The sequence below is a fragment of the Moschus berezovskii genome, chromosome 5, assembly GCF_049115385.1.
Source record: "Moschus berezovskii isolate FMDL1 chromosome 5, NW_MosBer_1.0, whole genome shotgun sequence".
In the NCBI taxonomy this organism is placed as follows: domain Eukaryota; kingdom Metazoa; phylum Chordata; class Mammalia; order Artiodactyla; family Moschidae; genus Moschus; species Moschus berezovskii.
Window position 1 is genome coordinate 77,158,188 of NC_142464.1, and position 144,179 is coordinate 77,302,366.

A 144,179-nucleotide genomic window follows, 5' to 3' on the forward strand; every position below is an offset into this window, starting at 1 on the left:
ACAGCCCCTGCTGTGTGTTGTTTTGCATTCTTCCTACCTGCCCATTAGACAGCCTCTAAAATGCCTTGCTTTCACCTCGTTTGTCCCCCTTGTCACGGTCTGCCTCTAAAGAAGCATAGTTATTTAACAAGCGTGGGTCTGTCCTGTTTTCCTGGGAGCCTGTCTGCGTCTTCTCAGCCCACGTCTGTTGCCTGTCGTGTAAGTGTTTGATGGAGGGGAGGAATCAGCCGAAGAGGCCAAGTTAAGAATTCAGTTTATAGAAAAATACCATCTGATGGTGGGAATGAGTAGCTGAGGCTTTACTGTTATGCAAAATGAATGGTTTGTTCTTGTTCTGCTTCCCAGGGAATTTTCCAGGTCTATGTTTTGATGAAGAAGCAAAAGCTACCTGTAAAGTGTCCTAAAACACTATACCTGTTACCTTAACAATCAGTTCTACAAAAACATCAAAATATTCTCTCATGTCCAAAGCACGTTATGGAAATGTATCAAAAACAAGTTATTTCTCAGATAAGTAAAAATAGATTGTTTCATGAATTACAATCAATAAATAATACTTTGTAACATAGTGTTTTGCGGTTTTTGTAAAAATATTTATCTAAACAAAACTGCAAAGCAAATCTAAATAAAGCAGACATGTAATGAATGTAAAATTTATGAATATACTGAGCAGCTGAATGAAAATTCGAATGGATTCTTTCTGAATATCATTTAGATATTAAGTGAAACTGAATATATTCATATGGGTTTTGAATATCACTACAACTAACAATACCCAGAGGTCATAAATTTCACTTCCTCTCTTTTATCTTAACTTAAAAACTGTACTCAGTAATAGGTAAGTCAGTCTCTACTGTTTTTTGGTTTGGTTTTTCTATCAGAGAGACTGTGACAATACTGAATGCAAATTATTTTTTGTATTGATTTTCTCATCTGTATAGTTCAAAGTGTCAAGGACAGAATACTGTTATATTTAAATGCAAAATGGGGATTATGGTTTATCTCTGCTGCCTACTTTACGGCACACTACTTTGAAGTCTCTCTTCCTGATGTTGCTTGTGTGTTAACATTACCAGAATTCCTTTTAAGTCAAATATGAAACAGTAAAAATCAACAGGCTTGAGGGTTGTAAATCATTACAATGGGTGCTGACGTTAGAAGCAAAGATCAATTCTCATCTTACATAAAAATTACTTGCATTACTTCCTGCATTAGTGCCCTTTAGTGCAGTGCTTCCTGACTTTTCTCAAGGTTTGGCACATATTAAAAAGGTTAATAGCTGTCTGGCTCACTGGGGTGAACTCACCAGCCATCTCTGGCCAGCGGGGCTCGCCTGGGACATGACCTCCCCGTCTCCCACTGTGCCACCCCGAAGGATGAGGTATACATAGCTTGGCAACCCCTTTACCCATTCAGGCACCCCAGTTGGGGAATGGGGGTAACCCACAACTACGACCTCTCTATAGTATAATATTTTGGAACTGGCTTAAGAAACTTTAAAATCTGACATTGACTGGTCAGTTATTTGACATGAGACTGATTGTCTTTTATCTAGAGTAGCACAACTGTTTTGATTCTTATCTGCATAGGTAAGTCTGAATTAGCCTCTATTCATCTTTCGAGAGTTTTAAATACCTAAAAATCCAGTACAGATAGTGATAAAAAGAATGTGGTATTTAGAAACAGGTCCATCTAGGTTTGAATCACATCTGAATTCCAATCCGAAATCTGTTCTTTCCTCAGGCAAGTTTCTTAATTTCTCTAATCCTCAGTTTCCTAAATGGGTCAACTGGGATAACATCTGCTTATAGAGTTTGTACTGAGAACTAGACATTACATGTGCAATGCTTAGGACAGTGCCTAGCAGTGTAAGATGCTCAATAAATGACAGCTATCATCATTTACTAGTTAAAGCTGAGATGGTGCTTTCATTTCTACCACACTGCGAACACAGCATTTAACAAGTACATCAATATTTAACGAGTGAACACTCTCTTATTTTCTTCCTAGTGCAAAAACTAAGGAACCATCAGTTCAGTTCAGTTCAGTCACTCAGTCGTGTCCAACTCTTTGTGACCCCATGGACTGCAGCACGCCAGGCTTCCCTGTCCATCACCAACTCCCGGAGTTCACTCAAACTCATGTCCACAGAGTCGGTGATGCCATCCAACCATCTCATCCTCTGTCATCTCCTTCTTCTCCTGCCTTCAATCTTTCCCAGCATCAGGGTCTTTTCAAATGAGTCAGCTCTTCGCATCAGGTGGCCAAAGTATTGGAGTTTCAGCTTCAACATCAGACCTTCCAATGAACACCCAGGAGTGATCTCCTGTAGGATGGACTGGTTGGATCTCCTTGCAGTCCAAGGGACTCTCAAGAGTGTTCTCCAACACCACAGTTCAAAAGCATCAATTCTTCAGCACTCAACTTTATAGCCCAACTCTCACACCCACACATGACTACTGGAAAAACCATAGCTGTGATGAGACGGACCTTTAGTTCCTTACTATTTCCCATATGTGAAGCTCTTTAGTGACCTCACTTGTATGAGAGAATATAGTTGAAAGTAATGCACTAAAAATCTGTCTTTCCTCTTAGAAGTCAAAAGACAGAACATGTAACATTTATTGATGGTGTACCTTTAAATATCTTAAGTGGGTCTATTCCCATTAGTTACCAAAAGTTACTTATAGTGAGTCTAAACAGTTGCTTCATCCCTTTATCCTTTAGACAGGAACAGTGGCATTTTAAAAATACTTCTTTAAAGATTAATTTTTATTACATTCACTTCTTTCAATAATTTTAGAGAACCGTAAACTGAAGATCAGTGCAACTCAATGAAATGAATTAGAATTTAGGCTCTCTGAGACTATTTTAAACATGGAGACTACATAATAGATGCAGCAGTGCACTGCAGATAAAATAATTACGAGTTATCACAAACTCTGTAAAAACATGATATGCATGCCTAGTCTTAAAAAAATAAAAAGTCAAGTCACAATGTGAATCCATTGATGTCCTCTTGGGTTCTTCTAGTACGGGTCTCCACAGGGGTTGTCTGAGGTCTGGCAGCCCATGTTCTGACCGGTCACCTGCACTCTGAAGAGCGTTCCGTCAGCGCACATACAGAGTTTGTAACGCACCCAGTCATCACCACCAAACTGGTCTCCGCTGGAGGAACTTGGGAGACGAGTCGTGCTGACCATCACAGTTCCGTTCAGGATGATGCTGTTTTCCTATCAGGAGAAAAATCATATGGTTTATTTACACCCACAAGAAGGGACAGAACAAAGATAATAAACAAAACTCACTGGAATATGAGCAAGAATAGAAGGCGCTAGGACAGAGTAAAGTCATGACCAAAATAACAACAAAAAAATCCCCAAACCAATCAAAATTCAACTAGTGACCTCTGAGTAACTGTTCATAACGTGTATTTATACACTTAACACAATTCATTTTTCAGTTAGCTAAAAATTATATCAAAATTCCTAAGTGCACGTACGACTGACACTGATCAAGTCTCAGATCATTTTCATTTGCTACCACTTAAGAGAGTTTTAACTAAGTGTCTGATTGATATGTTTCTGACAATGAACAGAAAAACTAGAAAACCTTTTTCTCTTAGAGAAAAGTAATTTTAATTTCCAATTATTTTTGGTAACACACCATAAATGAAGATTCAAGCCATATAATTTTGAAGACCAGATACTCAAAGAAAACTGCCTGGAAGTTCTCTTCTTCAAGCCCACTGTCCCAGGAGCACTATTGTATTGCAGATTCTTTGTTTTTTGGAATTCCTCTCTCTCCCTTCTTCCCTTTTCTTCTTTTCCTTCATCCAATGATTAATTTTTAAATGTCTCCTATGTGTCAGACACTATTCTTGGTGTAGAGTACATAGCAGTCAACAGACAGGCAAAGTTCACGTCCTCACACATTGATGTTTTACTGGGGAGGGGCAGACAATAAACGTCTTAAAAGGTAAAACAAACATCATCTGAGAAGAGCAAGTCAGGATAAGTAGAGAGAGAGTGACCAGGTGGGGTTCTACTTTACTGAGGAAGGTCAGGGAAGGGCTCTCTGATAAGGTTACAGTCTGATGGAAGCTGGGTGACATGAGGGAGCAGGGCATGTGGGTGACTGGGCAAAGGAAAGAACAATATGCACGCGGGGCTTGTGTTCCAGGAACAGAGAGGAGGCCAGTGTGGCTGCAGGAGAAGGGGAGTCACAAGTAACTAGGGGCCAGACACATGGGGCCAGGGAAGGGACTTTGGACTTTATTCTGCATCCGATGGGAAGACATTTGGAGGGTTCTGAATACAGCAGTGACATGAACTTTTGAAAAGGATTTCTCCGGCTGTTTTTATAGAGCACTGCGTACAGGGGTGAAAGAGGCGGCTGTTTCAGCAGTGCAGGCAGGAAATGACGGTGGTCTGCACCATGGGGGTGGTGGTGGCAGAAGTGGCGAGCATCAGCCAGGCTCTGGACATCTTCTGAAGGTAGAGCCCGAAGGCTCCGCCGATGAACCAATGGGTACCGTTTAACAAGGTGGGGACACTGAGAGAAATACTTGTTTGGGGAGGGAGGGAGGATACGCAGGCTTTTAGACTTGTTGCGTCTGAGATGCCTATTAGACACTGAAGTGGAGAGGTAAGAAGGCAGTTGGATATATGAATCTTAGTTCAGGGGAGAAAGAAGAAGTTCCAAAGTTGAGACTCATCAGCTTATAGAGGGTGCCTAAAGCAATGAGAGAAAGGTGATTATGAAGTGATGGAAATGGTTAACTGACTATGTTACTGATGTTGTTGTTGTTCAGTTGCTCAATCGTGTCTGACTCTTTTCGACCCCACGGACTGCAGCACGACGGGCCTCCCTGTCCATCACCAACTCCCAGAGGTTACTCAAACTCATCTCCAGCGAGTCAGTGATGCCCTCCAACCATCTCATCCTCTGTTGTCCCCTCCTCCTCCCGCCCTCAATCTTTCCCAGCATCAGGGTCTTTTCAAATGAGTCACTTCTTTGCATCAGGTGACCAAAGTATTAGAGTTTCAGCTTCAACATCAGTCCTTCCAATGAATATTCAGGACTGATCTCCTTTAGGATGGACTGGTTGGATCTCCTTGCTGTCTAAGGGACTCTCAAGAGTCTTCTGCAACACCACAGGTCAAAAGCATCAATTCTTCGGCGATCAGCTTTCCTTATAGTCCAACTCTCACATCCACACATGACCACGGGAAAAACCATAGCCTTGACTAGACGGACCTTGGTTGGCAAAGTAATGTCTCTGCTTTTTAATATGCTGTCTAGGCTGGTCATAACTTTCCTTCCAAGGAGCAAGCGTCTTTTAATTTCATGGCTGCAATCACCATCTGCAGTGATTTTGAAGCCCCCCAAAATAAAGTCACCCACTGTGTCCACTGTTTCCCCATCTATTTGCCATGAGGTGATAAGACTGGATGCCATGATCTTAGTTTTCTGAATGCTGAGTTTTAAGCCAACTTTTTCACTCTGTTCTTTCACTTTCATCAAGAGGCTCTGTAGTTCTTCTTCACTTTCTGCCATAAGGGTGGTGTCATCTGCATATCTGAGGTTATTGATATTTCTCCCGGCAGTCTTGAATCCAGCTTGCGCTTCCTCCAGCCCAGCGTTTCTCATGATGTACTCTGCATAAAAGTTAAATAAGCAGGATGACAATATACAGCCTTGACGCACTCCTTTTCCTATTTGGAACCAGTCTGTTGTTCCACGTCCAGTTCTAATTGTTGCTTCCTGACCTGCATACAGATTTCTCAGGAGGCAGGTCAGGTGGTCTGGCATTCCCATCTCTTTCAGAGATAGTACATGGAATTGAGATAGTACATGCAATTTTCAAATTTTGTTACAGTGCTGCCATCTTGTGGTCATGTAATTTTACTTTCTTTAAATTTGTAAAGCAGTTTTTTTTAATGGAAGCATAGTTAATTTACAACATTGTGTTAGTTTTAGGTGTACAGCAAGGTGATTCAGTCATACATCTGTTTTTTCAGGTTATCTTCTATTATAAGTTACGACAAAATTTTGAATATAGCTCTCTGTGCCATACAGTAAATCCTTGTTATCTATTTTATGTATACTAATTTGTATCTGTTAATCCCCCACTCCTAATTTATCTCTCCCTGCCTCCTTTTCCCCTTTGGTTACCATGTTTGTTTTCAATGTCCATGAGTCAGTTTCTATTTTGTATATAGATTCATTTGTATTATTTCTTAGATTACACATATAAGTGATATCATATTTGTCTTGGCACTTTTTAAAAAAAAAGCAGTTTGATTGATAAGATTCTTCCTAATGATTAGCCACACACTGAAAAACCAACCTCTGATATTAGCTGAAAGATAAAGCTAATAATCTTTTCAATACTGGCTTCTTTTTCTTTAACTGTGGAGATATTGGTATATGTATGTGTGTATATATTTCAAAGTATGTCACATTAACCACAGGTAGAATTTTCAAATAGAAAAGATTAAAAGATTTAGGTAATTTACTAATGGCTATAAACAAATCAGTCACATCTCTTGCTTCTTTGCGTTTCTGATGTGGAGAACAGCAGCCCCTCTGTGACACTATTACTCTCTCAGAAGGATAGCTTCTTTCTACAGGGTACACAAAGAGTACTCAGCACTGATACTGAGCTTCTGATAAGAATCATATTTTATGTTCATATTTACTATTTATAGACCTTCAGAGGAAAAAGGTATTTATGAAAGTGAAAAACCTAATTTTTAAAAGTTTTTTCCTTCAAGAGCTATGATTACATTTTTTAAAAGGAATTATTTTGTAAGTCCTTTGGTTTAAGTTCATCATTGTTATTTAATGCTTGATAAATTTAATTAGCTTTAGTTAGATAGCATACAGCAGGTACCCAAAAGACATTCTGAATAAATATACTTTGACCAGAATTATGAAACAGGTAAAATGTTTTTGGACTTATGGCTCTCTTACATGAAATGTGCTACCTATTAAAGTTCAGATATAGTCTGTGAGGCACAAAGAAAACTGTACTTTTCAACAGGTATAATAAAGGCAAAATCTTTTTCCTTTACAATTAAGTAATAGATGTATAAATAAAAATACATTTTATATATTGACTAATTGATTTTTACATCACTAGATACAAAACCCAGGAAGGGATATGAAATATCTAACTGAAAAAAACCCCATTAACTTTAGGGCATGGATAGTTATTTTGATATTCTTTAAGAAGGTTTTTTTTTTGTTTGCTTGCCTTTTAAAATAATACAGGCATCATTATGCAAAAAAAAAATTTTTTTTAGAAAGTAACAGATAAGCAGAAATAAAATAAAAATCATCTGTTACCCTGCTGCCCATAACTAACGATTGTTGACATTTTGGCATAACTTTCCAGGTTTTTATAAACATACATATAATCTGAAAAATAAAAATGAGGTATTTCACACATTGTTTTACAACTTACTCCCATTTCATAATCTATTGTGAACATCTTTCCATGTCAAAAAATACAAATACACTATCATTTTTCATAACTATACTTTCCAAATGGGTTTATGTACCCAAGAATCTAGCAATTCACTTAAATTCAAAAAATACTCACAGCCTTTAACTCCATATTACCACCCATGTGGAATTCAATGGTTTTGCCCATAATGAATACGCCTTCATTTCCACGGACAATAGCACGCCCATCAACTTTTATATTTAAGTCACTAGTAGCATTGCTAGTAATCTGAAAATTAAAAAAACAAAACAAAACTAGTGATGAAGAATTTCTCAACTAAAGTGAGAATTATTATTAGAGATAGAAGAGTATAAGTTTCCATGAAAAAATATGAAAGGCAAGTGTTTTCATTCATATTTTATAGATGTAAAGAGAGATGGTTTGATAATGATCACACAAACCAGTTGATGACAAATATAGAACTAATCTTTTCCACTATTTTGGAGTTAATTCTTTCACAGCACTGTATCAGTAAAACTGCTTCCCCTCCATACACACTTTGTAACTCTAGACAGTAATTCTCTTCCATTAATAAAGGAAAGAAAATAAACCATACCCTTTCAGTAGATGCTTTTTGAACATTCAGACTTTTCACTCCACTTGGCAAATGAAACTCATGAGTTTCATAGTCTGTGCTGAATAAGATATTTTGAGTCCTTGGGTCGAAAAACTGCATGCCAATGTCACTTGTAATAGAAGTTTTGTTCTTTTCTACACTGAGCTTTGTTGTCCCTTGCTGAAAAACAATCTTCAGAAAAACACTTTATCATGAATATGTTTTTGAAAAAGGCTGCATCCAAAATTCATCAAGAGCATTATCAAAAACTCTATGATAACAGACGTTTAACTTCAAGTAATTTTCACTGCCTCCACTCGCTTGGGAGAAGAGTTCTTTCAAATGAGGGCTTTCATGCCTATGTGCTGTAATGCTTGGCAGAAAACAGATGGTTGCCGAGCACAGGGACCCAGAGCTAAGGTGGGCAGGGCCAGTAAGGATGCTTCCTTCAGGTTCTGGTCAGTTATATTAGCCACTCGGCAGGGGTTGCCACTGACTAGATGGACGTGTTCCCTACCAGACACCCAGAGAGTAGAGGTTATTCTAACCTGGGAAGGTGATTTTTTTTTTAATTTATTTTTAATTGGAGGATAACTGCTTTACAATGTCATATTGGACACAATGGGGGAAGGCGAGGGTGGGACCAAGCTGCTTTTTAAAATGGTTTCTTCATATGGAGGAGAAAAGAGTAACTATGCATTCTTACAGTAATTATATCTATCCCAGAAAATGTTACCCTGAAACAAAACCTAGAATATTAAGAAAGTACTGAATATTAATAGATTACAAGGCCAATATTATCAAATATAGTTATGAATTTTCTCTAAAGGAAAATATCCACTTCAAATAATCAACCTGAGGTTTTTACAAAGAATTTTTCTCTAATGTTTCTCAAATAATACGGTTAACTTACAGGCTGGTTGTTGCCAGTGATGACTAAATTTTCATTTCGCCTTCCTCCTACGGTACTCTTATAAAGAGGATGTATAACTCCCATGTCAGATACTTGCTTAAATCGAAGCAGACCGCTTTCATGAAACTCCATGCTGTCACAGCCATTTGGTCCAATGCGAATCACAGCCCAGATAACAAGTGTTATCTAAAAAGAATCAAACCCACTGTTGGTAGGTAGCATACATTCTTAACACAACTTGAAAGCAAACAGAAAAGGCAGCTGCCAAAGGATTAAACTTCCTAAACGGTTTCATCAGTGACATAACACATAAACTGGGTTTCCACTTACAAACAAAACCAATTTTATTTTAATCAAGGTATTATATACAAATAACTGAAAGTAAAAAAAAAGGGACGTTCATTTCTTTTACCCCCCTCTGTATCTTGTCCACTTTAAACAATTTTAGCTATTTTTATCTAGAACTTCTCCCCATATTTCTAAATAATGTGTGTTATGTCTTTACTCATCAATTTTAGATTATTAATCTATTTTAGCAGATGAGAATTTTAGCTCATTTATATTTCTTCTCCCCTAACTCCAGTCCACGTTACATCCATGTTCAGTATTCTCAGCCATATGACAATATAACTATTATTCACACTAAGCCAAACACTGTACTATGGCAGTTCTTTTCTTGGGTTTTGTGTCTTTCAGAGTTTAATACTTGTCTTTGCCTCATTTGCTTAATTTCTCTGAATATCAGACTCTTCAAACTCTCCCACATTTCTGTAAAATGTCTCTCAATCAAATGTTTTCCAAGTCCAAACCTCCCAGAAAGTATTAGTCCTGTTTTCCTCTCCCAGGAACTCTTTCTGGAACCCTCATCTTCTGCCTCTAGTCTGTTCTTGCCCTCTGGGTCTGCCCCACAGCTGTTACCCTGAGCTTTCCCTTCACTTTCATGCTACAACTTCCTTTTTCTTTTTCCGGTGTGGGATACCCAGTTTCCCGTATCCTTGTCTTCAACCTTCTTGGTTTAGTACCTTCTTTCAGTAAAGCAGTCTCCTGTGGCTTCCTCAGGAAGAACGTATGGCAAGTAAATATTTTTTGAGCATGGCTAAGAAAATGTCTCTATAATCTTTCACATTTGATTGACAGTTTAGCTTGACACACATTCCTAGATTTGAAATTATTTTCTGTCTGAATTTTGAAAGTCTTTGCTTTCCTGCCTGCTAGTTTCCAGCACTGCTTTTGAAAGGTCTGATGCCACTCTGATTTTGTGTTCATTATATATAATCTTTTTAAAAAAAATTCTCTGGAAGATTTTAGGATCTTCTCTTTATTCCTGGTCTTCTTAAATTTAACAGTGACAGCTTTGGTGTGAGTCTTTTTTAGGCATATGCTGGACCCAGAATGGGCTTCCCAGGTGGTGCTAGTGGTAAAGTACCTGCCTTCCAATGCAGGAGACTTAAGAGATGCTGGTTCAATCTCTGGGTGGGGAAAATACCCTGGAGTAGGAAGTTGCAACCCACTCCAGTATTGTTGTCTGGAGAATGCCATGGACAGAGGAGCCTGGCAGGCTACGGTCCATAGGGTTGCAGAGTCAGATACAACTGAAGCGACTTAACACACACACATGGACCCAGAATGGTAGTTTTCAAATTTTCTTGATTTATTTGATAACATTCTCCCTAGTGTGTTCTTTCCTCTTTCTAAAACTATTAACAGCATGTTCATGGATTAATTCTTTAATTTTGTTGAATTTCGTAGAAGTTTCTTTTTTCTTCCAATATCTATGCATCTATCTACCTATCCACCTATCCATTCATCTACCCATCCATGTGTGTGTATTTCTATGAGTTTTCCATATTCTTTAATTGCTTTTTAATGGCATGGTATCCTTGTTTAATGGATGCAATATCCTCTTACTTCTCTGAAGATAATGATTTTAGTGTTTTTACCTTTTTAAAAAATTAGTTTGCAATATTGTGATGGTTTGTGCTATACATCGACATGAATCAGCCACGGGTGCACGTGTCCCCCCATCCTGAATCCCCCACTCACCTCCCTCCCGACCCCATCTCTCTGGGTTGTCCCAGGGCACAGGCTTTGACTGCCCTGTTTCATGCATCGAACCTGCACTGGTCATCTATTTCACATATGGTAATATACATGTTTCAATGCTACTCTCTCAAATCATCCCACCCGCACCTTCTCCCACAGAGTCCAAAAGCCTGTTCTTTACTTCTGTGTCTCTTTTGCTGCCTTGCATATAGGATCATCGTTACTGTCTAAATTCCATACACATGTGTTAATATACAGTATTGATATTTCTCTTTCTGATGTACTTCTCTCTGTATAATAGGCTCCAGTTTCATCCACCTCATTAGAACTGACTCAAATGTGCTCCTTTTTATAGCAGAGTAATATTCCATCGTGTATAAGTAAGTAAATGAAAGTCACTCAGTTGGGTCTGACTCTTTGTGACCCCATGGACTATACAGTCCATGGAATTCTCCAGGCTAGAATACAGGAGTGGGTAGCCTTTCCCTTCTTCAGGGGATCTTCCAAACCCAGGGATCAGACCCAGGTCTCCCACATTGCAGGTGGATTCTTTACCAGCTGAGCCACAAGGGAAACCCAAGAATACTGGAGTGGGCAGCCTATCCCTTCTCCAATGGATCTTCCCAACCCAGGAATCAAACTGGGGTCTCCTGCATTACAAGAAGATTCTTTACCAACTGGGCTATCAGGGAAGCCCTGATATTGTGTATATGTACACAACCTCCTTATCCATTCGTCTGCTGACGGACATCTAAGTTTACTGTCATTTGCTACATTCTCTCTATTTCCCTGAATTCCGACTTTCTCTGTGGTTTGGGTGCTTTTGGTCTCAATCATTTCTCAATTCTGGGAGCTTTCCATAAAAATTTACTGATCCCTGTGGCTCTGTGTTCATATTTAACACAGTGGTTATAAAAAGTTCATGGAAAGGTCTCTGTGTGGGGTGGGGCTAGTAACTGACAGGCTTCACGGTAGGGAGATTTAGGTAGCTTTTTCACGGGGACCTGCCAAGTGTCAGCATCTTCGAATCTTGCCCAGAGAATGTAAGCCTGGTGCAGGGAGCTGGAGGTGGGGGATGAGGATAAGGGAGCCTCAAGGCTCAGGGTGCAGGACTCCCCTGCTTTCCTGTAAAAACCCATGCCTACCCTCAGGCAGAAAGAATCCTGTCTGGTTCAGCGCAGGGTGAGGAAGGGCAGCTCCGTGACTGCTGGCAAGAAGGGGAGTGGGGCTGGGGACCTCATGGCTCCTTCTGCAGATTTTTCAAAGAAGCTCTCTGTTTTCAGTTCCCCTCTCACTCATGCTTTTCAAGGAACTTGTACTTCCACTTCCTGAGGTTTTTCAGGATTCTGCAAGGCACTGCCACCAATGCCCTCTGCAACCCCCTCCCCAACATGCTCTTCTTTGGTAAGCTGCCATTCCTCATCCTCCTTTTTGTCTTCAAATATTATGATTTAGAATTCTGATTGCCTCCCGCTTTCTTCCAAGGTATTTCTGCTTCTTGACATTGTAACCTTAGGTTGAACTTTTTAGAGCAGAAGGGGATGAAAAATCTCTCTCTTTTTTTGGCCATCTTAACCATAACTTTTCAATAAAATAAATTCAGAACATATGCTCCTAGTAAAGCTACTTACAGTTTCAGCTCTTTTCAATTTAAGTGAAGAATTAGACACAAATGTTTTGGATGTACATAAAATACAAGGACTGACTTAAGAGTATTAGAAGTAAAGAATACAGTAAATGGAATCACTTTAGAACTGCTGCATCCATGTTCATGATTGGTGTTAGTTCAGTTCAGTTCAGTTCAGTCGCTCAGTTGTGTCCGACTCTCCGCGACCCCCATGAATCACAGCACGCCAGGCCTCCCTGTCCATCACCAACTCCCGGAGTTCACTCAAACCCACGTCCACAGAGTCGGTGATGCCATCCGGCCATCTCATTCTCCGTCGTCCCCTTCTCCTCCTGCCCCCAACCTTTCCCAGCATCAGAGTCTTTTCCAGTGAGTCAACTCGTCGCATGAGGTGGCCAAAGTATTGCAGTTTCAGCTTTAGCATCAGTCCCTCCAATGAACATCCAGGATTGATCTCCTTTAGAATAGACTGGTTGGATCTCCTTGCAGTATAAGGGACTCTCAAGAGTCTTCTCCAACACCACAGTTCAAAAGCATCGATTCTTCGGCGATCAGCTTTCTTCACAGTCCAACTCTCACATCCATACATGACCACGGGAAAAACCATTGCCTTGACTAGACGGACCTTGGTTGGCAAAGTAATGTCTCTGCTTTTTAATATACTATCAAGGTTGGTCATAACTTTCCTTCCAAGGAGTAAGCGTCTTTTAATTTCATGGCTGCAATCAGCATCTGCAGTGATTTTGGAGCCCAAAAAAATAAAGTCTGACACTGTTTCCACTGTTTTTCCATCTATTTCCCATGAAGTGATGGGACCAGATGCCATGATCTTTGTTTTCTGAATGTTGAGCTTCAAGCCAACCTTTTCACTCTCCTCTTTCACTTTCATCAAGAGGCTTTTGAGTTCCTCTTCACTTTCTGCCATAAGGGTGGTGTCATCTGCATATCTGAGGTTATTGATATTTCTCCCAGCAATCTTGATTCCAGCTCGTGCTTCTTCCAGCCCAGCGTTCCTCATGATGCACTCTGCATATAAGTTAAATAAGCAAGGTGACAATATACAACCTTGACGTACACCTTTTTCCTATTTGGAACCAGTCTGTTGTTCCATGTCCAGTTCTAACTGTTGCTTCCTGACCTGCATACAGGTTTCTCAAGAGGCAGGTCAGGTGGTCTGGGATTCCCATCTCTTTCAGAATGTTCCACAGTTTATTGTGATCGACACAGTCAAAGGCTTTGGCATAGTCAATGAAGCAGAAATAGATGTTTTTCTGAAACTCCTTGCTTTCTCCATGATCCAGCGGATGTTGGCAATTTGATCTCTGGTGCCTCTGCCTTTTCTAAAACCTGCTTGAACATCTGGGAGTTCACGGTTTACATACTGCTGAAGCCTGGCTTGGAGAATTTTGAGCATGACTTTACTAGCGTGTGAGATGAGTGCAATTGTGCGGTAGTTTTGAGCATTCTTTGGCATTGCCTTTCTTTGGGATTGGAATGAAGACTGACCTCTTCCAGTCCTGTGGCCACTGCTGAGTTTTCCAAATTTGCTGGCATATTGAGTGCAGCACTTTCACAGCATCATCTTTCAAGACTTGAAATAGCTCAACTGGAATTCCATCACCTCCACTAGCTTTGTTAGTAGTGATGCTTTCTAAGGCCCACTTGACTTCACATTCCAAGATGTCTGGCTCTAGGTCAGTGATCACGTTATCGTGACTATCTTGGTCGTGAAGATCTTTTTTGTACAGTTCTTCTGTGTATTCCTGCCACCTCTTCTTAATATCTTCTGCTTCTGTTAGGTCCATACCATTTCTGTCCTTTATCGAGCCATCTTTGCATGAAATGTTCCCTTGGAATCTCTAATTTTCTTGAAGAGGTCTCTTGTTTTTCCTATTATATATATATATAATCACTCTCTGAAAATGTCTGTCCACACACATGCCAGAGGGTTTCACATTTAACTCTCAGATAGTTTCAACCTTGGGTTAAGAGTCATCTTCTTTAAGGGACTTCCCTGGTGGTCCAGTGGTTAAGAATGTGCCTTGCAATGCAGGGGACATGAGTCAGATCCCTGGTCAAGGAACTAAGATCCCATGTGTCGCACGGCAACTAAACCCATGTGCCACAACTGAGACCTGACACAGCCAAATAAATGAATAAATAAATATTTATTAAAAAGTCTCCATCTTTAAGAAAGCAATTATCTTTGGAAAAGGTAATACACCAACTCCTCATACCTTGGTGTAAACTAGTCTACCTCAAGTCCTTTCATTCTTCAACAATAAAGATTTGGGACTGCAAAAGGTAACCTTTTACTGCATCCAAGGTTCACTATTTTTAAGCTGAGGAGGCCAAAGTAAATTTGGGAAAAGTTGAAAAAAACCACGAAGGAGTGTATTTTTATGAGAGATGAAGGCAATAAAATCATCTTGGGAAAGGTCTCTTCTGTTGAGTTGATGTTAATCTTTTAAAAGTTAAATTGTTTAAAGGAAGAGTCTATAAACATTTTTTTCTAAGTAAAATTAGTATATGGTGAGAAATGAAGTATTTCCTGCCATATCAGTATACAAGGATGTCACAGTCATCAGCAATTGCAGCCCTTCAATGTGAGTTGATGAGTCCTTAGGATGGAGAATACCAGCCATCAGACTGCAACCAATCCCTATTGTGAGCCCCAGGGACGCTCAGGATGTGAAAAACATAGGACACTGGCCCCAGACAGCTGAGTTGCATATGAAAGCAATGATTCCAGTAAACTCAGATTCTTGCATCTTCCCAAGCACAGAAAAGTGATAAATTCTTTAACCTGGGATATCTGGCTTCCTTTAGTTAACTATAATCTTTTGATGATCAGACTACCTGCCCTTTGTTGCAAAACTTCTATATAACCTGGCTCATCCCCTAACCTCCTCAGAGCAGTTCTCTCAGGGTCAGTTGATACGCTGTCTACTGGGTCTGAAGTCCTAAAGGTTTGAAGTCCTAAAAATATCCGCAGAATAAAACATAATTCTCAGCTTTTAGGTTGTGACTATTTTTTAAGTTGACAATGGCAATATTAGCACACTAGGTTTTCATAAAGAAAATATTCATTAAAATTCAGTAAGAGATAAAACATATACAGGCATACTTCATAGATATTGTGCGTTTGGTTCCAGATAATAGCAATAAAGTGAATACTGTAATAAAGCAAGTCACACAAACTTTTTTGGCTTCCAAGTGCATACAAAACTTAAGGTTACACTATCCTGTAGTCTATTAAGTGTGCAACAACATTATGTCTAAAAAAACAACTTTCAGGGAATCCTGTTGGTACACCTGGTGGTCCACTGGTTAGGACCCAGCACTCTCACTGCTGAGGATCGGAGTTTGATCTCTAGTCGGGGAACTAAGATACTGTAAGCCATGCTGCTGCTGCTGCTAAGTCACGTCAGTCATGTCCGACTCTGTGTGACCCCAGAGACGTCAGCCCACCAGGCTCCCCCGTCCCTGGGATTCTCCAGGCAATAACACTGGAGTGGGTTGCCATTTCCTTCTCCAATGCATGAAAGTGAAAAGTGAAAGTGAAATCGCTCAGTCGTGTCCGACCCTTATTGACCCTTATGGACTGGAGCCTACCAGGCTCCTCTGCCCATGCGATTTTCCAGGCAAGAGTATTGGAGTGGGGTGCCATTGCCTTCTCCATGCAAGCCATGAGGTGAGGCCAAAAAAAATGTACATACCTTAATTAAAAAATACTTTTTTTGCTAAAAAATGCTATCACCTGAGCCCTTAGTGAGTATAAACGCTTTGCTGGTGGAGGGTCTTGCCTTGACATTCACAGCTGCTGACAGATTGGGGTGGTGATTGCTGAAGGGCTGGGAGGACTGTGGCAATTTTTAAAAATAAGATGATAATGAAGTTTGCTGCACTGACTCTTCCTTTCATTATTTCTCTGTAGTACACATAGATGATAGCATTTTACCTACAGTAGGACTTCTTTCAAAATTGGAGCCAATCCTCTCAAATCCTGCTACTGCTTTTATTATTTTGTGTGTGTGTGTGTGTGTGTGTGTGTGGCAGGGGAGAGGTCCTCACAGGCACATTTATTCATGCCCAAGGGCAGCAGCACTGCTACAAGCATACACAACGTCCCGTGTTCCCACAACACAGTCAGACTTACGTCCCACTCACGTAAAGCTGATTAATGATGACCACGAGCAGGTGCAGGACTGGAAGCTTTCAAGGCTTTACCTCTTTTATCAGCACTCCTGATTTTATAAATGATGAAGCCATGCCTACCCAAATCTCCAGGTAAATGTGGAGACAGGAGGGCTTCATGGAGATCCAAACATTCTTAACAAGGCTTTGAGGCATCTCGGTAGAACCTGCCACTGCTTTATCAACTAAATTTATGTAACAGTCTAAATCCTTTATTGTCATGTCCATAATCTTCATTGCATCTCCCTCAGGAGGAGACTTCATCTCAAGAAACCACTTTCTTTGCTCATCCATAAGAAGCAACTCCTTATCCTTTATCGGGGGATGGTAGCAATTTATTACATCTTCAGGCTCTACTTCTAATTATCTTGATATTTCTACCACATCTATAGTTACTTGATCCACTGAAGTCTTGAACCCCTCAAAGTCAACCATAAGGACTGCAATCAACTTCTTTCAAACTCCTGTTTACACTGATATTTTGACCTCTTCCCATAAACCCCCATTGTTCTTGATGACATCTGGAATAATGAATTCTTTCCAAAGGCTTTTCAACTTACTTTGCCCAGATAAATCAGAGGAGTCACTATCTATGATAGCTATTATCCTTAAAAAATGTATTTCTTTTTTTAATAAAAAAATGTATTTCTTAATAAGACCTGGAAGTCAAAATTATTGCTTGATTGATGGTCTGCAGACTGGATATTGTGTTACCAGGCATGAAAACAACACTACATCGACACTACAAACAACGTTGTGCATCTCTATCAGAGCTCTTGGGTGACTGATGTGCCGTCAATGAGCAGTAACATTTTGAAAGAAACATTTTTTTTTTTTCTGAGCAGCAAATCTCAACAGTGGGCTTAAAATATTCAGTAAACTACGTTGTAAACAAGTGTGCAGTTATCCAGACTTGGTTGTCCCACTTATAGAGCCCAGACACAGAAGATTTAGCATAATTCTTAGGGCCCTAGGATTTTCCAAATGGCAAATAAGAGCTGGATGCAACTTAAAGTCACTGGCTGTCTCAGCCCCTAACAAGAGAATCAGCCTGTCCTCTGAAGCTTTGAAGTCAGGCACTGGTTTCTCCTCTCTAGCTATGAAGTCTTAGATGGCATCTTCTTCCAATATGGCTGTTTTGTCTGCATTGATAATTTGTCATTTAGTGAAGTCACCTTCAGTAATGATCTTAGCTAGGTCTTCTGGATAACTTGTTGCAGCTTCTATATCAGCAAAGGTTATTTCACCTTGTACTTTTATGTTATGGAGAGCCTTTTTTCTTAAATGCCATGAACCCACCTCCATTAGCTTCAAACTTCTGCAGCTTCCTTACCTCTCTCAGCCTTCAAAGAATTGAAGGGTGTTGGTTACTCTGGATTTGGCTTTGACTTAAGCGAATTTTGTGGCTGGTTTGATCTTCCATCCAGACAAGTAAAACTTTTTCTGTATCAGTAATAAAACCATTTTGTTTTCTTACATTCATGTGTTCTCTAGAATAGGAATTAAGTTTTTTTTGTTGTTGTTGTGTTGCAAAGCTTGTGAGATCTTAATTTTTCGACCAGGGATTGAACCGGGCACTTTGGCAATCAAAATGTCAAATCCTAACCACTGAACCACCAAGGAATTCCCTAGAGTAGGACCTTCAATTTCCTTTAAGAAGCTTTTCTTTGCATGTACAACTTGTCTAAGTGTTTGGCATAAGAGACCTAGCTTTCAGCTGATCTTAGCTTGTCATGTACCTTCCTCACTAAGCTTAATCATATCTAACTTTTGATTTAAACTGAGAGATACTTGCAACTCCTCCTTTCACTTGAACACTTAAGAAGCCATGGGAATGGCCCAGCCAGTAAGGAGTCTGCCTGCAATGCAGGAGACCCAGGTGAGATCCCTGGGTTGCGAAGATCCACTGGAGAAGGAAATAGCAACCCACTCCAGTATTCTTGCCTGGAAAATCCCATGGACAGAGGAGCCTGACAGGAGTCGGACATGACTGAGTCACTTCACTTCACTTCAAGTAGAGGGAGAGAAAGAGTGAAAGGGAGGAAGGGCTAGTGGATGGAGCAATCAGAATACATACAACATTTATCAATTAAATTCACCATCTTTTATGGATGTGGATAGTGGGAACCCCACACAATTACAATGCTAATATTAAAGATCAGAGATCACCATAAGAAATATAATAATGGGAAAAACTCTGAGATATAGTGAAAATTCCTGAACTGTGACAAGGAGACTGAAGTGAGCAGATGCTGCTGGAAAAAGGAGCATGCTGCCATGCCTGGCACTAACAGGCATGCCTGGGACAAGGCTGCCACAAACCTTCAATCTGTAAAAAATGCAGTAAAGGCAAAGTACAGTAAAGCTAAATGCCAAAAAATGAGGTAAGAAAGTGTTAGTCGCTCAGTCGTGTCTGTCTCTTGGCAACCCCATGGACTGTAGACTGCCAGGCTCCTCTGTTCATGGAACTCTCCAGGCAAGAATAATGGAGTGGGTTGCCATTTCCTTCTCCAAGGGATCTTCCCAACTGAGGGACTGAATGAACCTCCCACACTGCAGGCAGATTCTTTACCATGATTTCACTAAAAACAGAAGAAAAATTCCTCATGCTAATTAAGAAAACAATACTCTGTGCTAAATACTCACAATTAAGTTGATGACAGCCAGGATAAACAGGAGGATAATCACACAGATGGCTAAATTGCCCTTTCTCCCTCTCAGTCCCGTTTTATGGAGGCGATCTTCATCGATTGGAATATAGCCGGCTTTAAAGTTACTGTTGTGCTCTTTATTGACATTCCTTCTCTCAACAGCCTTCTCACGCATGGACTTCTTCACAGGACCATTGGAACTTTGCTAAAAACAAAATACAACACAATGGAGCAGCTATACCTTCTATTTTGGATGCATTATTTGTTAGGTGCAAATTCAAAAGGAAAGAAAGCTAAATTAGTTAGTGACACATTTTACACTAATAAACCTCAAGTCATGTTGCTTCCTAGGTGACGCTAGTGGTAAAGAACCCATCTGCCAATGCAGCAGACATGGTTTGATCCCTGGGTTGGAAAGATCCTCTGGAGGAGGGCATGGCAACCCACTCTATCTAGTATTCTTGCCTGGAGAATCCCCATGGACAGAGCCTGGTGGGCTATGGATCAAAGGGTTGCAAAGAGTTGGACACAACTGAAGTGACTTAGCATGCACGCACACACATGTTGAGTTGCAGGCTCCAAGTGGGGACACGACTGTACTGAGAAGGGTTGGAGATAACAGTCTGATAACAGACTTCCTCTATCTGCTTTGCATAGTCCTACCATCAGTAGAGTGAACAGCCAACTCATTTTGGGGGAGAGTTGATAGGCACACTCTACAGTGGAACTGTTTTTATTAACGATTTATAAAGATCTGCTTAATCATATATATATATTTCATTTACATGAAAAGAATTTAGAAAGGCTAATACACTTTACTTATCACTCCAGTTGGCTAAAGTTAATATTATCCTAGACCAGCAGTTTTCAAAGTATGGGCTGGGAAACCATGGAGAGGTCCCTTGAAATCCTTCAAGTGTCTGAAAGGTGAAAATCATTTTCAAAAGAAACCCAGTATGATGTTGTTTTCTTTTTTTACTCTTCTCTCGTGAACATGCAGATGACCCTTGAACAAAATGGATTTGAACAGCATGGATCCACTTATATGTGGATTTTTTTCAATAACTGTATCGGAAAAAATTTTGAAGATTTTCAACAATTTAAAAAAACTTGCAGATGAAATACTGAAAAAATTAAGAAAAAGATTTAGTGTGAATGTATAAAACATGTAGATACATAAGATGAGTAATATTTAATATAAAATTAATAACAATTTCCTTACTGTTTTATAACCTTGTTTTTAAAGAATTATGTACAATCTCTCTCATAACTAGGGAAACTGGTTATCAGTCAATCATCCCATATCATTGGCTTTTTAAAAAGGATATGAATATGACTGTGATACTTTATGCCATAAAAAGTTTTTATTTTTACAATTCATTCACTAGTGTATAGGTTAGGCTACCATGAAGGAACTGTACTGATTAACATTTGTTGTTTAGTCCCTGAGTTGTATCCAGCTCTTTTGAGATCCTGTGAACTATAGCCCACGAGGCTCCTCTGTTCATGAGACTGCCCAGGCAAGAATACTGGAGTGGATTGCCATTTCCAGAAATTGTCATTTCTCCAGGGGATCTTCCTGACCCAGGGATCAAACCTGAGTTTCTTGCATTGACAGGCGGAGCCACCAGGGAAGTCCACTGGCTACATTAAGTAACCATAAAGCAACCACTGTGCTGCTGATATTGCTGGGGAAAATATCAACAACCTCAGAGATGCAGATGATGCCACTCTAATGGCAGAAAGCACAGAGGAAATAGTCTCTTGATGAGGGTTAAAGAGAACAGTGAAAAAGCTGGCTTAATATTCAGCATTCAAAAAACTAAGATCAAGGGAGCTGGGCCCATCACTTCATAGCAAATAGATGGGGAAAAAGTGGAAACAGTGACAGATTTTATTTTCTTGGGCTCCAAAGTCACTGTGGTGACAGCAGCCAGGAAATTAAAAGATGCTTGTTCCTTGGAAGAAAAGCTATGACAAACCTAGTCAGCGTATTAAAAAGCAGAGACATCACTTCACTGACAAAGGTCCATATAGTCAAAGGTATGGTTTTTCTGTCTTCCTTTCTGGCTCAGCTGGTAAAGAACCCGCCTGCAATGCAGGAGACATGGGTTTGATTCCTGGGTTGAGAAGATCCCCTGGAGAAGGGAAAGGCTACCCACTCTAGTATTCTGACCTAGTTAGAACTGGACATGGGACAACAGACTTGTTCCAAATAGGGAAAAGAGTATGTCAAGGCTGTATATTGTCACTCTGCTTATTTAACTTATATGCAGAGTACATCATGAGAAATGCCAGGCTGGATGAAGCACAAGCTGGAATCAAGATTGCTGGGAGAAATATCAATAACCTCAGATGTGCAGATGATACAACCCTTATGGCAGAAAGCGAAGAACTAAAGAGCCTCTTGTTGAAAGTGAAAGAAGAGAGTGAAAAAGTTGGCTTAAAATTCAACATTCAGAAAATGAAGATCATGGCATCTGGTCCCATCACTTCAGCTCAAATAGATGGGGAAACAGTGACAGACTTTATTTTGGGGGGCTCCAAAATCACTGCAGACAGTGACCGCAGCCATGAAATTAAAAGACGCTTGTTCCTTGGAAGGAAAGTTATGACCAACCTAGACAGCAAGTTAAAAAGCAGAGACATTACTTTGCCAACAAAGGTCCATCTAGTCAAGGCTACAGTTTTTCCAGTAGTCATGTATGGATGTGAGAGCTAGACTATAAAGAAAGCTGAGCGCCAAAAATTTGATGCTTTTGAACTGTGGTGTTGAAGAAGATTCGTGAGAGTCCCTTGGACTGCAAGGAGATCCAACCAGTCCATCCTAAAGGAAATCAGTCCTGAATATTCATTGGAAGGACTGATGCGGAAGCTGAAACTGCAATACTCTGGCCACCTGATGTGAAGAACTGACTCATTTGAAAAGACTCTGATGCTGGGAAAGATTGAAGGCGGGAGGAGAAGGGGACGACAGAGGATGAGATGGTTGGATGGCATTGCCAATTCAATGGACATGAATTTGAGTAAACTCTGGGAGTTGGTGAAGGACAGGGAGGCCTGGTCTGCTGCGGCCCATGGGGTCGCAGAGAGTTAGACACAACTTGGCAACTGAACAACAACAAGGCACTCAATGATATTTTACTGAAATGAGTACGTCTAATAATTTTAGATACCAGAGATTCCTTCAGACTTAATTTCTCTTGATTTCCCGCTACAAACCCACAGCTTGTTCTCTTTGGGATTCTCAGTCATTTTGAAGAGTATAAAGAGAACCTGAGGCCCAAACAATTGAGAACCTCTGACTATGGTTGAATGACATCGTAGGTGATTATCTGGTATATCATGAACATAAAAGGAAGGAGTAGAAAATGCTTACTGCCCAACTTTCATATTTTTGAGAGCTTTGAGAAAATTAATTTATTGAATAAGCATTTTTTAAGTCCTTTAGGCTTTAACATTAATCCCATACATAGGAATACAAAAGAAATACAGGAGAAGATCCTTATCCTCCAGGTATTACAAATGTGATTTGGATACACAAAACAGTTCAGTTCAGTTCAGTCGCTCAGTCGTGTCCGACTCTCCACGACCCCATGAATCACAGCACGCCAGGCCTCCCTGTCCATCACCAACGCCCGGAGTTCACGCAAACTCATGTCCACAGAGTCAGTGATGCCATCCAGCCATCTCATTCTCGGTCGTCCCCTTCTCCTCCCGCCCCCAACCTTTCCCAGCATCAGTCTTCTCCAGTGAGTCAACTCGTCGCATGAGGTGGCCAAAGTATTGCAGTTTCAGCTTTAGCATCAGTCCTTCCAATGAACACCCAGGATCGATCTCCCTTAGAATGGACTGGTTGGATTTCCTTGCAGTCCAAGGGACTCTCAAGAGTCTTCTCCAACACCACAGTTCAAAAGCATCAATTCTTCGGCGATCAGCTTTCTTCACAGTCCAACTCTCACATCCATACATGACCACGGGAAAAACCATAGCCTTGACTAGACGGACCTTGGTTGGCAAAGTAATGTCTCTGCTTTTTAATATATTATCAAGGTTGGTCATAACTTTCCTTCCAAGGAGTAAGCGTCTTTTAATTTCATGGCTGCAATCAGCATCTGTTAGCAATACAATAATGTATTCTGTATGCTCCGATGCTAAAATCAATAGTACAGACAATACATGCTGTAGAGTTCATGGGAGAAGAGACAGCATGGCTTGGAGTTGTCAGGGAAACTAGAAGGAGCAGGTGTGTCAGATCTGGCAATGCAGGCAGGACCAAGGTGGAAAAGGAGGACAGGTTGTGGAAGTTTGGGGACACCTGTGAACAAATTCTAGTCTTTACATCCGTTTATTTGCGAGTCACTAGAGGTCTCTGACGGAGAAGGCAATGGCAAGCCACTCCAGTACTCTTGCCTAGCAAATCCCATGGATGGAGGAGCCTGGTAGGCTGCAGTCCGTGGGGTCGCTAAGGGTCGGACACGACTGAGCAACTTCACTTTCACTTTTCACTTTCACACATTGGAGAAGGAAATGGCAACCCACTCCAGTGTTCTTGCCTGGAGAATCCCAGGGATGGGGGAGCCTGGTGGGCTTCCGTCTATGGGGTCACACAGAGTCAGACACGACTGAAGTGACTTGGTGGCAGCAGCAGAGGTCTCTGAATATGAACGATATATGTTTCAGGATGCTAAATGTGTGAGTATTTGTAGGAGATACAGGAAAGAGGAGAATATTAGCAAGTAGGCTGCTGGGATGTTGTCGAAAGGGAGACCCGAGGTATTAAGGGCCTAAAACAGGTGGGATGAAAAAGGAGAGATTAAAAATACACTTCAAGGGAAGAATTAAGTGAATCTGTAGCCAGGTTTTAAAAAAAAAAAAAAGCCCCTCACGTTTACTGAATGGTGACTAGTTAAACACGGGAATGAAGCAGGGAGATTTTACATATGCTGCATCTGAACCGAATGGGAAACCACCACATGCCTCAAAGGCAATGAGAAGGATGGGATGAGATATTAGGTCAGTCAGGACTTGAGATACGAATCTGAGAGTCTTCAGCTTCAAAGTAAATTAAATCTATGAGACTAATGTCAGTCTACTGTAAACAAACAAACAAACAACATGAAGCAGTGGTTCCCAACCCTTTTTTTGGCACCAGGGATCAGTATCATGGAAGACAATTTTTCCACAGACTGGGGTGTAGGGGGATGGTTTTGGGATGATTCAAGGGCATTACATTTATTGCGCACTTTATTTCTATTATTATTCCATCAGCTACAGCTCAGATCGTCAGGCATTGCGTCCTGGAAGTCAGGGACCCCTTGCATAGGGCAAAAGAACGATGAGTCAAGGAAGTACTCTTGGAAAACTTTGTGCAGGAACAATGGAAAATGAGAAATACAAGAAAACTAAGGGTGTGCAGCATTGTTGAACTTAATATGGTGAGAATTGGCTCTGTGATTTTCAAACTCTGAATAGCAAACTGGTAAGTAGAAATAGTCCTGAAAAGATGCCAGCAAGTGTACATTTATTTTCATTAAGAGTGAAGACTGTAACTAAAGAATTATGTACTGTCAGAGGAAAACTGTGCTTGTTCTCGTCGTTAGCATCTTTCTGTCCCTTCCCTCCAACAACTTGCAGGAAGACTCACACGTTTGATGTCAGAAGAAAGCATGCCAAGAAGGACAAAGACCAGATACCTCAGAGCAGGGCAGAGTAATGAGGGAAATAAGATCCTCCAGGAGACAGGAGAAAAGTGAGTGTACAGAAGAGTCTGAAAAGATAGGCTCCCACTTCATTCAAATGGTTCACACCAGGAAGAGAAACCATGTCTATTTTTCCTTGGGATGTAAAAGGCAAGGTCATCTCTCAATAAAGAGCGGAGAGGGCAGCTGGAATCTTACTGTGGTTAAAGGGGTAGCAGGATGGTTGAGGGCTTATAGAAAACAGAAAAAGACAAGAATAATCATTTTGGGTAATGTGGCAGACAAAATTTTTTAAACTCCACCAAGCAGTATGAGTAAGCGTCTTTTAATTTCATGGCTGCAATCACCATCTGCAGTGATTTTGGAGCCCAGAAAAATAAAGTCAGCCACTGTTTCTACTGTTTCCCCATTTATTTGCCATGAAGTGATGGGACCAGATGCCATGATCTTAGTTTTCTGAACGCTGAGCTTTAAGCCAACTTTTTCACTCTCCTCTTTCACCTTCATCAAGAGGTTCTTTAGTTCTTCTTCACTTTCTGCCATAAAGGTGGTGTCACCTGCATATCTGAGGTTATTGATATTTCTCCCGGCAATCTTGATTTCAGCTTGTGCTTCCTCCAGCCCAGCGATTCTCATGATGTACTCTGCATAGAAGTTAAATAAGCAGGGTGACAATGTACAGCCTTGACGTACTCCTTTTGCTATTTGGAACCAGTCTGTTGTTCCATATCCAGTTCTAACTGTGGCTTCCTGACCTGCATACAGGTTTCTCAAGAGGCAGGTCAGGTGGTCTGGTATTCCCTTCTCTTGAAGAATTTTCCACAGTTTATTGTGATCCACACAGTCAACGGCTTTAGCATAGTCAATAAAGCAGAAACAGATGCTCCAAAATCACTGCAGATGGTGATTGCAGCCATAAAATTAAGACGCTTACTCCTTGGAAGGAAAGTTATGACCAACCTAGACAGCATATTAAAAAGCTGTCAACAAAGGTTCGCCTAGTCGAGGCTATGGTTTTTCCCGTGGTCATGTATGGATGTGAGAGTTGAACTGTGAAGAAAGCTGAGCACCGAAGAATTGATGGCTTTTGAACTGTGGTGTTGGAGAAGACTCTTGAGAGTCCTGTGGACTGCAAGGAAATCCAACCAGTCCATCCTAAAGGAGATCAGTCCGGGGTGTTCATTGGTAGGACTGATGCTGAAGCTAAAACTCCAGTACTTTGGCCATCTGATGTGAAGAACTGAGTCATTTGAACAGACCCTGATGCTGGGAAAGATTGAGGGCAGGAGGAGGAGGGGACGACAGAGGATGAGATGGTTGGATGGCATCCCCAACTCAATGGACATGGGTTTGGGTGGACTCCGGGAGTTGTTGATGGATAGGGAGGCCTGGCTGTGGTTCACGGAGTCGCAAAGAGTCAGACACAACTGAGTGACTGAACTGAACTGAAGCGGTAAGAAAGACTTTGTAGAAGATCATTCAATCTACTCAATAGGTTTAACATAAAACAAGTTGCTGAATACAGTCGTGTAGGCTGTGTATCCACATGAGGTGCAGAAGCTAAGAGGGCACATCGATGCTGCAAACATTTTAGAGTTGAATTTGTATTTTGGTAGTTTTTCCACCAAAGGAAGTAGAATATCTTAGGGAAAGTGAGCTTGCTTCTAATTTTCACAGATCCAGTATAGGGTTATGACAGTGATGTCAGATGGGCAATTTAGAAGTCTTGGACAGAGTCTGAATACAGGTCTACATAAGAGAGAGACAGGGCAAATCTTAACTTTCTGGGATGAATTCTTTACTTTTCTCTGTCAATTCATGTACATCAGTGTATTTCATTCTTTGCACTTACCATTTACTGATGAGTTACTATATGCCAGATGTTCCAGACTACCAAGACGTGCAAGGCACAGCACCTACTCTCAACAAACTTACTTACAGGCCAGCAGAGTAGATAGATGGAGTCACTAGCAATGACAGTTCAACATGGCAAGTGCAGTCGTAAAGCACTGAAACTGAAAAGAGCGCATAAGAGGAATACCCTTTGACTTATCAAGTAAGGTCATCAGTTGAAGATTCTTCAAAAAAGCTGGGGTTTCAGTTGAACATTGAAGGACAAACAGAAGTTAGCCAAGTAAAGTACACAGAAAGGCATTCCAGGCAGAGGAAACATCATGAAACTGAGCAGAGGTCATCTTGTGCAAACTAACGTTGGTAATTTTATATGGATGGTGAAGAAGACGAGTATACGAATGGGACAATATAAGAAGCGCGATGTGGTTGTGCTTGCAAGCTAAGTCACTTTAGTTATGTCCGACTGTTTGCAACCCTATGGACAGAACCCCGCCAGGCTCCTCTGTTCATGGGGTTCTTCAGGCAAGAATACTGGAGTGGGTTGCCATGCCCTCCTCCAGGGGATCATCCCCACCCAGGGATTAAACCCGGGTCTCCTGCTTTGCAGGCGGATTCCTGACCACTGAGCCATTGGGAAGCCCCAAGATGTGGTTAGGGATCAATAAATGAGTAGATATAAGTACCACATCAAGAATGATAGATGCTATTCTGAAGGCAATGGGGATTTAAAATAGGTTAGTGATACAGATTAGCATTATAGCAAAATTAAACCAGAAAGAGTTGAACTGGAATAGATGAGTTGAGAGATGGAGATATCAACAGCAGGTTTCCCTAACAGTCCAAATGAGGGCTTGACTGAATTTTGACACTGCACATCAAGATTTGGAAGAGGCCTTAAGAGGTAGAACTGAAAGGACCTGGTGACTGACTGGATGTGAGTGTGACTTAGGGAATCTAAGATGACCTCCAAGTAGGGACTCATACATAATTTGTGGGGTCTAGAGCAAAAAGAAAATGTGAGGTTCTCTGTTCAAGTACCAATCTGGGACAGCAGAGCATTAACCCAAAGGTGGGTCCATTCTGAGCTCCCTTGAGCCAGTCCTGCTCCCAAGTTTGTGGCAAGGTGAACCAAGTGAATGGAGGGTTGGAGCTCTTTTAATGGTGAGTGTGATGCACCATTCACCATTCATTAAAAATTTCTGAGTTTGGGGTGCCTGTAGAAAATTCAGTTAAATTCCAACTGGAGACATAAATACCTAACTCTGAAGTGGAGAATAAGGGATGGATCAGATTGCCCAGTCTATGTATAAAGCAAGTATAGAAACTAGGTGGAACTTCAAGAGTATCAACAGGTGATGCAGAGGAAAAAAGAACTGTCTAAAACAGGCGCTGATAATTCAGGAGGGAAATTACAAAAGCAAGGGACAATTTCAATGTCAACAACTGCAAGAAGCTTTGTCTCCTTTCAATTTCACTCATTCCTTTACATTTTATTGTTAGGTCCTGTAGCTTGCCTACCATCTTTAGCTGATTTTTCTGCATTTATCTGGCAGTTTGACTTTAACTTTGAAGGCAGATGTCATGTCTTTTATTTTTCATGGCGCTCAGCATGACTGTTCCAATGATATCTACCTACTATGTCTCTAAAAGCTGTTAATTACTTAAGAAAATCTTTCCAGACAAGATTTTTCTGGAAACATAATGTTGGCTGCTGCTGCTGCTGCTAAGTCACTTCAGTCGTGTCCGACTCTGTGTGACCCCATAGACGGCAGCCCACCATGCTCCACCGTCCCTGGGATTCTCCAGGCAAGAACACTGGAGTGGGTTGCCATTTCCTTCTCCAATGTGTGAAAGTGAAAAGTGAAAGTGAAGTCGCTCAGTCGTGTCCGACCCTTAGCGACCCCACAGACTGCAGCCCACCAGGCTCCTCCAATCCATGGGATTTTCTAGGCAAGAGTACTGGAGTGGCTTGCCATTGCCTTCTCCGAATGTTGGCTACTTGGCTCATTTTTTCAACAATGCTGAAGAATGAGACTTTTCCAAAGACACTATCCTACCAGTTTCTTTTAAAGGAAAATAATAGTTAAGGAGGAGAAAGAGACTATCAAAATTATTTTTATTATAACAAATCACTCTAGTAACTACAGGTGTGTGTGTGTGTGTGTGTGTGTGTGTGTAAATGTGTGCATAATGTATAGCCTGCTTTTGGGAAAGAAAATAACCTTTTAAGCTATTCTAAGTTACAAGTTTACAATGCAGATTAGGAAATATTTGACAAAGCATTTTTAAAAAATGATTTTAAACCAACTGGATAGGAGACAGTCTTATATTGATTGGTGACTTGGTCTCCAGAACCAAAGCGGGAGGAGAAACGCGGCTGTCAGCCTAGGGGGATGGCACAGAAGTGACCGCAAGCTGATACCCAACAACAGCTGACTGTTTCTTGGCTGGCATCAGGGGAGGCTGGCGGCTCGCTGGCTGGGGTTATTTTTACCCGCATCTTCGCTGGCCACGGAGCAGGACATGTCCCCCGTACGTCCTGGTGGAGGCTCCCGGCTGCCACGACCCCATCCCGGGCCTCCAGGACAGCGCCCCTCCTGACCCCGCCGAGGGACAGCCAGGCCAGGCCGGGAGCCCGCGGCTGGCTCCCCCTTATCCGCCCTGGAGCCCGTGCCCGGGATCCCGCCCGGCCTTCGCCAGCATCCCGGGCTGCGGACAGCGCCTCCCGCCCAGCCCCGCCCCGCCCCGCCCCGCCCCGCGGAGCCCGCCCTCGCGCCCCGGTCCCCGCCTGCCGGCCCTACGGAGGGCCTCACCGGCAGGACCCCGGCCTCCCCCGGCCCTCCGGCCTCCGGCTGCGGCGGGGCTCACAGACCTGCTCCGCAGCCGCCGCCGCCGCCGCCATCTTCCCGCGCCCGCCGGCTCCCCCGCCCTCCGGCCGCCGCCGCACCTCGCGCGCCTGCGCTTGCGCGCTGGAGGGGCCGGGGGGGCCCGCCGCTCCCCGCCCCGCCCCGCATCTCCAACCCCGCCCCACCTCCAACCACGCTCCCATCTCCAACCCGCCCCCATCTCCAACCCCGCCCCACCTCCAACCCCGCCCCCACCTCCAACCCCGCCCCGCATCTCCAACCCCGCCCCACCTCCAACCCCGCCCCGCATCTCCAACCCCGCCCCCACCTCCAACCCCGCCCCCATCTCCAACCCCGCCCGCATCTCCAACCCCGCCCCACCTCCAACCCCGCCCCGCCCGGCTGCTGGTGCCCGCTCCGCTGCCCCCGGCGCCCAGGCAGTGGCCTCCGGGAGCGTTTTCTCGCACACCGGGATTCCGTCCGACCTCGGGCCGCCTCTGGATTCTTCCAAAAGGGCGCCCTCAAAATACAGAGGACCCTTCTCCCTGCCCCTCCATTCCCCAGCAAGGGGTGGGGGGCCGTACTGCTGCCATCCCGAGGGCTCCTTGCTTCACGAGTCGGGGTCTCCCCGGCTGGGTTGGAAGGGCGCATTTGCAGAGTACATGTGGACGAGGGAGGAGGCGGTGACAGCGTGGACAGAAGTTAACAAGTTGCTGACAGGCAGCTAAAATCTTGGAAACCGAATGTCCTTAAAGAGGACACTCACTTCGGGGATGCGTCTTAGTTTTGGCGGGCCTGTGAAGGCTGATGCTTTTTTTCTGTGGTTTTGGAGGTGGGTTGAAGATAGTGTGGATGTATCTCCTGGGGAATCCAGTTTAACAGATGTTTACTGCACACCAGAAAGGCACTCAGATATACAAGTAACTCTAGTACACATTCCTTGTTCCCTGTCGAGTCAATATAATCCAATAATCCTCTTAGTTAAAAAAAAAAAAAGAGGGCAGTGGTGACCAAGGTGCGATAACTATTCCTCAGGTAGCTGAATCTTCTCCTAAGCATCTTGGGGCCCCAGGCCTGCCTAACTTAACAGGAACACCAAAGAGACCTGCTGGCCAAATTTTTCTTTCTCTAGGAACTAAGTCAGTTTTGCTTTTTGATGACTGGAGCTGATGTTTCTCTCTCTGCGTACTTTACATCAGAGGATTGCAGAGAAATTGTAGTTAGAAGATTCCGCTCTCTCACCTGGTAAATCCTTTATAATCTTGCCCGTCTCTCCTCTAGTTTTGGCTATGATCAGTACCTAGCTGGTCATCAAGTTCTGCAAATCCTTTCCAAATGCTGGAACCAATTGACTTGCATCTCTAGGCTGACTCCTGCCTGGATCTCTAAGACAAGCTTCATCTTAAGCAGAAAAACTGTTACAGTTCAATGCTTTGGGGAGTCAGCAATAAGCCTCTGATAATAGTCTGGCTGTGGTCCCAATAATCCACTCAGATAACTGGGCTTTTGACTGATCCTTAATTCCTATGTCTAATTCTAGTTCTCTAGTCCTTACTTCCTATGCTTTGCTTCTTTTCCTTCTGCTTGAAAAGTCCTTCTCTTTTTCTCTGTCAAGCACACTCTTATTCATCCTTCAAAAATCCATTCAAATGTCCCATTCTCTTTGAGCCTTCCTACATGCCTGGGCAGTTTTAGCTGGTCTGTCCCTTAATTCTGCTCCTAGTCTTCTACATGTATTTCAGATTGCATTGTATTCTATTTTGTTTACCTGTCTTAAGTTCATCTAAAAAATGGGGAGCACTATCTGGAAGACCCATATCTTCAGTTCAGTTCAGTCAGTTCCGTCACTCAGTGGTGTCCGACTCTCCGAGACCCCATGAATCACAGCACGCCAGGCCTCCCTGTCCATCACCAACTCCCAGAGTTCACTCAAACTCATGTCCACAGAGTCGGTGATGCCATCCAGCCATCTCATTCTTGGTCGTCCCCTTCTCCTCCCGCCCCCAATCCTTCCAGCATCAGAGTCTTTTCCAGTGAGTCAACTCGTCGCATGAGGTGGCCAAAGTATTGCAGTTTCAGCTTTAGCATCAGTCCTTCCAATGAACACCCAGGATCGATCTCCCTTAGAATGGACTGGTTGGATCTCCTTGCAGTACAAGGGACTCTCAAGAGTCTTCTCCAACACCACAGTTCAAAACCATCGATTCTTCGGCGATCAGCTTTCTTCACAGTCCAACTCTCACATCCATACATGACCACGGGAAAAACCATAGCCTTGACTAGATGGACCTTTGTTGGCAAAGTAATGTCTCTGCTTTTTAATGTATTATCAAGGTTGGTCATAACTTTCCTTCCAAGGAGTAAGCATCTTTTAATTTCATGGCTGCAATCAGCATCTGCAGTGATTTTGGAGCCCAAAAAAATAAAGTCTGACACTGTTTCCACTGTTTTTCCATCCATTTCCCATGAAGTGATGGGACCAGATGCCATGATCTTCGTTTTCTGAATGTTGAGCTTCAAGCCAACCTTTTCACACTCCTCTTTCACTTTCATCAAGAGGCTTTTGAGTTCCTCTTCACTTTCTGCCATAAGTGTAGTGTCATCTGCATATCTGAGATTATCGATATTTCTCCAGGTAATCTTGATTCCAGCTTGTGCTTCTTCCAGCCCGGCATTCCTCATGATGTACTCTGCATATAAGTTAAATAAGCAAGGTGACAATATACATCCTTGATGCACTCATTTTCCTATTTGGAACCAGTCTGTTGTTCCATGTACAGTTCTGACCGTTGCTTCCTGGCCTGCATACAGGTTTCTCAAGAAGCAGGTCAGGTGGTCTGGTATTCCCATCTCTTTCAGAATTTTCCACAGTTTATTGTGATCCACACAATCAAAGGCTTTGGCATAGTCAATGAAGCAGAAATAGATGCTCTTCTGGAACTCTCTTGCTTTCTCCATGATCCAGCGGATGTTGGCAATTTGATCTCTGGTGCCTCTGCCTTTTCTAAAACCTGCTTGAACATCTGGGAGTTCACGGTTCACGTATTGCTGAAGCCTGGCTTGGAGAATTTTGAGCATGACTTTACTAGCGTGTGAGATGAGTGCAATTGTGTGGTAGTTTGAGCATTCTTTGGCATTCCCTTTCTTTGGGATTGGAATGAAGACTGACCTTTTCCAGTCCTGTGACCACTGCTGACTTATCTCCAATGCTTAAGAAAGTAATGAAACTTAATAAATATCTTAGAAATCTGTAATACCCCAGTTTCTAAGACTAGCAGTCCTGTCTTGGTTTTGCCAACCTGTCTCATACACAAAGTGCCTTGGCAATACCACCAGTAAAAACTATATTTAAAGGAAATCACCTGAAATTGGGTCAGCAAAAGTGAAAAGATTTTCTTCAAATAGTAATATAGGCCCTGACCCAAAGGACTGACATGGACAGCTGTAGGATAAGAATAGCATGGCACACAGAGAAGAGGACTGGGGTGCCTAAAAAGAAGCCTGACTACAGCAGAACAGATTATCCCTTTAGCCACATTTGCTGAGGGTTTGCAACTGTCCCCAGTGGAAATTATGATGAGGATCCCACTGAATATCCTTGGAGCTCCTTGCATACAAGCTTCTTACATACAAGCATCAGAAAACACACACAGCTCTTGCTATACTGAGGGGTTTGGTTGCTCTTTTGTTGGCTTCATAAAATCCCTAATTAAAAATCTCTCCAGCTAACTGATGCAGGTAAAATTCAAAGTGGACAAAAGTGAGAACTTTCAGAAAGACTATTCCATCCAGATGTTTGACTCATTACACTTCTCTAGATAAAAAGGTTCCTGGTTGGGTGGTAGAATTATGATGCTTTAAGAACAACCACCTGGCTATTAAATTTGCTCTTCTACCTCTCTGGGGTTATGACCTCAGATATAAAGCAGCCAATCATCTCCTTCCTGCCTTCTTTCCTTCTTTGCTTTCTTTTCTTCTTTCTCTTTTTGTTAACAGTTTAACAAACATTTATAGAGGGCTTAGAATGTGCCACTTGTTGTGCTGAGGATATTAAACTAAATAGACCTTTGCTCTTTTCTTTAAGAAACTCACAAGCTTATATAGGATGCAGACAAATAAGTTTAATATAGTAGGATAACAATATCAACATTTCTAAAGTTAGAGAGACAGAGCATAAAGAAGATAGTAATGAGCTTTGTGGGGGTGGGGGAGTTAGGAAGATTTTGTCAGTTTGAGCTGAGTTTAAATTTATTAAAAGTGCAACTTTGGAGAAACCCCGTGTTTATTTCCTGGAGATTAGTTCTATTAGTTATTTCAGCAAGCCTGCAGAATAAATTGTATGCCAAAAAGAAGTTCAACTTTTGCTGATTGGCCAATGCTCTCAGAATCAAGGCCTGACCTCAACTGAACTGAAATTGAGACAACAAGCAAGATTTCCTCAATCGCAACTATAACCAATATGTTAAAAAAAAAAAAAAGAGGAAAAACAACATTAAAGAATGTCAGAACCGCAAGAGATCTTAGAGCTCATCAAGTCCATGTTTTTCATTATGTAGATGGAAGAAAAGTGAGGCTCAGAATGATTAAAGACTTATGTAAAGTCATGAGAAACCACTAACTGGAAGAGTGTGAGATAAAACAAGAGTATCCATGTTTCAAATTTATTGTTCTTTCAACGTCTCTAAGATAATCTGAGGGTGTACCTACCAGAAAGAAAGATTTGAGTTTTCTTTTATTCCCAAATAAATGCCTACTTGATAATATTCTGAAATAAATAGGAACAAAATTAGAACATCCAAAGATTCTTCAAATAGAACCTTTACTTATCTATTTCTTTTCACATATATATATATATGTGGCTTATCTGGTAGCTCAGGCTTCCCTTGTGGCTCAGTTGGTAAAGAAACCACCTGCAATATGGGAGACCTGGGTTTGATCCCTGGGTTGGAAAGATACCCTGGAGAAGGGAACACCTACCCACTCCAATATTCTGGCCTGGAGAATTCCATGGACTGTATAGTTCATGGGGTCACACAGTCGGACACGGCTGAGCAACTTTCACTTTCACTTTTCCCTGGTGGCTCAGACGTAAAGAATCTGCCTGCACTGTGGAAGACTCAGGTTTGATTCCTGGGTTGGGAAGTTTCCTTGGAGAAGGAAATGGCTACCCACTCCAGTATTCTTGCCTGGAGAATCCCATGGACAGAGGAACCTGGCGAGCTACAGTCCACAGGGTCTCAAAGAGTCGGACAAGACTGAGCGACTCTAACACTTCCTTTATCCCATATATATATATATATATATATATATATATATATATAGAGAGAGAGAGAGAGAGAGAGAGAGACTTTAAAAACAGAATCTCAACCTTTTGAGTTTGAGGCAAACCTTATAGTTTGAAGCATGTGGATTCTTCTTTAATCAGCAATGTCTACTGTTTGCATTCCAGGCTCTAACTCTCTCTTTTAAAAAAAAATTATTTTAATTGGAGGCTAAATACTCTACAATATTGTAGTGGCTTTGCCATACATTGACATGAATCCGCCCCGGGTGTACATGTGTTCCCCAGCTTGAATCCCCTCCCACCTCCCTCCCCATATCATCCCTCTGGGTCATCCCAGTGCACCAGCCCCGAGCATCCTGTATCATACATCAAACCCGGACTGGCGATTCATTTCACGTATGATAATATACATATTTCATTGCCATTCTCCCAAATCATCCCACCCTCGCCCTCTCCCACAGAGTCCAAAATACTGTTCTATACATCTGTGTCTCTTTTGCTGTCTCATTTACAGGATTATCGTTACCATCTTTCTAAATTCCATATATATGCGTTAGTATACTGTATTAGTGTTTTTCTTTCTGGCTTACTACACTCTGTATAATAGGCTTCAGTTTCAGCCACCTCATTAGAACTGATTCAAATGTATTCTTTTTAATTGCTGAGTAATACTCCATTGTGTATATGTACCACAGCTTTCTTATCCATTCGTCTGCAGATGGACATCTAGGTTGCTTCCATGTCCTGGCTATTATAAACAGTGCTGCAATGAACATTGGAGTACATGCGTCTCTTTCAGTTCTGGTTTCCTCGGTGTGTATGCCCAGGAGTGGGATTGCTGGTTCATATGGCAGTTCTATTTCCAGTTTTTTGAGGAATCTCCACACTGTTCTCCATAGTGGCTGTACCAGTTTGCATTCCCACCAACAGTGTAAGAGGGTTCCCTTTTCTCCACACCCTCTCCAGCATTTATTGCTTGTAGACTTTTTGATAGCAGCCATTCTGACTGGCGTGAAATGGTACCTCCTTGTGGTTTTGATTTGCATTTCTCTGATTATGAGGGGTGTTGAGCATCTTTTCATGTGTTTGTTAGCCATCTGTATGTCTTCTTTGGAGAAATGTCTGTTTAGTTCTTTGGCCCATTTTTTGATTGGGTCACTTATTTTTCTGGAATTGAGCTGCACGAGTTGCTTGGATATTTTTGAGACTAATTCTTTGTAAGTTGCTTCATTTGCTATTATTTTCTTCCATTCTGAAGGCTGTCTTTTCACCTTGCTTATAGTTTCCTTTGCTGTGCAGAAGCTTTTAATTTTAATTAGGTCCCATTTGTTTATTTTTGCTTTTATTTCCAATATTCTGGGAGGTGGGTCATGGAGGATCCTGCTGTGATTTATGTTGGAGAGTGTTTTGCCTATGTTCTCCTCTAGGAGTTTTATAGTATTCTGTTCTAATCAATGAATATAGTAAAGTTGCAGGATATAAAATCAACACACAGAAATCCCTTGCATTCCTATACACTAATAATGAGAAAATAGAGAAATTAAGGAAACAATTCCATTCACCGTTGCAACGAAAAGAATTAAATATTTAGGAATATATATACATAAAGAAACAAAAGACCTATATATAGAAAACTATAAAACACTGGTGAAAGAAATTAAAGAGGACACTAATAGATGGAGAAATATACCATGTTTGTGGACTGGAAGAATAAATATTGTGAAAATGAGTATATTACCCAAAGTAATTTATTGATTCAATGCAATCCCTATCAAGCTACCAATGGTATTTTTCACAGAGCTAGAACAAATAATTTCACAATTTGTATGGAAATACAAAAAACCTCGAAAAGCCAAAGCAATCTTGAGAAAGAAGAATGGAACTGGGGGAATCAACCTGCCGGACTTCAAGCTCTACTATAAAGCCACAGTCATCAAGACAGTATGGTACTGGCATAAGACAGAAATAGAGATCAATGGAACAAAATAGAAAGCCCAGAGATAAATCCACGCACCTATGGACACCTTAACTTTGACAAAGGAAGCAAGAATATTCGATGGAGAAAAGACAGTATCTTTAACAAGTGGTGCTGGGAAAACTGGTCAGCCACTTGTGAAAGAATGAAACTAGAACACTCCCTAACACCATACACCAAAATAAACTCAATATGGATTAAAGAGCTAAACGTAAGACCAGAAACTATAACTATCTCTTAAATTGATTGCCATCCTGCGCCCATCAAAAGTTCTAAGGAAGGGATCATCATTAAGGGCACTTATGAGGATATCTTCTTATTCCTAGAGGTATGGAAGTTCTAAGCTTGTATCAAGTAATATCACCAGAGAGCTAAGAAATGGGGTGTCAATTGTTTGGCCCTCTCTTTAATGGCATGTGTTCTAGTGTTACCCCTATTGGCATTGATCAAAGGTGACTGCAAGAAAGTCACATGAAGATTGTTTCTGTATTTTCTTTACAAAGGGGAGGTTATTAAGGATACATTCATCTGTTATTCTATACTCTTTGGAAAATAAACATATTTAAGAACTGGTACCAAAAAATGTGCTTTCATTCAAAGAATTGGTATGTGTACTTTAAAAATCAAATGGTAATCATACCACCCATTTTCCCTTTTTTCTTGACTGCCACAAAGCCCCAAAATAAATGTAAAATAAGACTCAGTATTAGTACACAGGCTTAAACTGGGGGCATATTTGTTTTTTTTCATTAATTTTTTTCTAAATCTAACAAAGACGTTTTCTACAAACCTTTTACTGTAAGCGATCTGAGATCCTCTTTTGGAAGTTTTAGGGGGATAAATAATGAATAAGTATGTAAAACGTTTCCTTTGTTTTGAGTACTTGAGAGTTATGCTTGTTATTAGTAAGCATCAAGTTCTTGCTATGGACAACCATGCTCCAGAGCTCTATGGAAACTAAGAGGTGCATGAAATGATGGGGAAACCTGAAGGGTCTTGAATCTAGTTGTGGTGGTCAAGTATTGTAAAGATAAGGTCAGGTAGCATATTCTAAAGTGATTTCAGACTCATTCCAACCTAAGACTCTATACGTCTATTAAATGGGTAATATGAACATTTGGTCAAAACATATTCTATTTTGAGTTGGCTTAAATATTGATATTTTGAGTAACATTTTTCTGAAGGTGGTCAAGTTTTTGGATATATGTTTCTCAGTAAGTTTTCATAAAAGCAGTTTGTGTTCATGGTGAAAATTTTAAAAATCGGAAAAGTATAAAGGAACTAATTAAAATCATCCATAATCATGCCTTGGGCTCATGTTGTATGATGTAACACAATATATATAATTTAGAGACCTGCTTTTTTCACTCAACATTATATAGTAATAATTCCTAGATACTAGCTGTTCAATAATGAGATTTCTATTATGAAACATTCAATTGAATAATTTACTTATTTAATCAGCAAACCTACTGTTTATATGTTTCCAACCTACTCTTCTCTGTTTAATATTAGTACTGTGACCTGCTGTACATTTGTAGTAATAGTGATCATAGCATTTAGGAAGCAAATTTATAGCATTTGCTATAAATGTCAAGCACTGTGTTGGACTTCACATGAATGATCTTATTTAGTCTCTAATAACACTGTGAAGTAGGAACTATAGTAAGATGATATAAAGGCTTCCTAGAGTGAGATGGCTGGATGGCATCACTGACTCGATGGACATGAGTTCAAGTGAACTCCAGGAGTTGGTGATGGACAGGGAGGCCTGGCCTGCTCTGATTCATGGGGTCGCAAAGAGTCGGACATGGCTGAGCGACTGAAATGACTGACTGACTGACTGAGATGGCTCAGAATCCATCTCAGGAGACGCCGTTTGACCCCTAGGTTGAGAAGATCCCCTGGAGGAGGAAATGGTAACCTATTCAGTATTCTTGCCAGGACAATCCCATGGACAGAAGAGCCTGGCAGGCTATAGTCATAAAAGAGTCCCAAACGACTGAAGCAACTGAGCACACTGGCATGCGAGATGATATAAACAAGAACCAGTGGTTAATTAAAGTGTAACAGCAAGGAGGAGGATTTATCCCTTAGTCTGACCTAAGCAAATATTCCAACTTGGTTTTTTTTAATAAGTAAATCAGACTGTTCAAAGATTCCAGTTACCTATAAAAATATGCATTAAGAAATCTATAAGATTCTTCATTGCCTTCCTCATTCTTTATATTTTTTAAAGAAAGACAGTAATGAATATTTATTTTTTGTACTTTAGCAATTGTTATTGCACTATGATAAAATGTGTGTTCTTTTTATATTCTTTGTTTTTTCTTTTTGTTGATATATAATTAAAATAATACATTATGTACAACATAGTGATTCAATATTTGTATATAATGTGAAATAATCACCACAATCAGCCTAACTAATATCTATCACCAGACATAGTTACAAGTTTTTTTTTCTTGTGGTGAGAACTTTTATAGTCCTTATTTTGTGGTCTACAGAAGATAGTAGGAACACAGACTCCAGAATGAGCCTTTCATTTTTATCAGAGGACAGTAAAATCACTAATTAAGAGGAAAAAAGCCGGGAGGGGGCAAAAAGTCTTAAGTTTACCGTCAGTGGACATGTTCAATGTTCACAATTCTTAAATATCTGAAAAAAAAGAAACTGAATTAAACTAGCTAACTGACTAGCTAGTTGAGGTCCTGCTTCCACCCGATCTGTTTTAAAAAAGATAGATAAGGATGATTTGCAATCTGCACATGATTTGATGACATTGAAAATAAGGGTACTAAAGTACTTAATGGTGGTTGAAATGGTTTCATTTCTTAAGTAGTCCAAACTACCACTGTGGTTTAATACACCTTTTGAAATAGCGCCAAACCGGCTCTAAACTTGCATAGTCTCAATTAGAGAATTCATAATTAAATAACTTTAGAGTGCTTAATGATTCTAAAAACAGACCAAATCTTATTTAAACCTGATTGACTTTAATTTATGAACATCCTGGAGCTAAACTCTATTTAGCTGGGCACCCACCAAATCCGAGGTGTTACAAAGGAAGAAGTAAAGTCTTGAGAAGTGAAAGAATATAGGAAGGAGCCAAACAACTTTCTTCACCGCCTAACCAAAAACGTCTAGAAAGAAAGAACCTTTGCTTTCCTAGACAAGAGGCCTCCGGCTGCCCAGCATTGCCACACTGCGGGCTCCTCTCTGTCCATCAGGGTCGGGCGGCTGCCACCTGGAGTCTCAGCGTCTTCCAGCCGCCGGCCCAACCCGGAGTCTCACAGATTTTGGGGGCTCTCGCTTTCGGCCACCAGCAGCACCAGCAGCAGCAGCATGAGGCCGAGCATCAGTAGCATGAGGAAGAGCGGCATGGCGCGGCCTGGCGGTGCCCGGGACCCGCGGGCGGGCGGGCGGGGGCAGGAGGGATGCGGGGCGGCGGGGCCGCGGGCGGACGGTGCGCTGCGAGGCGGCTGGGCGGCGGCGCGGCTGTTGCCAGGAAACGGGCGGCGCGCGTCCCCAGCTGCCGCGCGCTCACGTCAAGGTTTGTTTAATAATCGCCCGGGTATTCATCGTCCTGGCTCCCGGCGGCCGCGCGGGAGCCGGGAGACCGCGCGCGGGGCAGCGAATGAGGCGCGGCGGCGGTGGCCCAGGGCAGCTCCCCCCGGCTTCGCGAACCCTGCCCCGTCCGACCCGAGCGGGGAGGATGGAAACAGCAGCCGCGCTCTGAGCTCCTCGGGAAGAGAACACCCTTCCCGCCACCCCACCCCGCGGTCCGCGAGCCCACCTCCCAGAGCGGGCCGAGCGGAAGGGCGAGCGATGGCAGATAACCTGAGGAGACTGGTCTCCAACGAAGCTTTACGATCGTTGCAGGACAAGCTAGAGTCCTGGCTGAGGGAGTACAACGTGAGTCAGAGGGGAAGACCCCGGGGTTCGCCCTCTCTCTAGTTCCTGGCACAACCCTCGGCGGGAGGTTCTTAGGACCGGCCTCCGGGTGACTGCTTTGCCAAGTCCCGCCGTTTTGACTCCTCACTGGGACCCGCACCGAGGGAAGCAGGGAAATGCGATTCCTTTTTCTCCTTCCGGCGCGAGGTGGCGCGGTCTGCGAAGCGCTGGACTGGTCGTAGCAGAGGACAGCTCCTGTTTTAACGAGCGGTAGCCAAGGACGCTGGCGGTCCTAGCAACGGGAAAGCGCTGCGAGCAACCCGGGTCTGGTGTAGCTTGTCACTCTTCCTCTAGTCCCCTCCGCCTGCAGTCCACCCCCATACCCCGACGCGAATTATTATGACATCCCTCCTCTTGCCTTTGCGCAAGTCTCCCACTCTGGGGATAAGATTTTTATAGAAATATACCCAGGAGTTAGTACCCAGAAGTCAATGAAACGGACACTAATCTACCTTGTGAGTTTCACCTGTGTGCTGATCAGCATGGCAAGTAAGGCAGTTTCAACACCAGGGCAGATTTCAGAAGGCCTGTTGTCAAGGCATTTGTAAGCCAATATTCTGTCATCAAACCCAGTAGGGTTCTTCAAATCTCATTAATTCCCCCCACCCCCACCCCACTCCCACCCCACTCCAGTTCCTGTTCATCTCCCCATCCAGATAGTAGAACTCCAATGCATAATTTGCTTCCGTTGGTCTGTCTTAAGAAGGAGAGTTCTATGCGGTAGCTCAGCTGGTAAAAAAAAATCCATCTGCAATGTAAGAGACTCCGGTTTGATTCCTGGATCAGGAAGATCCCCTGGAGAAGGGCATGGCAACCCACTCTAGTATTCTTGCCTGGAGAATCCGCATGGACAGAGGAGCCTGGCGGGCTACAGTCCATGGGGTCGCAAAGAGTCGACATGACTTAGCCACTGAACAATAACTAAAAAAAGGAGAGTCCTGCTCTCACACAGCAAGTAGAACAATGCAGGAAAAAGAGCTGGGGACCCAGAATCAGCCTCCACCCCACACCCGGCTTTTAGGTCTGACTTTGCAGAGAACTGGCTGAATCATTGGGGCTTCCCTGGTGGCTCAGCGGTAAAGAATCCACCTGCCAGTGTAGGAGATGCTGGTTCATTCCCTGGGTCTGCAGGATCCCCTGGAGAAGGAAATGGAAACCCACACCAGTATTCTTTCTTGCCTGGAAAATCCCATGAACAGAGAAGCTTGGTGGCTTAGTGACTAAACAACAACAAACAACAACAACAAACGCTGAATCATTGGGGGCAAATTATTTAACCTCTAGTCCTCAGTACCTCCTCAGCTAACTGGGAGACTGGAATTGATGATGGGTGAAGTTCCTTTTTGGATCTCAATTTTTTGAGTTTAGATTAGCTTGTTTCTGAAATCCTACCAGGAAAATGCAACTGCCTGCCATCATGAGTCCCTGGACTTTCCTATCCACCTTGTAACCAGGCTCCTGGGAGGAGGGGAGCTCAAATCACTATGGCTTTCTCCTTAGTCTGCTTTTCTAGTGTTTACCTCATTTGCCCACATTTAAAGAAGCAATATTAATTATTCCTTCTCCATCAGAATTACAGGAAAATCGAAATTCACTGTTAGCACAAAGCCTTGGGTTCCCCCCACCACCTGCCTTTAAAAGTGGCTGCTGCTGCTAAGTCACGTCAGTCGTGTCCGACTCTGTGTGACCCCATAGACGGAAGCCCACCAGGCTCCCCCGTCCCTGGGCTACTTATTACTTAATCTCAGAGGATGAGAATAACAAATCCTAATACATGTATTTTCCCTTCTTAAAACTACTTCTTATAAAAAATGTTTTTCTTGCCCTGTGACCTAAATTAACTTGGACCATTAAAACGTGTATTCAGTTTGTCACTAGACAATGTTGAACACAAACTGGTAGTGGCTGGACCAAATTAAATGATTGTTTTATTTTTTTATTTTTTTAAATGATTGTTTTAGAAATGACCTGTGAGTTCTGAGAAATGGCCAAGTTTATTGTACTCTCTCTTCTCACTAACAGTGCTGCACCCCATTCTTCTGTTCTCCCCAAAACCATGTCTATTTAGATTCCTCACTTGTGGCCCTCCCCATCTCCAATGCATGCATATAATTCGTAGAGACTGCACTCTTAGACATCAGTGCCTTTCCAAATTTTGTGGCCATTCCTTGGGCATCATCATTTCTCTTCAACTTTCTGGCATCTCTATCGCATTTGACTGTCGACACCTGCATTTTTCTAAGACTCTTATTTGTCTCCTTGTCTTACCCACACCCCTCTCATAGTTGTCCTTCAAGGGCAGACTTTAGAAACCTTCTCTTCCACCTCCATTCCTGTTTCATTTCTTAGCCCTATTCTGATGACTATCATATCTATCCTCAGGTCCTTTTCTCATCTGAGCTCTCACCTCTCCAGATGTCCATTGGACATTTTCAGTTGTGCTATTGTCACTGCAAAGTCCAGTCAGTGTAAGACTGACCCTAGCTTCTCCCATGCCACAAACACTGACTTCTTTCCATTCGTTCCGTCGCTCAATTGTGTCCGACTCTTTGTGACCCCATGGACTGTAGCCTACCAGGCTTCTCCGTCCATGGGATTCTCCAGGCAAGAATACTGGAGTGGGTTACCGTTTCCTTCTCCAGGGGATCTTCCCAACCCAGGGATCAAACCCGGGTCTCCCGCATTGGAGGCAGACGCTTTAACCTCTGAGCCACCAGGGAAGACTTCTTTCCATTAGTCACAGTATTTATCATGACAGAGTCCGCTACTTTCTCACCCGCAGAATCGGTTGGTACTGGCTTCTAAGCTTGTGCAGAAGCATGTTCCACACCGTCCCTGCCTCTGCTGCCACACTTGTACACCTTTGGTCATCTTTTATTTGTGTTACTTAAAAAAAAAAAAGTAATTCTTCTAAATGCCAGGTCAGATCAAGTTACACTCCTATGGCAAAACTCTCCAAACTTCATATCTCAGAAAAAAAAGTTCATGCAATGGCCATCAAGCTCCTGTACAACTGTGCTCCTTTAAACTCTGTGATGTTGGCTCTTACTCTCTCCCTTGCTCAACCACTCCAGCAATACTAGACTCCTTGCTCTTTGTAGAGCAGAACTGTCTGACAGAACTTTCCATGATGATGGACACATTCTATATATATCTTTATATCAGCACTGTCCAACATGGTGGCCAGTAAGCATTCGAAATTCCATGAGTGCAAAATGAGGAACTGAAGTTTTAACTTCGTTGAAGTCTAATTTGAATTCAACTAGTCCCATATGACCAGTGGCGACTGTATTGGACTGAGCAGCCACCCTCACCCCTGGAACCACTGTGCCCCTTCTCTGATTTATTTCTTCCATAATATCTACCTCTTCTAATTTTTACTGATTTACTCTTTTACTTTGTTTATTAGTCTTCCTCCCCTCCCCCAACACACCCTAAAATGTAAGCTCCAGACAGCAGAGATTTCTGTTTCATTCCACTTTTGGCCCCTAGTAGTTGTTCAATAAATCATGAATGCTACCACCTTTCTCCCAGACACGCAGTTCCTTGGACTCATTTCTGAAAAACCTCATATTCAGTGTAAAGTTAGAAGTGATCCCTGTGCGTGCCTTGTGTGTTCAGTCGCTTCAGTCATGTTCAACTCTTTGTGACCCTATGGACCATAGCCCATTAGGCTCCTCTGTCCATGGGGTTCTCCAGGCAAGAGTATTGACATGGGTTGCCATGCCCTCTTCCTGGGGATCTTCCTGACCCAGGGATCGAACTGGAGTCTCCTGCATCTCCTGCATTGCTGGTAGATTCTTTACCCCTGAGCTAGCAAGGAAGCCCAGAAATGATCCCCAAATATCTTTAATTCAACTTTTCTTAAAATTGAAACCAGAAGCCAGGATTAATGATCAGGAGCACAAGTGAGAGGGTGCAAGCATTTTGAACAGTGTGTGTGTGTGTGGCAGGTGGCTGGGGCGCGGCACTAAAGAAAGACAATGAGAAAATCTCTTTACAGCACCTTCCAAAATTTAGGTTACGTTGAGACTTATTCAACATCTTGTCATCTACAGTTTGAGTTTCAGTCAATTGCTAAGAGTTTCCCTGTAATACTGCAATGTTATTTTATTAGTTCCAAAGACTTTGGCCTTGAATCCTTAAGATGAAGAGTACTCATTGTAGCAAATTATATTTATCAAAATATTGGTTGTAGAGAACTATGTTTTTTCCTTAAAAGCTTCAAATTATGTTTGCTATGGAAGGTTGATTTTTCTGACTGTGACCACACTAATTGAGTTCTGATAAACTCAAGCAAAAGAAAAGACCAAGCAAAATATATATCAATATATATTCAATATATATATATTCAAGCAAAATAATATACCAATTATTAGTATATATTCCTCTAGAATTAGGAACATGGTTAAAGTTATTCCTTTGGGAAAAGTTATTTTCAAGTGAACTAGATAAATAATTTGAACAGATTAATTCTAAAACACAATGCAGAATTTTATTTGTTTTCCAAACTAGCCATCATTTGGATTAACAATTAGATCCTATTTAGTTTTTCTTCTTAATTTCTCTAATATAATTTCCTTCTTTATCCACTCCTATCCCCTCTGCCTTTATCCGGCCATCACCATCATCTCATACACAGCCTGTTTCCTTGTCTCCTACATTGTCAGAAACAGTAAGTTCTTTTAAAATATAATTTTCTGCCCCGAAGCGTTTTTTATCTTTTGGCTTGTTTTTAATCTTACAACATCTACCAATCTTCTGTGCCTTTGGCAAAACTTCTCCTTGCTTGATTTTATTTTTTTAAGTTATATTTATCTTAACTTCAGGAAGAAATATTTTCCAACCCACTCCTCTCCCAGGGAAGCAAATCCTAAAAACAACAGCAAACAGCACCACCTCATTTTCTTTTCGTTATTAAAGAGATGCTGAATTATTGCATTACTTGGTCTTTAAAATTTGGACTCCACTGGAGACTCAGGGACGAGTTGTGGTAAACACATGAATTGCAGAATTAGTTTTCCTCCTTTGTGGTTATTGAGAATGTTAGTGGAACAGCCATAGAGAGTTCCTTCTTGTTCAACCAATAACTGAGCCAATTATTAGGAGTTTAAGAATTAATTGAATAAATGGTTACTTAGCTCCTGGTATGTTTGGGTGAGATACTCTATATTCACACTTTTTCTGCAGTGTACATTTATTCATCAAACAAATTTTTTTTTTTTTTTTTTACAATATGTCTGTCTGTGCTAGGTGCTGGGAATAGAAATGTCAGCTGCATCTTAGTGATGAAATTCTAGCTGGAGAAGAGGATGAGGGAGAGAGGAAAGGCTGTGTGCAAGAAGCTGGGAAGCATGAGAAAGCTAGCATACCTTGGGAGACTTGGAATACTTCCAGGCAGGGAGTGGGCATGAGATAAGGCCGAGGAGACGGGCTGGTGGGGGCCAGGGGACGGGTGCCGTGGGTGGTGTGTTGTGGAGTTCGGACTTTATCCTGAGGGCAATGGGGAGAAACTAAAAGTATTATATGGGGAGGTAATGCTTCTCTTGCACTACTCTCCCCTTGTGCTATAGAATTCTGTACTAACAAGTGAAAACAACATATTAAATATCAGCACACAAAAGGAGCTCTTAAAGTGGTGTCCTCTGTTTGTTATAGAATAATCTCTGTGGTTGAAATAGAGCCTGCTTTTATGCCAAAACATGCCTGAGTCTAAGTACAAAAGAGAAAGGTTGCTACTGCGAGCTGTGTGTTACATCAGGATTCGTGACCTCTGGAAGAGAGGATTTTGATCCAGGGTCAGAGATGAGACTTGATTACTTGGAGCCTTTTGTGTAGCAAAGTTTTAATAAAGTATAACAGAGATAGGGAAAGCTTCTAACATAGACATCAGAAGGGGACAGAAAGAGTGCCCAGGCATTTTATGTCTGTTCAGTCCATCCCGTCGCTCAGTCGTGTCCGACTCTTTGCGACCCCGTGGACTGTAGCCTAACCAGGCTTCTCCATCCATGGGATTCTCCAGGCAAGAATACTGGAGTGGGTTACCGTTTCCTTCTCCAGGGGATCTTCCCGACCCAGGGATCGAACCCGGGTCTCCCGCATTGGAGGCAGATGCACTAATCTCTGAGCCACCAGGGAAGCCCTTTAGCCAGCTTCTAATCAGACAAATAAAAACCTCAAGGCTGAGGGAGTTTCACCAGGCCCGTCTCCCACAATATGCATTTTTGAGATAGGATGACCAAGGTGTGTCATCCCCAGCCATAAAACAATTAATATGATTACTGGTTTGTTGAGCCATTATCAGCCTAAGGTTTGAGAAAAGACAAAAGAGGTTGGTCTTAGGCAGAACTGGTTTCCTCAACACAGATGGGAAAAAAAAAGTGTGCCACTTGCAGTTTACTTCCTCCTGCTGCCTGGGGACCTCTGGCCTCCCTACCTATTACCCTCTCAAAAGGTTGTCATTGCTATGGTGTCTACAAACAGATTCCCTGCCCCCCTTTACTCCTCCCCTTCCACATTCTTGAGGGTTCAACTTGTTATTAAATTTATAGAGAACACTTTTCTTCCCTTCAGGACCTTTATCTCTTTCAGTTCAGTTCAGTCGCTCAGTTGTGTCTGACTCCTTGCAGCCCCATGGACTGCAGCATGTCAGGCTTCCCTGTCCATCACCAACTCCCGGAGCTTGCTCAAACTCATGTCCATCGAGTCAGTGATGCCATTCAATCATCTCATCCTCTGTCGTCCCCTTCTCCTCCCGCCTTCAGTCTTTCCCAGCATCAGGGTCTTTCCCAGTGAGTCAGATCTTCGCATCAGGTGGCTGAAGTATTGGAGTTTCAGCTTCAACATCAGTCCTTCCAATGAATATTCAGGACTGATTTCCTTTAGGATGGACTGGTTTGACCTCCTTGTAGTCCAAGGGACTCTCAAGAGTTTTCTCCAACAACACAGTTCAAAAGCATCAATTCTTCAGTGCTCAGCTTTATAGTCCAACTCTCATATATATGCATGACTACTGGAAAAACCATAGCTCTGACTAGACAGACCTTTGTTGGAGAAGTAATGTCTCTGCTTTTTAGTATAATGTCTAGGTTGGTCATAGCTTTTCTTCCAAGGAGCAAGTGTCTTTTAATTTCATGGCTGCAGTCACCATCTGCAGTGATTTACTGGCCAGTAATGAATAAATGCCAAACCTTAGTGTCTTGACAGAACAGAGACTTCTTTCCCATTCATGCAAAGTCTGATGGTAGCTCTTGTCTGTCACTGGCTTAGTTTCAGGTGCCCTCCATCAGATGGAGCAGCCACCTCATTACCGGACCTTGAAGGTTCTGCAAGGGGAATAGAGGGAGTGGAGAACTTGCCCTGCTCCTACATCATACACAGCCCTTGCACTCATTGTCCCTTGGGCAGACTTAGTTGTGTGGCTGCTGTCTAACTGTAAGGGAGCCTGAGAAATGTGGAAAAGCACGGAGAATATTTAATGGGTACCACCCCTTATGCCACAGTTACTAATGATAAATTCATGGCTACAAAATAATTGACAAATAGTTAAGGAAGACTATTTTCTTTTTAACAGAGAGTCTACCAACTTTTAAAGTTGATTCTCCTTATTTTCATCTTGGACAAACTGGTTAATGTAAACATCACCATTGTTTAATGTTAAAGGAGAAGTAATAAAATAAGTCCAGTAGGAATATTAATTATGGATCAAGACTCTAAAATCCAGTGTGTGCATGCTCAGTTGCTTCAGTCATGTCTGACTCTTTGTGACCCCATGGACTATAGTCTGCCAGGCTCCTCTGTCCATGGTATTTTCCTGTCAAGAATACTGGAATGGGTTCCCATGCCCGCCTCCAAAATCCAGTGGGAAAGCCTAAATAGAAGCTCTTCCTAAATTGTTGAGGTATAATCTTCCTCTTTCTTATATCTAAAATTCGGAAAAAAATAGATATCCAGCAAGCAACAAAGGCTAACTGTATAGCACAGGAAACTATTTTGTAATAACCTATAAGGATTGGGGGTGGGAGGAGAAGGGGACGACAGAGAATGAGATGGCTGGATGGCATCACCGACTCGATGGACATGAGTTTGAGTGAACTCTGGGAGTTGGTGATGGACAGGGAGGCCTGGCGTGCTGTGATTCATGGGGTTGCAAGGAGTCGGACACGACTGAGTGACTGAAATGAACTGAACTGAACTGATAATGGAAAATAATCTGAAAAATAATATAAAAAATGTATATGTATAACTGAATTACCTTGCTGTGCCCCTGAAACACTGTAAGTCAACTATACTTCAATAAAATATATATATTAAGAAAAAAAATAAAATAAGATTCAGGATTTCAGTTTAAAAACTTTGTTGTGGAGGCAGTGAGTGTGTGGCAGGGTCAGCCTCAGTGATGTAGACCAGAGGGTTGATTTTGACACAGAGCCGATTGAAAGACTGCCCGCAGATGGGCACCTTTCTAGAAGCAGTTATAGCCTGTTATAACCAGCATTTTTACTTTTACTTTGCAGAGGACTTCATTTAAAGGAATTTTTAAAGGTATAGTTGATGTATAGTGTTACATAAGTTTCAGGTGTACAACATCAGTTCAGTCGCTCAGTCATGTCCAACTCTCTGCAACCCCATGGACTGCAGCACGCCAGGCCTCTCTGCTTATCACCAACTCCCGGAGTTCACTCAAACTCATGTCCATCGAGTTGGTGATGCCATCCAGCCATCTCATCCTCTGTCATCCCCTTCTCCTCCTGCCTCCAATCCCTCTCAGCATCAGAGTCTTTTCCAATGAGTCAACTTTTCTCATGAGGTGGCCAAATTATTGGAGTTTCAGCTTCAGCATCAGTCCTACCAATGAATATTCAGGACTGATCTCCTTTAGAATGGACTGGTTGGATTTCCTTGCAGTCCAAGGGACTCTCAAGAGTCTTCTCCAGCACCACAGTTCAAAAGCATCAATTCTTCGGCGATCAGCTTTCTTCACAGTTCAACTCTCACATCCATACATGACCACGGGAAAAACCACAGCCTTGACTAGATGGACCTTGGTTGGCAAAGTAATGTCTCTGCTGTTTAATATGCTATCTAGGTTGGTCATAACTTTCCTTCCAAGGAGTAAGCGTCTTTTAATTTCATGGTGTACAACATAGTGATTCACAATTTTTGAAGGCTATGCTCTATTTATAATTATTGAATATTGGCTATATTCCCCTTGCTATACATAATATCCTTGTAGCTTATTTATTTTTGATTTTTTTTTAATTGGAGGATAATTGCTTTGCAATATTGTGTTGGTTTCTGCCATACATCAACATGAGTCAGTCACAGGTATACATATGTCCCCTCTCCCATCTCTGTCCCCATCTGGCACTGCTGGTGGGAATGTAAAGTGATACAGCCACCATGGAGAACAACATGGAGATTCCTTAAAAAAACTAGGAATAGAACTGCCATATGACCCAACAATCCCACTACTGGGCATATACCCCAAGAAAACCCTAACTGAAACAGATGCATGTACCCCAGTGTTTGTTGCAGTACAATGTCTATTTTATTCATAGTAGTTTATTCATAGTAGTACCTCTTAATCCCTTAAAACGAGTGTTTAAAGAGTTCTTGAAAGCCCTTAAAGCACTCTTCATGCATTATTGCCTTTAAGCTTTATAAGAACCTATGAAATAGTAGGCTTTATTTTCTGTATTTTACACATGAGAAAACCAGATCCCAGGAGGGCAGCTTGCTTGCCCAAGGCCACTCCACTTTAGAACTTGGTTTTGAACCTAGCTCTTTTGCTTGTCAAGTCCATTCTGTTATCTCCTACAGAAGGAGGGAAGGACATTCCACTGACTTGCAGTGTCTGTTTCCTGCCATCCTTCCCCCACCCACCCTCTAAAAATACATACCCTGGTCAGTGGTGGCAGTGGGGAGATTGGAATGGGGAAGGAAGATAGAAATTAGGGCTTTGCTTTCCATATGTGAATTTCCAGGGTCAGCTGCAAAGACCTGAGAAATGCCACACCTCAGAATAGACTCCACATTCCTATTGATCATCTCTTTTCCTTGCTCCTGCCCATATTCACTAATTGGTGTGTTTGGAATGGCATTCTTGTTCTATGTAAAATGACTTTTTTAAAAAAAGAAGAGTATTAAAAAATAAAAATATCAGGCAAATCATTATTAAATGATTGTAACTTTCATATTTTAAAGGATACTGTGATAAATCCTTTTGCACAGTTTCTTATCTAATGTAGATGAACCTTATTTTGTGTATATGAAAGTAAAGTTTCTCAAAGTGGAAATAACTATATTTTTTACTAAAATTGATAGATTTGAATAGCTTTTCAAGTTGAAATTTGCAAAGCTTTTCAAATTGAAATTTGCAAGTTGATTAAAAATATTTAGTGATACATTTTATTATTAATATTTGCGGAGAATGAGATGGTTGGATGGCATCACCGACTCAATGGACATGGGTTTGGGTAGACTCTGGGAGCTGGTGATGGACAGGGAGGCCTGGCGTGCTCTGGTTCATGGGGTCGCAAAGAGTTGGACACAACTGAGCGAGCGAACTGAACTGAACTGGGGTGAAAATTTTCTCTAATATTGTGCAGGTGATTCAAGTTAAGAATAGAATAGTATGATGAGAGAGCTGTGATGATTGGGGTCGTATGAGGAGAAATGTTAATAAGGTCAAGGCTGCTCAGAAGTATAGGAATTGACAGGGATCAAAGGATTGTTGGTCTGGTGCCCATGGCACACGTACACTAGCAAAATAGGCTTGTGTGGGAATGGAGAGAGCTGCTGGAGGAAGTGAGACTGCTGGAGAAGTCATGGAGAGGCACGTTATGAAAAGCCTTGGAAATGAGGCAACATTTAAGCTCAGTTGGTCAGGAGGTTTGGTCTGGGCTAGAGAGTGATTTATGACCAAACTAGATAGTATATTAAAAAGCAGAGATATTACTTTGCCAACCAAGGTCCGTCTAGTCAAGGCTATGGTTTTTCCAGTGGTCATGTGAGAGTTGGACTGTGAAGAAAGCTGATTGCCGAAGAATTTATGGTTTTGAACTGTGGTGCTGGAGAAGACTCTTGAGAGTCCCTTGGACTGCAAGGAGATCCAACCAGTCCATTCTAAAGGAGATCAGTCCTGGGTGTTCATTGGAAGGACTGATGCTGAAGCTGAAACTCCAATACTTTGGCCACCTCATGCGGAGTTGACTCACTGGAAAAGACTCTGATGCTGGGAAGGATTGGGGGCGGGAGGAGAAGGGGATGACAGAGAATGAGATGGCTGGATGGCATCACCGACTCGATGGACATGAGTTTGAGTGACCTCCGGGAGTTGGTGATGGACAGGGAGGCCTGGCGTGCTGTGATTCATGGGGTCGCAAAGAGTCGGCCACGACTGAGCTACTGAACTGAACTGAACTGAGAGAGTGATGACACTAAAGGGGTGGGAACAAAGCCTCTGTTCAGTTGCTCTCCTTCCCCACACTGCACAACTTCTTGAAAGACTAATCTGTCTTCACTGTCTTTGCTTCTTTAACTCCCATTTGTTCCTCAACCTGGAATGATCTGGAACAACATCAAGCATCCTTTCCCCAAAACATTCTGCTGTAACTGCTCCACCTGATGGTCAGGTCAAGTCTAATCTCTCTCTCTTTTTTCATAGTCCTTATCTCCTTGATTTCTCTGCAGTAATTGATACATCTTATCCAATTTTATTGGACTTTTCTGTGGCTCAGATAGTAAAGAATCTACCTGCAATGCAGGAGACCTGGATTTGATCCCTGGGTCAGGAAGATTCCCTGGAGAAGGGAATGGCAACCCACTCCAGCAGTATTATTGCGTGCATAATTTCATGGATGAGGAGCCTGGTGGGCTATAGTCCATGGGGTCGCAAAGAGTCGGACATGACTGACACTTTCATCCAATTTTATGGCTTTAGCTACTTCCCAGATGTTGGTGACTCCAAGAGTTATCTCCAGCCTGGGCCTTTCTCCAGAGCTCCCAACCTGAATGGCTGGCCACCTGCCTTCCAGACAGCTCCATGTGGATGGCCAGATCCTCTGAGTCAACATGAACCAAACAGGATGAGTTGCCCTCCCTCCTGTCCTGTTGCTTCTCTACTTGTGGCCTCTGGTTAGGCAACAGCATCACAATCTCCCCTGTGGCCCAAGTCAGAAACCCGGTCTCCTCTCTCTCCATCACACCTTGTAAATGGGTTCATCAGGCCCTGAGGAGTCCACCTTTAAAGGTCTCAAATATCTCCCACCTTTCCCCTTTAGCTGCAGTTGCTCTTATTCAAACTCCAATCATTTCTTACATTTGTGGGGGAACCCACTTCTGGCGTATGGTTAAGGCAGATCTCACATGAACTTTGTTGCAATAATGCCTACAGCTGCAGGGGAGTAAGGGAGGAGACATACTGACAAAGCAGCTGCTTGCTGTGCAGAGAATTCTTTCCCTCACAACTCACAGTATTTTTGCAGCCATCATGCTTACAAAAGGAGGCTAGCAGCCCATCTCCATCACACAGGGTTTGTTTTTCCTTCAAAAGAGCACTCTTCCAAAAAAAAAATGTTAGTAATGCTGGCAGTTATATTCTGGAATATAACACTCCTTTCTGTTACTTCTATCTTTCCTATCTTCATGAAGCCACTAGAATAAATTTGAAGTTTCCTTGTTTAAGTTCCACACCAGCAACATGTCATATTCTTATTGATTTCCTACCTTTCTCCATGCCTCCCTCCAATCCAATTTTTATACAACTCTTCATGGGATTGTTTTGAGGCTCCTCATTGCCCAAATCAGTGATTTTCAACACAGCCAAATCCCTCTTCCCTGGGAGAGTATTGTTAAACCTTGCCCACAAAGTCAATGCATGTTCCTTCACAACATAGTCCATATACCCGCTTTGTTGCTGTTCACTTGCTCCGTCGTGCCTGACTCTTTGCATCCCCATGGACTGCAGCACGCCAGGCTTCCCTGTCCTTCACCATCTCCCGAACTTGCTTAAACTCTTGTCCATTGAGTCAGTGATGCCATCCAGCCATCTCATCCTCTGTCATCCCCTTCTCCTCCTGCCTTCAATCTTTCCCGGCATCAGGGTCTTTTCTAATGAGTTGGCTCTTTGAGGCAGGTGGTTAAAGTACTGGAGCTTCAGCTTCAGCATCAGTCCTTCCAATGAATATTCAGGGTTGATTTCCTTTAGGATGGACTGGTTTGATCTCCTTGCAGTCCAAGGGCTCTCAAGTCTTCTCCAACACCATACCCTCAACACCATATACCCCCTTATATAAATGAAGTGAAGGTTTCATAAATAATTCTTATTGATAATTGTGATGTAACTGTTTTTCTTTAAAATTTTTTAGAAGAAGCTATTGTTGTTGTTCAGTCACTAAGTCATGTCCAACTCTTTGCATGGACTGCAGTACGCCAGACTCCTCTGCCCATGGAATTCTCCAGGCAAGAATATTGGGGTGGGTAGCCATTCCCTTCCCCAGTAGATCTTCCTGACCCAGTGATTGAACCCGGGTCTCCTGCATTTCAGGCAGTTTCTTGACCATCTGAGCCACCAGGAAAGCCCAAACTCCTTAAACCGTCTGGAAAGAGCATTCTCCGTCACATACCTCTTACCTCTTCCCAAACCACCTGACTTCCTCCTCAGGTAATGCTAGGATCAGTGGGACCTTGGCCAACACAGATGTGATTCCAGAGCTGGGAAGGAGTTTTGTCACCTCCACAACTCTCAGAATCTCTCAGCTAGATGGTTACAACTGCCTACCTCCTTCCCAGATGCACTCTCTAATCCGATTATCTGGTCTGCTCCTGCCAGAGTCATTTTTGTGAAATCAAAGCAAACCCTCCACTTGCCCCATTAAACTTTTCAGTGATTGGATAGAGCCCAGAGCTCTTCATGTGGCAAATGAAGTCCTTTATTACTTAGTCTCTGGATCCTGTGTTCTCCTCTCCTGTACAATATGGCTTGCCGCTTCTTGCTGTGATGATAATACTTGCTCTTCCTCCACTCAAAGTGTCCTAAACTCCCACCCATCACCCCGTACCGGAGTATATTTTACTTTTTCTACAGCTCACTATCTTCTTGGAGCACTTAGTAAACTCTAAGGGGATTATTTATCCCCTGTGTGTTACCTACTCTCTATCCTGCTTCCCCAGCTGGTGAGCTCATTGACAGCAGGCAACTTTTTATTTTTTAACGTAGTTTTGTTCCCTGAGCTGCCAGCCCAAGGCTTAGGAATTAAAGGAATTCAAGGATTTATGAGTGAATGAGATTTGGAATTAGGAGACAGTACAATTAGTTCATGGACTTCCCAGATGGCACTAGTGGTAAAGAATCTACCTGCTAATGCAGGAGATGAAAGAGACTAGAGTTTGATCCCTGGGTTGGGAAGATCCCCTGGAGGAGGGCTTGGCAACCTACTCCAGTGTTCTTGCCTTAAGAATCCCATGGACAGAGGAGCCTGGTGGGCTATAGTGCATAGGGTCGCAAAGAGTCAGACACGACTGAAGTGACTGAGCACGCACGCAAGCACATAATTAGTTCATATCTTTGCTCTGTTTATCTTTTGGGGAGTAATTGTTTGGTAGAGTACTGTGACTATGGCAAGTTGAGTGTCTTGTGCAATGCTTTGTGTTAGAAACGGGCAACGGGTTGTGACACGTCTTGGGATCAGAAACAGTCTGACATGGTATATTCTTTTATGTTAGTGCTGTGTGCAAACTCATTTGATAAACATTGGACCCCTACTTTGTGCCAGGCACTGGTCAAGGCACAGAAACCTATAGTAATAATACTACAATGATCCTAATTATTATATACCTTCTCTCCTCTGCACCTATGCTAGCTGGTGAGATCATCCACCTTCTAAATTCCAGTGAGTGGAAGAGCCTTTTTAAATGTCTTCTCTAAGGGAATAAGCTAATAAGCGGAGAACCAGATCTGAACCGGGGTGTGCCCTGCTACTCAGTCCATTGCTCCCTTCAGTTCTGTGCAGCATCTTACAGGTGCTACATCTTTTGTCTTAAAGGTGCAGAATGTGCATCATTTTGATTTAATTCTCTCAACACTCTGCAAGCCATAATCTTCATTTTTCTGGTTGGGAAATGGGCTCATAGAGGCTAAGTAACCTGTGCAGAATTACACAGAACAGGCAGGTAGCGGAGCTGAGATACTCAGGTCTGCTTGACTCCCAAACCTATTCTCTGTCCCCTTAGCACATGGCATGATCCAGCCAGAGGGCAAAAGGCTGTAACTGGGGAATTGAAGTTCACTGTGGTAAGTGCAGGAACGAAATAGCAAGGGCAAGGAGTTGCTGGTTCAACAAGGAAGGAGTGGAGAGAGCTGATCAGGCTGTGGGTCCCGTGGGTCCTGATCATGCCCATATTATGATAGTCATTCACTCATTCATTCATCAAATCTTTGGGGCCCTTTGATTTGCCATGGATACTAGTGGTGATTGATGAGAAAGACAAAGCCTTTAAAAAAAGAAAACCCATAGTCAAAATTGAACCAAAATAGCTCATAGACTTTTTAGGAGAAGGGGATAGAAGAACGAGATATTTCGATTGTGTCCATTTCTTCTTATAAGTGTTATAGTAGAACTAGTCCCAGGTACTGTTAACCAGGCATGGAAAGTACACAAGCATCTCCCTCTCAGTTCCGACGAGTCCCTTCCATCCTGACTGCTTACCCGGCCTGCAGGGCGCCCGCAGAATCTGTCCTGCCAACCTCTCTGACCACCTATTCTCTGCCACATGCACCTACGTCTGGTTCAAGGTTGCCAGATTCCTTTCTGCCATTGGACCTTTGCCCGTGTTGTTCCCACAGCCTGGCCTGCTCTTTCTCTGGTGCTCTGAATCCGAGACTTAGCTCCAGTGACTCCTCCTCAGAGAGGCTTCCCTGACTGCTCTCCTAACTCACTTTATGTCACATAATCCAATCCTCCCCCTCCTCCTTCTAGCACTAATCATGATCCAAAAGTCAGTATAATTTAGTAGTCAACAGCATGGACTCTGGAAGCAGGTCTCAGTTCTGATATCATACTAGCTAAGTACCCTTGGGCATATTACTTAACCTCTCTGGGTCTGTTTTCTCATCTAAAAGTGGTGATGATGACAACAGTCCTCCTAATCTCCTACGGTACCTATGGTGGGGATTTTCTGAGTTGACCTACATAAAGCATGGACAGTGCCTGGCACTTAGCAAATAAAGTGGGTGAATGGTCTCATTTTCATTCATCCACGCAATACATATTGAGTTCGAATACACAGACACAGGAGGATGAAGGGCTGGAAATGCCACGGTGACCTGGCCAGGCACAGCCTCTGTCCTCAGGAGCTTACTGCCTGTCTGAGCTATTTCCCTGTTGACACAGGCCTGCATTTCACTTGTAAACTTTTGCCTGGAGGTCACCTCAACCTTTCCTCTTCATTCTAGTTTCTATCTCCCACTTCCTATCTTGGGATTCATCATACCCAGAAGGCACCCCTGCCTTATGATGGCTTGAGGTGACACGCAGATCTATGCATTTTTACACCCACATGATTTGTTCCTTGCAGTTGCATTCTTTCCTTCGGGAGTCAGAATCAATTAGAGGTTTGGCTAGCAAGGCTTTGGTGAAAGCTCACCAAGGAGACAACAAAAGCAGTAGAAGAGTTGAAAGGTCTACCTCTTAGCTTCTGTTCTGGGGGAAGACTTTCCCCGAGTCCAACTTCTTCTCCCCTAGATTTTGCTTGTTGGAAGCCTTCCCTGACTTTCTCAGACAATGGCTCTTGTGCTCATAGACCTTGTGCTCATCCCTACAGTAAGACTTTGCTCCACTACAGGGTAACTGTCTACTCTCCCGTCTCCCCAGAGAGTCTGCATCACCATGAAGCCTAGGTCATCTTTATGGTCTTCTTCTCCATTGTATCCTCCACCCAGCAATACCTTCTTATTCTTGAAAAATAGTGCCCTTTATGCACATGTTGAACTTAGGTAGAGGATAAGAACCAATAATGTGGGTAAATTAAGAGGCAATGATTTATCTTTTGTTACAGAATGTCTATTTATGAAAGAAGTGTTTGCAGGGTTCCATTAAGGAGGACTTCCCAGGTGTTGCTAGTGGTAAAGAATCTGCGATGAAAGAGTCTTGATTTGATGCCTGGTTCTGGAAGATCCCCTGGAGGAGGAAGTGGCAACCCATTCCAGTATTCTTGCCAAGAGGATCCCATGGACAGAGGACTGGTGGGCCACAGTCCAAGGAGTTGCAAAGAGTTGGACACGGCTGAGTGGGCACAGCACATTGAGTAGGGAGTCAGGGTTATTGCTGTAAAAAACAACCCCCACATTTCAGTGGCTTAATGCCCACAAACACACACAAAACTTTCTCAGTGATGTAACAGTTCAAGTGTTCAGTTAACAGCCTTTTAAATCTTGTGGCTTCACCATCCCATATGCTTCTGGGGTCCTCTGTTAAGTCTTCTGCATTTGGTTGGTAGATGGAGAGAGAGAGAGAGAGAAAGAAGACAGTCATTCAGGACAGTCACTCATCACTTCCCATCCCAGACCAGAACTGGGATGCATGGCCACATTGGTTGCTAGGGAGACTGGGGAAGGCTGTCAAGCTGGGTGTCCAGGAGGAGAGGCAAGTGTGTTTTGTGAGCACACAGCAGTTTCTGCCCTGGAAGCATACCAGTGTCAGCTGGTCCTGTGTAAAGTAATACGTATGCCCATAAAGTGACATGTGTGTCCACCATGCAGTGGGTCCCAGAAGGATGAAATTGCACTGATGTCTGCCATTCTGGCTTTGCAGGCGAACTCATGTGATCAAAATCTAAATCACTGCCTCGAACTCATTGAACAAGTTGCCAAAGTGCAGGGACAACTCTTTGGGATCCTCACTGTAGCAGCCCAAGAAGGTGAGAACAGCCCGTGTGTCTCCCTCTGATTCTCCCCTCTTTGCCTTCTTTTCCTTTTGTCTTCCCTTTGCTCTCTGTCTGGGTGGATGTGGTTGGCTTTCTGTCACTCACCTGGTCTGTGGATTCTTCCAGGAGGACATTATGATGGTGTGGAAACAATCAAATCACGCCTTTTGCCTTGGCTGGAGGCCTCGTTTACAGCTGCTTCCCTGGGAAAACCTGTGGACAGCAAGGTCCCTTCTCTACAGGTAGGGATACTAAAGGATCATCCTCGGTGTTCCGCACCTGATCAGGCTCTGGGAACTCAAATATACATAAGATAAGGCTTTTTACCTAGTGAAGGGCTTGGTTCTAGTTAGGGAACTGAGACATGGGTTGGAAAGGTGAGTTTCTATTTATCGTAGTATGTGGCATAATGGATTGAGTTTTCTCTTAAGACAGATCAGCATTAAAATTTCAGCCTTGCCTACTTCCTGGTGGTATGGTTTCAATCAACTCAAGGAGCCTCTGCTTCCTCAGCTATGAAAAGGGCCTGGTGATGGTCTGTATTTGGTACATTGATGCACCCACTCTAGGCATTAAATAGTAACTTTTAAATGGCAAGTTATCTCAAAAATATACAAGCAACTTCTGCAGCTCAATTCCAGAAAAATAAACGACCCAATCAAAAAATGGGCCAAAGAACTAAACAGACATTTCTCCAAAGACATACAGATGGCTAACAAACACATGAAAAGATGCTCAACATCCCTCATAATCAGAGAAAGGCAAATCAAAACCACAATGAGATACCATTTCACGCCAGTCAGAATGGCTGCTATCCAAAAGTCTACATGCAATAAATGCCGGAGAGGGTGTAGAGAAAAGGGAACCCTCTTACACTGTTGGTGGGAATGCAAACTAGTACAGCCACTATGGAGAATAGTGTGGAGATTCCTTAAAAAACTGGAAATAGAACTGCCATATGACCCAGCAATACACACCGTGGAAACCAGAATTGAAAGAGACGCATGTACTCCAATGTTCATCGCAGCACTGTTTATAATAGCCAGGACACGGAAGCAACCTAGATGTCCATCTGCAGATGAATGGATAAGAAAGCTGTGGTACATATACAATGGAGTATTACTCAGCCATTAAAAAGAATACATTTGCATCAGTTCTAATGAGGTGGATGAAACTGGAGCCTATTATACAGAGTGTCGTAAGCCAGAAAGAAAAACACCAATACAGTATACTAACGCATATATATGGAATTTAGAAAGATGGTAACAATAAACCTGTATGTGAGACAGCAAAAGAGACATAGATGTATAGAACAGTCCTTTGGACTTTGTGGGAGAAGGCGAGGGTGGGATGATTTGAGAGAATAGCATTGAAACATGTATATTATCATATGTGAAATGAATCGCCAGTCCAGGTTCTTTGCATGAGACAGGGTTCTCAGGGCTGATGTACTGGGATGACCCAAAGGGATGGGATGGGGAGGGAGGTGGGAGGGGGGCTCAGGATGGGGAACACATGTACATCTGGGGCAGATTCATGTCAATGTATGGCAAAACTGCTACAATATTGTAAAGTAAGTAGCCTCCAATTAAAATAAATAAATTTTTTAAAAAAGGACAAGTTAGTCACCCTGATAGGGTATCATGGGGGAGGGGAGGTGAGTCATAAGAGAAAGGGATCATTAAAAAGGGGGGCAGCTCAGTATTCTGAAAAAGTAAAATAAAATGAATTAGCTAATTGGAAGCTTCCCAGGTAAGAAAACTCAATTCTGGTAGACTAATCAAGAGAGTGTCATCATTTGAGGTTGATATATCGGTGGTTTCCATGCAGCAGTGGTAGTATTTTAACAGTTGAGGACCAAACTGAAAAGAGAACACGTACTTTTCAAAGCAGGGGCCCCCAACCTCCAGGATCTAATGCCTGATGATCTGAGGTGGAATTGATGTAATAATAATAGAAATAAAGTACATGATAAATGTAATACACTTGAATCATCCTGAAACCATCCCCCACCCCAGGGTCCATGGGAAAATTGTCTTCCATGAAACTGGTCGCTGGAACCAAAAAGGTTGGGGACCGCTGGTAAGGCGTGGGTGTCACTATGTCTGGATAAACAAAACATTGGTAACCTTGATTTTCAATATTTTTTGGATTTATATAAATTTCTTTCAAAAGATAAACCACTTAGATCAGGCTGTGTTCTAAGACCTGTTCTAAGACCAGGTTGTGTTCTAAGACCACTAAGCTGTGTTCTAAGCAAGAGGGCCTTATGAGGTAGTGGCTGAAGGATTCCTGCTTAGAGATCACTTGACCATCCTTGTCTACCTTCTAAGGTCCTAGGTAGATTGTCCAACCTATTAGGTCTCAGTTTCCTCAACTGCTAAATGGGAACAGTGCTTTTGCTTACCTAATAGGGTCATTGTGAGAGTTAAATGTGATAAGCACGGGAAAAAACTTACATGTAGGAAGTGCTCTGTAGATGTCAGTTTTCATTAAGGAAAGTTTTTACATGGGGAAAAAAAATGTCTCTTAGATTTTTACCCCCTGTAGATGTTATTCTGGGTATAAAGATGTAGAATGATATTTTGGTGCCTTCAATAACCTCAGATATGCAGATGACACCACCCTTATGGCAGAAAGTGAAGAGGAACTCAAAGGCCTCTTGATGAAAGTGAAAGAGGAGAGTGAAAAGGTTGGCTTGAAGCTCAACATTCAGAAAACAAAGATCATGGCATCTGGTCCCATCACTTCATGGGAAATAGATGGAAAAACAGTGGAAACAGTGTCAGACTTTATTTTTTTGGGCTCCAAAATCACTGCAGATGCTGATTGCAGCCATGAAATTAAAAGATGCTTACTTACTCCTTGGAAGGAAAGTTATTACCAGCCTAGATAGCATATTAAAAAGCAGAGACATTACTTTGCCAACCAAGGTCTGTCTAGTCAAGGCTATGGTTTTTCCCGTGGTCATGTATGGATGTGAGCGTTGGACTGTGAAGAAAGCTGAGCGCTGAAGAATTGATGGTTTTGAACTGTGGTTCTGGAGAAGACTCTTGAGAGTCCCTTGGACTGCAAGGAGATCCAACCAGTCCATTCTAAAGGAGATCAATCCTGGGTGTTCATTGGAAGGACTGATGCTAAAGCTGAAACTCCAATACTTTGGCCACCTCACGCGACGAGTTGACTCACTGGAAAAGAGTCTGATGCTGGGAGGATTGGGGGCGGGAGGAGAAGGGGACGACAGAGAATGAGATGGCTGGATGGCATCATCGACTCAATGGACATGAGATTGAGTGAACTCCGGGAGTTGGTGATGGACAGGGAGGCCTGGCGTGCTGTTGTTCATGGGGTTGCAAAGAGTTGGACACGACTGAGCGACTGAACTGAACTGAAAAAAATCTGAAGTATCACTTACCTGCAGTGAAAACCATAGGTTGATGAATTTTGACAAATGGATATAGCCTAGTAACTCACATCCCTATTGAGATACAAAACATTTCCATTCCTTCAGGTCATTCTCTTGTGCCATTTCCCAGTCCCCTCCCTCCACCCTTGGGGCAATCACCCTTTGGATTTTTATCACTCTAGGTTAATTATGCCTGCAGGGAAACTTCATGAAAATGAAACGATACATTACATGCCCTTTTGGCTTGACTTCTTTTGTCCAGCGTAATGTTTTTGCTGTCCATGTGGCTTCATGTTTTCAGGCTCTGTTTTGATTTTTGTATCATTCCAGGACACATTCGATAAGGACAGACATAATACAGAGTCTGGTATTCGAGACATACAACAGTTAGATGCTGATCTGAGTGCAACTCGTAATCAACTCAACCAGGTTCAAGACGAGTAAGAGGAATGCAAGTTATCTTCTTTCAGAAAGAATTGCTTATTCTTAATATTTAAGTTTAAAAGGAAAATACTGGCTCATGTAAAATGTAGATATTTGCAAGTACGCAACTTGATGTGTGTATGTATGAGTTGGGAGTCAGTGTCTGAATTTGAGGATGGGATTTCTATATTATGATCCCTAAGACTCTGGTTCCCTTGGCTCCATTTCTGAGGTTCCTCCTTCTTCATAGGCCCATGATCAGTCCATATTTATAAAAAAGAAAAATTGTAACATGCAAAAATCTACCTTTGGGAAGGAAAATAAGAAAAGATGCAGACGGGGAAAGAGTGAAAGATCAGGTAAAGAGAAAAAATAAGAGAAAGAGAGAAAAAGTAAAATGAAGCAGTCTGCATCTGTCAGTCAGTTAAGGCCTATGTATTCCTGACTAAGAAGCATTCAAGATTTTGGAATAATTTTGAGATACAAAAGTGCAATCTGAAAAAGTTAAGTAATGTCAGGCAATAACGGATCTCAGATGTATGCTATGTGCAAAGCCAGGGTAGCAAGCTCAAGGAATCACTGCGATGAAAATTGCAAACTTGGGTTTGTACTTGAGGGAGATAGACAAATGTGATGCAACTGCTTTCAACTTACCTAACAAAAATCCATCAATTAGGTGTTTCTCCCACCGCAGCGTTGCTCCATGGCTGACCTGCAGAGGGCAGCAAAGGATTCTTTTGTCATTAGTTGCTGCTGTTGCTGCTAAGTCACTTCAGTCGTGTCTGACTCTGTGTGACCCCATAGACGGCAGCCCACCAGGCTCCCCCGTCCCCGGGACTCTCCAGGCAAGGACACTGGAGTGGGTTGCCATTTCCTTCTCCAATGTGTGAAAGTGAAAAGTGAAAGTGAAGTCGCTCAGTCATGTCTGACTCGTAGCCACCCCATGGACTGCAGCCTACCAGGCTCCTCCGTCCATGGGATTTTCTAGGCAAGGGTACTGGAGTGGCTTGCCATTGCCTTCTCCGTTGTCACTAGTTAGGGTTTATGAAAAGAATAAAGAATCTGCCTATAATGCAGGAGACCTGGGTTCGATCCCTGGTCTGGAGGATACTCTGGAGATGGGAATGGCAATCCACTCCAGTTTTCTTGCCTGGAGAATCCCATGGACAGAGGAGCCTGGTGGGCTACAGTTCGTGGGGTCGCACAGAGTCGGATATGACTGAGTGACTAACATACTACACGGGGCTTTTGGTGAAACACCATGTGGCATTCTGCCTTGTTCTCTGCTGAGATTTCCTTCTAAGGAAAACATCTCTATTGATCGATTGATTTAGTTTTGCCCAATTATAAAAGTTATACACATTTCCTTCTCAAGATGCATATAACAAAAGTACAAAGGTGAAAATCACCTATTAGTTTATGCATATTAACATTTTTTGCATATTTTACTCTAGATATTTTTCCTTTCACACACACACACACAGAGTTACCTCCCTACACATTCACTTATTTTTCCAATTGGAACCATTGTCAGCAGTTTTATAGCTGCAGCAGTCAAAATTTACAAATGTAATGTACACAATCTTGATTCCAGCTTGTGCTTCTTCCAGCCCAGCATTCCTCATGATGTACTCTGCATATAAGTTAATAAGCAAGGTGACAATATACAGCCTTGACGTACTCCTTTTCCTATTTGGAACCAGTCTGTTGTTCCATGTTCAGTTCTGACTGTTGCTTCCTGACCTGCATACAGGTTTCTCAAGACTCAGGTCAGGTGGTCTGGTATTCCCATCTCTTTCAGAATGTTCCACAGTTTATTGTGATCCACACAGTCAAAGGCTTTGGCATAGTCAACGAAGCAGAAATAGATGGTTTTCTGGAACTCTCTTGCTTTCTCCATGATCCAGCAGATGTTGGCAATTTGATCTCTGGTGCCTCTGCCTTTTCTAAAACCTGCTTGAACATCTGGGAATTCACGGTTCACATATTGCTGAAGCCTGGCTTGGAGAATTTTGAGCATGACTTTACTAGCGAGAAATATCAATAACCTCAGATATGCAGATGACACTACCCTTATGGCAGAAAGTGAAGAGGAACTCAAAAGCCTCTTGATGAAAGTGAAAGAGGAGAGTGAAAAGGTTGGCTTGAAGCTCAACATTCAGAAAACTAAGATCATGGCATCTGGTCCCATAACTTCATGGGAAATAGATGGAAAAACAATGGAAACAGTGTCAGACTTTATTTTTTTGGGCTCCAAAATCACTGCAGATGCTGATTGCAGCCATGAAATTAAAAGACGCTTGTTCCTTGGAAGGAAAGTTATGACCAACCTTGACAGTATATTAAGAAGCAGAGACATTATTTTGCCAACCAAGGTCCGTCTAGTCAAGGCTATGGTTTTTACCGTGGTCATGTATGGATGTGAGAGTTGGACTGTGAAGAAAGCTGAGCACCGAAGAATTGATGCTTTTGAACTGTGGTGTTGGAGAAGACTCTTGAGAGTCCCTTGGACTGCAAGGAGATCCAACCAGTCCATTCTAAAGGAGATCAATCCTGGGTGTTCATTGGAGGGACTGATGCTAAAGCTGAAACTCCAATACTTTGGCCACCTCATGCGATGAGTTGACTCACTGGAAAAGACTCTGATGCTGGGAAAGGTTGGGGGCAGGAGGAGAAGGGGACGACCGAGAATGAGATGGCTGGATGGCATCACCGACTCGATGGACATGAGTTTGAGTGAACTCCGGGAGTTGGTGATGGACAGGGAGGCCTGGCGTGCTGTGATTCATGGGGTCGCAAAGAGTTGGACACGACTGAGCGACTGAACTGAACTGAACTGAATGTCAAATACAGAAAATTTACAAGAATAGTACTAAAAACACCCATGTACCCTTTCATATGCCTTTTGCCCTGTTTATCATCTGTACTCATACTCTATCTGTGCGTACACTCCCCTCCCCCATTTGAAAGTTGCACACAGTAAAGTGCTTGTCTTTTCCCCTAAATTTCCTACTTTTGTTTTGGTTTTAACCCAAACGTGTGGTTTAACCCATTTGTGGTTCATATTCTATTTCTTTAGGCATCAGAAATGATGGAGGCTGTTCACCCAGGATTGATGGTAGCCAGCTCTCTCCTCCACTACTCTGCTTCCTTGTCTCTAAATCCAGGATGCTATCTACTGTGGAATGAAGGGCCCATCCAAGGAGGTTCCCAGGTCTAACCTTGTGGAGTCCAGTTTGGGTGTGACTCAGTTCCTAAGGAGCCAGTTCCAATAGAATGGGGACAGGTCTGCCCAGGTTTGATATGCCCTAGACAAGGGAAGACCACTAGAGTTTATTCTGGGACTCTGGTTAGAAACCACGTGTTCTCATTTCCTATGTCCAGTCTATTAGAGGATCCAGTGGAATCTACCTCCTAAACATCTCCTGCACACGGTCCTTTCTATACTACTATTGCTGCTCTTAGTCAAACCTCTGTAAGCTCTCACCTCAGTTGCCTTCCAACTGGCTTCCCTGGGTCTGTTCTTGCTCTACTACCATCCATTTTCCACACAGGAAATAGAAATATATTTTTATTATAGCAAGTAACTCCCCCACATCCAGCTTGAAGCCTCTTATTCACCCCTTTTTGTACCTAGAAAAAAAATTCTAAATTCCTTCTCAGAGCTCTCCCAGCCCTGTGTAATCTGACTCTACCTCTCGCTTCACCCTCATCTCGTGCCAGGCTCCCCTCATCCAGTCTTCCCTCTGCTTCCTCCCCTCGAGGCCTTGCCTGTGTCCTTTCAGAAAAGCGGAAGTCTTCTGCTGGTTCTTTGCAAGACTAGCTTTTTCTTGTCTTCCAGGTCTCAGCTTAAATGTGACTTTCTCAGAGTCTGTGATCACTCGACACTGAACAGTCTTTCCTTTCTCACTTTTCTCTTTCAGCAATTATCTATACCACAAGTTGAAGCTTTGAAAACTTTGTTTGCATATTTATGATTCACTACATTGGAAGCTCCAGAGGGTTCCCATCCTGTATCACTAGTCTGACACTTGTATATTCAGCACCCAGCATCGTGCCGGCACATAATAAATTCTCAATAATTTGCTCAATGAATGAATAAATCTATAATGAAAAATAAATATGTGAGCCTGTTTTAAACAATGCTCTTCACATGAATGCACCCCCTTTCTTCTTTCTGTATATCATCCAAGGGGGCCAAATTAGCCCTCTTGCCCCTTTGGTTCATATGTATATTAGCTCACACACGTGTGCCAGGTCTTTTTTTTAAATTGAAGTGTAGTTGATCTACAGTATTGTGTTAGTTTCTGCTGTATAGCAATGTGATTCAGTTATACATATATATATATATACATTCGTTATCATACTCTTTTCCATTATGGTTAATCACAGAATATTGACTATAAATCCCTGTGCTACACAGTAAGACCTGGTTTATCAGTTCTATATACAGTAGTTTGCATCTGCTAACCCCAAGCTTCTAAGCCTTCCTCCCCCACCCCCTCTCCCTATGCCTTGTCTTGAGACAAAAAGCAAAACAAAGCAAACGAAAAATGATTACTGTTCATACTCTTCTCCCTTTCTTAGTCTATTTTCTTCTTTTAATATTCCACAATTTTCTCTTAGTAAAAGCGTTCATTTTCCCATATATACGTAAAAAAATCTGTAGCATGTTCACATTTAAATTCAGTTCAGTTCAGTTCAGTCGCTCAGTCGTGTCCAACTCTTTGAGACCCCATGAATCACAGCACGCCAGGCCTCCCTGTCCATCACCAACTCCCGGAGTTCACTCAAACTCATGTCCATCGAGTCGGTGATGCCATCCAGCCATCTCATTCTCTGTCGTCCCCTTCTCCTCCCGCCCCCAATCACTCCCAGCATCAGAGTCTTTTCCAGTGAGTCAACTCGTCGCATGAGGTGGCCAAAGTATTGCAGTTTCAGCTTTAGCATCAGTCCTTCCAATGAACACCCAGGATTGATCTCCTTTAGAATGGACTGGTTGGATCTCCTTGCAGTATAAGGGACTCTCAAGAGTCTTCTCCAGCACCACAGTTCAAAAGCATCGATTCTTTGGCGATCAGCTTTCTTCACAGTCCAACTCTCACATCCATACATGACCACGGGAAAAACGATAGCCTTGACTAGACGGACCTTGGTTGGCAAAGTAATGTCTCTGCTTTTTAATATACTATCTAGGTTGGTCATAACTTTCCTTCCAAGGAGTAAGCAAGCGTCTTTTAATTTCATGGCTGCAATCAGCATCTGCAGTGATTTTGGAGCCCAAAAAATTTCCTTTCAACTGCCAACATCCCTATTATGAAGTTATTGCTACTTTGGTTTTAGTTTACACTTTAGGCATTTCATTGTTTCACTCATTCAGTTTTTTTCTTTTTTAATCTACTATATGACAGGCACTGTTTTACATGCTAGGGATAAAGAGATCAATAAAATAGACTTTTTGCCTTTCAATAGTTCACAGTTTGTTTGTAATGAGATTATTAACAACTGTGGGAGGAGCTCAGAGGGGAGACAAACTTTGCCCGAGTTAGATGTGGCCTTTGGAGAGGTATTCATGGATGAGTGGGCATTTGTTGGAGGAGAAGGATATAAGATGGGATTTGGGGAAACTCACACCACTTCTGTTTCCTCATTGCCTGGGACCGGTGGGGACTTGATAGGAATCTAACTAGCCCATTATTTCTCAGTCTGCCTCACTGTATAGGGGAGGCCAGAGTTTCATTCTTCTGAGTGTAAGGGGGAAGACTGATGTAAGTTTGGATAGCAGTTGCAATCTCTTAGTCTCAGAACTATTGGGATGAAAGAGACAGGGTGTTCCAGGGATGTAGGGTCAGAGATGTCTGGCAACCTTTGCTATGATCTCTCACTGTACAAGAACAGCTTCACTGAGAACCATTGGTCCTTGTCCAATGGCATCCATTGCATTCTCATTTCCTTTAATTTAGACCTAAAGAAATAGTATGATTTATTATGATTTGCCTACAATGAGAGGAGTCTTTGAAACTAACAATGACCAAACGAGGTTGAAAATGCAGGAAAATTGTCCTCAGTTAGTGGTGGAAGTCAGAGGCAGAAACACATGAGATACTTGGTGGTTGAGTGTAATTGTGGAAGACTTTCTTCATATGTAGGCAAATAATTTTTTTAACTTTAGTAAGTCCAGGAAAATTAAGTCAAATACAATGCTACAGTGCAAAGTAATAAGAATAGGTATTAATATATTATAGAAAAATGGAGATTTTATAGAGAGAAGCAACCTGGGGATTTGGTGTGATTAGAGAAGATGAATTAGGAGGGTAAGATGAAGAGATTGAACAAGTTTCTTTGTTCTTTACATTCTAATATCAGTAATTATTATGTAATCTTGTAGGGGTAGTAGCACTGAAATTTCTTTGTGTTTGACATTGAGGAAAGATGCTAGCATGTTTTTGCATACCAGTGTGCCATAATATTTGTAATATCATCTGATTGAATGCAGATGTCTTATAATTTGTTCTTGTTTATGTTGAATTTATAGCGTATGGCAAAAGTTCCCAAGAGAAACTATGCCTTGATTTAAAAAGTCTGCCAGTTTTGGAAAGTCTGTCTTTAGTTATTGATTTCTTTTACAGTATGGCTGAGACTGAAAAGACTCTTGAAGAACCCAAGAACAGATCTGCCATATCCCTTTTGGCTGCAGAGGAGGAAATAAATCAGCTAAAAAAGCAGTAAGAAAAAAAAATGACAGGATTATTGCAGGCTGTTAATTAATCTTTGAATTTAGCTTTTTTGGTGCTCCATGACAATACATAAGAATCTGTCCACAAAGAGGAGAGGAAGCAATATTTTTATTAATATTTTATATACTTTTCTTATTACAAAAGCAGTCAGTTCAGTTCAGTTCAGTCTCTCAGTCGTGTCCGACTCTTTGTGACCTCATGGACTGCAGCATGCCAGGCTTCCCTGTCCATCAACAACTCCTGGCGCTTATTCAAACTCATGTCCATTGAGTTGGTGATACCATCCAACTATCTCCTCCTCTGTCGTCCCCTTCTCCTCCTGCCTTCAATCTTTCCCAGCATCAGTGTCTTTTCAAATGAGTCAGTTCTTCGCATCAGTTGGCCAAAGTATTGGAGTTTCAGCTTCAGCATCAGTCCTTCCAAAGAATATTCAGGACTGATTTCCTTTAGGATTGACTGGTTTGATCTCTTTGCAGTCCAAGGGACTCTCAAGAGTTTTCTCTAACACCACAGTTCAGAAGCACCAATTATTTGGTGCTCAGCTTTCTTTATAGTCCAACTCTCACATCCATACATAACTACTGGAAAAACCATAGCTTTGACTAGATGAACCTTTGTTGGCAGTGTCTCTGATTTTTAGTATACTGTCTAGGTTGGTCATAGCTTTTCTTCCAAGGAGCAAGTGGCTTTTAATTTCATGGCTGCAGTCACCATCTGCAGTGATTTTGGAGCCCAGGAAAATAAAATCTGTCACTGTTTTCCATTGTTTCCCCATCTATTTGCCTATTTACTATAGAGACTCTTCAAAGCATAGTAGAAAGGAACCAAAACCTCTCATAATTCCAGAGCCAGTTCACTGTCACCATTGGATATTTCTTCCAATTAGTTCATTAAAAATACAGACAACAAAATATAAGTATACAGCTGTGGACCCCATTTTTTCATTTTCATTTAGTATTTTTCTCTATTACCAAAAAAAAAAAATTAAGCAGAGCTTAGTTTTAAATAGACCCATCATATTTCCTCATTTGAGTATTTCCCTAATATTAACTATTTACTTTGATACCAATTTTCAACATTAGAAATAATTATTTTGTGGCAAATCTTAGTTTAAATTTCAGATTGTTAGTCTCTAAAGATAAATTTATGGAAGGGGAAAATAAACATTGATCCTTTAAGGTTATACTTTTTTAAATCTTAACTTTGATTTTTCCCCCCAAAAGAGCAGTTGTAGTAAAATACATATATATATACATATTTCTACTGTCTTCATGCATGTTCCCACTGTTCTGATTTCTTTAGGAACATCCAAAATTTTAGCTTGGAGCACTGCTCTGTTTTCCACTTCTAACTCCCCTCGCATCATCATTTCAATCTCTTATTTTTCTAGCTGATAAAGCTTCTCAAATTCTTTATCTCCTATTACTCAGCAATTCTTATAGCACCTACTCTGTTCTTCACTGTTTCTAGGGCAGCGTTTAATTCTGCTACTGTATTTTCAGCTCCTCTGTATCCTTCTTAATCTTACCCCTTCCCTTTTCTTCTAACACCATTGTCATTTTCATCACACCATGTTATCTTCTTATGACTTTTTCTCCCTGGTATGATGGTCACACCTCTTTGTATGTAATAAGGATGCCCATTTTATTTCTAAAGCTTTGCTCCTTTCCGTAGTACATTACTTTTATAGGTCCACACATCTGCTTAGTGTTGTAGATGTTATTCAATTTCCAGTGAAGTTTCCTCCCACCCCCACCCACCCACCACATTCTGAAGCACTAGTGAGAACAGATCATGTGTTGACCAGCTTTTGGAGTAGGTTTTGGAGGTCACTTGCTTCCAGAGATTTGTCCAGTGAAACCATCCAATATAGAGTAGGATGATTCTGCTTCGCCTCCGCAAGGATTTCATGACTCTGCCCACAGCTTTGGCTAGAAGATTTGCACACCTATCTTTTCTTCAGGAGCTTTCCCATGCAAGCTGCAGACACGGTGTGGTTCCCTGACCCTGGCAATTTGTTCTTGTTCCTATTTCCATGAGTTTTCCAAGGCAATAACGGCAGGCTGAATACAGTAGCCTCATTAAGTATGTCAATGCAGTTTATCACCTTTCCTCCGTCTCTACCTCTCTCTGTTTTCTTTGAAACCTTTGTTTCTGTTCAGGCTTAAATCGCTTCAAGCCCAGGAAGAATCTCGCCACAGAAACTCAGATCGTAGGAGATCAGAGAAGCGGGGCTCCGAGCGTAGGAGAGTGGAGCTGCGCGGCTCAGAGCAGCGGGTCTCTGACCTGGACAAGCGGAGCGCAAACCAGCGGAACGCAGAAGCCCTGTGCGATTATGAGAAACAGCTCCGAACACTGAAGGACGAGATAGCTGTTCTGTCTGCTGAAAAATCTGTACTCCAAGGAAGGTCTGACAAACTCTCACAGATCTTTTCATTTAAGCCCCCTTTTGCCAAGTTAGTGATCAAAGCCTGGCTCGGTAAAGGAAAAAAAAGTAAGATGATATCCTGAACCCAAACCCCAACAGTATGGAAAATTTTGAACTGTAGAGGGCTGGTCTCTCTAACTGCTCCCTTCCAGAGAGAAAATACCTCCTGGATTTACAATATTTGGGCACTAATTAATTTCGGACTGACACCGAAGCTTACAGAATGGAACCAAGATATGCAAAGGAAAGTGTGGCTTGAAACCAGATTTGAGTGTCTATAATGCAAAAGGCAGTACTCGTGTTGAGACACTTGATACCTGTGTTGAAACACTGTTCATGATAGGAGGATCCTGTTCTCTGAGTCCTAGGAGTCCTCTCTCCAGAGATGACCCGCTGGCACTTTACATCTCACTTTATCAGGTGGGGTGTGTAGGTAAGGGAATGTGAAATTGCCTTCTACTGATGGGCAAAATGTTAAGACAGGTCATTCAGTGTTAAGTGAGGTCAAAGCAGGATGTTTCTCTGCCTTTTCTTGTGTTCTCTAACACTTCCCTCTTCCCTGCCAGTCCCACAGTGTGCCCAGATTCAGGCTAACATCAAACCACGCCTACCCCAGCTCTCCATTTCTTTAAATGTCACCTTAATCTTTCATTTTGGGGAATTGCTCCATCAGTGTGGTTCAGGTGCCAGCTTGTACTAGCTCCTGGGGACCGATTCTGTGCATTTCTACCTAACTCCAGGTTCAGTGACATGAATAGCTTGAAATTGCCTATGGTGAGAGTGTTTGTTGCACTGTGGAAATTGGCAAACACTATAAATGAGGGCTCCCCCCACCTCTGCCTTCCACCTTCAGAGAGGCTGCTTTGCACTACCTTTTGCCCCATAGTTCCTTCTACAAAACTTTCCCTTAGGGTTAGGTTAGCTAGTCTGATCATTTATTATGTACTTGGTAGCAATATATAATACCTTTCACTGACACAATGCTTTTCGATTCACCAAGTACCTCCCCATATTCTTCCAACCCCCACCACCATCCTAAAATAGGGCACAGATTATGTAGGTGAAAATGGAGGATCTGGAGAGGGGACATGACTGCAAATGGTTTCATTGTACACATTTTCTTTCTCATTGTTCAATCTGCTTATCTCATTTTATACCAGAAAGCTCAATGATGTGTCAGTCGCCCAAGGTCAGGGTAAGAAATCTGACTTCTTTAACTCTGGCTCTTGCTAGCTGTGTTACTCTAGGACAGCCCTCCTAGCATTTATGAGCCTCGACCTCCTCATCTGTAAAATGGCCAGAAATCAATGCTGACCTTACCTGGCTGTTTGAAGGGTAAACTGATGTGCTGAGTGAGGGAAAGTGAGTTATAAATTCCAATGCATCAGGCAAATATAGAGTACTGTTTTTCCTTTGTGGAGACACAGTGCCTCTCACAGGAGCTGCTCTCCTTGCCTCTGCCTCCGGTGGCTTCTGGTTTATGGGGAGAGAAGCAGCTGGAGTGTAGGAACAAAAGGGAGGAGGGAATCGGAGCACTTCCCTGCCTGATTCTTGTTCAACCAACAGGTCCGCCAGGAGCCGGTCTCCTAGTCCTGCCCCTTGCAGCCGCAGCCACAGCCACAGCCGCAGCCACAGTCGGAGCCACAGCCGCAGCCACAGTCACAGCCGAAGCAGATCCGCCAGCCCCTCCTCTGCCAAGGCCAGGACCCCGTCCCCGAATCGCGCCAAACTGTCCAGCGTGGCGCGCAAAGCCGCGCTGCTGTCCCGGTTCAGCGATGCCTATTCCCAGGGCCGCCTGGATGCGCAGTGCCTGCTGCGGCGCTGTATCGACAAAGCCGAGACGGTGCAGCGGATCATCTACATCGCCACCGTGGTACGCGAGCCTCACAGTGGGTCGCTGCGCTTCCGCGGTCCCTGGGCAAAGCGGGCGGGAAAACCTGGGTAACCGCAACAGGACGCTGGAGAAGACTCGAAGGGCCTGAGATCACTGAAGGAGGGTGGGCTTCCGTTTCCTCCCTCCCTTCTTTCCTCTTTCCTCTCTTCTCCAGTTCTTTCTTTTTCTCTCCTTCCTTCTTCCTTTCCTTCCATCCACCTATTACAAATATTTGCAATGAATTATTTTTCACACTAAGTAAAAAGCAGAGACATTACTTTGCCAACAAAGGTCCGTCTACTCAAGGCTATGGTTTTTCCCGTGGTCATGTATGGATGTGAGAGTTGGACTGTGAAGAAAGCTGATCGCCGAAGAATTGATGCTTTTGAACTGTGGTGTTGGAGAAGACTCTTGAGAGTCCCTTGGACTGCAAGGAGATCCAACCAGTCCATTCTAAAGGAGATCAATCCTGGGTGTTCATTGGAAGGACTGATGCTAAAGCTGAAACTCCAATACTTTGGCCACCTCATGCGACGAGTTGACTCACTGGAAAAGACTCTGATGCTGGGAAAGGTTGGGGGCGGGAGGAGAAGGGGACGACGGAGAATGAGATGGCTGGATGGCATCACCGACTCTGTGGACGTGGGTTTGAGTGTACTCCGGGAGTTGGTGATGGACAGGGAGGCCTGGCGTGCTGTGATTCATGGGGTCGTGGAGAGTTGGACACGACTGAGCAACTGAACTGAACTGAACCTTTTCTTATGGGCTTCCCTGGTGGTTCAGTGGTAAAGAGCCCACCTGCCAATGCACGTTTGATCTCTGGGTAGGGAGGATGCCCTGGAGAAGGAAATGGCAACACACTCCAATATTCTGGCCTGGGAAATCCCATGGAGAGAGGAATCTGGGGGCCTACAGCCCATGGGATTGCAAAAGAATTGGACACAACTTAGCGACTAAACAAGAACAAACATTTGATTAGTTATCTTCCATTCTTAAAAAAATCAAAAGGCTCTGAATATGTTAACTCGTTTGTTTATTTAACAGAGTAGTTACTGAAATTGCTAATATAACAGCTATTTGAATATGGAAAATTAAGCAGTGCTTATATATAATCTTCAGTTCTATGGGTACCATACTGAGATACTAAGAGCCTGTTATGAGAACAATTAATATTACAAAACAAAACAAAATATTGGTTTAAGAGAAGAATTATCAGAATCTTTTGAATTTTATCCTGTTTATTATATATTAGGAGTCAGCAAACTATGACCCCCGGGCTGAATCTGGTTCTGGCCTGTAATTCTAAGAGAAATACCACCCAGGAGCTATCATACAAGAATACTCTTACATTTTAAAAAATTGTAAAAATAAAAAAATTGTGACAAAAACATTTGGACCCACAAAGCCTAAAATGCTTACCATTTGGCTTCTTATAGAAAAACATTTGCCAACCCCTGGGTTATATAGTTGAGAATCACATACTGATTTGTTAAAGTTCTGTAATTGTAGAGGCCATATCTTTCATGCATAATTGAGATTTTCCTATGCCTGCTACATAACAGATATTAAATAAATATTTTTTGAATTAATATCTGCCAGGAAACATGCCAGACGCTCGATATGTGTCTCTGTATGACATGACCACTAGATTGATAATTTTCTCTTATTTCTTGACAAGTAATATGATCATTCTGTGGAGACAAAGCATCAGCTGGCATACTTCAAGTATTTATGTAACCACAGGTGATTTTATTTCCTTGAATGCCTGCCTTGTCTTGCTTCTTGAAATCAGGGTTATCAGAACAATGGTCAACTGTCTCGAAATTAGTGAATATAGATAATCTAATAGATGATGGATAGAACATGTATTTACGCACTTTCCAAAATTTAGTTGTGTATTTTCTCCCAGATTAAAAATAGTTTTGACTGCTGGGTTTAGTATTCAGAAGTCCAATATGATGCTGAATTTTTTGGGGTATTCTTTCTTTGTCACTTGCTTTGGACCTCTTTACTCCTCTCCTCCCACCAAATACAATGGCTGTATTTTATGTGCAGGAGGCGTTCCATGTGGCCAAAATGGCATTCAGACACTTCAAGATCCGTGTGAGGAAATCACTGACACCATCTTGTGCAGGGTCAAATGACTTTGAGGATGCTGTTTCGGATTATATCATCTGTCATCTTGATCTATATGATTCCCAAAGCAGTGTTAATGTAAGTGTTGGGTCTTTTAGTGGGACTGGTTTGCTACAGCTGCTGCATTCAATACTAATAACTCAGAAATCCATCCAGTGCTTACTATCATTTCTGATCGCTTATGGTGACCGAAGTCGGATTTGTGATCTCTGAAGATTTAACTTCAGGACCAGGGATCAGGCTTGATCACTCAAGAACTTTTCTGTAGCAGAGTTTTATTAAAGTATGAAAATGGACAGAGAAAGCTTCTGACATAGACGTCAGAAGGGGGATGGAGAGTGCCCTCCTCGCTAGTTTTAGTGAGGCCTTATATACTTTTATCAGACCCACTCCCACAACACACATCTTAAATTGGTTTTTCCAGTTGTCATGTATGAATGTGAGAGCTGGACTATAAAGAAAGCTGAGTGATGAAGAATTGATGCTTTTGAACTGTGGTGTTGGAGAAGACTCTTGAGAGTCCCTTGGACTGCAAGGAAATCCAACCAGTCCATCCTAAAAGAAATCAGTCCTGAATATTCATTGGAAGGACTAATTCTGAAGCTGAAACTCCAATATTTTGGCCACCTGATGAGAAAAATTGACTCATTTGAAAAGACCCTGATGCTGGGAAAGATTGAGAGCAGGAGGAGGAGGGGACGACAGAGGATGAGATGGTTGGATGGCATCACTGACTCAATGAACATGAGTTTGAGTAAGCTCCAGGAGTTGTTGATGGACAGGGAAGCCTGGCATTCTGCAGTCCATGGGGTTGCAAGGAGTCGGACACGACTGAGCGACTGAACTGAACTGAACCAGACCCACTCCCACAGTATACAAGTTTTAAGATAATAAGATTAGTCAGAAGGTTCTTGTTAAGGAGAAACGTATCCTTGAGCAAGATACATTGTTATATTGACTAAGACAAAGCAATGTAGAAAAAAAAATGTTTGTCCTTTTCTCCTCCTTGAGAGCCTTGGACCCTTTGTTCCCTCCTTGGGAGCCCCAGACTTCTTATCAACCTGCCTAGGGATTGACTCTCTCATTTCTACGTAATGGAAAAGCAGGAATGAGCAGTATCCAATGTACTTTATAGAACCAGTCATTACTGTCTGTTTCTTTCTTAGACATTTTATGGGGAAACTATTTTGAGCTTTGTAGTTCTATTCTTCAGACAGACCCTTAAGGTTGGAAGACAGAATATCATAGTGCTTAAGAGCAGTGATTTTGGGAAAGACAGTTATGGATTTGCATCCTGGCTCTGCCACTTACTAGCTGTGTGACCTTGCACATTTACTTAACTTTTCTGTACTTAGATTTTCTAATCCTTAAATGGGAGCAACAATAGTCATGACCCTACAGAGTTTGTGAGAGGATTAAATGAAAGGAAGCAGGCAATTTTCTTAGCAAAAAAACTCTCAGTAAGAGCAAGATTATAATTGTTGGGCTTCCCAGGTGGCTCAGCAGCAGACTCTACCTGCCAATGCAGTAGTTGTTGGTTTTATCCCTGGGTCAGGAAGTTCCCCTGGAGGAGGAAATGGGAACCCACTCCAGTATTCTTGCCTGAAAAATCCCATGGCAGGCTACAGTCCATGGGTCTTAAAGAGTCAGACACGACTGACCGTGCCTGATCAATTATAATTGGTATTATTGTAGATTATGAACAAGGCAGAGTTTTGTGCTGGTAGTCATATAACTCGCCCAGAATAGAGAAGTAGTAGGAAATAATAAATAAAAGCTATTCAGAGTTTTTACTTTAGTTTTTGGGGAGACTCTCTTGGCCGTTAGTATGTCATTTGTCCTGTCATCCTTCCTCCTCTGTTAAGGAGTCTTCCTCCTTTCAGCACATGCATTTCTTTTCCAGTTTGCCTTGTTCCCTTTTCCCACCTCCCTTCAATCATAGCATCCTTAGGGACTGTCAGTGTATCTTTCACAGGTTGGTAACAAGATGATGCCATCTTTTTGTTTTTCAGGATGTGATCCGAGCCATGAATGTCAATCCCAAGATTTCATTCCCTCCTGAAGTTGACTTTTGCCTCCTCAGTAACTTCATCCAGGAGATATGTTGCATTGCCTTTGCAATGCAGACTTTAGAACCACCCCTAGATATTGCATTTGGGGCCGATGGAGAAATTTTTAATGATTGCAAGTAAGAGACATGGAAGCAGAAGCTAAGGAATTCTTTATAAATAAATGATACTGTCTTTATTTCCTGGGAACCGTTTAGGGAAAAGAACTCTGGGTGGGGAAATCAACAGACATTACCTGCTTTCCAAGCCCTGCCATATACTTCTTTGTACTACAGAGTGGGGCCCTCTCCTGGGGTCATTTTCCTTCTTGGTCAAATGTGATTCAGAGGAGACCTTATGATTTCCATTGAGTATATGGTTTTGGGGAGAACTAAGGAGTACCTGGACTCTGGAACACTTTAAAAGTGCTATATAAATACAAACATGTATTACTTTTTCTTGTCTAAAAATTTTTATTGAGGTATAATTGACATTTAATGTTATATTATTTTCATGTCTACAACATGATTCTATATTTGTATATATTGTGAAATGATTACCATGAAAAGTCTACTTAACATCTGTCACCATACATAGTTACAAAAAATTTGTTTCTTGCAATGAGAACTTTTAAGATCTATTCTCTAAGCAACTTTCAAATTTGCAGTACTGTATTATTAACTATATTGTTAACAATTATACATCTGCATGACTTGTTTTGTAACTGAAAGTTTGTACTTTTTGACCTCTCTAACACATTTTGCACACCCCCCACCTCTGACAACCACTAATCTATTCTTTGTATCTGTGAGCTTGGTTTTTGTTTGTTTGTTTTAGATTCCACGTATAAGTAAGATTGTATGATATTTGTCTTTCTCTGTCTGACTTAGTTCATAATGCCTTCTAGGTCCATCCATGTTGTCTCAATTGGCAAGATTTCATTCTCTTTTTTATAGCTAAATATTATACCATTGTATATATACTACAACTTCTTTAATCATTAATCCATCATTGAACACTTAAGTGTCCATCTTGGCTATTGTAAATAATGCTGCAGTGAACATGGGGGTCCATATATCTTTTCAAGTTAGAGTTTAGTTTTCTTTGGATAAGTACCTAGAAGTGGAATTCCTGGATCATATGGTAATTCTGTTTTTAATTTTTTGAGAGACCTCCATACAGTTTTTCATAATGGCTATACCAATTTACATTCCATCAGCAGGGCACAAGGGTTCCCTTTTCTCCACATCCTTGCAAGCACTTCTTATCTTTTTGATAATAACTCTTCTAACAGCTCATTGTGATTTTGATTTCTCTGTGATTAATGGTGTTGAACATCTTTCCATATATCTGTTGGCCATCTGTATATCTTCTTCAGAAAAATGTCCATTCATATCCTCTGCCTAACTAACTACTGAGAAGTATTCATCCATTTTAGTCTGTGGAATCTGCTCATTTCACAGAATTCTGGCAGGCCTGCTGCTTACATATATACCTGCTGTAACGTGCTGTCTCTGGGGTCACTGTGACCTGTTCTCCTGGATTGCTATAGCTCAAACTGGAATTCCAAATGATGACTGAATTTATTTGGTTCTACCCTACGGTTTTACAGAACAAGACTAAACACTTTTTTGTTTGTTTGTTTTTATTCTTACCCTGATAGCCTTTCACACATTTGAAATCAATTATTCATCCTTCTCCAGCCTCATGGTTTTAGATTTTTTTCATTTGAAGGGATTTTTGAAACCTCACATTTAGACTGGTTTTCTTGGTCTGTGCTCCATGTTTGTCTGAATAGTCCTTTAAAAAAAAAAGTGTCCACACTTACATATATACAATGGAATATTGCTCAGTCATAAAAAGGAACACATTTGAATCACTTCTAAAGAGGTGGATGAATCTAGAGCCTGTTATACAGTGAAGTAAGTCAGAAGGAGAAAAGCAAATACCATACACTAATGCATGTATATGAAATCTAGAAAGATGGCACTGATGAACCTATTTGCAGGGCAGCAGTGGAGATGCAGGCATAAAGAACAGACTTACGGACAGGGGCGGAGGGAGGAAGGAGAGGGTGAGATGAATGGAGAGAGTAACTTGGAAGAATATACACTACCATATGTAAAATAGAGAGCCAGTGGAAATTTTCTGTATGACTCAAGGAAAATGAGGCCAAACTGGGGCTCTGTAACAACCTAGAGGGGTGGGAAAGGGTGGGAGGTAGGATGGAGACTCAAGAGGAAGGGGACATATGTACACCCATGGCTAATTCACGTTGATGTATGGCAGGAATCAAACCAATATAGTAAAGCAATTATCTTTCAATTAAAAGTAAATAAAAATTTTAAAAAGTGTCCACATTGAATGTAAACCCCAAGTTTGAACTGACCAGACTAGAGGGGCTAACAACATTTTTATTCTCTATTAAGTCTTCTAATTTATAGTAGCTTTTCTTTTCTTTTTTTTCCAGCCATAGAACACTGTTGGCTCATTTTGAGTTCAACTAAAACCTGTTTTGTTTTTTTTCCACTTTTACTGTGATTGAGCCAATCATCTGTGCAGTTACATGCTTTTTATTTGTTAAAAAATTATTTATTTTTAATTGGAGGACAATTGCTTTACAATATTGTGTTGGTTTCTGCCATCCACCAACATGAATCAGTCATAGGCATACATATGTCCCCTCCCTCCTGAACCCAGTTACATGCTTTTTAGACTCAACTGCAGGACCTCATGTGTGTCCACGTTATGTTGTTATCTCAGCAGATTTATCTTATTATAGTTCCAACCTATTTTTTTTGATACAGTCATCTGTTTCTTTTTCCCTACCCACTCCCCACCTTTGACTATTTTCCCTGTATTTCATGGGAGTCATTGATGAACGTATTGACTTACCCCAGGATTGAGAGAGAGAGAGAGAGAGAGAGAGAGAGAGAGAGAGCCCTGGGCACCTTCATTCTCATTGATCCATCAACTACCCATTTTGGATATGATTATTGAACTAGTGTCTAATCCACCTACTTAAGTTAATCATCCACCTATATTTTTCTTATTTTGTCCACAAAGATAACACAAGAAATCTTGTAGGTGGTTTATGGGACTTCAGATGCTCTCCATCTCTAGCATTTCTCTGAATTACAATTCTTGTAATCCTGAGAAGGAACAAGATTACTCTGACATGACTTGAGTTTGTTTTGTTGTTGTTGTTATTGTTAATTTTTTTAAATTGAAATATAGTTGATATGCAATGTTGTGTTAGGGTTGCTCCGTTGTGCAATGGATAGCACATTGGACTTCCACAATTTCTGCTGTACAGCACAGTGATTCAGTTATACATATATATACATTTTTAAAAAATATTCTTTTCCAGATGGTTTATCATAGGGTGTTGAATATAGTTCCCTGTGCTATACAGTAGGACACTGTTGTTTATCCATCTAAATATACTAGTTTGTGTCTGCTAACAGCAGCCTCCCACTCCACCCCTCCCTTAACCTCCTCCCTCTTGGCAACCCCAGTCTGTTCTCTATGATATGACTTTTCTTAGTGAGCTCATGTTGGGTCCTTGTTATAACTGGTTCCTGTTGTAGGAACCCACACTAAATCTTTAATAATAGAATCAGGATCCATATTTATCCAGGTTTGAGCAGAATAAAAGATGAAAATTTTACACCTATGCCCCTCCCCTCCCAGTTAGGTTACATAACTGCTTAACCCCTCTTTCTTGTTCTTTTATGTGTTCACAATAGGTACCGTCGAAGCTATGACTCTGATTTCACGGCTCCCTTGGTCTTCTATCATGTGTGGCCTGCTCTCATGGAGAATGACTGTGTCATCATGAAGGGAGAAGCTGTCACCAGGAGAGGGGCTTTTGTACGGTGGCCTTGTGTAGTGACAATTCATCCCAAGTGTTTGATTCACAAGTTCGAGAACATTTATAAACCCAAAGATTGTATAAAAGAAGTTCATAAGGGTTGTTTGATAAGATTTCATACAAAGGAGAGGAATGGGACTGGTTGTGAAAGAACGGATTCTTTTCTTTGACTCATGAGTCTTCAGAACTTCCTGGCAGTCATTTCTTTGTCTATTGCTTTATTTGTAAGATGGAGGTGGTTTAATTGCTAAGTCGGGTCTGACTCTTTACCGCCCCATGGCCCACCAGGCTCCTCTGGGACATCCCAGGCAAGAATACTGGAGTGGTTGCCATTTCCTCCTCCAGGGGATCTTCCCAACCCAGGGATTGAACCCAAATCTCCTGCCTTGGCAGGCCATTCCTTACCACTGAGCCACCTGGGAAGCCTCTTTATAAGATAGAACTGGTCCTAGTTGCCACCTTCATCTTATAAATACTATGCTATTATAAAGGCAAAGCCTTCAAGCTCGCCTGTTGGAGGCTTTCGGTAATTCTAAGCATTTAAAAGTGATTGATTAACTTTCAGAACACAGTTGGTCAAATTATTATTGACAGTTCTCTGTTTGGAAATATGTCCTGTTTGGAATGTGTCCTGTTTTTCTCTCCTTGGTATGATGTGTAAGGAGGGGAGGGATGGAGAAAAAGAGGGCAGAGGAGGTGGGGAGGGAGTAGTCATTCAGTTTCCTGTATACATCAGCTGTAGAATGCTTTGAACATGTCAAATAATTGGAAAGCCTTCAAAATGGAATCTTAGGTATGCAAGTATGTGGACATGTGTACGTTAAGGTGGGGGCTGGGTGTTGGAACTGATTGCTGTGGATGCTAGGATGTTCTGCACGTTTCCCATTATGGAGTTTTACCCTGCCCTTCCTAGAAGGAGGTGAGTGAATTCTGGAGAGAAGCTCCTGGGTCCAGAGCAAAGCCACCATCTGGGTGGTCTCAGTTCCTGTTCTCTTTGACTTGGAGAAGACAGGAAGTGTTTCATGGCAGCTTTTCACATGCAGAGTGTGAGAGCAGAGTAGTATATTTTAAAAGAACTTAAGAAAAGGGTTTTTGCAGCTTAAACATCTCACTAGAGCAAATAGTATCTCAGTGAAATATTCTGTGCTATGAAAGCTGAGGCTGTAGAAATTGGTTGTATTGACTTGAGAATCGCACATGCTCGCATGAAGTGAGCTTGTAAAATGTGCTTCTTGCCCTTAAAACAATCACCCTCTGTTAAGAAACTCTTAATGTAGACTGTCTGCAGTATAGTTTGGAAGGGGAGGAGAGGAAATAGCCACTATTTCTATGTTCTACATCAAATAGCAATTGCCTTTTAACTTCCATTGTCTCTCTCCTTAAGGGCACCATCAGTATTTAACCAAGTTGAAACTCCCAAACTTAAAGAAAATACCCTAAAATCAAAAGCAGAAAAGGAAAGGGTTGAATGAAAGGATCGGATAAGAAGACTTTGACTAGTACAATCTCATTATAGGAAATAGAGTTTTCTTTTTTGAGCCTTGATTTAGTTAGACAGTAGAAGGTCCACAGTGGTGATTTGCTCATGCACTCATTCATTAATTCCTTTTATTTGGTAGTTGTTTATGACCCAAGCACTCTGTTTAGGTGCTTGGGGTCGAGCAATGAACAAAACAGCAGCAAATTCCTGCCCACAGGGAGCTTACATTCTCCAGCACTTGGAAACTTGAACATAATTTCTAACAGCTTCTGCATCAAAACAAAGTTCTGTTGCAGGAAGGGGGAACCCCTTCCAGGGCCTGAAACTGGGCTCTTGTCTAACACTTGGGAATGAATTGTCCAAATGTGTTGACAAAGCAAGAGATTTTATTGGGAAAGGGCACCTGGGTGGAGAGCAGTAGGGTAAGGGAACCCAGGAGAACAGCTCTGCCACATGGCTCGAAGTCTCGGGTTTTATGGTGATAGGGTTCGTTTCCGGGTTGTCTTTAGCCAATCGTTCTGACTCAGAGTCCTTCCTGGTGGTGCAAGCCTTGTTCAGCCAAGATGGATGCCAGAGAGAAGGATTCTGGGAGGTGGTCAGACATGTGGTGTCTCCTTTTGACTTTTCCCGAACTCTTCCATTTGGTGGTGGCTTATTAGTTCCATGTTCCTTACCAGGACCTCCTGTCATAAAACAACTCATGCAAATGGTTACTGTGGTGCCTGGCCGGGGTGGGCGGTTTCAGTCAGTGTGCTTCCCCTAACAACTCTCCCTCGAGAGACTTCATACTCAAGGTACTTCTTGGGAATTGGGGCGGAGGTCTTTCTTCTGTAACTTCTTCCTGCTGTGCATGGGCGTAGGCCTGCCTAGCAGAGCAGAAGTCTCTCTCTACCTGATCTAAGTCAAGGTAATTTTTTGCCTAAAACCAGCATTCACCCTTGTAATAAGAGCAATTTAGTTTGAAACTGTTGGCTCCTCTCAGAGATGAAATAGACAGGGGCCAAACAGGAGGCCTAACAGGATGGTCATCACTGGTCCCCAGAAACATTTGGGGTGAGGGCTGCAGGGTTTGTGACTTTTTTTGATTTGGTTGGTGGTGAGGCAACAGAGCTGTGCTTGTTGCTCTGATTGAGCTTGAGTAATAGAAGAAAGCTCAAATTTATGACTGGAGTCAGAGCAGTCATTATTAATTGGCCCAGTGAGAGGATCCCATCTAGTAATATCACAGTGACCTGAATATAACTTTAATTTCTTTTTTTTAAGTAAATTTTCTCAGGGCCAACCAGTTAGAGCCTTGTAATAGAGAAATTTATCAAGGTAACCCAGAACTAGACACAGGTAATTGGCCACAAACCCAGCAATTGGATTGATTTCTAAAACTAGCATAGGATCAGGTCTGTAATAGAAAAGCATTTGATTTATATGCAAAGGTCTAAGAAGTCAAGAAAACTTTATAAATGATCATACGAGGCAGGTCCAGCATCTTGGGCAAACTGTCCACCTCTGATGTCGTTGTCTTCTCATCCTGGTATAGTGTAGTTTCTCCTCTGTTTGTGCATCATTTTAAGGTACGAACTGGAGCCCCGACCCAGGTGGAGGATGGTAACTTCAGACTAAACACAAGATTCCTGGAGCACAGCTCTGTTGCCTCACCACCAACCAATCAAAAAAAAAAAAAGTCACAAACCCTGCAGCCCTCACCTCAGATGTTTTTGGGGACCAGTGATGACCATCCTGTTAGGCCTCCTGTTTGGCCCCTGTCTATTTCATCTCTGAGAGGAGCCAACAGTTTCAAACTAAATTACTCTTATTACAAGGGTGAATGCTGGTTTTAGGCAAAAAATTACCTTGACTTAGATCAGGTAGAGAGAGACTTCTGCTCTGCTAGGCAGGCCTACGCCCATGCACAGCAGGAAGAAGTTACAGAAGAAAGACCTCCGCCCCAATTCCCAAGAAGTACCTTGAGTATGAAGTCTCTCGAGGGAGAGTTGTTAGGGGAAGCACACTGATTGAAACCGCCCACCCCGGCCAGGCACCACAGTAACCATTTGCATGAGTTGTTTTACGACAGGAGGTCCTGGTAAGGAACATGGAACTAATAAGTCACCACCAAATGGAAGAGTTCGGGAAAAGTCAAAAGGAGACACCACATGTCTGACCACCTCCCAGAATCCTTCTCTCTTCATCCATCTTGGCTGAACAAGGCTTGCACCACCAGGAAGGACTCTGAGTCAGAACGATTGGCTAAAGACAACCCGGAAACGAACCCTATCACCATAAAACCCGAGACTTCGAGCCATGTGGCAGAGCTGTTCTCCTGGGTTCCCTTACCCTACTGCTCTCCACCCAGGTGCCCTTTCCCAATAAAATCTCTTGCTTTGTCAACACATTTGGACAATTCATTCCCAAGTGTTAGACAAGAGCCCAGTTTCAGGCCCTGGAAGGGGTCCCCTTTCCTGTAACAGTTCCATTAGCACCAAGAATTTGAATATCCCAAAGTTCATTGTTAGGAGATTTTATTGAGAAATATCCTAGAATTAGTGTCAAATATTGGGCAGCTATAAGAAATTAGTGTACCTTATGCTGATGACCAGTAATAGGCAAGTGTAATCATGTCAGATAATTTCCTGTTCATTCTATGGGATATAAGTATTGTTTTTAGCCACATGGGCTCTTACAAACCATTGACTATTTTTCTCTTTCTTTTTTTTTCCAGTGGAATTCAGTGCGACCTGTAAGTCGATGTCGAAGCAGGAGTTTAAGCCCCATCTGCCCTCGTACCCGTATTGGTTTAGGCATGGTACGTATCTGTCTCATTGTTTTTACACACAATCATCTTATGTATTTTTTCATCCACAGTTACCTATAAAAGAGGTGATGGTAAGTCTGGAGGTAGAAAGAGAACCTGCTGCAGTCACCTTGGATTGATTTCTCTCTGACCTTGGGCTAAGGAATTTATCATTCTAGAAAGAAGGAAATAGAGGTAGTTTTTTTTCTTCATTAGGTATTACATTGCTTTATTTTTATCTTTAAATGAAAATGGGCTATTAGTTATCAATTCGTTTTCTGAACAGAGAATGGGACATCTTAGTCAACTGATCTCTGCACACACCAATCCCTGGTTCCTCTAGAACTTCTTGTATGAGCTTGGAGAAGTTGCTCAAATGATCTGGATTTCAATACTGTATAAAGGGCATTGCAGTTATTGATTTTCCTCCAAATATCAAAGTAGGAAGAATTAAGATTAGTCTCTGAATATTTGTTCTTAGGATTACTAATAAGTCTGTCAAAGAAAAAATAAAAGCAAAAACACCTTTGAAGACTGGCGATAACATCCCTAAAATCTGACATTATTATCAATCACTACTGTTCATTCATTCAATCATAATATTTAGTTAACGTCTTTTGAATATATGTCTGGACCAAGACATGTGGATACCAGATAGGCTAACAATTTGATTTTCCTTCAAATAAAAATTCTTTAAATATTTGTTCAACCTAGTTTTGGGGAGAGTGGCGAAGAAGGAGGATCACACTTGTCAAGGCTCCATTTCTCTGAAATTATCTCTAGTGCTGCAACTCTAGCCCTACACTTCTAAACCCCTCTCAGCAAAACATTATATTTAATAAAGTTCCTGTCAAACATTTCTTCTGTACCATGTGAATGCTAGACTAGGAGGAGAGGGGCAACACACAAATGATTAAAACATGTTCTCTTTCCTGAATGGGTTTCAGTATAGGAAGATCAGTATGATTTAAACGAAGTAACTGTATGTGGTATATGATAGAGTCCATAAGAGAGGCACCGTGCACTAAAGCTGTCAGAGGAGGCAGTGATTCCCTCTTTATTTGGTTCATGGGGGAGGTGGTATGTGATCTTACAGAGTTTTAATGGGTTGGGAAAGACTAACCATAGGAACAAAATGGCCTGAGAATGCAAAGGTGTCAGACATGGTTCTTTTGCTCTCGCAGATTTTAATATAACTTAAATATCCTTATTGCAGAATAAGTATTCACCATAGGTAAAAGCAAAAGGATTGTACACTTAATGGGCTGATAAGGACATCTTATGAGTTTTATACTGGAAGAATAAAAATTCTCCTCATCCTAAGAGGAAGTGTTATATCAGGAGCAAGAGCAATATTAGCCACTTGTCCTTACAGCCACGAAACATTTTAACCCTGGACACTCACTGGAAGCTTTATCAATGGGCAGCGTCCCTCTGTGATAAGTACCTGTACATGTTTGAGCCCCTCCTCTCTCTTTCTTTTGTCCCCTGGGTAAACAAACTTAAAACTTTTGATAAGAATAAATTGCATTCTCAAACGTGAAACTATTGCCAAAATTCTGTCCCTTTCTACCATCATCTCCTTACAGTAAGACTGGCACAAATATTTTTGGTTAATCTGGTTGACTTGTTTGAGATTTCATAGGCAGAACAGCCTCCATCTTTCCTAGTGTCTATTTAAAGTGAAAGCTCAGAGTAAGAATGATGCCTGCAGTCAATTATTTCTGAGCCATGTCAGGCTTGTAGGTAACCGGGATAGCTGGCTTTTGCTCAGTGAATGCAAAGATGAGATTTGACATGTGGGTCTTCTCTGGCTTCCCAGGGACTCCTTTTAATAGGCAGCATTTTGGACACATGAGATAATTCATATAAAGGATGTGCCAGAGAGTATTTGATAATTTTAGTCTTAATTAATCTTCATAATTATAATAATATCTTCTGGAAGTCATGGAATTCAGTATGGCCAGTGAGCATCCAATCTCAGAAAATGTTTAGCAACTGTTAACAACCACCGCCACAAAAGCCAACAAAACCCAGGCCACTGAGCCCAGCTTTTAATTAATAATAAATAATTTAAGCTAAGTTGAGTATACACTTTGGGAAGTATAAAAGGAATCATAGGGCAAAAACTTCAGGGCAAAGCTACCATAGCTCTAAACTGCTTCAGAGCAACTGTTTAGCTGGATTTAGGGGAAAAACATCAAAAGGATTCATTGTTTGAGCTTCATCTACTGTGTAATTTGCATTACACTTTTATATTTTCCAGATATCTCGAAGCCGGAGTCCTTCCCCAATAAGATGTGGATTGCCAAGTAAGTGGGATTGTCTAGGTGGAGCAAGGTTTCTGTTTTTTAATGCTTCTCTTAGTACTCAGCATCGAGCAGCAATATGAATGTTTTGCTTCCTGGAGAATGGCAGGCTACAGTCCATAGGGTCCATAGGGTCACAAAGAGTTAGACATGACTGAGCGACTAACATTTTCACTTTCAAACTTGGATTAACCACCCATCTTTTGTTTAAGTCTCCTCAAAAGAAAGTCTAAAAAATCAAGCATAATAATGAGCCCTTTATTTTTCTCCCTAGGGTTTTGAAACCACCAGCCATGTTCCTCTGCCCAGGACACCTACAATGGCCAGCTTACCCAGCGCTTCCACCTGCCTGCTGTGTTGCCTCAGACCTCACTTAAGCTAATGTGACAAGGCAATTCTGTGTATCACTTCACACAGAGAGTTAAATGTTTTGGCTTGGCGCATTTGTAACTGCAGATATATTGCATTTTATTTTATTTTTATAGATATACAGATTCCATTAATTTGATAAAAACTATTGCCTAGGTGTTTAGGATCATATTCATTTGAAGCAAAGTCCACTATAACAGGTTCAGGATTCTCAACCTGAAACACAAGGCTTTTGTAACAACTGAAGTGGAAAGTTTTTACTGTGCTATGTCCAAAAGATGAAAAAAGTCATTTCAATTTGCAGACTGATCATAAATATTATAATTGCTGGTTTTAGATTTAGCTGGAAAACAATCTGGGGTGTTTTTATTTTCTTTGAGGACTTGGAAGACAGCCCCAGTCTCAAGTTGGGGAACTTATAGTGTAACAGGGACTTCAGGCTACATGTACATGATGATGATTTAGGAAAATATAGTTCATTGGTTAGCTTCTATTTTCCTACTTTGAAGTGCTCAGTTTGGTTTAGTTGAGCACTGTTAGTTGAAGCTACTCTCTCTTACTTGAGAGACTTCTCTTGCTTCATAAATGTGGAGTGGTGATTTGGGTAGAAGCTAACTTGGAGACTATATGTGAGTTACCTTGTGTTTATCTCCTGGGAATGTTTCTGAATGAAATTTTAATGTACATGTTAAATATAAAAGCTACCTGACATCTTGACATCTTTTACCTATTCTACTTAGTTGGTTATAAACTCGGATCTCCTAAGAACTCCATCTGACACTGATGGTGGGAATGTAAGCTGATGCAGTCACTATGGAGAACAGTATGGAGGTTCCTTAAGAAAGTAAAAATAGAGCTACCGATAGAACCCAGCAATCCCACCCTTAGGCATATATCCAGAGAAAAACATGAATTTGAAAGGATACATGCACCCCAATGTTCATAGCACTATTTACAACAGCCAAGACATGGAAGCAACCTAAGGTATACATCAACAGATGAACGGATAAAGATTGGTACATGTATTCAATGGAATACTACTCAGTCATTCAAAGAAGGAACTAATGCCATTTGTAGCAACATGGATGAACCTGGAGATTACCATGCTAAATGAAGTAAATCAGACAGAGAAAGATAAATATTGTATGATATTGGTTACACATGGAACCTAAAAAATGATCCAGATGAACTTATTTACAAAACAGAAACAGACTCACCAGACTTACAGAACAAACTCATGGTTACGCTCATGGGGAGAGGGAGGGATAGATTAGGAGTTTGGGATTGACTTGTACACACTGCTGTATTTAAAATGAAATGCGTTTCCATGAAAAGAAGAAAACACGGGACATGCCTGGAATGCAGAAGAGTTCTCATTGAATAGCTGATTAATAAATGACATTTAGCTATGCTAAACAATTAAAAAATAAAATAGCACTATTGTTTTTTATTTTTGCTTTGTGAAAAATTCAATTTAGAAAAATGTACTAAAGAAGAAAAAGTTTTTTTAAATCTTAAAAAAAGAACTCCATCTGACTGAAACTCTGAAACTCAAGGCTAAAAGCTAAGGGAACCATTTATAGATTTTAAATAGAATGTCTGTCCCTTGATTTCTTCACTGTGAAGTACTGTTGAAAAAGTTCAAGCTCTTGATGGAATGATAAGTAATGTTGTTTTTGCTTTTTTTTTTTTGGTCCATTTTAATGCCGTCTTTAAATGCAAGCTTCGCAAATGACAACTTTTGCTGTGTGCCTTTTAGAGAGAAGCTCCTAATTGGTCACAGCTCGGTTTGCATAAGTTCAGCGCCAGAACCAGCAGCTGGGGCTATTTAGGTGAAAACAAATAAAAAACAAAACAAAAACTCCCTCAGATATCAAAAAGAAAAACTTCTCTAAAGCATCTGTCTCTTGTGCTGGGACACAGGCAAGGGAGAGACCTCTCTAGCCTCCACCCCTTGGTCTGCTGCTGCTGCTGCTAAGTCACTTCAGTCGTGTCCGACTCTGTGTGACCCCATAGACGGCAGCCCACCAGGCTCCCCCGTCCCTAGGATTCTCCAGGCAAGAACACTGGAGTGGGTCGCCATTTCCTTCTCCAATGTGTCAAAGTGAAAAGTGAAAGTGAAGTCGCTCAGTCATGTCTGACTCATAGTGACCCCATGGACTGAAGCCTACCAGGCTCCATCCGTCCATGGGATTTTCGCTCACCAATTTATTCTGAAAGTGAAAGTGGAAGTGTTAGTCACTCAGTCGTGTCCAACTCTTTGTGACCCCATGGACTATAGCTCACCAGGTTCCTCTGTCCATGGATTCTCCAGGCAAGAACACTGGAGTGGGTTGCCATGCCCTCCTCCAGGGGATCTTCCCGACCCACGGATCAAACCTGGGTCTCCCATGTTGCAGGCAGATTCTTTACAGTCTGAGCCACCAACTTATTCTGAAGTGCAAGCTTAACTGATTTCCCCTCTGAATTTGTGTAGTCATCATTTTGAGGCAGGGCCGAGTGCTGATAGAAGAGCTCAGTGTCCAGGCAGATCCAGTTTTGACTTGGTCCTCAGCTTGCTTGACGGCCTGAAGCAAGTTACTGCACCCCTCTGAGCCTCAGTTTCACTGAACAGTGAGGCTGGTGGATGGGATCGGTAGTTCTGTCAACCCTCCCAGACTCTGCCTCCTTTCATAATATGTATTCTCACTATTCTGAAATGAAGTTAAAAATTAGTGTGATTATAGGCATATATGCTTTTAAACAGTGGATACAGTACTCAAACTGTAATATAAACAGAAAAAAGGAAATTTTTAATAAAACAATGTATTTCAATAAATGTATTTTAATAAAAGAATGTATTTCAACAGAAAGGCTTGGGTATAATGATCCTAGAAGATACAGTGAAGTCATCAGACACTTGCACCTGTATGTAGAATTACGAGCTACAGATGCATATCAGTGTGCGTTGTATTGGTGACGTCAGAAACACTGATGCCAGAGCTTTTCTGAAATGGTGAACATCTGTTGGTGAAGTTTTGAATAATAACTTACAGCAATGCCTTGATTTGCATAGTAAATGCATGTCTAGAAAAGCTGGTGTATATTAAAACCATAAATCAATTACTTTGTGTTATGGGCTAAAAGGTCTTTTCTAAAATCTCACTAAGTAATGAGAATGCCTACATATCAGAATTTTTTTTAGGACTGAAGTGTGGGAATGCACCTGGTTGGGAAGAATGTTGTATGTACTCAGTTTATTTACTCTGTATCCTGTCAGGCCACTTGCTATTTCCCAAGTCTTTGATTTGAACTGTAACTGCATGGGGCCTGGCAGTTAGTCTAGAATAATTTGTGGAAAGGGTCCAAAAACAGAAGGAGGCTGACCTATACTCATTTCATCAAGGCAATTACCTTAACCTTGGTGACTTTGAAAAATGATAAACTTTTATTGTAACCTGGGTAAATGTTAGTTAATATATTATCAGTTTAACCTCTAATAATAAAATCAAGAAAAAAATTCTTCTGTACCTATAAATTCTTTGCAATGATATGCTCTCCTTGCAGATTCCCTTCATCTACCTCCCTTCTGTGAGGCCTGAACCATGGCTGCAAATTCCCTCAAAAAATATCAACAGCACCTCTGCTCTGGGGTTGACTCTGTGATGCTGCAGTTCCCTGCTGTAGCTTAACTGCCAGCTTCATATTCGAGACACACTTCCTGAGTAGTTCTACACTGTTTTTATAGAGTTTTCACGCACATGATTTCAGTTGCTCCCCACAAGAAATACAGGTGTCAGTTCAGTTCAGTCTCTCAGTGGTGTGTCTCTTTGCAACCCCATGGACTACAGCGCGCCAGGCTTCCCTGTCCATCACCAACTCCTGGGGCTTACTTAAATTCATGTCCATCGAGTCAGTGATGCCATCCAACCACCTAATCCTCTGTTGTCTCCTTCTCCTCCCACCTTCAATCTTCCCCAGCATCAGGGTCTTTTCAAATGAGTCAGTTCTTTGCATCAGGTGGCCAAAGTATTGGAGTTTCAGCTTCAGCATCAGTCCTTCCAATGACTATTCAGGATTGATTTCCTTTAGGATTGACTAGTTGGATCTCCTTGCTGTCCAAGGGACTCTCAAGAGTCTTCTTCAACACCACAGTTCAAAAGCATCAGTTCTTCTGTGTTCAGCTTTCTTTATAGTCCAACTCACATCCATGCATGACCACTGGAAAAACCATAGCTTTGACTAGATGGACCTTTGTTCTGCGTTTTAATATGCTGTCTAGGTTGGTCATAGCTTTTCTTCCAAGGAGCAAGCATCTTTTAATTTCACGGCTGCAGTCACCATCTGCAGTGATTTTGGAGCCCCTCAAAATAAAGTCTGTCACTGCTTCCATTGTTTCCCCATCTATTTGCCATGAAGTGATGAGACTGGATGCCATGATCTTAGTTTTCTGAAAGTTGAGTTTTAAGCCAACTTTCTCACTCTCCTCTTTCACTTTCATCAAGAGGCTCTTTAGTTCCTCTTTACTTTCTGTCATCTGCATATCTGAGGTTATTGATATTTCTCCTGGCAATCTTGATTCCAGCTTGTGCTTCTTCCAGCCCCGTGTTCCTCATGACGTACTCTGCATATAAGTTAAATAAGCAGGGTGACAATATTCAGCCTTGATGTACTCCTTTCCCGATTTGGAACCAGTCTGTTGTTCCATGTCCAGTTCTAAATGTTGCTTCTTGACCTGCATACAGGTTTCTCAGGAGGCAGGTTGAGTGGTCTGGTATTCCCATCTCTTTCAGAATTTTGCAGTTTGTTGTGATCCACACAGTGTAAAAAAGGTAAGGAAACTGTTCATCGATTATACCATACAGTCTTCCTTCAAGGCTTTTTATTTCAAAATAATAGTCCATCATGTTTTCTTTTGTTCCTTGATGGCCTACTGCATCATTTCTTTTGTGTATTGCTTTGCTTGTTTGTTCATCCATTCATATGCTTGCAAGTTCAATGAGCTTCTCCTGGGTGATAGATGCAGTATACACTGCTAGGGATACACTGATAGACAAGGTCCTGGCTCTTCTGAGTTTCATGTCATGTTCAGTTGCATTCCTTTGTTTTTCCTGTCATAGAGGGCATATATGATGGAAGAAAGAGAAAAATATGTTAGTAGAGTAAATTTAAAAGAGAGCTACGTATCAACTGAATTAATTTGAGGACAAATATCTATGTATAAGAAAGTTATGCAAGACAATAGGAGAAGTATGGTGAACTTCATGAGAGAATGTAACTCAGTTACGCCATCCACAGGTGAATTACTCAGTCTTTTAACAGGTATCCTCTGAAACTATAATTCTAAGATCATCATGAACAATAAAATGAGTGTGGGGGGAGTCTAACACTTCTTGTTACCCTACTTTGTGTTCCAGCTACTTTATTCCTAAAAAAAGAGGCAAATTGCAGACCATTATAATTCAATTTTAGGCACCCTGTAGATCTTTCATGAGGCAGACTGCTGCCAATAGCGTTCTATAAATTTTGGGTCAAATGAAAGACTTCTTAGTAGTGTGACTTTAAATAATATCATACCTACAATTAAGGGTGATGTGTTACTGAGATTCTAAGAAACTAGTATTCCAAACTGCATTAGGTCATTGAAATATGAGTCCAGGGGCCATATGGATAAGTGACATTCAATATATGCCATTTAAATACCAAAGCGGTGAAGCCTTAATGCAGTGAGTGAATAGGGGCCTTGAAAATAAGGCAGGAATGAATTTTCTTCTTTCAAATGCAATGTGATTGGGTAATTTCATGCTCAAAATTTTTCTCCTAAGGTTGCCAGAATGAACATCATACTTTCCACAATATCACTGGCAATTAGTATGTCAGTCAGGCAGCCAACTCCATCTATTAGGTGAACAACAAAAAATATGATATATGGGTATGTTATAGCTTCATTTCATTACAGTTTAAGCCATAATTTTAGTGAAACAACAAAAATAATGTCTTGCAATGTGATGTGAAGTATATTTTGGAAAAGGTAGTAATTGTCAGAAGATCTTGAGTGCCACTGGATGAAGTGGACCCTTCTGCAATTGACTTCTGGTGTTGGAGTGCTGGGGCTGCTTCCATCTTCTTAGACCAGGGAACCCAGCCCTGCAATGTGTTCCCTGGTCTTCACACAAATCATCTCTGGGATTCTTCAGAGGCTTGACTCTTCTACTGTTTGTGGGGAACTTCAAGGAGAATGTCGTGTAAATTCTCCAAATTTATTTTTCCATGGAAGCTTTTTTCTTCATGGAGTTCTTGAAGAGGTGCTGTTCTGGAAGACCTATTTCAGGAAATGTTTCCTAAGACCTACTGTTTTCTAGAGTTACAGATGCCATGACCATTGGGAGTTAGGTTTTATCAGCAAGGGAGGGAAGAATTCTGACTCTGTCACAGGTAAACAGACTTTTCACCAATAAATTTACTAAGGAATAAAAGGCTAAGAATGGAAATCTCTTATTTATGTCTATACCTTTATACTTTTGCTTAGCTTTTCCTCTTGTTTTCTTCACCCTTCTATCAATTGTATCATAAAATAAGATTCCCTTGAGCTCAGTGTTTACATCATTGTTGCTTTTCCAGCATTCCATGTTTCTCCTTTAATCCCTTACATGTTGTACCTTGACCTTCACTTCTATTTTCTCTCTCTTGTTCTTTTCTGTTTTCTTTTTCAGGGTTTCGTTTTCCAAGTTAATCTCTCTAGAGAAGATCCATTTACACTTCTTATAAACAGGCACCTAAACTTTAATGTAACTATGAATCAGTGAAAGAGACAAATGGATATTATTCAAGATTAGAACACACCAAATTGCACTCCTTATAAAGATGAATTTGCATCCTGATTCATATAAAGCATGTATTTTGTAAAAACTTTTAAATAATTATTTTCTAAAGTTTTGAATATTTGGGTTATTAAAAATGATGATTCTTAAAATTATACTTAACTTTCAATAAGTCTGAGTAGTGATTATACTTACATCTTTAGTCACTTCAGTAAAAATGTTGACTAATACTTCCCAAATTTGTTTGATGACGAAAATCACTTGGCACACTTATCAAAGAGAGATTCTTGGAAGCCACTCCATGCACACTGAATCAGAATCTCCAGGGGCATCTGTATTTTAACATCAGCAGACAAGCTTGAAAAACACTGGTCTAGGTCTGGCTTTAATGACTTACAAGCAGAATATTACAGAAATAATTTATTGCAGGTATTATGCTGTCCTTTACTTTCTAAATGAAAAATAATAATTTAAAAACCTCTGAGAATATGAAATGATTTCCTGTACTCCAATAATAGGTAAATTACTGACAATTTAGTATATGCATTTCTTCATCTGTATACATACATATAAAAATGTTGCTATATAGATTTTCAATAAAAGAACAAAGGAGAAGAGAAATTTTACTTTTCTTCCTTAGAGGTTAAAAATGTCCTCTCTTGCATTTCTTGTTTTGATAGCTTCTTTGTTGAGCTGTCAGAATGTGTATTTCATAAATCGTTCCCTTCCACTCCATGTTCACTGTGTATTATGAGAGTCACAGAATAACGGGTCCCCGTCGGCCACCGTTTGCCTAGTCGTGGCTGTCTGCCAAATGGAGCTAGTCACCTGGATGAGTCAGACTTAGGAACAGCTTTATGATTATTCATATGAGTCTCTAGAGAAAATCTAAAATAGAGTGAAACTGACATCCAAGCATTAGACCTCACAGGTGGCTCACCTCAACTGGAATTTTCCAAAACGTTAAATAGAGGAGACAAACTTGGCCTTTTCTGTTTACTCACCAAATGTCCCAAAGAGAAAACTGGAAATGAACCTGTCTCAGTTTATATTCATAAAGACTAAAGCACTTTTTCTGTTTTCAGGCCCCCATATCATCTCTCATCACTACAGTGTCTTAGTGTTGAAAAGAAAGTTCTGAAAAGCTCCAGGAAAAAATATCGATATAGAGGATAATTGAACGTGCCAATATTTGAAATACATGGTGCTTTGGTGGAAATAATGATTAATTTTTTTCTTAATATTTTCCTTGTTTGGTTTAGCTTTTCTTCAGTGAATAGCCAAAAGTGGCCAAAAGACAAAACAACATTGATTATTGGAAACAATAATCAATGTAAAATTGGGGAGGAGAGATAATCGTCTCCTCCTTAACCAATTTGATTCACAATTAAAAGAAATTCTGCACTATAAATCAATTCCAATCTCAAGGTCTCTTTAGTTCACTTGGGTTTGGGATATGTATAGAGGTAACCACCAGATGGCAACATTGCTTAAGAAATAAGAGGCTGTTAGTCCTCAGTACTAAGACTCGCTAGAGAATAATAAAATCTTTTCCTTTGGTAAAATCTGTAATTTAGTTACTAGTTTTACTGCTCTCCATAAATTTGGAGAACAACTTAAATTGATGGAGAATGGCCAGGCATAAAATACAAAGAGTGTGATAGAAAACGTGAAGTGTTATATAGCTATCATTATACCTAATGAAGGATTTATGTGTTTGATCCCCAAGGCTCAAGAAGCAATTCCTGTGCTAGAACAAAGCTTTCTCTGTGTTGACTTTAAAATTTCTTTATGCAACTAACACCATCATCTTGTTAATTTGGAGTTCTTACTAAAACATAATTCAATTCCTTAATAAATATTTTTATTATATTTATATAATATAGCTCTTTGCTATACTATATATAGCATATAGCTCTTTGCTCTTAAACATGGAGTAAGAGAAACTGAAGGTTTAATGATCCTTTAAGATCTCCAAGGTTTCTCAAACTGTTAGCTTTTCCCACGGTCCAAACTCCCCAGGTCCATCCTGAGGAGGGAGGTCAGTTTCAGAAACCCTTAGGGTTATTCCAAACAAATAATTCCGTTTTCACCTGGAAGATAGAATAATATTGCTGAGAAACTGTCTTCGAAATTACAGGAACTCACCAGAATAATATTGTGAGCATTTGAAAAAGTCCCCAGTGAAAGGAAGAAACTTTTATAGTATTAATTAAAACTTAATTAAAAAAATAACTCTTTGCAGAAGCAAAAAGGTTTCCTGTCAAAAATTTAGAGTTCCAGGCTGGGGGGCAAGGAGATAAATTAGGAGTTTGGGATTAAAATATACACACTGCTATATATAAAATAGATAAACAGCAAAGACCTACTGTACAGCACAGGGAACTATACTCATTATCTTGTAATAATTTATAATGGAAAAGAATCTGAAAATACGTGTATATATATACATATGTATATGTATGTATAACCGAATCACTATGCTATACACTTGAAACTAACGCAACATTGTAAATTAATTATATTTCAATTTAAAAAATGTAGATTTCCATTTTGGCTTCTCTAGACCTACTCTGTTTTTTTTTTCTACTATATTTTTAAACCATTTTTTAGAGAACATTGATCTTAAAATTTACATCTTTACAGTCAGTGAATACAGTCAATGAAAGTCTCACTGTGGGAACTATCCCTTCTGTCAATGGCCACACATCTAAGTTTAAATTAAAATTCTAGACTCCAAGCAAAATTTGATGACAGATTTTCTACTTCCTCTTCCTTTCTGAGGCTTCAATCCAGTTCTTTCGGCTCTGTATCACCTGGGTCAGTCTTTTGGGGAAAGTGGTCAGTCCCCTATTTTTCCAGTATCCTCAGAGATATAGTGGTTTTAGGATATTGTCACTGTTGGCTGGGAAAAGAAACTCTTCCTTGCTGTGGGTTTATTATCAATAACAAGGATGCTGTTAACGTTGTAAGCCATCAGCAAGCCTAGAGCTTATCTGTATTTAGTTTTAACAATAGAGCATCTGTCTACTTTGTATTTAATTTTTAATAAATAGACATTGTGCTTGGTCCCAGGAGGGCAGAAGTCATTATGGGAAAGGTACCTATGCCTCTTAAGCCAAAATAGTGTAATAGAACCTTTGCCCTAGAAAGGGAAAGGGAAAGTTTTGAATGTTAAAGATGTAAGGAAAAGGGGTGAGGATAAAGAAGGATTGAAAGGGGGGCTGTTTTCAAAGACATCTCTTTGTTCCTAGTTTTGCTACCGGAACTGGGTTTATTAAGAAGGCAAGGAGAGGTGAAAACACAGTGTCCGTGTTCAGTTGCGTAGATTTTGCTTTTCACATCCACAGGGAGGCCCTCTCATTTGGATAACTGCTATTCAAAGTGCAAGTTGACAAGGAGCTGGGATCAGCATATAAATCAATGCACTGCTTCCTTCACTGAGAAAGTCTTGCTAAGGGAAGAAACAAACCAAAAAGCTGCACTAAACAGCATGGTTGGGGACATAGTTGATTTACATTTTGATGCAAGCTCTTTATTTAATGATGGACCTGAAATCAATAGCTTGGGAACTGACAGCAATCCTGAGCAGTACTGATTAGACAATGATGAGAGCTGTGGCAACTGGACTTCCTTGGTGGTCCAGTGGTTAGGAATCTACCTGCCAATGCAGGGCGCATGGGTTTGATTTCTGGTCCAGAAAGATCATGCTGCAGAGCTGCTGTTCTCTGCAGCAAGAGAAGCCACCGCAATGAGAAGCCCTTGCTCACCATGACTAGAGAAACCTGAACGTAGCAACGAAGACCCAGTGTAGCCAAAACAAAAACAAAGAACAGTGTCCCCTAGAATTGTGCATTGCTCAAAAGTGAAACTTACAGTAAACTTGCATAAGAGAAGGTGGCTTTAGTATTGGTGTAGTGGCATCTTCGAAGTCTTGGAAGGTCTCATTTAAGAGGAGATTCTCAGAACTATTTTTGCTGTTTCCTTATTGAGGATATAAACCTTATATAAACCATATTCTTCAAACAGGGCTTTTGTCTTCCTTCTGAGATTCTTAGGAAAAGTATGCACTAGGGTCTGGACTAGGGTGAGGCAAGTGATAGCAGTTGTACTATTAATAGGCACCAAAAACTCAGTAATAAAATAGTTTAATGCAATATTAAAAAAAAGTCAAAGTTATGGGAAAAAATCCATGATGAACAAAGTGTTTGCCTTTTAAATAAAGATAGGATGATATTGATAATACATTCTTTTGGGTTCTGAGTCCATGATTTGAATTGTCTAAAGTGTCTGAAAATTAATTCAATGTGGCTAGTATCTCTGAGCTTTGATGAGAAAATCTCATTGTGATCTGTTTCTTTTCAATGAATCAGATTGGAAACAAAACAAGACCAAAAGTAGCAAGTTTCTTGTATCACATGAAACTGTATATATCATCAACTTTTCTCTGTAGCCACAAAAACAAAAAAATGCTAAATCTAAGAAATAATGAGGATTTGCCCAATTTCGGTTTCTGATCATGTGAACTGTGTTATACAGGTCTGATCAATAAACTTCCTTTTGATTTCTAGGACTGTTTCAGACCAACATGGACAATAGGATGGAAGCGCCAGTCTGATGTGTCGGCTTCTGTACTGGTGGACCTGAAAGGCATTTCTAATCAAGTGTACTGTGAATAAAAATGCAAATAGATTTAATAACATAGGAACAGTTTTATTTGAGCAAAACAGAATCTCTGATATTCACACTGAAAGAGAATATCTTGTGTCAAGAAGAGAGACATTTCTTTGGGAAAGTCACAGATGGGGCGTTGTTAATTACTGGATGCAGTTCCATTGTCGGGTCTTTGATGGGGCATTCTGAAACATGTATTTCATTTAACTTTAGTCTCTGTGTACTGGAGAGTTGCCTTGAGAAGAGATGGCCCTCCCGCAATTGCAGGATGGTGCAGTGTACACCAGCACTTGAGTGATCTCTGCCTTGAAGAACAATGAGAACTTTAGAAAGAAACTGGAAAATCATCCACTTTGGAGGTAATACTGATGGCCCATTAAGCCTCTCTCTTGGAAACCTTGTTCCTAAGAGCCAGAAATATGTTTAACTGAACTCGTTAATTTCTAAATATTCTTAATTGTGACAATAGTGTTAGTCGCTCAGTCATGCCCGACTCTTTGCGACCCCATGGACTGCAGCCCACCAGGCTCCTCTGTCCGTGAGATTTTCCAGGCAAGGATACTGGAGTGGGTTGCCATTTCCTTCTCCAGGGGATCTTCCCAACCCAGGGATCGAACCTGGGTCTCCTGCACTGCAGGCAGATTCTTTACCAACTGAGCTACAAGGGAAGCCCAATTGTGACAATAGAGTTATTGAAAACAAAAGAAAGCTGATTTTTTTCCTTTTTCCCAAGAACTTGCAGAACTATGTATGCTTACAACCCTGAGGCCCAGGGGCAATGCTCTATTATGATTTTTAAACTTGAAGCAGAGGCCCAGGACTAACCCTGGGCTGCTGCCAGTCACACTGAACATGAACTAGGGTATATCAGCAAAGCAAGGTCACCCCCCCCAAATAAAACAATTTAGTGTCTGTCATTTTCAAAAAATACTTTAACTAGCTTTAGGAAAAAAAAAATCAGAATTTTGTTAGAGTTTCTTAAGCTTTTAGACTGTGAAAAACATTGAATTATATGAGGGTGGGGGGTTGCATTATAATTTCTTCAGGTTTAAGGTCTTTGAAGGCAAAGTAACACACACATACAGGTGTAACATGCAAAGCCAGACTGTCAACTGAGGTTTTTAGAGAAGATGGTCAGCCAGCTTGCCTGATGAGGGGGTTGTTTTATTACCAGAAACTCTGACTAGAAAAGAGGTCCTTCATGTCTGGAGGATTCCCTTTGCCCCTGCACCTTATTGCGGGTGTGATGATTTTCTCCACCGGCAGAAACACTCTTCACCGGACTCCCAGCAGAGCCCTAACTTCAGTGCCTGCCCCAACTCCACAGCAGTTGTCTGATGAGGGAATTTTAGCCACAGAGGTGGCTCCTTTAGGGTGTCTCTGAGCTGTAAAGCAGCCACACCAACCGATGTGGACACTAAATGGGACTGGTGTGGCACTGTTTCCATTAATAGAATACTTCTCTGGGTTTTCCCGAGAGAGAAGAGCTGGGTTATCTACTCCCTCACTTTTCCTCTGGCTCAGCTTTGAGCAAGGCTGACTCCTGATGCTCTGTGCAAAATGCAGGGCTAGAGTTTACCAAGGGGGTTGGGAAGTACGACTGACATGTAGACACTGATTTTTTTTTCACTAGGCTCCTTTCTCTGCAAGTATATGACCAACAGATGGGCATTCCAGAACCAGCCCAAAGCACACGACACACATTTAGTACCACATGCAAAGACATACTGATGAAGGCTGGAGACCTGGCTGTGGGCAACTTTATTCTGAATATGTAAAGTCAGCCTGCTGGGACCCTGCCTCAGAGAGGAAGGGTCCAGGAGACTCTTTCCAGGCCGAGACTTTGAAAAAACAATCACTTATTCCTCATGAAGTAAAATATTTGCCTTCAAGTAGAGTAGCATGAGAATTGAGCTGATGCCAGTTTTAAAATAATTCTCAGTCCAGAACTTCAGAAGTGGGGTACAATGATGCCTGTGACAGAAAAAAAAAAAATCTTAGCAGTTTTCCCCCTTGAAGTCAAGCGAAGTGCTTGAGGGTGTTCTAGCTTTCAACCCCATATCTCAGGAAAGTGGGAGACTTTCCCCCAAGGCTGTGAGTCTCCACCCTACAGACACTGGGTGGATGAGAGCTTTCACCATTGCCCCACAGGGCATGTCCCTGGGTTAGAGGAATGGTCTCATCCACAAGGTGGCTGCTTCTCCATTCACGTTGGGGCTGGTGGACAGACACTAGCTAGGCCTCTGCAGGGCTGGGTTTCTGTTGAGGAATACAGGGCCTTGGAGGGAGAGCTAGCAGGACAAGAAGGTACAGAAGGAAGACAAGAAGTTACCCCAGGATGGTAGCCCCTGTTGAGGCACCATCTTGAAGAAATATGGCATCAGTCTGGGTTCCTTATCTTCTCTCTTCCATCTTCCCCCTTCTCTCTGTCCTGGGATTTCAGCCTAACTAAGAAGAATCTTTTGTTGCAACAAGGCTTTCCAACCAGCAGGTGGGAGTTCCCTTTGGGATCTAGGACAAGGGAGAGAGCGCTTTGCGTGGATAAAAGAGATGTATTTGAAGGGGGGCACGGGACAGGGGTGAAACTGGTAGGATAAAAATCATGGCTAAGAGCAGTGGGAGTTACTGGGTGGGTCTGGAAGTCTCATCATTTGAGGTGGCAGCCAAACTGTCCATTCCTTCTTGTCTCCTCCCCTTCCCCTTGTCTCCCAGAACTGCCTGAGCCCTGAACCAACCCTTGACCCTCTCAGCAGGCTGTTTGATCTGTGGAACTACTGCCCAGGCTTCAGTTCTTTGGGGCTGGGAATTCCTACCCTGCCTGTGGTTTCCTTTGTGAACTTGGGCAATTCATTTAACTTCCCAGAGACTCACTTTGATGGATAAAATGGGAGATTTATAAGAACTAAATTTGAAACAAAGCAGAACAGGTACTAGATAAATATGTTGAGAACCCCAATCTCCATAGAACATTGAAGACGCACCTGGAAAAGTTAACCTGTCTCTTGCTGACAATGCTCGGCATCCTGTCTCCTCACAACCTGCTCCAGCGCTGTCCCTTCTTCCTCAGTGCTGTGGCCCTTTCCCCTGATTCCCAGGTTCTGAGTTTTCTAGTTTTCAGGTCCCAGGCAGGGGCACTCCTAGGAATCCTGGGACTTTACTTGTGAGAAGCTGTCAGTGAAGACAGGACACTGTGAGCCAAGGAAAACCCACTGTAGGGTGTATAGATGGTCAGGTTAGACCTGGTTCTCCTACCAGCTTTGGTGGAAACACATCACTGCTGTTTCTTTAGAAAGATTTAATATTTTTGAGAAATAGCACTTAAGTATTGTGCAGAAGAGAGGGGACTGAAGAGCACGTTGTTTTGGCAGGAAAAAAAGCAGACATCTTAAATAACAGGAGCACCCCGCTGCAATCCTATCGTACTCTATCGACATATTCTACACCACTATAATACAAAGCAAAGAATTTATGAAGCTGGGGAACATTACCCCTCAAGGTTTTCTCCTGCAGCATAAAGAAGTCTGAGTATTTAGGAAAAGACCTGTGAACTGATTCCTTCTGTAATGAGACCTCTGCGCAAAGGCTCTCCCCGTGCTATGTCTGTAGAAGTAACCAGTGTAATTTCTGGTCTGGTCTGGAGCTTTGATGAAAGGAAGAGAGGCTCCATTTCCTCTCAGTACGGCTAATTCTTGCAGTGTTCCCTAGAAGCAGTGTTTTGTCTAGTCCTAACGGAATTTGAGAGCTGAAGGCATCATTCCTTCCACTCTGCAGATGCAAAAGCTTAGTAACTTGTGAACGGTCTCAGCTCCAGCACCCCCCCGCCACACACGCCACCCCTCATCTTTTCTATTAAGATATATTACAGCAAAGAGTCCCCACACTTATTCTGTCAGAGTTGGAGAAAATGGGCCTCAGCAATGTGTTATTTTAATACTGAGCTCACTAAATCCCTCTCCTGGCTTGACTCACTCTTCTAATTAAAAACTCAATTAACTCAAATATATAAACATGGGGAAAGTGCGAGCTCGTGTTTCATTTGGAGCCCAGCTTCAGTGAATGGCAGACAGTTTATGCCTCTTACTTTCTGCAGTGTGAACCTGAGGGGCTGATTACCCAGCCTCTGCCTCTCTGACTGCCATATGCTTTCCTCGCAGCAACGTTAATCAAGACCAGACTTCGCTCGATGTGAAATAAGATCTGAAGGCTCCGAGAAGTCATCCTCTTGAAATCTGAGCAGCTGGATCCCACAGACTGAGAGAATCTGATTTAGAAACATCATTTCAGGCTAGGTTTCCAGTCCATCTTAAAGGGGACACAGCTCACGTCTTTGGGCCCTGGAAAAGTTGCATGAGATCTTGGGGTTTCCTGTGACCCTGAACCTGGCTGTAGAGCTAGTTTAGGAAATGAAAAATGAATTTTTGGATGATCATATGGTTAGATCTGCAGTCTGTTGAGTTCACCGGGTTTATGAAGGGTTTTCCAGCAACTTAGTGAGAGAACAATGAATATTTTTATAGATCCAGTCCTGTGTGTATGAGTTTTTTCAAGACTTTTAATTAAATCAGATGAACAGAGCTCCAGTGAGACCTTGTGGGAGTTGAGAAAGCTGCAAATAAATTGTTCTTGGCACACAATGAAATGAGAAGTGGGGTCTGGAGTTTTAATAGAGTTGTGGAGACTTAGGTGGAAACAGAACCCTGAAACAGAGGGCAGCTGGGTTGTTTCTCCCAGACCTTGCTTGTTGGTGGTGATGGTAGGGTTCTCTGCCCAGAGACTTACTCTTTGGTAGAAGTGAGAAACCTCAAGTGTGTCTAGAGAGCAGTGCCCATGAAAAGAGACCATTGTCCCAGAAAAGCTTTTTTTTTCCATCTTTGATGGCAAATCTGGAGCTTTTCATACTCATTTGCTCAGTGGAAAGAGAATTGCCACTTCCTGGTTTATGACCCGCATCTTTCCGGATATGTGCAAAGGAGGTGATAACGTCTCCAGACCTACCTTGAGCAAGACTCATGTGAGACAGCAGCTATGGAAGGAAGCGGAACACTTGGACCCTTAGATTAGTCAAGTGTTTGGCAGTTCCAGTGAAGTCACAAATGGCCTCTTCCTAATCTAATATGCAAAGCAAGCTCCTGTATTTATATGGAAGTGATAAACTCTGCTTCACAGTATGACACCTGGAGGGCCTGACTCTAGACTTCTTTTACACAGTAGAATTCATTCTTGTGTGGTCAATATACTATTTTTTTTCCAGGTATCTGTTTACTCACAGTTGAATATAATTTCTGTTATGTTGGCTCAATTACGTTTTCTGAAACATGGTTTATGGAAATTTATCAATATTTATATCATGCTGATTAAATCATATAGAGAGATAGTCCTTAATATCAAGAGCTTGAGATAAAAATTTCCACCAGGTCAAGATGGCAAAATACCCTGTTCTCTGAAGACATACTTTTAAACGTAAAAAGTTTAGTGCAATTTAAGGATTTATGTTATTTGTACTTCATCTAGAAACCTCAAACAGATTCCATCTTATCTCATACAACTACTTACTCAAATCTTGAATGACAAATTCTTTTAATTGCAGAGGTTGTTGGGAAAATACACTCTTAAGGCCCACACATTCATTTTGTCTGGACACAATGTTCCCCAACTAGCATCAAATACCTGTGGTTTGTGTTTGCTTGGGGCAGGGCAAATGGAACCAGCTGGGAGATTTCAGTGGGAAATTCTTGATTAAACACAATGGTTGTGTAACTCAGATATCATCTGAGGTCCCCTGAGCCCTTATGATCGAGACAGGAGTGGCCTAACCTACAAATAAAGACCTCAAGTTAAGTTCAGCGTCCACTCAAGGTTCTGAAATTCATTGCCATTTCTTGTGTCCTCTGAGGTCTTGTTTTACATTCTGAATCTTGGTGTTGTTTCAATTTTCTCTGCCCCATACTACTCCAAACTTAGAATCTTCTTGATTTCACTCTCCCAAACACTTGTGAATACACAACTGTGAACTATAGTAAAGGTTTTTTTTTTTTTAATTTATTTTTTGTTGCACTGAATCTTTGTTGCTGTGCAAGAGCTTTCTCTAGTTGTGGTGAACTGGGGCTACTCTCTAGTTGCAGTGCATGGGCTTCTCACTGCTCTCTTCTCTTGTGGCAGAACACAGGCTCCAGGTGCATGTGCTTCAGTAATTGCGGTATAGGGGCTCATTCGTTGTGGTACACAAGCTTTAGTTTCCTGAGGCATGTGAAATCTTCCTGGACCAGGGATTGAATCATGTCCCCTGAACTGGCAGGCAGATTCTTATCCCCTGTCCCTTCAGGGAAGTCCTGTAGAACTTCTACTACAGGACTTCCCTGAAGGGACAGGGGATAAGAATTTCCTGTGTTCTCTTTGCATTTTTGTTTTTTCCAGTATTAACACTTCATGAGATCTATCCTATTAACATATTTTGAAGTACATGGTACCGTGTTGTTAGCTATAGGTACTGCATTATACAGCAGATCTCTAGAACTTATTCATCTTGTGTAACAGAAACTTTATACCTTTTGAAAAACAATTCCCCATTTTCCTCTTCCCTAGAAGGCAATGGCAAGCCACTCCAGTACTCTTGCCTAGAAAATCCCATGGATGGAGCAGCCTGGTAGGCTGCAGTCCGTGGGGTCGCTAAGGGTCGGACACGACTGAGCGACTTCACTTTCACTTTTCACTTTCACACATTGGAGAAGGAAATGGCAACCCACTCCAGTGTTCTTGCCTGGAGAATCCCAGGGACGGGGGAACCTGGTGGGCTTCCGTCTATGGGGTCGCACAGAGTCGGACACAACTGAAGTGACTTAGCAGCAGCAGCAGCAGCCCCTGACAACAACCATCTTATTCTTGATTTTGATGAGTTTGACCATTTTATATTTTTATTTAAAAATTTTTTTTCTTGGAGAACAGTTGATTTACGAGTTTGACTATTCTCAGATACCTCATTTAGGTGGGACGTCCCTGGTAGCCCAGCTGGTAAGAATCCACCTGCAATGCAGGAGACCTGTTCAATTCCTGGCTTGGGAAGATCCCCTGAAGAAGGGATAGGCTACCCACTCCAGTATTCTTGTCTGGAGAATCCTATGGATGGAGGAGCCAGGTGTCACAGTCCAAGGGTCACAAAGAGTCAGACATGACTGAGCGACTAACACTTTTCATTTAGGTGGTGGGCACATTTTTCCTATGGTTGCCTTATTTCACTCAATGTAATGTCCTCTAGTTTCATCCATGTTGTCACAGATGATGGCATTTCCTCTTTTTTAAAAGGCTGAATAATATTTTGTATTCTCTTTCTCTTCAGTCGTGTTCAACTCTTTGTGACCCTATGAACTGTAGCCTGCCAGGCTCCTCTGTCCTTGGGATTCTCCAGATAAGAATATTGGAGTGGGTTGCCATGCCCTCTTCCAGGGAATCTTCCTGACCCAGGGATTGAACCCATATCTCTTATGTCTCCTGTCTTGGCAGGTGAGTTCTTTACCACTAGTGCTGCCTGGGAAGCCACGCCCCTCCCCCCCATATATACATACAAATATATATCTCACATTTTCTTTATATATTTATCTGGCCATTAAGGTTGTCTCTATATATTTTTGAGAACTTCCATATTGCTTTCTATAGGAACTTCAACATTCTGAGTTCCCATTAAAGTGTGCAAAGGTTTTAATTTCTCCCCATCCTTGCCAACACTTGGATGTTTTAAGACACCTATCACCAGCATATCTCACTAGCCTGCCACACCACATAACATCCAGGCTTCATGCCACTTTGCTAGCTCTTCTTCTCTCTTAATTTCCCCTCTCTTCTTGACTCACATAAGGCCTGAGTTGCCTACAGGGATTCCATGCTCCTCTAGCTTTGTTCTCTCTAGCCCCTATTCTCAATGTGCCTCCAGACCCACTTTCTCGGGATCAGAATTCATCATGGTGTTTTCTGTTGAGTAAGAGTATCACTCCTTCAGCCAGTCCATCCTCCTTTCAAGGAGGCAAACTCTCGCTTTTTAGTTTATCAGTACCTTGATCTCAGACTTCTGGAATCAGAAGTGAGAAATGTTTAAACCACCCAGTCCCTGATATTTTGTTATAACAGCCAAGTTGACTAAGACAACTGCAGCGTGAGAAATTAGACTGCCACACCCTACAATTTTTAAAAGAAAAGCTGAAATTTTCTGGTATTTAAAATAGCAGGTGAGACAAATAAAACAAAACTGCAGGCTGAATGCAACCTTTGGATCACCACTTTGCTACTTTTCCTATAGTAATTAAGAGTTTGGACTCTAAAATTAGAAAGGCCAGAGTTTCTCAAGACTTAGCACTCATTAGCTGTGTGTCCTTGGGCCAATTAACTAGGAATTCAGTTCTCTACTCTGTAGTTCAGTTCAGTTCAGTTCAGTTCTGTCTCTCAGTCGTGACCGACTCTTTGCGACCTCATGAATCACAGCACGCCAGGCCTCCCTGTCCATCACCAACTCCCGGAGTTCACTCAAACTCATGTCCACAGAGTCGGTGATGCCATCCAGCCATCTCATTCTCTGTTGTCCCTGTCTCCTCCCACCCCCAATCCCTCCCAGCACCAGACTCTTTTCCAGTGAGAAGCTAAGCATAATTATAGTACCCTATGGGGTTAAATGAGATCATTTAGGAAAAGTAGCACATTGCAAACAAATAGAAAATGCTCAAGTGAGTCAGTCTGAAAAGGCTACATACTGTCTGATTCTAACTACATGACATTCTGGAAAAGACAAAACTATGGAGACTGTAAAAAGGTCAGTGGTTGCCAGAGACCAAGAGGAGGAAAGGAGGAATGAATTGGAGTACAGGGACTATTTAGGGCAGTGAAACTATTCTGTTTGATACTATAATGAGAAATACATGTCATCATACATTTGCCAAAACTCGTAGAAGGTATAATGCAGTGAACCTTAATGTAACTATGGATTTTAATTAATAATAATGTATTAATATTAGCTCTTACAGGAAATCAGTCCTGAATATTCATTGGAAGGACTGATGCTGAAGCTGAAACTCCAATACTTTGGCTACCTGATGTGAAGAGCTGACTCATTGGAAAAGACCCTGATGTTGGGAGAGATTGAGGGCAGGAGGAGAAGGGGATGATGGAGGATGAGATGGTTGGATGGCATCACCGACTCAATGGACATGGGTTTGGGTGGACTCTGGGAGTTGGTGATGGACAGGGAGGCCTGGTGTGCTGTGGTTCATGGGGTCACAAAGAGTTGGACATGACTGAGTGACTGAACTGAACTGAACTGAACATTAGCTCATCAGTTGTAACAAATGCACCACACTAATGTCAGATGTTAATAATAAGGGGAAACTGGGGATGAGATGAGAAGGTATATGGGAAAAAAATGTCAAAATGAATGATGTTTATTGATGATGAAGATAAATATGATCTGTATGTTTATAATAGGTAGTTGCTGCTGTATACCAAGCCACCCCCAAATTTCATGGTTTAAGACAATAACTACATATTATTGCTCACAAGTTAATGGGGCAGCTTTGTGGTTCTGATGATTTGGACCAGGGTTGCTCATGCCTGTACTGCTGCTGCTGCTGCTAAGTCACTTCAGTCATGTCCGACTCTGTGTGACCCCATAGACAGAAGCCCACCAGGCTCCCCCATCCCTGGGATTCTCCAGGCAAGAACACTGGAGTGGGTTGCCATTTCCTTCTCCAATGCATGAAAGTGAAAAGTGAAAGTGAAGTCACTCAGTCACGACCCCATGGACTGCAGCTCACCAGGCTCCTCCATCCATGGGATTTTCCAGGCAAGAGTACTGGAGTGGGGTGCCACTGCCTTCTCCGCATGCCTGTACAGTCAGCTGCAAATCAACAAACTCTTCCTGGGGACTTCCCTGGAGGTGCAGTGGTTAATACTTTGCTCTCCAGTGCAAGGGATGCAGCTTCAATTCCTGATCAATGAACTAAGATCCCACATTTTGAGGGGTAACTGCACTGTTGTGTCATAACTAGAGCATCCTTGTGGCACAACAAAAGGTCCTGCGTGCTGCAGTGAAGATCCTATGTGGTACAACTAAGACCCAATGAAGACAAATAAATAATAATTTTTTCTTTTTTTAAAAGCTCATCTTGGTGAAACTTTGTCACACGGGGCTCTTGGACCAGCTACCATGTGTATTATAGGTACTAGAAGGGATCACAGCTAATACAGTTCAGTCAACTGACCATGGACCATGTGGTCTTTCATTCTCTAGCAGGCTTGCTCAAGTTTGTTCACATAGTGGAACCAAGGTCAAGGAGACGGGAAGAGTGTAAGTCTTTGCCCGCTGTTACTTCCTCCACTTCTGTTGGCCAAAGCGTATTACAAAGCCAACTCACATCCAAGGCTGGAGAAACAGGCTGCATCTCTTGATGGTAGGAGCTTCAGCATTGCATTGCCAAGGGCCTGGATGCCTGAAGAAGAATAACCACAGCTGTTTTGTTTCCATTCAGTGCACCAAATTGATGATCATGGAAATTTTCTTCTCACTTATCTCAATGACATTATCCTTCATCCATGCTCCTAAGACCCTTTCCCCAAATTTGGTTGGCTATATCTTGGTCAGATTTTCTTTTATCTAACTGGAGGTTTGGACTGGAAAGTTAAACTTGACCAGAGCCTAAAATTTTAATGCAGAGAGACCAAGGGAATACAAAAATCACTCAAGTCTGGTGCCCAAGTCTGCATTGGAGAATGTGGACCTTAAAATATGGGAGATGTTCTGAAAGGGACCTATAAACCTAGCTCAGGCACTGTGAACATATGTTCACAGCTCTCATCTTGCGTTATCAAGAGCAGCAGTTTTTGTTGCTCAATCACATAGGAAAAAAGAAAATTTGACTTCATTTACCACAATTTATGAAGCCCCGAGTCACCCATACATGACTCATAACATTTGTTGGGGGGGAATAAGAGTAACAGCTGCCCAGGGAATAAATATGGCACACATATGGTGCTCAACTTGGCTGTGGAAATTCAGTGATATTTGAGGGAGAAGTGTGCTTACAACTTAGGCATCGAAAGCTATAGTGTTCATCATCTGCCCTTGGGCTGCTGTTTACTTCTGTGGACAAGCAGTGTGCAATTTACTGGAAAAGTACTTTTTAAAAAACCCCAAACACCACATTATGGAGAAATAGGGTTGAAAATGTTCCAGTTTTACAGTTGAATTTATAGTCTTAGCCGTAAGAAAATATTTAGCATCATCTTCATGGACTCAGTATTTCAAATGCTCGAAGAGAAGAAGCCTAACATTAGTTGCTGAACCCAAGTGTTGGGTCTCCCACTGCCCCACTGTATAGCTGGCAACCCTGTGCCATCTGTCCTTTCTTGATCCCCATTGGTGGGAGACTCCTCAGAGTGAGCAGGAGCTCCTTGCATCTCTCAGGGTGCTCTGATTGTGTTGAATACTCCTGCACTTTTCTGTTTATCTTACCTCACTTCTTAAATTCTGCCCGAGAGTTGATAACTCTCAATGTAGTCTTGTTTCTCCAATACTCAGGAGCCAATTGTAGGAAGGTTTTCTGCCAGCCAGAGGCCAAGGTGAAGTGCCAAAGTTGCTGCCTCTCTCCCCTCAAGAGTTTCAGTCCTGACTACTAAGACACTGCAGGGTATTTCTAGAATAATGTTTTCCAAAGCATATTCCATAGGACGTTAGATGAAGCGATTCTCAAGAAAGTGTTCCCTGGTTAGATAATTTTGAGAAATGACACAAACCATATTCCCTTCAAAGGTGTATGTTTTCTAACACCTAGCACAGTATATGGCAGAGAGTAGGGGATTCAGTAACTATCTGCTGAATGGCTGAATTAGATCAGTGCTTTCCAAACAACAACAAAACCCCCATAACATGAGATGATTTGGCCCAGATGCATTTTTTTTTAATTTTAATGATTTTGTGTTTATTTCAATGTGTATTAGTAAAAAGACTTTTCATGATTTAATGGATGTCATTGATTAAGGCATGGCTAACATTAATACGTGAACTGATGTAAAGAAAAATATTAGGTAAATGAAAGAGCAATTTGTATGTAGATACAATGAAAATCAAAAAATGGTATATGAATGACTGGAGTTTAAGGAAACATCCACTTATCATATTTCCTCTGAGTCTAGGCTCTGAAGTGAAAGGGTAAGAAGGTGTTGCCTACTCCCTATAGGAAAAAAGACCCACATCTACTGCTTCCTAATGCTGGAAAATCATGCATGAATGGAAACGAATAGGAATCGGTGTTTTCACTCAATTTTCTAGTAAGCAGTAATGCTTGGTTGAAGAATCCTGGTGACAGTTCTGTAAATGAGACTAGAAATTCTTGCCTACCACTCTGAAGCAGGATTTGCTCTGGGCTCCTGTGCTTTGAGGCTCACTGGCTTGAGGTTGGGGCCCTCCAGGTGGCGCTAATGGCAAAGAACCTGCTTGCCAATGCAGGAGATATAAGAGACATGGGTTCCATCCCTGGGTCGGGAAGATTCCCTGGAGAAGGAAATGTCAGCCCACTCCAGTATTCTTGCCTGGAGAATCCTATGGACAGAGGAGCCTGGCGGGCTACATGGGGCCACAAAGAGTCGGACATGACTGAAGGGACTTAGCATGTATGACTTCAGGCCAGAGTGGGTGGGACTGAGTTGGGGTATAATATGAATTTGATAATATTAAAAAAGTAAGAACGTTGAATCACATTAGCTACTTTCAGCTCCTTTTCCTCCAGAAATTTTCTTCAAATGAAATCCTACTTGGAGCTGATTCTTCTTTGTTTTTTAAATCTCTGTTTCACGTTTTAGTTATTTGTTTTTTAAAAATATTTTGGCTGCAATGCACAGCATATGCGATCTTAGTTTCTCAACTAGGGTTTAAACCCACACCCCGTGCACTGGACTGCCAGGAAAGTCCCTGAATGCCTATTTGGAAATCCTAGGCAAATAAAAATAGGATCAAAAGGGATCCTATTGATGGGGGGAAAGGATTTTGGCAGAGGAGCTGAGGGGGGAGGCCAAGCTGTTCCCTCTTGGTCTCACCTTAACCTCTGCTGTGACCCCTAAGTAGAGCTTGAAGACCGCAAGATGGGATGGCTCCTGGAGTTTCCCTTAGATTAAAATTTAGTTTTTAACTTATTTGGTATTATAAGAATCAGTAACACTCAAAGTGCATAGGATAACTTGGAGCAGCATTTTCCTCACATTTTTCATGGAAATATGTAATAACATAAGAAAGAATTAACATGAGATCCTACCCTATCAAGCTTGCCTGGTCTGGAAAGGTAGCTGAAAGTATGAAACTTTGAGAGCTCCAGGTTTACCTTAGGGGCCACAGAAGAATTCCTACTTGTCCTTCTGGTCAGTGGATGATGTCGTATATTAAGTCTATAAATTTGGAAAACTGCATTGAATAGAAGAGAACCAATACTACACATCAGGGTGGTGGTGTTTAGTCGCTAAGTTGTGTCTGACTCTTTTGTGACCCTGTGGGCTGTAGCCTGCCAGTCTCTTCCGTCCACGGGATTTCCCAGCAAAAACACAAAAGTGAGTTGCCCTTTCCTTCTCCCTGGTGCTGAGCCACTCGGGAAGCTCCCCCATCAGGTGCTGTGTTGCGCCGTGCTTCGTTGCTCAGTGAGTCGTGTCCGACTCTTGAGACCTCATGGACCGCAGCTCCTCAGGCTCCTCTGTTCATGAGGATTCTCCAGGCAAGAGTACCGGAGTGGGTAGATTTTCCCTCCTCCAGGGGATCTTCCCAACCCAGGAATCAAACCCAGGTCTCCCGCATTGCAGGTGGATTCTTTACCATCTGAGCCAATAGGGAAGCCCAAGAATACTGGAGTGAGTAGCTATCCCATCTCCTGGGGATCTTCCTGACCTAGGAATTGAACCAGGGTCTCCTGCATTGTAGGCAGGTTCTTTACCAGCTGAGCTACTAGGAAAGTCCAACATCTCTTAATTTTTCTACTCTCCTTATGTCAGATTTTGATAACTCAAATTCATATACATAAGAGTATAAAAACACCAAACGTATGTTTCCCTCCCAGATCTTTGAGTGAATAGATGTTTCAGGGAGATGTCTTTCCGAGATTTCATATGTTCATGCTGTATCTTAAATTTCTGGGGAGTACGCATCTACCTAATATTGGGTATCATGTATACAATTGCTGGGCTTCCCAGTTGGCTCAGTGGTAAAGAATACTCCTGCCAATTCTGGAGACATGAGTTGGATCCCTGGGTTGAGAAGATCCCCTGGAGCCATGGAGGGTTATAGTCCATGGGGTTGCAAAAGAACTGGACACGACTTAGTAACTAAACAACAACAAGAAGATACAGTTGCTAAGGGACAGTGTGTATATATGGGGGGATGTTTTAGGCACTGACAAAAAGCAATGCATATTTTTACACTGCAGCATTGTCTTTAGCTTGGACTCAGTGGAAAGTGACTCTTGCCAATAAAGGATGCACCTTCCCATCTTTGCAGGATGCCGGAGCTGCTCCCTGAAGAGAAAGCCCAGACACAATAACAGCCAGGTTAGAGGTACATTGAGTTGCACCATCATGGAGCTATAGTCAATATTTTGCAGAGCATATTGGAAAGAAGCAGAGTCTCCTTTCCTGAGAAATGCTTATGGAAAGAGTGCACTCTATCTGTAATTGGAAGTGAAGACTCAGAAGTTAAAAATGGATATCCTAGTGTAAATCATTCTATTGGCCCTCGGTAAGACACCACCCTTACGGCAGAAAGTGAAGAGGAACTAAAAAGCCTCTTGATGAAAGTGAAAGAGGAGAGTGAAAAAGTTGGCTTAAAGCTCAACATTCAGAAAACAAAGATCATGGCATCTGGTCCCATCACTTCATGGGAAATAGATGGGGAAACAGTGGAAACAGTGTCAGACTTATTTTTTTGGGCTCCAAAATCACTGCAGATGCTGATTGCAGCCATGAAATTAAAAGACACTTACTCCTTGGAAGGAAAGTTATGACCAATCTAGATAGTATATGAAAAAGCAGAGCCATTACTTTGCCAACCAAGGTCCATCTAGTCAAGGCAATGGTTTTTCCCGTGGTCATGTATGGATGTGAGAGTTGGATTGTGAAGAAAGCTGATCGCCGAAGAATTGATGCTTTTGAACTGTGTTGGAGAAGACTCTTGAGAGTCCCTTGGACTGCAAGGAGATCCAACCAGTCCATTCTAAAGGAGATCAGTCCTGGGTGTTCATTGGAAGGACTGATGCTAAAACTGAAACTCTAATACTTTGGCCACCTCATGCGATGAGTTGACTCACTGGAAAAGACTCTGATGCTGGGAGGGATTGGGGGCAGGAGGAGAAGGGGATGACAGAGAATGAGATGGCTGGATGGCATCACCGCCTCGATGGACATGAGTTTGAGTGAACTCTGGGATTTGGTGATGGACAGGGAGGCCTGGCGTGCTGTGATTCATGGGGTCGCGGAGAGTCGGACACGACTGAGCGACTGAACGGAACTGAGCTGAAGGTTATAACCAGGTCCTCAGAGAGGTGGAAAATCGAGTGATACTGGAGTGCACTGTCTTCTACACTCACTGTATAAAGGTGCAATAGTAGTATTCTACTATTATGAGTAGTATCATTGTATTATCAGAAGTATCGCCCTAAATAGAGGTGTCTTTTAAGAAGGCTTCATGTTGTTGTTGTTTTTTCCCCAACACTTCTATATTCTATGTATCCAGAATCTAGCAGAACACTTGGCACATAGCAGGTGTTCATTTTACGTATAAGAACACCTTGCTCAAGATCTCACTATCTATTAAGTAGTATTAAAATTAAAGTAAAGTGGAAGTTTGCTCAGTCATGTCCAACTCTTTGCAACCCCATGGACTGCAGCCCACCAGGCTCCTCTGTCCATGGGATTCCCCAGGCAAGAATACCGGAGTGGGTGCCATTCCCTTCACCAGAGGATCTTCCTGATCCAGGGATCAAACCTGGGTCTCTTGTATTGCAGGTAGATTCTTTACCTTCTGAGCCACTGGGGTGCATAGGATTTAAGTGCTAGAGGCAGGATTTAAAGCCAGGCCTTCAAGCTATAGAGTTCATAGCCACCAAGCTAAACTCTTCTCTGGGCATATATTGGCAATCCTTAAAATCACCTTCAGTCATGTTCCCTCCAGTAAGGTATTTATGTTATTCTTTGTTTAAAAATCAGTTCAGTTCAGTCACTCAGTGATGTACGACTCTTTGTGACCCCATGGATTGCAGCGCATCAGGCTTCCATGTTCTTCACCATCAAATGTTTTTAAGTAAATCACTTACTACATAGTCGTTTTGGCCTTGAGTTGCCATGTCTCACAAAATGGGAATTCATATCTGCTTTCTTTGTTTTTATTCATAGTTGCTGACTGCCAGATTTTATTACCTTCCCTGCCTGAAAAATATTAGCATCCCATTGCTGACAGAAGGCAAACTAATTAGAAGCCCGCTGAAGCAAGTTTTATGGGGCAAAATGCATTTTTAGTTCAACCAAAGAACTGAGTCTGCCTTAAATAATTAAAAAGTAAGAATATCTTCTGGGTTATCAAATATATGAATTAGGAAGTCAGCTTTATACATCCCAGATGCATTGAAGGTAATATGGATGTTTCCAGAAGAATTAGAATGTGATCCTTAGGTCTGTGGAGGTACTTGCAGGTGAGATACTTCATGGATCAAAGCAATGGGGGCAGCCTATAAATTCTGCTAGATTGGTTCAAAATAGGAAAAGGAGTACATCAAGGCTGTATATTGTCACCCTGCTATTTAACTTATATGCAGAGTACATTATGAGGAATGCTGGGCTGAAAGAAGCACAAGCTGGAATCAAGATTGCCAGGAGAAATATCAATAATCTCAGATATGCAGATGACACCACCCTTATGGCAGAAAGTGAAGAGGAACTCAAAAACTTCTTGATGAAAGTGAAAGAGGAGAGTGAAAAGTTTGGCTTGAAGCTCAACATTCAGAAAACAAAGATCATGGCATCTGGTCCCATCACTTCATGGGAAATAGATGGAGAAACAGTGGAAACAGTGTCAGACTTTATTTTTTGGGGCTCCAAAATCACTGCAGATGCTGATTGCAGCCATGAAATTAAAAGATGCTTACTCCTTGGAAGGAAAGTTATGTCCAACCTAGATAGTATATTAAAAAGCAGAGACATTACTTTGCCAACCAAGGTCTGTCTAGTCAAGGCTATGGTTTTTCCCGTGGTCATGTATGGATGTGAGAGTTGAACTGTGAAGAAAGCTGATCACCGAAGAACTGATGCTTTTGAACTGTGGTGTTGGATAAGACTCTTGAGAGTCCCTTATACTGCAAGGAGATCCAACCAGTCCATTCTAAAGGAGATCAATCCTGGGTGTTCATTGGAAGGACTGATGCTAAAGCTGAAACTCCAATATTTTGGCCTCCTCATGCGATAAGTTGACTCACTGGAAGACTCTGATGCTGCGAAGGATTGGGGGCGGGAGGAGAAGGGGACGACAGAGAATGAGATGGCTGGATGGCATCACCGACTCAATGGACATGAGTTTGAGTGAACTCCGGGAGTTGGTGATGGACAGGGAGGCCAGGCATGCTGTGATTCATGGGGTCTCAAAGAGTTGGACACGACTGAGCAACTGAACTGAAACCAAATATCTACAGTATACCAGTTACCTAGACAAAGTCTGAAATGAGGGAAATAGGACATAGAAGCAGAAAACAAGATTGGATCTCCAGGTTTCTGGGGGTGAGCACTGTGTTATGGAAGCCATGTGATTCTGAAATGATCTTTAACTGCCCTCACTACTTTTAACATAGCAGACTCTGGAGTCAGGCTGTCTGGGATCTAATTCTGGCCCCTCAATTTGCTGCCTGAGTGATTCGTTTCATTAACCTCTGTGTTTCAATTTCTGCATCTGTAAAATGAGGTTAATGATCACAGTTACCTTGTAGAGGTTTTTTTAAGGTTTCAATTAATTAATACCTATAAAGTTCTTACAACAGCCCCTAATGCTCTATAAATGTCCTCTATTATATTCCATAAGGCCCATGAGACTCTTTCACTAGGACTTTGATGGTTGCTTACATGAACTGAGCAGGTCTGCTATGAAATTTGGGGGGATTCAGTTCAGGATGAAAATGTGAGGTCCCTTGTTCTAATTATTGAGTTCTATGATGGCAGATATGCAGATGACACTACCCTTATGGCAGAAAGTGAAGAGGAACTCAAAAGCCTCTTGATGAAAGTGAAAGAGGAGAGTGAAAAGGTTGGCTTGAAGCTCAACATTCAGAAAACAAAGATCATGGCATCTGGTCCCATCACTTCATGGGAAATAGATGGAAAAACAGTGGAAACAGTGTCAGACTTTATTTTTTTGGGCTCCAAAATCACTGCAGATGCTGATTGCAGCCATGAAATTAAAAGACGCTTACTCCTTGGAAGGAAAGTTATGACCAACCTTGATAGCATATTAAAAAGCAGAGACATTACTTTGCCAACCAAGGTCCATCTAGTCAAGGCTATGATTTTTCCCGTGGTCATGTATGGATGTGAGAGTTGGACTGTGAAGAAAGCTGATCGCTGAAGAATCGATGCTTTCGAACTGTGGTGTTGGAGAAGACTCTTGAGAGTCCCTTATACTGCAAGGAGATCCAACCAGTCCATTCTAAAGGAGATCAATCCTGGGTGTTCATTGGAGGGACTGATGCTAAAGCTGAAACTGCAATACTTTGGCCACCTCATGCGACGAGTTGACGCACTGGAAAAGACTCTGATGCTGGGAAAGATTGGGGGCGGGAGGAGAAGGGGATGACAGAGAATGAGATGGCTGGATGGCATCACCGACTCTGTGGACATGAGTTTGAGTGAACTCTGGGAGTTGGTGATGGACAGGGAGGCCTGGCGTGCTGTGATTCATGGGGTCGCGGAGAGTCGGACACGACTGAGCGACTGAACTGAACTGAACTGAACTGATGATGGCGATAGCAGACCAATAATTCAAGCTTGGGGCCCTTCAAGGGGAGAGGCCTGTGCAATTGGACAGATCACACACCCACAAAGCTGGCCCTGTAACCAAGTTAGAGAAACTAGGTTTTAGAAACAACTCATGTACAAGTTGACTCACTGGAAAAGACTCTGATGCTGGGAAAGGTTGGGGATGGGAGGAGAAGGGGACAACAGAGAATGAGGTGGCTGGATGGCATCACCGACTCTGTGGACATGAGTTTGAGTGAACTCTGGGAGTTGGTGATGGACAGGGAGGCCTGGCGTGCTGTGATTCATGGGGTCGCAGAGAGTTGGACACGAGTGAGCGACTGAACTGAACTGAACATGTACAAAATAAACTTGTACAATCTCTTACATCTGGAAAAGCCAACGATATTAGTTTTCTTAAAAGAGAAGAGGGGGCTATTTATGAAGTATAAACCCACTTAAGAAAATAAACTAGAAATTGTCCCTTTACAAAAAAATGCAGCAATCCTTACGAGATTCACAGAGAAAATAAAAACGTAAGTGTCAATAGGAGATGATTCCTCTAGAATCCACTTTTGATTTTCCATTGCAAATGAAGACAGAGAAAGAAGTACTCTTTTCTCCAAATATTCTTCAAGGCTTCGACAACCGACAAGTTTAGTATTCATTTTTGGTTGTTGATTGCCAGGAAGTAATCCTGGTCTAAGTTTCTCTACATCACACATGTCTTTCCAATAAAACAGATTTTGAGCCAAAGAAATAAAGACTCAAACAAATAGTACATACCCTGATGAGTGAATGAAGAGAAAAATCAGTTTTATTTATTTCTTGCCATATCCTTTCAGTTTTGGGATATAATGAAGGTCACAATTACTTGAAACTTATTAGACAGGTCAAGGCAATCAAAAAGAAATTGAATCACAGATGAAAAATGGATCTATGCCACTGGACTGTTGGGTAATATATAAATATAGATACATACATTTAAATTATATTTGGAAAGCTCTTCACCCATTGTTGTCAAAAATTCTTTGAAGGCAACAACATCTGCTCACAATGAGGCAGCCATCCATTGGCAAATGTTTTTCAGCTGAATTGTGTAGATTTTATTGTACTATGAATGATATTTAATAATTTTTTTATGTCTGGTGCTTTCAATATCCTTTCTTTTTTCATTTAATAAGATTAGCAATAGTTAACCAATCATTTTCATATGGATTCTGGCCTGAAACAATTGACTGAAAAAAATAACCATTATTTTATGTCCTTATTTGCCTGCCAGTGACTTTTGACACTGATTGTTTAATATTTGCCAAAAAGAAAAGAGGACCGGAGCTGGAAAGAGGGCGAAAAAGAAAAAGAGAGAAACAGATTAGTGTCCTGAATATTTGGTTCTTATCTATTAGGAATATACCAATAAAAAGAAATACAATACACACTGTGAAGTTGTCAGGGCTTCCCAGGTGGTGGTGGTGCTGCTGCTGCTGCTGCTAAGTCGCTTCAGTCGTGTTCGACTCTGTGTGACCCTATAGACGGAAGCCCACCAGGCTCCCCTGTCCCTGGGATTCTCCAGGCAAGAACGCTGGAGTGGGGTGCCATTTCCTTCTCCAATGCGTGAAAGTGAGAAGTGAAAGGGAGGTCGCTCAGTCGTGTCTGACTCTTAGCGACCCCATGGACTGCAGCCTACCAGACTCCTCCATCCATGGGATTTTCCAGGCAAGAGTACTGGAGGGGGTTGCCATTGCCTTCTCCACCAGGTGGTGCTACTGGTTAAGAATCCACCTGTCAGGGTAGGAGATGTAAGAGATGCGGGTTCAGTTCCTGGGTCGGGAAGATCCCCTGAAGGATGGCATGCAACCCACTCTAGTATTCTTGCCTGGAGAACCCCATGAACAGAGGAGCCTGGTGGGCTACAGTCCATGGGTTGCAAAGAGCTGGACAAGACTGAGGTGACTTAGCACCCGCACACATGGAGTTTTAACATTTTTAATTCATTTTATGAAAGTATTGTAAGACTAAAAATCCGGCAGGATACATTGAAAAACTGAAACAGAAGTAAGCTTTGTGAAATTCAGTAAGAGGTCTAAGAAACTAGGGGGAAAATCTCAAAAAGTGTCTACAACTTTGAATTTCAGTTATTTTACTTACTTTTTGCTCTTGGTTGAAGAAGCTCTGAGGTCTTAGTCCCAGATATCTGAATAAATATACCTTTTTAAAGCTATCAATATAAATTCTCCTCTTTCTCTGTCCCTAGGCAGAATTTTTCTATTTTTTAAAAAGATTCAAAAAGTTTTGATACAAAATTTCAATTTAATTTTTAAAATATCCTTGCTCCTTACTCCCCCATCCTATTTCTCTTCCATGGTTTTTCATTTTTTGGAATCTTTTCAGAGTATCTATATCTATAGATATTCTTTATCTATATATATATGAGCAAATGTATAATATATTGAATATATTGTTAATGAATACAGATTCTTATTCTCCACCACTTAAACACATATATGCAGATATAAACTTTTAATTTAAATGGCAGAAGACAAAACTCAGGATCCCAAATCAACGGGTAGCTTTAAATAAGCATTTGAATATAGATTCTTAGTATTCTGAAACCTCCAGACTACCCCATTCAGTACTCATGGAAGGGAGTGTTTACTTTTTTCCTTCTCCGAGCAACTTGGAGATCTTTCCAAATCAGTACGTAGAGATGTTCTTCATTCATTTTTTACAACTGCATATATTTTATTGTGTGGATGCACCATAGGATAGCATATTTATCTAGAACTTTATTAATAGCATTTATTGTTTTCAATTTTCTGCAGTTAAAAATTCACTACAGTGAATAAAGTACACAATCATCATTTCACAAACTTCTTAAAAAAATTAGACTTGAGTTTTAAAAAATATCTTTATTGAGTTTTAATTAACCATGAACAAAGTTATTTAAAGTATACAATTTGATGAGTTTTTGATATGGATACATCACCATGAGACTATCATCACAATCAAGACAATAAACATATCTGCTGCTGCTAAGTCACTTCAGTCGTGTCCGACTCTGTGTGACCCCATAGACGGAAGCCCACCAGGCTCCCCCATCCCTGGGATTCTCCAGGCAAGAACACTGGAGTGGGTTGCCATTTCCTTCTCCAATGTGTGAAAGTGAAAAGTGAAAGTGAAGTCGCTCAGTCGTGTCCGACCCTTAGCGACCCCACGGGCTGCAGCCTACCAGGCTGCTCCATCCATGGGATTTTCTAGGCAAGAGTACTGGAGTGGCTTGCCATTGCCTTCTCCAACATATCTACAAATACCCAAATAGTGCTCCTTTATAATCCCTTCATCATACCCCTCTCCATGCCCCCAGGCCACTTCTTACCTGCTTTCTGTCATAAATTCATTAACCTTTTGTAAAATTTGATATAAATGAAATCATACAGCCTCTCCCTCTATTTTTGTCTAGCTTTTTAAACTCAATACAATTATTTTGAGATTCATCCTTTATGTATATCAATAGTGCATTCCTTAATATTGCTGAGTAGTATTCCATTCGGAGAAGGCAATGGCAAGCCACTCCAGTACTCTTGCCTAGAAAATCCCATGGACGGAGGAGCCTGGTGGGCTGCAGTCCGTGGGGTCACTAAGGGTCGGACACGACTGAGCGACTTCACTTTCACTTTTCACTTTCACACATTGGCGAAGGAAATGGCAACCCACTCCAGTGTTCTTGCCTGGAGAATCCCGGGGACGGGGGAGCCTGGTGAGCTTCCGTCTATGGGGTCACACAGAGTCGGACATGACTGAAGTGACTTAGCAGCAGCAGCAGCAGCAGTATTCCATTATATGGATATACTGCCATTTGTTTATCCATTCACTTACTGGACATTTGGATTGTTTCTAGTCTTAGGCTATTATAAGTTATGCTGCTGTGGACATTTATGTACATCATTTCTCTTGAGTAAATACTTAGGAGTGAGATATCTGGGTTATATGGTAGCTGGATGGTTAATATTTTAAAAAACTACCATACTACTTTTCAAAATGTTGTACCATCTTGCATTCCTTGAGCAGTGTATGAGAGTTTTTGTAACTCCATATTCTTACCAATACTTGTTAAGGTCAGTCTTTTTTATTCTTGTAGGTATGTAGTAATGGTATCTCATTGTGGTTTTAATTTACACTTCACTAATGACAAATGATGCTGAGGATACGCTTTTCTTCTTTCTTTTCATTGCATCCATGTATCTTTGATGAAGTTTCTTGGCTTTTTGTTCACTTTTTATTTGATTATTTTTTTACTACTTTGTTTTGAAGATTCTTTACAAATTATGGATGCAAACTCTTTATCAAATATAAGATTTACAAATATTTTCTCTTAATCTGTGAATTTTCTTTTTATTCTCATAATAGTATCTTTCAAAGGATAGACATTCCTAATTTTGATGCAGATAAAAAAAGTTATACATTTTAATTTTTTTAAGGCTCTTGCTTTTGATGTTATGTAAGAAACATTTGCCTAACTCATGGTTGCCAATATTTTCTCCTATGTGTTCTAGAAATTTTAGCTTTAGGTTTTACACTTGGGTTTATGATCTATTTTGAATTAATTTCTGCATTTGGTGTGAGGTGTGGTATGAATTCAAATTAATTTTTTTGGCACATGGATACCCACTTGATCCAAAAATATCTGTTGAAAATACTATTCTTTCCAGACTGAATTTGCCTTGCACATTTGTAAAAAATCAGTTGGCCATACATGTGTGAGTCTATTTCCATACTCTCTGTTTTGTTCCATTGATCTTTCTTTTCTTGGACATTAATAACATACTGTTTTAATTACTGTAGCTTTTTCATAAGTCTTAAAACAAGATAGGAGTAGTTTTCCAAATTTATTTTTCTTTATAAAAGTTGTTTCTATGTGAATTTTAGAATCAGTTTGCAAATTTGGACAAAAGAACATCTGGGAAATTTGATTGGGATTATGTTCGTTAATTGAAGGAGAATTAACATCTTGATAATGTGTGTCTGACTCCTGAAGATGATATATCACTCCATTTATTCAGATCTTTCTTAAATTTCTCTCAACAATGTTATACAATTTTTCATGCATAGATGTTATATTATTTTTCACAATTAACCCTAAGTATCTTATAGTCATTGATACTACTGAAAATACTACTTTTTAAAATGTCTATTTCCAATTATTTGCTAATAGTATCTAGAAATAAAACTGATTTTTGAATATTGACCTTGAATCCGGCAACCGTGCAAAATCTACTTACTAGTGCTAGGATATTCACAGGATATTTTTAAAGAAATAATCATAATCATCATCTGCAATTAAAAATAATTTTACTTCTTTATTTTCTATGTGGATGCTATTTCTTTCTTTCTTGCCTAATTGCCTTGGAAAGAACCTCCAGTACAATTGCTGAATAAAAGTTGTGACAGTGGATATCTTTACCTTGTTTCTGATCTTGGAGGAAAACATCCAGTCTTTTACCAAATAAGTAGGTTTCTATAGATGTTCTTTATCAGGTTGAGGAAGTTCTTTTGTATTTCCAGTTTGCTGAGAGGTTTTTTTTTTTTAATTAGTAATAGACATTTGATTTTTCAAAATTTTCTTTGTTCATCTACTGAAGTGATCATACGTCTTTTTGTTTTTAGTTTCTAAAACTGGTGAATTACCTTGATTGAGACAATCTTCATTTCTGAAATAAATCCCATTGGCCATGACATTATTTTTTCTTTTTTTCATAGATATAGTAGTATTCAGTTTATCTGTTTCTTCTTGGGGAGCATTGAGTTTATTTCTTTTCAGGAATTTGTCCACTATATCTAAGTTGTTGAATTTGTTGTCATAGTATTATTAATGGTATTTCCTTATTATTTTTTGAATACCTATAGAATCTTTAGTGATGTCACCTCTTTTCAGTCTTTGTACAGAAAATCCATGTCCTCTTTTTTGTATTCCTTATTAGTCTGTCTATAAGCTTATCATGTCATTAGGGCACTCAAGTAAACTTATGGAGAGATTCATGTAGTGAGGAGATGAGTCCTCTTGCTAACAGCCAGAGCAGGGAATGTTGGCCTCCAGCCTAGGGGGATGTGAATGCGTTACCTTAGAGGTAGATCCTCCATGTACAGTCAGGTCTTCAGATATTGCAACCCTAGTTGATAGCTCGATTACAGCTTTTTGAGCAAGCTTGAGCTGGAATCACTCAGCTAAGCTGCTCCTGGATTCCTGACCCACAGAACTGTGTGAGATAACAGTATGTGGTTTTATTAAGTCAGTAAGTTTTAGGGGTAATTATTAATGCAGCAATAGAAAGCTAATATGTTATCAAAGTTACTTGGCAAATCTTTTGATCTTCCTGGGGCTTGCTCTTATGCTTTATTCAGTTCAGTTCAGTTCAGTTCAGTTGCTCAGTCGTGACCGACTCTTTGTGACCCCATGAATCACAGCACGCCAGGCCTCCCTGTCCATCACCAACTCCCAGAGTTCACTCAAACTCATGTCCATCGAGTCGGTGATGCCATCCAGCCATCTCCTTCTTTGTCGTCCCCTTCTCCGTTAGGTGATACCAAAGCAGTCTTTAGTATAAGACTAATTTTATCCCATTGTTGAGGCAAGACTCTTCTCAATACTCTACCTGCTGCTGCTGCTGCTGCTAAGTCACTTCAGTCGTGTCCGACTCTGTGTGACCCCATAGATGGAAGCCCACCAGGCTCCCCCTTCCCTGGGATTCAGTGCCTATGAATTATGAGGTTTTCCACTCTGGCTGGTGAAGGAGGAGAAGAGGATAACAGAGCATAAGATGGTTGGATGGCATCACTGACTCAATGGACATGAGTCTGAGCAAACTCCAGGAGATAGTGAAGGACAGGAAAGCCTAGTGCACAGCCCTCCATGGGGTTGCAAAGAGTCGGACACGACTTAGCGACTGAACATCAGCCACCTCTCTGGCTGATACGATCAAGAGCTATTCCTGGTCTAGTATGATCTTTTGGGTCTGTTCTCTCTAGTACTTTGAGGCGATTCTTTTCCTGGAAGTTTTCTTACATGCACATGCTGATCAGTATTCACCTGGGAATGCTGGTGGACCTTCTGCAGACCTTCAGAGTTCTCACTGTGTAGCTCTTTAGTAATTTGTCCTGAAATTCTAGATTCCTTGGCCTCCCCATACTCTCAGCTCTGTCTCCTTAATATGGGGAGATTGCCAAGTTGGACCTGGGGTCTCCATCTCTGCTCTGTGGTCTGGAGACTCTTATTAGGTAGGAAGCTGGGGGAAATTAAGGGACTAGATTCATTTCTTTCTCATCTCTTAGGGATCATTGTCCTTTGTTGCCTTGTGTCCAATGTCTAGAAATTTTTTCTTTATAGACTTTGTCTGGTTTTTAGGTTGTACAGGAAGAAGGGTAAATCTGGTCCCTGTTACTCCACAATGGCTGGAAGTATTTTTCAGATAAAGTCTGAAAGACCAAGGTGTGTTGAGAATTGTGTTCTGGACATGGTGCTGGCACTCTATGTGATATATCTTACTGCATCCTTCAAAATAAAACAGAACAAAACAAAGATGTACAAGCAAACAGAAGGGAAAATAACTATGAAACAGATTCTATTAGAATTCCCCCCTTTTTAATATATTACATTTAAAATTTTAACAGATGTTTCAGCACCTCAAATAACGAAGCAATGATATACAAGCTCAAAAGCACACCATCTTAAATTTCAATACTAATTTATAATTTTCAAGCATGATACCTGATTCTACACAGCATTACATATAAAGAGGCAGAAACTGAAAATTAAAATAAAATCCCACACTAGCCAATGTAAAAGGATTTTAATAAAATTTCCTTGTTATAGATGAGGAAATCTGGGCAGAGAGATGAAGTAGTTTCTTCAAGATCATAAGGTTAATGTATGGTGGGATTTTATCCACATTTGGATCAAGTCTCCTCTCATACCTCCTCCATCTAACTCTTGCTGCTTAAAAGAAACCATGAAAAGTGATTTACCTTTTCTCATGCCCACATTCTGTAGATACTTATTCTTCTGGACTTTTCATTCTCCCTCTGAGAACCCATGGACCTAAGTAGTAGAGACTGGTTTTAGATTTTCCTTTAGTACAGAATAGCAGCTTACATTGGAGAAGGAAATGGCAACCCACTCCAGTGTTCTTGCCTGGAGAATCCCAGGGACGGGGGAGCCTGGTGGGCTTCTGTCTATGGGGTCACACGGAGTTGGACACGACTGAAGTGACTTAGCAGCAGCAGCAGCAGCAGCTTATTTGGCGTCTTGATTTTTTTTTTAGTCTCTGCAAACAATGAGGCAAATTTAGACTGAGAATTTATAATATAATACGTTTCCATCATAGACACATTAGCTTTGGCATGTGTGCTAAGTTGCTTCAGTCCTGGCCAACTCTGTGCAACTCTACGGACTGTAGCCCGCCTGGCCCCTCTGTCTACAGAATTCTCCAGGCAAGAATACTGGAGTGGGTTGCCAAGCCCTCCTCCAGGGGATCTTCCCAACCTAGGGATCGAACCGGCTTCTCTTATGTCTCCTGCATTGGCAGGTGGATTCTTTACCACAAGCACCACCTGGGAAGCCATTAGCTTTGGCAAATGATTACAAACTTCTTTGAAATAAGAAGGGGGAAAAAATCTCTCTCAGTGATCTGAGGCTGTCCCTGAAGTTTGGATGGAAGGAAAAATGAGGCCTGAATGTCAGGTCAGTTTCCAAACTGTAGATTGAGCGAGGAGTCGCTAGTTGTTCTGCGACGTGATAAATGATTTCTGTCTGAGGACAAAGGGCCTGTAAAATTCTCCAGATTATTGAAGAGTGGAAAAGAGAATAAAAAAGGCTTCTCTATGGGAGATATACTGATGACTGCTTATAACGCTTCCAAGAATCCTCAGTGAAGCTCCACAGAATGGAAACACTCAGGCCAACACTGTTGGCATGAAAATAGAGACAAGCTTATTAAAATATATTTTTGAGGGAAATATTGATGCATAATTAAGGGGGTGATTCCAGGGCAACTTTGAGTCTGTTATAATTCTAAAGTTCTCAACAAATGAAACAGTAAGATTTTGGCTGAGTTTATTGGTTTAGGAGACTCATTAATGTTAATCTAGTGCTCATGCATAAATCTTTTTTTTTCCTTTTCCTTTCTCAAACAAACACTTTTTTAAATTGGAGAATAGCTTTACGATGTTGTGTTGGGTTTCTGCCATACAACAAAGTAAATCAGCCGCAGGTATACATATGGACTTTCCCTCTTGAACCTCCCTCCCATCTCTCACTCCAGCCCACCCCTCTAGGTAGTCACAGAGCACTGGGTTGAGCTCCCTGTATCATACAGCGAATTCCCACTGGCTACCTGTTTCACAAGTGATAACGTATATATTTCAGTGCTGCTGCTTCAGTTCATCCCGCCCTCTTCTCCCGCTCTTCCACATATTTCTTCTCTATGTCTGCGTCTCTATTGCTGCTGCACAGTCATGCATAGATCTAAGTTTTAGGATTTGAACTCCCCATCTTTCCTCTTTTCTCTTCTTCATGCTTGTTGAGTTTTAACTACACAAAGTACAATCTGTTTATTGTTGAAAAAGTAAGAAATATACATAAACAGAAAGAAAAAAAAAACACCTGTAATCTTACTGCTAAATCAAAAGTCATAAAACATACGGGCAACTATCCTGATGGCTTTTGCCTTTCCCCTATGTAAATAAAATGTGTATGTGTGTGTGTTTATGTGCAGTTCTAGAAAAGTTTATAGGGCTGTAAGCTAGAGATCCCTAATGTATTTGGAATCATGGCACCAGATGGGGAAGGCCTAATACCTTAGTTGAAATCTGGGTGGAAGAGGCCCTGCCAAGGCATGATACGCTTTTCTTCTGGATCTAAGTCTTTCCAACTTCACCTTTGAGACATCCCAGAGATGAAATGCCTGAACCTGTGACTGGAGAGTGATCCTTTGCATATAAGTCCCAAAGGTGACTCAGGCTTAAGACCTTAGCTGGAAACAGAAAACAATATTTCCCAGACCCATAGCTGTTCAGGTTACAATCCCAAGAGGCCTTCTCACTGTGTCTGTGATTATAGAGAATAGTTACTCTTTCTGGATCATGTGAGTCCTGGAAAGGCCACACTATTCATGCACTGAGAATCAGGATCCCAAATAGAAGCTGCTAGCAGAAGAGGGAGATTTGCTTTATTTAGATGGTTCTATGCCATTCAGCTTGGAGAAGGCAATGGCAACCCACTCCAGTCCTCTTGCCTGGAAACTCCCATGGATGGAGGAGCCTCGTGGGCTGCAGTCCATGGGGTCGCTGGGAGTCAGACACGACTGAGCGACTTCACTTTCACTTCTCACTTTCATGCATTGGAGAAGGAAATGGCAACCCACTCCAGTGTTCTTGCCTGGAGAATCCCAGGGACCGGGGAGCCTGGTGGGCTGCACAGAGTCGGACACGACTGAAGTGACTTAGCAGCGGCAGCAGCATGCCATTCAGCTGGGCTTCCCAGGTGGTGCTAGTGGTAAAGAACCTGCCTGCCAATGCAGGAGACTTAAGAGACATGGGTTCGATCCCTGAATGGGGAAGATCCCTTGGAGGAGGGCAAGGCAACCCATTCCAGTATTCTTGCTTGGAGAATTCCAGGGACAGAGGAGATGGCAGGCTACAGTCCATAGCATCGCACAGAGTCGGACACAGCTGAAGCGACTTAGCACCCATGCATGCCATTCAGCTACTTTACAAGCCACTGAAGAGTCTTTTCTCCTTTTAGTGTACTTAGTTGCTTGCAACCAAAAAGAACTCTGCCTCATTTAAGCAAAAAAGAATGTTGCTGAAAGGCAATTGCTGGCGAGGTGAGAGAATGAGGCTCAGAAGATGGGCAGCAGAGGCACCAAGTAGGTCAAGAGTATGATGACCTGGCGCGGGCTTGCTTGCTTCTCTGCCTCAAGCACCAGAGGCCAAGCCTTCCCTTTCCATTTTAATGGAAATAAGCAAACCTATATTGAATAACCTAAATATTTTTAAAGAAATAGCATTTTCTATGAATTCCCACTCCAGTAATGAACTTTTTGTCAGAAAAGTAGTACTAGTATTAGTCGCTCAGTCGTGTCCGACTCTTTGCATCCCACAGACTGTAGATTGCCAGGCTCCTCTGTCCATGTGATTTCCCAGGCAAGAATGCTGGAGTGGATTGCCATTCCCGTCTCCAGAGGATCTTTCCAACCCAGGGATTGAACCTGGGTCTTCTGCATTGCAGACAGATTCTATAACATTTGCGCTACAGGGAAGCTCTTTTTTATCAGAAAAAGGCTATCATCAATATTGGCTTCACCAAAACATGTTAGGGACACAATTAGTAAGCCTGTGAGATTGTGGAAATTCTCTTACTATCATTAAATTATCATAGTACTATTTAAAATAATTCTCCGAGGCCAAGGCTTTTCTTAACCATTGCAGGACCCAAGGCAAAATACAGATGGAGACCCAGTACTGTGTCTAAATGCTGAGAAATCAGGGACTTGCCTGGCAGTCCAGTGGGTAAGACTGGGCTTTCACTGCAGGGAGAATGGGTTTGATCCCTGGTTGGGAAAATAAGATCCCTTATGCTGTGAGGTATGGCCAAAAATTTTTTTTAATTGAAAAATTATAAATAAATTATAAATCCAATGAAGAATGTATTAAATAAGGTATGTTAGATCCTCCTTTCTTTACAGTTTCACCTTGTACATACCTGGCAGAATTCATGTGCATGGCATGTGCTCAGAAAACAGTTATGAACTGACTTCTTTTTGTTGACCTTGAGTTGTTTGGTTCAGTTAAAGTCACACAATACATAAGAATAATTCTCTGAGGCCAAGGCTTTTCTTAACCATTGCAGGACCCGTGCAAAGTACAGATGGAGACCCAGTACCATGTCTAAGGCACTTCCCTGTAGCTTATATGATAAAGAATCTGCCTGCAATGCAGGAGATCTGGGTTTGATCCCTGGGTCAGAAAGATCTTCTGGAGAAGGGAATGGCAACCTATTCCTGTATTCTTGACTGGAGAATCCCATGAACAGAGGAGCTTGGTGGGCTACATTCCATGGGTATGCAAAGAGTCAGGCACGACTGAGTGACTAAGCACACGATACACATGAGCTGTTATGTTTGGAGCTGAAGGCATATGTGATGAGGCACAGTTGCCCTGTAGAATGTGCTAGAATGAATGAGATGCTCCTGAGTGGACAAAGGCAGTGCTGCCCTCTGGCCCCATGTTCTCATCAGGGAAAATGGGCCTGTTCACTTCTGGGGATGAGTTTTAGTGGAAGTCTAAGCCTTTCTGATTTTCCTCTGGCCGATGGCCAGCATGCTCCTGGTGACTTGCCCACTGAGAGTTTCCCTTTGATTTATGAGTGAGCAGTGCTTTTGGTTTGATTCGTTTTGTTTCCCATCTGGGACCTGCCTGGTTTTCATATTCCCCTCCTCTCCTCCATCTTCCCTCCCAAAGCCTCAGGCCTTCTCCTGGGCCCCAGGGTGCCTCACTCCTGTCCTCCTGGCAGGTGGTGAGTCTGCAAAGGGATGCCAAATCTCAAAGCTCCCTGGCTGCACTTGGAACCATCCTCCCCATCCTTTGGTTTCAAACCACACACTCAAGTCAAGTCTTCCCCGAGGCCTCAGATTTTTATGGACCAAATAAAGGAAAGGCAAAATCACTTTAAAGGGCCTTGGGTTGGTACTGGTATCCTACAATCTGGAAGAGAAAAGCTCTAATTTATCACCTCAACATATCCCTCGACAACAACAAAGCCAAGGCATATACACCTCATTGATAAAGATGAAACAAATCTTTCTGTAACTATACAGAGTTTACAGGTGCTTTTACATATGCCATCTTATTTATTTCTTCAATAAATCTGTGGGTTAGGAGGAACAGATAGTATTATTTACATTTTACACATAGGGAAAAAGGAGCTCAAAGTTTGTCTGTGAGCACACAATCAACAGACAGCTAGAATGCAAACTCAGGTCTTCTGACTACAAATTTCTCATTATGCTATCCTGTTATCACACCACAAAATGTTACAAGGTTTTAGATGAACCTTGTGAGCCATAGAAATGTAACAACCATGTGTTATCAAGTACTCATAGGCTTAAAAGCACATATACCATATTGGTCTTATCCCCACTTATGCTTGGTCAAACCCCTGCATGCCACCACACATATTTGCTGTGCATCTGACTCTGTTGCCATTTTATATCATCTTGTGCAATAGTTTGATTCATCCATTTCTCTTCCACGCCATTCCCACAAGGGAAGGGAACATAACTGATTTTGCACACCTTGAATTCCCAATGGAATTCTTAACTCCCCTTAAGTTCTCAAAAAATATTTGCTAAATGAAGGAAGGAAGGAAAATCAAAATGAAATAGCTAGTGATTCGATTTGGGACTCTACTCTCAACTAGAAATCAATGGGACCTGTGAGAGGCCAAAGGAAAACACTCATAAAAATGTTTATAGGTTGTTCTTGGACCCTGTGGTTAACAGGGGAGAAAGCAGGGCACCTTTCCAACTCATATGAACGGGAGTGCGTGTGGCTCTTACTCCTGGGAGGCCCTTCTGTGGCTCTTTGTTTTCCTTCCTTGGATGTAGCTTGAGAAAGCAGAGCTGGGGCAGGGGGTGGAAGAGAAATGTGGCCCCAAGTAGGCGAGACCTGGCAGTGTTACCTTGTCTGGGCTTTCTGGAGCTGCTTGCTCTCAGAGTGTGTGGCCTCTCTCCTGGATCCCTGACCCACATCCAGAGGCCATGTGCAGGCCAAAGTCAATTCAGCTGTGGCCTTGGGCATGGAGAGGGGTTCTTACTGCAACACCTGAGACTTTGGGGACATCTGCTGTCTATTTCTTTTGGCATCGCCAGAAGAAAAGAGAACTCTTCCACTCCAGATCCTGCCAAACCCCATCATCCTCCTTCAAGAGGAAAAGAGGAAAACTTTTGTGGGTTGGAGAGACTTACCCTAAAAGGACGGGGAAACATGTTCCATATCTGTGTCAAGTCTGTGTTTGCTATTCTTGCCGTTGGCTTCCATGAATGACTTTTCACGAACTGCAGATGAAAGAATTATTATATAAAACATGACCAAAGTAATCATGTATCCAAATATAAAATCGGATCTAGATTACAAACAAATAGAAACTCAAGATCAGCCCACATCAAAGACTTGTTCTTTATGAACATGTATCCATCAATGCTTACTCAGAATGAACCATACCAGATGATCTACTCAGAGCAGTTAGTATGTTTAAAGGTCTCTTAGAAGCTTGACTAAAGTCGTCCATGTTCTCTGGTTTCTGTCACATGTGGATCACAAGCAGAGTCACCTTTGAGTCTGTCAGGTTTTAGAGTCAGAGTCCTCTGAGATGCTGCCCTGCAGGATTGGGTCTGATTTTTAAGATTTTTCTTTTTACTTTCGGTTTTAAGTAATTTTATTATGATGTGTCTTGGTATAGTTTAACTTTTTGTGCTTGATGTCCATCGAGCTTGGGATTGGTGGGTTTATAATTTTTATTTTGGGGAGTGTCTCCATGGTTACTAATATTTTCTTCTGCAATGTTTAATGTGCCATGAATCCTATCTACTGTATTTTCCATGTCATACAATTTAATTTTCACCTCTAGAATTTTGATTTCTAAAATTATTTTTCACGTCCCCACTGAACATATTCTATCTTTCCTCAGGCTTTTGAATATATAGAATACAGTTATAATAATTGTTTTACTGAATTTTCTGCTCATTCATACATATGTGTCCGTTCTGAGTCAGTTTTGATTGATTGATTTCTTTTTCCCTCATCATGGGTTATATTTTTCTACTTCTTTGCATATCTAGTCATTTTATTGGCTGCCAGACACTGCATATTTTAACTCATTCGGTGCTGGATATTTTAAAATTCCTGTGAATATCCTTGAGCTCTGTTTTGAGGTGCAGTTTAGTTAGTTGGAAACAGTTTGACTCTTGTTCTTGCTTATGAGATTTGTTAGGAGGATGAGAGCATCGTTTATCCTAAGGTTCATTATTCACCACTGTTGGGGCAAGACCCTTTGAAGAACTCTACCCAGCACTCCGTGAATTATGAGATTTTTCAGCCTAGCTGGCTAGAGAGGGCACTCACTCCTGCCTCTGAGGGCTCTGGGAACTGTTCCCTCAAGTCCTTTTGGGTAGCCTCAGGTGTTTCCCTCAAACACATACACTGATCAGTCCTCTTGTGGAATACTGGAGGGGCACACATCTCTGAACTCCGCTGTGTACCTTCCTTTTCCCAACTCCTCTGCCCTATGAACTCTGGCTTCCTTGATCTCCCTGGGCTCTCATCTCTGCCTCCTCCACTCAGTGTATCTGTGGGCTCTGCTGGATTTCCCCTACTCTGCTGCAGCCTGGAAACCCTAGCAAGGGAATACAAGGGTAACTGTCCTTGATGACGTCCAATGTCTTGAAAAACCTGATGGCCAATGTTTTGAAAACTGCTGTGTCATTTATCAGTCCAGGTGTTCCATTGTTTTAAGTAGGAGGGTAAATCTAGTCCTTGTTACCCCATCCTAGCTGGAATTGGAGGTCTGCATCATTCATTTTTAAGGGCTCTTTAAATATTAAAAGTAGTAACCCCTTCTTCTCATCCCCTATGCTGAAATTTTTCTTCTGGATTTTATTAATATTCTGTCTTGTGTGGTATATAGAAATTTTGCATTACAATTTTTTATATAGTCAACACTAGTAGTTTTTAATATTTCTGACATTGACACCATACTTTTAAGAATTTCTGCAACTCAAGACTATAATGTCCACTGTCTTTGTTTTAATCATATACTAAATTCTTACAAACTCTTGAGATTTATATTTTGAGCTATGTATCTTCTATTTAATTCTACAGTAGGTATAATTTAATAATTGCAGCTATTTAGTGTATAGAAGCAAATGATATGATAGACATTGCTAGTAGTCTTTCAAAATCATTCTCACCTTCTTTTGTACTGGTAAAACCCTTTTATACTAATAAAAGCTTTTTACACTAGTAAAGCTCACCTTTTTAGGTGAGGAGTTGCTTCCAAGAATAATGACTAGAGTTCCAAACCTCCATGGAAGTTATGTGTGGAAATATGTTTGGTATCTGGCCAATGGATTTCTAGTAGAAGTGGTGTGTTCAGCTTCTGGGAAGAGTTCTGAAGGAAAGGAACAAGCCCTGTCATTCTTCCCTTTTCTTCTTGCAGACACCACTGTTGGCACTTCAGTTGCCATCTTGGACCCAAGGGAAAGCCGTGTGCTGGGAATGGCAAAGTAACAGGATGAAAAGAGCCAAGTTCCCAGATACAAAAAGGGCTAGGTCAGCCCTATACTCCCTACCTTGGGGCTCTGATTACTTGAGTGAGAAATAGGCTTTTCTTTTGGTTTTGCCACTGTTATCTGGGATTTTTTATTACTCAGAACTCAATTTAATCATGACTGATACGAACTTTTGAATTATTTTGAAAAAAAAATCCTATTGAGATTTCAATGAAAATTATATTAAATTTATATACTAATTGAATGAGAATTGACTTCTTAACAATATTGTCTTCCTGTCCAGGAACATGGAGAAGGGAATGGCAATCTACTCTGGTATCCTTGCCTGGAGAATCCCATAGATAGAGAAGCCTGAAGAGCTACAGTCTGTGGGGTCGCAAACAGTTGGACATGACTGAGAGACTAACACACACTCACATCCAGGAACATTCTTTGTGCTTTCCTTTATCCATGCCTTTTTTTATGTTATTATAAGCATTTAAGCAATCAAAAGACTATTTTCTTAGTTTTTCACATTATGTATTTCAAGCATACATTACTCTTTGAATTATGAAATGGAAATAAAACCAAATGAATTACAGAACAAATGTATTACAGAACAATGCAGAAATGTAAACCTAGGGTAAGCCTAAATCAAGGGAAAAAATCTTTCTGTAAGTATAACGTTTTTTTGCTTGGAAATTTCATGAAATTTCTCCCTTTACATATGGTTTCCAGAAAGCAAGTTGATGGCTGCTGAACATCCCAGTGTTCCTCAAACCTGTCCCTTTAAGCATAATAGCTTATGAGAAGTGTTTGGAAAGTCATTTGTGTTGCTTACTTCTGTTCTAGTGTCTTATTTCTTAATAGGATCACATCCTCGTTACCTAAAATTGGTGGGTGACTTTTCTGACCAATAACAACAGGGGATGGAATGCATAAGGTTTCACTAGCTACCAGGCTTCAGTGCTAAGAAGATGACTTGTTACTTGTAATCAGAAGAGCTAGATATGAGACTCAGGGTAAGTTCCTCATTGATGTAAGACTATGAACAGATCACTTGCTATTTTGGAACCCCACTTTTTCTCATGTGTATATATGTCTATAATTTTGGAGATGATAAAAAAATACTATCTTAAACTTCTTTACAACTTTTCTGTAAAAGCAATGAGAGCATGGGCATAAACATTCTTTATAAATGATAAAGTCTATAAATGTTAAGAATGGGTTAGTCTTTCACAATCATAAAATAGCATATTTCTTATTATTTTCAGCCATAGATTTTTATTTTTTCAAGTATAATGATCCTTCTTTAACATAAAAACTTTATATAAACCGCTGGCTTCCTTTTCAGCGTGGTGAAATGGCTGCACCAAAATGGCTGCAGCAGCTCCAGCACTTACCTCCAGACAAGGCAATGTCCCTGGAGAAAGAGAGATAATGTATTTATAACAGTCTGTTTTAGGAGAAAGAAACTTGCCTCCAAAACTTCCTTCTATACTGATGACCTCTATTGTTGTTGTTGTTTAGTCTTTAAGTTGCATCTGACTCTTTTGTGACTCCATGGACTGTAGCCCTCCAGGCTCCTCTGTCCACGGGATTTCCCAGCTAAGAATACTGGAGTAGGTTGCCATTTCCTTCTCCAGGGGATATTCCTGACCCAGAGATTGAACCCACAGCTCCTGAATTGGCAGGCAGATTCTTTACCACTGCACCACCAGGGAAGCCCTGATGACCTCTAACCATGCCTTAATTGCCATAAGTCTCAGATCCATTTCTGAAATCACTGTTAATGTAAGTGAGGTTATTTTATATCAATCTCGGTCTTCCTTAAGGCTACAGATGCCTCATCCCTGGAGGCAACAGTGTTTTGAGGAGAAACTGATTCCTGGACAAAACTATTTGTTTAGTGTGGCAGAGTTGATTGGGAGCTAACCTCATCTTGTCAGGCACCATTTCCAATGCACACTGATAACTTCCTAGGCAAGTGTCTGTTACTCCCTTTTTCTCTCTGAGGGATTTCTCTGGGATTTGCTTTATCTGAGGGACTTCACAAGAACTTGTTTGGTTTGCATGTGGGGCAGACTGAAAAGTGGTGAGGAACTGATGCTCCTGAACGCAGCCCTTGGCCACTGATGGATGAGAATTGATGGTGCCCCTTGGTGGGAAAACTCTGCACTGTGTTCTGCCATCTCCTTTAGGTCCCTGGGGCTACTGAGCTCCTGTTGCCCACAGTGATAATCTGCTCATCAACACACTTGGCATTGACTTCCTTCCCCTCCTTTGTCACTTCCATACACTCTTACCAATGTGTCCTCCTATCAGCTTGCAAACTCCTAGTCCCCAGCTTCTTACGTTAGGGTCTGCCACTGCGGGAGCCCAAACTCAGTTGGTAGGAAGAAGGAGGAAACGATTCTGTGTAGGAAGCCTCGTGTCCACTCCAAGAACGTAGAGAACCTGGAACAACCCCAGGGTCCGTATCCATTGGTCTCCAGAAATAGCCTCTCCAAACCTGAAAAACTTCAGGTACAAACCTAAAAACTTCTGACAAAATGCAACATTGTATACCTTCTGGAAACCTGATTGCTGTATTTAATAGACAAAAAATTTTTCTGAATAAGCCTCTGAGACTTTACCAGACAGAAGGCTTCAGATTGAAGTTCTGTGAATACAGATTCGCTTTCCAGTGTATCTGTCTTTCCTTCCCTGAGAAAAAGGTGCTTCTTTCTGGAGATTTGGGATTATTTGAAATTTGGATTGTTTACCTAAATCTGCTTCATGGGGATTTGGGAGATTATTTTTATGTGTGGAATGATAATTTTGTAAAGAATTTTATTTCTTCAAATAAATTATTTGGCTCATTGGTTTGCAATATTCCTGGAGTTTTTAACTTTAAAATCTAAATTGCAAAAGGGATATAACCACTAGATGGAGAGGAAAACTTGAAAGTTTGATTTTTTGTCAACTAAAATTGGAAAACAGAACTTTATCACTCATATTTTCACAGATGCCCTGTGTCTGGAAGCATGGCCATCTGGGATGTGGGCGTCTCAGCCTTCCTTCAGCTTCTTACTGGAAACAGAGGAGTTTTCTTGACAGCAGTAATAAATCAAACATCCACAGGAAGCAAGGAGATAATTGAAGTGAAAAACAAACTGTGAAATGTCTTCCCTAAGATTATTACGGCCCTTTCCTCAGTGGTTTCTCCCCTGGGATCTGCTAGAGTCATGATTTTTCAGAAGAATGCATGAATCAGAGATGTTAAAATTACTTGCTTTTGTGGAAATTTTAATTGTGCATAGATCGAAGTTAACTGACAGAGCACATCCCATGAACTCCAGATAACCGAACTTGTTTTAGGCTATTACAAATCCAGGGTATTTTTTTACTTTCTGAATTCAAATTTTCCACCCATTTTAGTGTAAATGTCCTTCAACAGGTATATACACAAACATTCTAAAGGGATTTACTACAGTTCAAAGGAAATGAATATTTTGAGAATTTTGTCTGGCAAACCGCATAAAACATTGGAAGTTAGATATAGCTGTTGCATCATGGACTTTTTCTGTAGAAGGATGCTGAGGTTACTGTCTTCAGTGGTATCATATTCATAACCAATTTCTGTTCAGCTGGATGCTTCAAATATATTTTAATCTGAGTGTTTTTTGTTAACAGTGGAACACTGGTTTGGCTGTATTGGGAGTCAATAATTTAAAAGTATTTTAGATTGATAGAATAATATTTAAAAATAAAAATAATTAATAGATGTATTATGAATTTCCCCCCAAATGTCAGAAGCAGCAATAGTTTTGTGAAGAGAAAAAGTTGTTGCCATTACTCACATAAGATTATTTGGTTTCAATGTGACTTCTCTATAAAGAACTGTAAAAATGGCTGATCTGTTTTCCTTTTTCATATTGAAGCAAGTAGCCATTACGTTTTCCTCACTGATCTCAGGGCAGTCTTAACCAGCTTCTCGAAGTCAGAATGTACTTGAGGAGGCTGCACATTCCGTAAAATGGTGGCTTAACCAAGAAAAATGAACTGTTTTAAAAATTAAATGGGCAGAATGATCCTTTAGTTGTAGCACCCTGAAGCATGATCAAATGAGACAACCAATTAGAATGCAGTTTTGAAAAATGACAAATTCATTATTATTCACAGCCCCCACAAACTTATTATTTGTTACCATCATCATATACCTGCATTTTGAGTTAAACAAAGCATTGTTTCTCATCTTTGAGGCATAAACATCATTGTTAGTTGGAGTGCAGGGTTTTGGAGCTTGTTTGATCTGTTTAGAGATTCCTTAATATTTACGTATAAACCATTGCTATTGTGAAATAAAATCTCTTTTGATTCCACAGCATTATATTGCTTCCACAATATCCCCAGCCTTGCTCCAGCTAAGGAGAACAAATCTGTTATTTTTCACACACTCCTACCCTGTTTACAAGGATGAGAGGCAGATATCTAGGGGACTCTACCGGTTGCCTACTTAGTATCCATTTTCCCTGCTTCCCTCACATAGGATTTCCATTTTGGTTAGCCAATAGTGCAACAAGCTGGCCTTGTATAACTTGGGATGTGGGTTATACCAAATATTTCCATTTGGTAATGAACATCCTGGAATTTGGATGCTTCTTTGAGGGTTTTCTGGTACCAAAAGGTGGTTTGGAAAGAGATCCTGTGTTTAGTACATCACACTAACTAGGGGTATTTGGAGGCAAAGTTAGACTCAGAGAATAGTTTAGAGTAAGTGTCTGTCTGTGTGTAAAGTGGTAGGTGAGTAATGACACTACGTCAGAAAGTAAGCCGTTTAGGAGGATTGAACCTGGGACCTTCAGTTGAAAGGAAAAAGGTCTCAGAATTGTAGAGGAAGGCAAGACATGGGTGACAAGCTACAGTCTAGGGGACAGAGCATGGCCAGTGGGAATAAGACCCTATCCCAGGGAACAACCAAGGGATGTTTTATTTGTTATCTTTTACCTTACTGTGTTAGCAATTCCCACTTAGGTTTTCCCACCTTTTAGTCAAAACAGGGAATGCACTACAACCCTGGGTTTGTGAATCTTTGGGGAAAAAGTGGATTGGGTGGTGGTCATCATGGCATGAAACAGGCTGGTGACAGAGGGTAACATCTGTAAAGCTGAATTGGATGGCCGGAAAGAAGGGTCAACCTGGATGGGTCAAGAAAATGAGAACATTCCCCTGCGCCCCCAGCAATCCCTGGCAGGGGTTGGGGTCTTCCACACAGCACATGAAATGGGGGTTCCAGCCACTTCATTCAGATGTTAAAGGGTAACACCAGAAACTGACTCAATGGACATGAATTTGAGCAAATTCTAGGAGAATTTGGAGGAAAGGTGGAGGACAGAAGAACCTGGAGTGATATAGTCCACAGGGTTGGAAAGAGTCAGACACAACTTAGTGTGTCCACCTTAACAACAAAGGCAACTTAGTGACTGAAAAACAGCAATACCACCACCAGAAACCTAGAAACTGGGGGATACTAGAGTTAGAAATGGAATCAAACTCCTTATGTGCATTCAAACATAATTTTGTGGCTTTGCTGGAGTTATTCTTTTTGTTTTAGTCCTTTGCCATGTTCTTCCCTAGGAGATAAACTGTTATGGAAAAGATCTTCGGACTGATAATTCACTGCAGTCACACGCGAAGTTTGCTGCCACATGTTGCTTATCATAGGAAGCGCAAACGATCAAAGTCAAACAAAGCATTTTTGTACTAAGCGTGTTCCATAGAGCTGTTTTATAGCCTTTTTTTTTTTTCATTAACAATGGAGAGGAAAATACACTGAAGTCAGCTGTGGTCACTGCCAAAGTAGACATTTGCTTTCTGTTAGCCTCAATCCTCCTCTTTCAGGCTTACTGCATCTCCTGATGGGCTCCCAGGGCTAGGTCTGCTTTATGTAGGGCTCCAGAGATAAGGATGGGAGAACCTCCCATTCAGAGCTCAGCTCTCCCATCGGAGCTATTTCTCTTCCTCTTCTTGTGGAACATCTGGAAACCTCAGTCCGAGGTTGCGGAGCCTGTGGCATCCTGAGATACATATTCCAGGCATGGCAGTGTAGCTAGCATGCACAGCAACAGTAGCAGGGTTTAGCTTACAATCTCTACATGTTGGAAGAAGCAGCGGTGTGTTCATCTCTAGATGTGGCCCTGCTGTCCTCTGATAAGGAAACAGTGTCCTTCAGTGAATGCCAGTGGAGGAGGGATATGTAACTTACATCCCTGGTCACTTCCATGGAGTGAGGAATGGTCCACCAAGACCTCTTGGAGTCATCTCAGGAGAGTGTCCCAAATGGCCAAGCAAGGGTGGATCCAGACAGTTCTAGGCAGATATTGAGAAGAAAAGAATGGGATGTCATCTGGGTAGAGAGAAATTGACAATTAAAAGATGGTTACAATGGTGCTAAAGACCTGAGATCTGGTCTTCTGGTACAGAAGAGAGTAATTGTGCGTTAAGCTCTGGGAAGGCGAAAGGACCCACCACTAAGGAAGCTCTAGGTCATGTGTATCATTCATGTATGCACGTATGTGTACCAAGTGGGTGTACATGTGTGTGCATGTGTGGGGTGGTTGCAAGTTCTTGGAATCTATTCTTCCTTTGTCATTTTTTTCTTTATTGAGTTAAAATTTATATAACCTAAAATTAACCATTTAGTACATTCACGGTGTCGTGCAACCACCACCTCTATCAAGTTCCCAAATGTTTATCACGCTGAGAGGAAACCCTGAACCCCTTGAACAGTCCCTCCCCATCACTCTTCCTCCAAGACCCTGACAACCATCAGTCTGCTTTCTGTCTCTATAGCTTTACCTACCTTAAACATACTATACAAACAGAATCATACAGTAGGTGACCTTTTGTGTCTAGCTTCTTTTTTTTCAGTATAGTATTTTTGAGGCTCATCCATGTTATAGCATGTATCACTATTTCATTCTTTTTTTTATCAGAGAAGTCTAGAGATCTACCCAGCATTGAGTGTGTGCTAAGTTGCTTAGTCGTGTCTGACTCTTTGCGACCCCGTGGACTGTAGCCTGCCAGGCTTCTCTGTCCATGGGGTTCTCCACACAAGAATACTGGAGTGGGTTGCCTATGCCCACCTCCTGGGGATTTTCCCAAACCAGGGATTGAACCCGTGTCTCCTGAAGTTTCTGCATTGTACGCAAATTCTTTACCCCTAAGCCACTGGGGAAGCCCTCATTTTTTTTTTTTAATATTTATTTTTGACTGTGCTAGGTCTTTGTTGCTGTATGGGCTTTTCTCTAGCTGTGACAAGCAGGTCTACTCTCTAGTTGTGATGCTCGGGCTTCTCATTGCAGTGGTTTTTCTTGTTGTGAAGTGCAGGCTTTAGGGTGCATGGGCTTCAGAGCTATGGCATGTGGGCTCAGCAGTTTCAGCTCTCAGGGTCTAAGAACACAGGCTCAATAGTTGTAGCCTATGGACTCAGTTGCTCCATGGCATGTGGGATTCTCCCAGGCCAGGGATCAGACCCACATCTCTTGCAGCTCCTGCATTGGCAGGTGGATTCTTTACCACTAAGCACCAGGGAAGCCCATATCATTCCTTTTAATGGTTGAATAACATTCCTTCATGTGGCCATGAAGTGAAGTGAAAGTTGCTCAGTCATGTCCAACTCTTTGCTGCCCTATGGACTGCGGCCTTACCATATTTGGCTTATCCATTCACCAGTGGAAGGAAATTTAGGTAGTTTGCACCTTTTGGCTATTTACTCTATGACCACTGATGTAGACCTCACAAAATAATCATTGCCCCAGACTAAAGATAAACTATAGCTACATGTGTTTGACAGGGCTGGGATAAAGTCATAGAAATTAAAAATTTTTTATTCTCCAGCTGATAGTGGAAATGTCTTTAAATTTCTGTTCATCTTTGAAAAATGGAAGTTGGAAATAGTAAGCAAAGCATTATGGGTATGGTTGATGTCAGAAATATTTTATGGATCACCAAACGTAATAATCTCACACTGAAAGAAAAGACCTTGGCCCTACACATTGATAAAAAACATTGTATATTTATGTATTTTTATATTTATATGTTTTCATATTTATATATATTTAATATACAATAATATTGTATGTGTATGTTCTGTGTTAAGTCACTTTGGTCATGTCCAACTCTTTGCAACCCTAAAACTATAGCCCACCAGGCTCCTCTGTCCACCTCTGTCCATGGGATTCTCCAGGCAGGAATATTGGAGTGGGTTGCCATTTCCTTCTCCAGGGAATGTTCCCAATTTTAGGATTGAACCCTCGTCTCTTATGTCTCCTGAATTGGCAGGCAGGTGTTTACCACTAGCAACACCTGGGAAGTATATATATCATATATTATAATTTAAATGGTACATGTGTGTATTTTAAAAATTGAAATAAAGGGTTTTAAGACTTAGAAAACAGATAGGTCCTGATGGTCATTAGATTGTACCTACCCT

General features: G+C 41.6%; 2 protein-coding genes and 1 pseudogene across 5 annotated transcripts; 1 reads left to right on the plus strand and 2 right to left on the minus strand.

Moving 5' to 3' along the window:
• Positions 1 to 1,555: 1,555 nt before the first annotated feature.
• Positions 1,556 to 41,021, minus strand: SGCB (sarcoglycan beta). 4 transcript variants are annotated; one of them, XM_088836333.1, is made up of 6 exons: positions 41,002 to 41,021; positions 19,496 to 19,705; positions 8,983 to 9,168; positions 8,070 to 8,261; positions 7,610 to 7,741; positions 1,556 to 3,233 (listed from the first exon to the last, which is right to left on the minus strand). In XM_088836333.1, exons 2-6 carry the CDS (start codon positions 19,673 to 19,675, stop codon positions 3,030 to 3,032), a joined length of 894 nt encoding a protein of 297 aa, XP_088692459.1. In that variant the 5' UTR covers positions 19,676 to 19,705; positions 41,002 to 41,021; the 3' UTR covers positions 1,556 to 3,029. The 4 variants fall into 4 exon arrangements, with proteins under 4 accessions (XP_088692459.1, XP_055290729.1, XP_055290728.1 ...); XM_055434754.2 differs by lacking the exon at positions 41,002 to 41,021 and adding an exon at positions 29,929 to 30,050; XM_055434753.2 differs by lacking the exon at positions 41,002 to 41,021 and adding an exon at positions 25,197 to 25,425.
• On the minus strand, positions 16,831 to 18,683 carry LOC148777855 (ATP synthase F(0) complex subunit j, mitochondrial pseudogene; annotated as a pseudogene).
• SPATA18 (spermatogenesis associated 18) lies at positions 40,157 to 92,398 on the plus strand. The gene is made up of 13 exons (XM_055434944.2): positions 40,157 to 41,076; positions 58,929 to 59,034; positions 59,167 to 59,282; positions 62,777 to 62,886; positions 69,499 to 69,594; positions 71,769 to 72,014; positions 73,601 to 73,907; positions 75,963 to 76,121; positions 78,056 to 78,231; positions 81,841 to 81,964; positions 86,162 to 86,245; positions 88,500 to 88,545; positions 88,817 to 92,398. The coding sequence occupies exons 1-13, from the start codon at positions 40,507 to 40,509 to the stop codon at positions 88,822 to 88,824; spliced, it is 2,148 nt and encodes a 715-aa protein (XP_055290919.1). The 5' UTR covers positions 40,157 to 40,506; the 3' UTR covers positions 88,825 to 92,398.
• The last annotated feature ends 51,781 nt before the right edge of the window (positions 92,399 to 144,179 follow it).

What these genes read in the sequence shown, in the direction of transcription:
- SPATA18 (XM_055434944.2), top strand. Translation starts at nt 40,507, where the DNA reads ATGAGGCCGAGCATCAGTAGCATGAGGAAGAGCGGCATGGCGCGGCCT. An exon ending in ATAAATCAGCTAAAAAAGCA is followed by an intron (nt 69,595 to 71,768) that starts GTAAGAAAAAAA and finishes GTTTCTGTTCAG; the next exon opens with GCTTAAATCGCTTCAAGCCC. An exon ending in TCACCAGGAGAGGGGCTTTT is followed by an intron (nt 81,965 to 86,161) that starts GTACGGTGGCCT and finishes TTTTTTTTCCAG; the next exon opens with TGGAATTCAGTGCGACCTGT.
- SGCB (XM_055434753.2), bottom strand. Translation starts at nt 25,295, where the DNA reads ATGAAGTGGGAGCCTATCTTTTCAGACTCTTCTGTACACTCACTTTTC. An exon ending in TGGCTGTCATCAACTTAATT is followed by an intron (nt 9,169 to 19,495) that starts GTGAGTATTTAG and finishes GATTCTTTTTAG; the next exon opens with ATAACACTTGTTATCTGGGC. An exon ending in TCACTGGCAACAACCAGCCT is followed by an intron (nt 8,262 to 8,982) that starts GTAAGTTAACCG and finishes GTTTTTCTGAAG; the next exon opens with ATTGTTTTTCAGCAAGGGAC.